Source organism: Patiria miniata, unplaced genomic scaffold, assembly GCF_015706575.1.
Source record: "Patiria miniata isolate m_02_andy unplaced genomic scaffold, ASM1570657v1 HiC_scaffold_1, whole genome shotgun sequence".
NCBI lineage: Eukaryota > Metazoa > Echinodermata > Asteroidea > Valvatida > Asterinidae > Patiria > Patiria miniata.
In genome coordinates, this window is record NW_024037047.1 from 4,168,015 (window position 1) to 4,273,813 (window position 105,799).

Genomic DNA, 105,799 nt, shown 5'->3' on the forward strand with positions numbered 1-105,799 from the left:
CAAGGCAAGTCCCTAGGAAGATGCAGAGCCTCTATGTAAAACAGCAAGGGGTCGATCTACTCGCCAATAAACACTTAATACACTGAAACATTGATAAAGATTGCAATTTACTTCGTCCTACTAGTAATTATTCTCGGCCAAAATTTGGTGTATGTAAACGTGTTATTTGTAAATAATGTCAAACTGCTCCGCTTTTAAAAATCTATGTAAATGGTTCATGTGATTATTGCCATTCTCCTGCCTTGATTTCTATAGATGTACATATTATAATAGGATGCACGGCAACAATGTAAATACTCAACCTAATGTATATGAAGCAAATGCCATTGCATGACAATTTTTTTTAACAACTAGTTTTTGTTTGTTACAACATTTGCATATATCCAGCACGATTTGGGGCAAAGAAGTACCCCAGTATCCCTATATCCTATACATACAAGCTATGCAGATTGATGACACATTGATGACTTAGGTTTATGACTTTATTTTTTTGTGTGCGTATATTTCTGTGTGTAAATTGCATAGTTATATATACATATATATTGGCAGGGGGTCGGGAGAGCACATCTTTTGATGACAGTTTTTTGTTAACTTTTGCTCTTCCCTGGGCAGCCCCTGCTAATGATTTTTTTTTACTTCTTTGTTGTCCAAAAAATGTAAATAAAATAAAAATAAAAATTATGTTTCTATTCAGCTTTTTTTCTAATGAAAATAAGCTATTCAATAAAACATCGGAAACTGTAGCTCTATTTTCACCAATTGCATTTTCGAATATTTAAAATATCTTTCTGTAAAAAAAAAATTACGATCGTGTAATAAGTGAAAGTTGGAAGTAGCCTTTTCTGCCAGACACAGACATACAGAAAATTATGCAAAACAAAGTTAGGCTAATTCAAGTTATAGTTTAGGGAATACCAATCTCCATAATTTCCGTAGGCCAAAAATGAGCATTGTCCAGCAAAGTTTTAGGACAAATGATTCGAACTTAATGTAATGCTAATACTGGAATTTAAATGTACGTTTTGTCCGTTGAACACTCGGCGAATGAATTAGAATAATCTAATTTAGTAAGTCCGCCGAGTACTTATTGAATGAAAAGGACAGCTCAAACCACGTAAAATAGCTATTCTCTTTGTTGTAGAAGGCCTGTTTCTAAATGTATCGGTTGAACTGTGAAATTGAATTATTTTACTATATCGTATAGTAAGCGTTATACGCTTCATCCGGTATTAGAAACCAATAATCGCCTATTCTATCTAGGGATCAATGTTTTCCATATTTTTGTATATATCCATCTTTGATTGCATTGCTAAGTTTGATTAAGTATTCAATAACAAGAATTGTACACTGCTGCATGCAGCGTTGGACTGTTTTATTATTCAGGACAAAAGCTGTTAATTGATCTTTTTAGTGGGAAAAAATGCTGATTAATTATACATTTTGCAATTGTTTGGCACCCATGAATGTAATGTAATATACCGTAGATTTTAACTATAACATTTACAGTGTAAGTAACCCAATTTGGATTGATTTTAAAACACAAAAACTATTTGGAATAAGCAGCACCATAAGAACAAACAATGTTCAATCCAATGGAGTTCACTTTGAGTCATTTCTGGAGCCAGTCATGCACTTCCCCCTCCTAAAACTATACACTGGTAATTCATTCACAACTACATACATAAGTTAACCCCTAGACCCGTACACCTGTGAATAAAAAAAAATCCTGTTCAAGAGGCCAATAATAATAAATTGATTGTTTCAAACCGACAGTTCCCATCTTTTGCATAGATAATGAATGTTGCATTATCCTGACGCCACTTGTTTTCATCATAATACTACTCAATGTTGGAAAGACATGAATCTGAGACAGGGAAACATTTCGAATTTGGCCAGAAATACTTTAAATATAACACTCGACGATCCATAGACTTTGTACACAACCAAAGAAGTAGCGTCTGACTACTGCATTCTTTCTGAAACGTTTGCCAGATAAGTTTATAGCGCCTTCTCTTGTATTGTCTTAGTTTGAACTATTGAACCCGGAAATCATCTGCAGCAATCGTCCAATTAAATGCCTATACGGTGTTGTGCGGTAAGTACGAATCTAACTATCCATGTACGGATGTAGGCCTGTAGGCATACACGAGCTTAGGTGATAGCGATATATACATGTACATGTACATAGCTACATGCATGGTTGAATGAAAATGAATTATTTTACTAGTTTGGTCCTGTGGTTTGGTTTTATCAGTAATTTCTGCTCAGTACTTTGGAATGACTCGTTCCATCGCTGATGGCCATTTGACAAGGAAACGTCCGAAAGTGAGTACTCTTCAGTCATGTCAGTTTATCAATATTGTTGTTACTGCTGCCATGGTCTCAGGTGGGAAAAACATGTCCTTGTTTTATTAAACTTAATTCACAATTATAATGGAATTGACATAGGCCTAGGCCCTTTACCGATGTATTCAGTGTCGGCCTATGTACCCAAAGTATCTTAAAACGTGAACTCACGAATTTGGGATTTCCCAAATTCCTTGTTGTGTGTCCCTATAGTATATACAAACTAATGGAAACGACATTAAAAAAAACAACATCGAGACAATATAAAATCGCGACAGTTGAAGGTTGGCAGGAAGGGCTTCCTTTGATCACAAAACAACCTTTCTTTGATCAAAGAGCACACGCAATGTAAATTGTGTAATGCTTTCCTTGAAAATGCACATTTGTTAATTAAGTCAATTTGAGCGAATACAATTATTCTCCAAAATTTTCGAAGGCAAAGATTTTTTTTTTCAAATACTGCTCATCGACCGCTGGAATTCAATTGCACGTGTTTTTTCAGCGAAAACTCAGCGAATGAGCTCGAATAATCCTTTATGACGAGTGAGTGCTGATGTATAATGAGCATTTCATTTTCAAATGAAATTTAGTGAGCTGTTCAAGTACTAATTTTAATAAGAAGGTCATCCCAGATAGTATTAGTGATGTAACGCATCTTTTTTTTCTGGGGGGGGTGCCAAGTAACAAGTAGTTTTGTTTGGCGCACAAGCCGCACATGGCTTAGAAAACAATTTACTTTTTACAGTGCAGATAGCTCGTGTAATTATGATGTGGGAAGTACTACGCGAAAAAAAATGGACCTCATTAAAAACTGTCTTTATTCTTCATCTAAGAAATAAAACATGAAACAATAAACTTACTTGCCTGTTAAGTGAAGGAAGAAAGGAAAACTCTAATCTGCAATTTCACAAGTTAAGGGTTGGTTTTCAAATGGCTTTATTTTGTTTCTATAATTATTTTTGATGTTCAGCAATTGTCAATGAACACCTGTAATTGTAAATAAACTTTTGTAACCAAAAAAAAAAAGGTTTATGTAATTATTATTAAGAACTTCAATTAAGCTTACCTATCAACGTATAATTTTTCTCCTTCCTTAACGTACATTGATGTATATTTATGGATTTGGAGGATAATTTTCCTCATTCATCTAGCTGTTATGAAGTGTGGCTTTTGTGGTGCTCGTCCTTGAACTACCTGTTTTTTTTTCTGAGAAACAGGGTGGGAATTGAACCCACATCTCCACATTGACACACTCACCCAGTGAGAAACTGAACATCAAGACAATGGCATATTAAACTGTACATTTGTCAGCAACGTGACAACAGATCGACTCAGCTTATTTTACGTTTGAAATGTCCCCTCGTTTATCATGTAGTTCATACAGGTCGTGTAGTAAAAAAGTGTCAAGAGATCCAGTTTGTGTGCATGCCCACTAAGTACATGTGCATATGTAACTCCCTTCATGATTTAGTGGTCAATTAAGAAAAATGCCTACCTTTATGGGAAGTTGAAAATGCTCGGAACAGCATGGTGTCTCAGGCGGACTGTTTGCCTTGACCTATCGAAATCGCCTTCCACAACCTGTGTGCAGTTTCATTCATTCAATCATTTATCCATTTCGCAGACAGGTATTTGGTGACTATTCCATTAGTGTCACATGCAGACTAGCAGTAGTCAAGCTTTACAGTCATTGTCAATCGTTATTTAATAGACCTACAGGCCACAATTGTAATTGTGAACAATAATGAGAAATACCTCCCTTTCACAGTCTCCCTTGAACGCTTTTTTTTGCATGACATTTTTTTTGGAATTTACTTTTAGGAAATACAAGTAAATATTTTCACCTTTTAACTATTTAAAGATTCGTTTGCAAATGAATAGCCAAAAGACACTTTTCTTTTTCATCGCACTATTTTGACGGTATTTGTAGACTTTGTAATTACATTTTGAATGACGTTTACACATACAACATAGTAAAATACGTACAAGGATGATGATACTGTAAATTCAAATGAAGTTTATGAAAAAGCTCCACCACCGGGTAATTCCAGTGTCGCGGGAACGTGCCACACACTATTTCTGGTTCATCAAAGCCGAGTAAGTTTCTTTTCGACTTTGGCTTTTAGCAATGGGACCAAATTAATATGTAGAATATTGAATAGTTTTCATTGCAGTCTGTTTCACTCTGTTGCAACAGTAAGGTAGTCATTGATGTAGCTACAATTATTTGTTGCACGTGAAATATCATATCCCCTTTTCCCCCTTTGATGGAGGCGTGGGTCAAAGTAGGAAGAGCCTTCTACTTAAACGTTTCACTTCCGCGTTTGTATAAAAATGTATAATGTAAACGCGGAAATATATATTTTGCACTTATACATAAAGATTTGTTTTGCACATATCAGCCAGTAAGATGTTTGCGTTATAAATAGGCAACTTTGTAATGAGAATTAATATTTTGAATATTGAATAATTTGTACAGTGCTAATTTGTAATCTTTTGTTTCAAGACATGGATTTATTGACGCATCTGAAAATATGTATGATCATATTCAGTAGCATTATTCATTCAGTGCAATTTTATATTGTCACTTTCATTTATCGACTCAATCAATTGTGTGTGTATTAAATACGTATCAATGGATTTTAATATATACAATATTGAACGATTTACATTGCACTGTATTGTGAAAACGTCAGGTACTGATGTGTCTAAAATCATGAGTATTGCAGCTGCAAACAAGTAGTAGCTTTACCCATCCAACCTGTGCAGTTTTATTCACTACGTTCACGTGCAGACTGGCTGTTGACGTATTGGTGACACATGCAAACTAACAGCATCCAACATGGTCGGTAATCGTTATTTGTTGGACCTACAGGCATACGCGTGTTTCATACATACGTGAAAAGAAAATGAGAAATACCTGTCACAATATCTCCGTAGAATGCTGCACCCGCTATTGAATCGTGCGTAGACATCTGCCATTGTACTGATACATTATTGTGGAACTGTCTGAGAAAATCGGTCATCAGGTAATCATTCCCTGACGTACAGTACGTACTTCCATGACCTTGCAGATCACCGCAAATTTCAGTCACAACCAGTGATGTGGCGCAGGGCGCCATTTTCCGTAGTCCAACAGTGCAAACAGACTCGACTTAGTTATTAATAGAATACAAACGTCACGTGATGTTTGGATTGAGATGCAGGGTTCAATGGGTTGAAGGCCTGCGAGTTGCCGCCTTAAAAGCAACCGGTTTTTTTGTGTTGGTGCAGTTTTGAACGGTAATCATTATTGAACAATATTATTTTAATAAAATCGTATATTGCACGATTTGATGGTTTAACATAATGTGTTTCTTTTTATGTCGATTAATGGTCGATTACAGACCCGATTACAGAAAGTGCCTTCAATTGACGACAGCGGAAAACGACGACAGCGAGAATATTCAATTTTAAAATTTGGAAAATGGGTCTTAATTTTCCGATTTTAATGGTTGCATTGTTTATTTGTGACATACGTGCTTCACTACATTACGAGGACGAACACCCAATTGGTGCAAGTAGATTGACAAGAACAGGTAAGTACGGGACCGAGATAATCATTCATTTTATATACATGTCAACAACAATCGATATTGGCCTAGGCTTGTAACGGTTTGGTGGCTAAAATCTCAATACTATTGCTATGGTCATCTTCAAATTAACCTTGTATGGCGGTTAGTTAATCAACTTTGTTGTATGCCGCGGAATAAACGCATGAATATCAGAGTATGGATGGGAGAAACATATGCAAGCTTTCAATATTGATGCCAAAACTCTTGCCTTCGTGTTCATTATGATTCAACACAAATTATTCAAACTTGATTTAAACGAATTTTCCGTTACAATTTTCCACTCTTTATAACAAGGTAGGCTAATAATTGGTACAAAGCCAAACTATCCCGCGCTCACCAAATGTATGTACTGACAAATTGTATAGTATGTTGGTTACTCAGTGAAAAACAGAGAAGTCAAGCTTTATATTAAAGCTGGTCCAATGGCTACAAACATTCAGAACCATTGTTGATTCAGATAAGGAGAATGGACGAGGAACTTCGGGATAAGAGGAATAGAAATATCACAGTTTATTCGCATATATGTACAATGTTTAGTTTGCTAGAATATACATAAAAAACGACAGTCAATTCGTACGTATTTCTGCGCAATGGACAGTTTGTTAGTTCATTATTATACTTATCTAATTACTTAGCATTACAAATTCAGCATTTTAGTGTTTTGGGCAATATAACTAGTTATGTATAGCATTGTTACAGCCTGGAAGAGCTTAAAAATATTGTTTTCTATCAAAGGTCCAACGACATGTGTCAAAATGTATCATGACATGTTATTGACATTTATGCCAACTATTAAACCTCAAGATTATGGTCGAATGTGCCAGAAGATCATGGCGAATGTGCTACTCTATGATAATCTATTTCCTTTTAATTATGACAACATTTCTCTATCAAGAAAAATTACAATTGAAAAGAAATATTGCATTTGTATCATATGAAGTCCATAGTATATCTTCACACAAGATTTATATACATACACAATTTACGATAGAAAAAACTGGGAAGAAAATTAATTGAAAAATGGTGTGTGTACTCACCGACTATAGACTGACTAACGTTCGTGTGGGAAGGAAACTCTAGCGTCAACTAAATAATAGTCGGGATAAAACACCAGCAAGACTCTGTGGCGTTATAATTAGCAAAATACGCCTCATACCACAAGTATGAGGCGTATTTTGCTAATGATAACGCCGCAAAGCAGAATAAAAAATTGAAGGTGTGGTCTGCTGGATCAAGAGCAAGTGTATGAGCGCCCATATACGTTTCAGCCGACTTTACACTGCGCATGTGCTACTCCTAGGGTTATTTGCAAACGTATTAAGGGCTGCCGATTTGACACCGATGATGTGACTCAAAAAGATATCTTTCCATTTTATTGTTAAATACACCACTTAATTAGGGAGCCGTTGTTATTTTATTACTATTTAGTTCAAACACTTTTTATTTCTCGAAGAAATGTTTAAAGACGTTTATCTTTTCTCAGATGTCGTTTGTTTATATTTAGGACCAATTTTTGACAAGAATATAGTTTCAAAGGTTTAACATTTATACTTGTAAATAACGGTAGAGGGGATTATAAAGTAGTCAGATTTTTGAACAAGTTTTCGCCAGATTTTTTGATTGATTTTTTGATTGACCGCGTTTGAATATTGTCAAAAAAAAATCAACTTTTTTTTTCGTCGGAATTGATTAGTTTTGTGTAAAATGTCGACATAAAATCACTTAAAATAACACTTAATGCTTCAACCAATTATCATCGTATTCAAAAAAACGGCTTCATAAAATCAACTAACATGTTTGTTGGAGAAAAAAAAAGACTGGTCGCAATTGGCATAACGGGGTAATCCTATACAAAAGCACTACTTAGTTCACAAGTGAGAGTGAGTTAGTAAATCAGAGTTTTACATGAGAGAATAGGAGGCTGTCCCCTGGGACTAGTATAACCTGTAGTTGAAGTTTAAAAAATCATATATTCATAAATACCTAAGACAGTTTACGCATTCCTATTGGTCGAGAGCCCGTCACATGGCCGGTCTTAAACGGAAGATAAAGACATGGCTAGCTGGTCTTAAACACTTTTCCAGTGTCACAATAAAATGTGGACTCCTAAAAATCCAGTGCCTCTTATCGTTTCATTGGTTGAACGTTCCCAATTCTCACGTAGGCATGCGCAACACTACCAGGGAGTCAGAATTTTAAAGTTCTAAATTCAAAACGCAACGCGCCAGGTGCGTTCCGCGCGACATCGCGCAGAACATGATACGCGCGCGTCAATCTCCAGAAAAGGGTTGTTTACATCTTACTCGCCAGCTGAACTCTCCATTTTTTTGCAAGAGGGATGTTTCAAAAAGCATAAATTGAATTTGTTGAACAAAATCGGGATGTTTTGAACGAATTATATGATTTTTTCTTACCGAAAAGGTATTTATGAATGGGAATAAATATGTGCTCCGTCGGTATTTATCAATCTGTTTAAGACCACTTAGAGTCTGGGTGCTGATAATTACCCTCGCCTCCGGCTCGGGTAATTAGGCCTATCAGTACCCCCACTCTAAGTGGTCTTAAACAGAGTGATAAAAACCTCCGAAGCACACATTTATTCCCTTATTAAATTTCCTTCAGTCTTGTAAACATCAGTAAGCTAAGTAATCGAGAACACCGATATATGTATCAAATTAATATAGTACCTTATGTCTTTTAAATTAAAATTTCATTTAATATTGCAGCAGCATTCGACCTGGTCGGTAATCGTTATTTGTTAGACCTACAGGGATATGCGTGTTTCATCCATACATCAAAACAAAATTAGACATACCTGTCACAATCTCCGTAGAATGCAGCACCCGCTATTGAATCGTGCGTGGACATCCGTACCGTGATAAAGTATAGTGGAACCGTCTGAGAAAATCGGTCATCAGGTAATCATTCCCTGACGTACAGTACGTACTTCCGTGACCTGGCAGATCACCGCAAATTTCAGTCAAAACCAGTGATGCGGCAGTAATAATGGACGCCATTTTCCGTAGCAAGCAATGCAAATAGACTTCGTTATTGATACAAACGTCACGTGTTGTTTGGATTACATATGAGACGTAGGGTTCAATGGGTTGAGTGCCTGCGATTTGCTGCCTAGCCCAAAGTCACATTTATCTTCTTTTTTTTTCTGTGTGCAGTTTTGAACGGTTAGATGGAATAATGCTATCTTGATAAAATACGTAATTTTGCACGATGTGATGGTTTGACATAATGTGGTGTGTTTCGTTTATGTCGAATAATGCGTCACTTACAGACCTATTTATGTATAAATGAATATTTGTGCATGTAAATCATTATCCAGAGCAGTTTTTTTTTCCCCTGATGGTGGAGGGGGAAATACAAATCAACGTTAGTAGGAAATATCTATCGATCAGTGCACCTACATGAGCTTTGTTTGTAATTTCCATGCTTGACGGTTGAGTTCATAGTAATTTACAAATAAATGTTAAGCACTCCGCTGCACTGCAGACGATACCATTATTTTGTAGGTGAGGCACATCATCATAATTTCCTATAACAGTGTTTACTCTTATTCCGCAAGCCAAATTTTCAGCCCGATTGGTCTTTAATAAACGGAATGTCCGTTACAGTTTCAGTTACTTTTTTCGACTTACTTTTTTTGAATTTTACTTAAAAAAAAAAAAACTTTAAAATGCCCCCTTTTCATATGAGTTGCATTTCCCTAAGCAGAATTCCGTCAACCAATGAAAGGATCGAAGCGCCCTCAATTTACACAGCGGTAAAAGACGACAGCGCGAAATTAAAAATTCTGAAAATGGGTCTTAATTTTCCAATTTTGATGGTTGCATTGTTAATTTGTGACACATGTGCTTCACTACATTACTTAGAAGACGAACACCCAATTGGTGCAAGTAGATTGACGAGAACTGGTAAGTACGGGACCGAGATAATCATTCATTTTATCAACAACAATCGATACAGGCCTAGGTTGGTAACGCTTGGATCATAATGTTGCTATGGCTTGTCTTCAAATTAATTAGCTTGTGTGGCGGTAAGTTGATCCATTCTGTTGTAGGCTGTGGCATAGACATGATGAATATCAGGGTATGGATTTGGAGAAACATATATAAGCTTTCAATGTGGATCCCAAAGCTTTTGCCTTATTGTTCAATATTGAGGATTCGACACAACTTTATTCAACAATGATTAAAACGAAATACAATTTCCGTTCTTTATAATAAAGTTATAATTGGTACAAACTATCCTGCGCTCATCAAATGTATGTGCTGAGAAATTGTATAGTATGAAAGTGGGTCAGTAAATCAGTGTTGTACATGGATGAATAGGAGGCTGGCCCATGGGACTACACTGTTAAACCTGATGTTTATGATCTAAACACATGAATAAACACCAAAACGTAACACTTTTTAAACGTTTGGACGCGTTTTTAAAGTAAACTCCATTTACAACATGAACACGTTTAAATTGAACAAGGACACATGTTTAACAGTTAAACACCTCCAGTTATTCTTTAAACATGTTTTTATTGGAACATACGATGCTTTTTTTTAAACGGTCGCTGTTTAAGAAGTGAACACTTATACATGTTTATCGGTATTTAAGATGTTTAATTTATAAACGTGCAAAGTGTTTAAATGGCGTTTAAAATGTGTTTAGGTGTTTAACCTATAAATGCATTTACCTGTTTACAGCCTGTAACACTTTTTAAACACAATTAAAAAGTTTATAAGTATTACTATGTTTAGGTTCACAACATCCCAAAAAGTGTTTAAATGGCGTTTAAATTGTTTTGAGGTGTTTAACCTTCGTGTGTTTGCACTGACGTGTTTCCAGCCTGCAACAGATTATAAACACAATAACGCGTTTATAAGTACAGTATTACTATGTTTGGGTTTCAACATCCGAAAAAAATATGAGAAGACGTTTAAGATCAACATATTTAATTGTGTTGTACGCATTGTATTTGACTGTTCAGCCCATCCAATTTTTTAAATTGGTTTTCCATTCGCATGTGCATACACATGCTAAACCTCGTGATATATTACATCTTGTATAGTCTTCGACATGTCATGTTGGGCTAGAATCAAGTTTGTCACCATGCTTGTTGTTTGAAGAGAAAGTTAATGATCCATGATCGACGAAAACAAACCTACATGTACATGATAATCTTGTTCCTTGAAGTTCAAACCCTTCTTACAATAATCACAAATCTGTCACCGAGTTGTAAATTTCCCAAATACATTATGTTTTGTTATTCTAATAATTAAAAGATAATTCTAATAATCACAAGAGATGTTGGCCGGCTTAAAACGTTCTTGTTTAACTTCAAGAATAACCTATGACATCGACAAACAGTTGGACTTGGTTCGGTATGTTTCATTCATTCTTCATTATATCCAAATCACTCATCAATTTGTATGTACATGTAGTTATTTACTTTTTGTCGTCAATTTACAGTACCTTTATACATCCAAAATGCACAAGCAAAGACCTTTGCCAGCTAATCTTCACCATAATGTCAAGATTGTCTAACGTGTGGTTTTCACAAAATGACAAGCGTATTTCTCTTAAATATACACTCAGTATGTATTCAGCTAAACAAAACAATTGACAATTGCTTTATTGTATCCATCATTTCATGACCAGTGTTATACTGATGATACACAATCATCATCTTCAATGACTGGAGGAGGGGGACACGACTCTCTCTCTCCCACAACTCACTTTCCCCCATTTAGGGCCGCCTAGACCACTCCTACCCTATTTGGTATGCAACATACTGCTCCAGCTTACTATACCATCATGTACATAATTTGGGGGCTGCGCATATGTCAACATCTGTGTACATAATTTTCATAGTGAATGTACAAACATAATTTCATTATGATGATTGGAATTTATCCACACTGATAATCACGTCCATACTGTCCATGGACGATGGCTTACCTTGAAGCAGCATGCAATACCAGCAGGGTATGTTTGTCTTCATGAAAATAGGTCGTGAACAATCATGATGGAGGAATGGTCACACCAGTCATGCCAGTCAGCCTGAAACTGAAAAAAAACCCACAAATTGTATTACAAATTAAATGACCGAATTCTTTGAAATCACCATGATTTCACTAAGTTGGCCTGCATGGATGTTTGCAACATGTACAAATAAAAAAGGCATATGCAACAAATAAATGTACATGTATACGTAATTGTACAGGCACGTGATGTACATGTATGTAATGACATATATAAATGCACGTGTGCATGCACAGCACATGTGCATGCACATCAGTATGATGTACATGTACATGTACATGTACATAATAATATACATGGACATATAGTGCCAGTTTTAATACAGCGCACGAACTGAGTGTAAGTGCGAGTACTTGACTCGGGCAGTTTTGGGGCTAGATTTTTGATTCAGAAACCAAGTCACCCGAAAATGTAATGAAAGTAGGCTCTATTTCGTGATTTACAAGACGGAACATGATAGAACTATGACCAGAGAAACAACTTTTAAGAGTTCTAAACCGACAACTATTTTTATCACTCCCGATAAACAAGGCACATACAGTTGAAATTTACTTAGTGGCTTCGTAGGCCTACTGCATAAGTTCATTGACCATCCATGTTAACTGCGTATAAACTAAACTTATTCCGTGGTGACGAAACCTGCACAGCCACACGAACTTTACACGGATATATTTCACTTATTTCGACGGTACAGAAGAACCTCGACGACTCAGCCGTCGTATAAAAACTACTGTATTTTTCGGAAATGGATATAAGAAACGTACTTACATTATTAGAAGAGGCTGTTTCTGCTTTGCGAAACATCGGTACACCGAGCAACAAAGATGGCGGACACACTCGAGGTTTGAAACTGTCCGCGCGCCGCGGGGGGGGGGGGGGGCATTATCACAATGCGCATGCGTGAAAGTGTCGCAGGATGTTCATTTACTAAACAGGACGAGCTCTAAACGCATCCCGTCGATAAACACGGTAACACAGTGTTTTGTTTTAAAACCATGAATTTCATGAATGCATTACGTTTATTTGCGGTGATTGATGTTTTGCTATTAAACACAACCAGCCTCTTAAACGTATCCAGTCGATGAGCACAGTATCAACAACAAAGTGTTTCATTTAAAAATGCATTTATTTCACATTATTCAATTTATAAACTTTAAACACGTTAGTACGTTTATTCCTGATATTATGTTCTGTGATTTAATTAAGTGCATCCAGCCTGTAAACTTCTGACCAAGATCTAACACAACTTGTTTCATTTCAAAACGCATTAATTTCACATTATTTATATTAAAAACGCGTTTTTTATGTTGATTTGCTGATGTTCTAGTGTGATTAAACACAACAGGCCCTTTAAACGCATCAAGCTGATGAACACAGTTTTAAACACAAAGTGTTTATTTTTTAAACGCATTCATTTCAGATTTTTTAATTTATAAACGCGTTACGTTTATTCACGGTGATAGATGTTCTGTGATTAAACACAACCAGCCCCTTAAACGCATAAACACATTATCCTACACAAAAAGTTTAATTTTTAAATTCATTAATTTCAGAATATTCAATTTATATAACGCGTTAGGCGTTCCATGGTTTTTCAGTGTACACAACTGCAGTTGCAGTTTTAGACTTTCTCTATTAACCTCACTTAAGTCATTGTCAACATCAATAAGCTAAGAAATGGAGAACACCTATGTAAGTATCAGAATTATATAGTGCCTTAATGTCTTTAAACTTCAATTTATATTGCAGCTCGAAACGTCAGATTACCGACTTACCTCTCGCCAAACGAGGTCATCATACACAGAGGTCAAACTCAGCACATCCGGTGCCCCAGCTACATAAAGGGTGAACGGGTGAGCATGGTGTTTTGGTTCAAAGGAGAACAACTCCTTGCCCGCTACACCCATCCCAACGTTGGCAGTAGTTATGCATCAAGTGATCGTTATCGGATGTCCCACTCGCATGATTTGATCATAAGTCACGTCGACATGAGGGATCATGGGAAGTACATTTGCAGTGTTGTCCCCATCGCTACCACCTTACAGAGGAGGCAGCCGATTTCCGTCACTGTTCTAAGTGAGTATATACAAGGACTTGTATTGATTGAAGGCAACTATTATGATTTGGGCCTGTATAGACGATGGGCATTTATTTACACAGTGCATTTGGCTATCACGTGATGCAAACTTTAAGCAAACGGGTCTCTTCTGCACTCTGTGTATATCACTTGAATATGATTTTTTTTCAAAAGAGTGTTCACATGTACTGTTTAATGTGAGCAAAATACCATACAAATGATGCTTTTAAGCATCCCAAACATTTAAAAATGTTTGGGTTGCCTTCCTTGTCGGCATGACGTCACAGCTAGAGTACATGGTTTATACTACTAATATCACATTGTTTGTCCAAGTGCACTTTCCCAATTATGCCAACGTATAAAATGAGTTCTTGTTTGCATTTGACGCATATTTTATATATACAATAATAAGGGAATAACAGTGTGAGGAGCCGGTCTTCACTGCCTGATAATGACCGGGTGTGCGGGTGACCGCTGTTATAATGGACCGAGACGAAGTCGAGGTCCATTAACAGCGGTCACCCCCACACCCAGTCATTATCACGCAGTGAAAACCGGATCCTCACACTGTTATTCCCATTAATAAATACCTTTTTAACGAAATAAACAGTTAAAATGCTCCAATTTTTTTACTTCCTTTCGCCGATATTTCCAGACTTGTTTGTGTTCATGTTCATGGCCAATATTTTAGCTTAACAGCTATAACGACGTAAACTCAACAGAAACTGCTGCCGTAGCGAAACAAATTACAACAATGTTTTCATACCTTTACCTGATGGAGGAAGCTAAAATCTCGTTTACACATTCCTTGTGACCGTAATTACAAAGATGCTTGGTTTAGGAAAGGTAAATATGTCGGTGGGTGAAGTGTTCAAAGAAAATAAATCGTAGATCTACGCTTTCAAATTTCGTCGTAAACATCCTCAGTATATACTGCACTGCTGTACGATGTCGTTTCAAAACTTCTTTACACGCGCGCACGCACGCATTCCTAGCAACTGTGTTGCGGCCGTACGCGCGCATCAGTCTCACGCGATGGGTTTGAGCGCATGTGCAATGTTCTGTTGTTACAAGCTACCGCGGGACTGTTACTATATTTTGACCAATCATTGGCTTGCACTGGGCTGAACGGGGCTGGATCAATGCTGGTTCAGGGGCCATTTATTCGCTTGATCTTTGAAGCCGTTAATCACCGTTAATGCCCGGCCACGTGATCGAGTCTCGACCACTCAGAAACCATCAACTCTCCAAGGTATTTATAAAGGGAATAAATGTGTGCTCCGGAGGTTTTTATCACTCTGTTTAATACCACTTAGAGTCTGGGTGCTGATAATTACCCGAGCCGGAGGCGAGGGTAATTATCAGCACCCAGACTCTAAGTGGTCTTAAACAGAGTGATAAATATCGACCGAGCACACATTTATTCCCATTCATAAATACCTTTTCGGTAAAAAAAATCAAACAATTCGTTCAAAAAATCCAAGTTTTGTTTAACAAGTTCACTTCATGCTTTTTGAAACATCCCTCTAGCAAAATAATGGAATGTTCAGCTGGCGAGTAAGATGTAAACAACCCTTTTAAGGAGACTGACGCGCGCGTAGCATGTTCTGAGCGATGTCGCGCACAACGCACCTGGGGCGTCGCGTTTTGAATTTAGAACTACAAAATTCTGACTCGCTGGTAGTGTTGCGCATGCCTACGTGAGGACTGTGAACGTTCAACCAATAAAACGGTAAGAGGCACTGGATTTTTAGGAGTCCACATTTTATGTGACACTGGAAAAGTGTTTAAGACCAGCTAGCCATGTCTTTATCATCCGTTAAAGACCGGCCACGTGACGGGCTCTCGACGAATAGGAATAGCTAAACTGTCTGAGGTATTTATGAATAAAGATTAATAATTGTGCTTATATAGCGCTTTCCATCGTATCAACAATCTCAAAGCGCTTTACAATTATTACCCCGTTCATCAGGCCATGGGACCACGTGGCAGCCGATATCAGCGCTCAATCGGTCCTGTCCTCGACCCTCACGGGTACCCATTTATACTCCTGGGTGGAGAGAGGCCATTGTAATTAAGCGTCTTGCCCAAGGGCACAAACACCATGTTTCTGGCAGGGTTTGAACTCACGCACCTTCGTACTTGAGTCAAACACCGTAACCACTGGACCATGGCAATCTACAAAGCTTAATTTCAAAGGAAAATAATCAGTTGCATTAAAATAGGGGCGAGTTTCATGTGAAAATAAAGCACTTGAAGCGCACACATTCCTATACAAATAAGCCCCCCCCCCCCCAAAGCATTATTAATGATAATAATAATAATAATACTAACTCTTTTCGCCCCAATAGGATGACTTTCCCATAGACTTGTGCACAAACCTAAACTGTCACCTAACCCAAGTTCACCTTATTTTTTTTCCACGAAATTTAGTATTTATACTAATTGGACCATGAGGAATCGATCTATATGGTTAGCGACAGCAAAATTCCTTGTCCTAAGGGCTAGGGTCGTTTACATAAAAGGGCGACAGTTATTTTGTCGCCTCAATAAGGTGTATCGCCCTATTGTGGACGGAGTTCGCAAAACCTGTCGCCCTATTACAGAAATAGTAGTAATAATTATAATGATAATAATAAATAATGATAACAATAATAAAATACGCACTGGGCAGTCCCCCCCCCCCCCCCCCATTTTAAAATCAGCAAGAATAACTGGTCAGTAGAAAATTTTCGAAATCTGACTTTAAGAAGTTGTTTTATTAATAAAACAAAATTACAGTGATAGCACTGATATCACAATCTCTTCTTACACGGAGCTCTTGTGGTTTTCTATCCATTGTAGAAATGTTCATTTTTATGCCTTGTCCTTCCGTGACCACAAATTCGTATCCTTGTGGAGACACACACACAATAGGGAACAAAACATTGTAAAGGTCTCCGCATGGCAATTTCTATAGATGAATTTTCTATAGTCTCCACAAGGTTTTCACGAAATAGATATACGGGTTTTACTCAAAAACTAGGAATTTCCAAGGTGGGTTGATCCGTCGCAAGGAAACTAATTCTGGTTAAAATAAGAGCATTTTGAAACTTCACTTTCAAAATTGAACACTACACGAGAACAAAGAAATGTTTCCACAAGGATACAAATTTTAGAATGTGTGGGTGGATGGGTGGACAATAGGGGGTCCCCGATTGCAGGCAAATACACACTTGGGTGGGTGGGTGGGTGTGTGTCCGGACAAATCTTATCAGCGCTATAACTTGAGAAAAACTTAACATATGAACTTCAAATTTGGTTTGTGGATTGTTCTCGGTAATTTTAAGGGTGCACGCCTGTAAATAGGCCAAAAAAAACATCCGCCGAGCTCATGAATAAAAGTTGTACCCTCTAAATATTCTATATTAGAGAGTTTTGAGAGCCATAAAACTGGGGAATTGAAGAGATATGGTAATGAACCTCTGGCCCGGACTTGGGGCTTCCAATTCTGAGCATTTTGGATGCCATCTAGCTCAAAAGTGGCGCTATTTGGCCATGTTGTGGAGGGATCGTTTTTGAAGATGGCTACTTTTCCGCTTATGGGGGTCGTCTTTTATGGGTGAGAATATCTCGAAATGTCAATGGTCAACCCACCAAAAAAATGAAAAGAAAATGAAAGATGACACATTGATCATCATTTTTCTGTGCAGCTTGAATACCTGTGAGAGTCCTGAGTACTTTTAAAACAATTTTGAAGTAAGCGCATTTAGCACTAGTGTCTATGGGATTTTTTTTCTGCAGTGTTGCACCGCTAAGAAGCCTTTTGCATTTGGGACCGAAAGGTCAAGGGTCAATACGTAAGGTCAAAGTGGCTAAAACAATATAAATCTTGTGAGCGCGATAACCTGAAAAATACTTTACATGTGAACTTCTAATTTGGTTTGTGGATTGTTCTAAGAATTAAGAAGCCTTTTGCATTTGGGGACGAAAGGTCGAAGGTCAAGGTCACAGTAGCTAAAAAATAGAATTTTGTATTTATTCTGAGATCATAGGGATCAATTCATATAAAACCCACAGAAAAACACTAATGATGTCAATGAACGTTCTTTGTGACCCAAGTACATGTACATGTAAGTTGATGTTAAAAGAGTGGTGTTATGTCACGGGAACAGTCACGGTTGCGGTGTTTGTAAACACACCTGACTTGTTTTTTTGTTTCGTTCAGCTGATGTCCCAAGCTTTAAAGAGGCCATGTACCGTAAAGCAGGCGATGCCTGCGTACAACGGAATCAGAATCATCACATTCAGTGTCCAAGCTACAGGGAAGGGGAGTCCGTGAGTTTAGTCTTCTGGTTCAAAGGAGGACAACTTATAGCCCGCTTCGCCAACCCAGCATTTGGCACTAACTTTATTTCGAGTCGTCATTACTGGATGTCCAGTTCGCACGGTTTGGTCATAAACCATGTTCAAGCTACTGATTGTGGAGAGTACGTGTGCGGTCTGGTGCCGAGGGCAACAGGGGTACAAAGGAAAGGATCAGTGCGAGTTACTGTATTAGGTCAGGCAATTCCATGCGTTACTTGCCATAACTCTTAATTTATTACACAATATCTTGAATGGTGGCTAGACCTCTTTTCCAGGCTGTTAGATCATTCTTTTCAAATCCCACCCAATGACCAATACGAATGTGTTTGTCAGTACCCACTTAATCACTTTTGCTTTCCTATGGACCCAAAATATCTCCACAGTTTTCTTAATGTATACAATTATTCATTCCCTAAAAATGCCCTTTCGTTTTGGTGTCTCTTAGTTCAAACTGAAACCTTTTCTGGTTTTATCAGAATCAAATGGAGTTTTAAGCAAGAAACACATTTTACCGTGTACATAATTATGTAAAGCCCACCCTCTCCTCAAATAGTTATTGCAAACTTCCTGTTAATACAGACTTATTGTTTCTTATTTCCCACAGATCCCGAATTTCCAATCGTGGGCGATTCAGAAGTTGTAAACAAAACTAGTCTCATTCTCGAAAGAGGGCAAGGACACGTGAAGTTGACCTGTCCCGCATTGCGCATGGACCAACAGGCTGCCACTGTCTACTGGTCCCTTGGCAACGAAGAGACCATGGATACCAGCATCATCGGTGTGCAGTTCTCCGATGGGGAAGCAATGGTATCGGATGACTACCGTGGCGATTACAACATCACAGATGGTGGCTCGTTGGTTTTGAACACATTAGACATGCCAACTAGTCGTTTCTGGTGCCATGTTTTTACGGATCAGCCGGGTCTGTTTTGTGCATATTATGACATCACCAAGACAGGTAATTCACATACAAACGGCACGTTCGTGCGCATGTTGATTGTAGCGCTCAAAGATGTTTGTTTGCGTGTATACTTCCATGTTTACGTTTCACCTATTAATTTTTGATTTTTTTCGTGCTAAACTCTTCCATATTTCTGTCAAAATGATATCCACCTGAACAAGGTCCTCTTCATGGGCATTTGATAGCCAGCTTATTCAGTCATTGTTGAATTGTGTTATAAAACATCAGACTCACTCTGTCTATTTTCAATCCATTTCATTGATAGATCCTGGTTCAACAACGGAGAGTGCGACCAGTGGGAAGGTTGGCCGTAGTGACGAAATAAATCCCCAGGAAAGTGATATCTTCCAAGGTGAGATAGAACTAGAATATTACGGAAGAGTATGGCCATCTCGTGCCATTGATATATTTAATCAAAGAAAGGCAAAGTTACAGAAGGCAATCACAAGTATTTTGTTATGAACTCAACCGCAAGTATATGGAACCTCCGTCAACCACTTGATGTTGTGGTCATACTATTGTTCCATCGGCTTTGTAGGATGATTGTCCTGAAAGCGAATGGATACAACAGCATACCTTAAACCGCATTTTCATTTTCTTCCTTTCATTATAGGCAAGGCACCTTACGATTCCATAGCTCTATCGACAGCAAAGCTTCCGGATGGCCCGTATATCGTTCCTGTAGCGTGTCTACTCACTGTCTTAATCATTTTCATCTTGGTGAAGGGGGACATCAGAAATGAAGATGCGAAGAGTGGAATGCAAACCCAAGGTAATAAGTGGAACATCAATACATGTACATGAGGAAGGGGTTGTTGTAGCATGGTACTTCAACCGTCGAGTTATTGCTACCGTAGCTGATTTTGCAGATGTTGTGGTGGAATGTGCTATAAATACTGCATGCTTTTAAATAAACCCTTAGTTTGTACTCTTAAAAAGATTTCGGGGCAAACTTCTAACTCATGTCCCCTTCCCATGTCAGCTTGGACGTCATTCCGACAGGTAGCCGAAAGGCAAAACGAACAACTCAGCATCTTTCTAGTGTAAAACTTGCTAATAATTAACAGTAAAATGACAACACTCTTAAACCACCCATATTTCAAGAGATATAGTGCAGATTAGATGATGGTTTCATGTGATTACAGCTAATTATCGTAAATAGTGGTTTCATGGTCCATACCCCTTCATCTTCAAGATGCGGACACCTCCAATCCTCAAAAAAGTTATTGTGTTTGTTGAAAAAGAACGAGGGGCTTTTCTACCGCCCTTCCTTTATCATCCTTCAAAAACGTTTTAAAGGAATAGTAACAAACGATTGGAAGACATGTTGCAATCAGTGTGACCTATGACTTGTGACATGACCTAGGCTATGTCATTTATCTATAGATGAATCCGAGGCCAATCAGAGTGCCAAGCCGAGAGAACCGGCCTCAGTTGCCGCAAAATGGACAGAGAAGGGAGGTGTTGTAACTGTCACTATTCTTCCAGGTAAAAATGATAACACACACATTTGATGGGTTATTCGTTGTGAAAAAAAGACAATTGACAAGCAAACTTTATTTACAATTCAATAACTTCACTTTCAATAGAATGAAACAAGACAAGGCAAGCCTAGTAAAGCTGGTCCCAAAGCGCACAGATTGCTCTTTAATGAATTCAGAATGGATGTCCATTTGAAGTCTTTACATGCATCTGGTCTATACAGTGGGCCGGATGTATCCCACTCATTCTGGTTTTACGGCATAATCCTATACAATAGCACTGTCCGGTTAAACACCTGTTTAAATGAAAATATATATTGTCCCTTTATCAGGTATTGGACTATTATGTCCTATCCGCCCCTCCCTCTGTTTCAAGCCTCCATATTTTCTCCCATCAAATATCAGAGAAATGTAACTAATGACATTCATGTCTGAAACTCAATTCCCAATACAGATGAACCTCATGGTTCCACAGACAATTCTTCAGCTGACAGAAGTGAGACTTGTACAGCTGTTCGGGACTTCGCAGCGTTTCTGCTGTCACTGTTCAACATGGTGAAAAATAAATTCTAAATAAAGGCATCATGAAAAGAGACTTAGGTGCTGTGAAATGACACGCATAAAAATAAATCATCGTAGCATATAGAGCGCCCTCACCGATGACATGCTTAGTCCCACTGTATATATGCTTGTTTGACACTTTGCACTTTCATTGTCGCTAAATTGAAATCACAAAACAAGGGGCTGACTGACACCAATCAACACTTAATGCACTAAATAAATCTTTCATTTTAGTTCTAGAGGTTAATCTCAACCGAAACTCTGTGCATGTAGCCATGTACACCTGTTTCCGAAATACATATGCAATTTGTAAATAATTTCTAACTGCTTCATGAGAGATAAGCCTTTTAAATTATGTAAATTGTTGATTTTTATTGTCATTCTGCAATATATTTTACATGTACATGTTGTAAGAAAAGGCGCTGTAACAATGTGTATACTAAAGTTTAATAGTGTGTAAAAGGCGAATTACATTCCATTTTTGTCTTTGTAAACAATTAACCTTTTTGAAACATGCAGTTAAAACGCCTTCAGATTTCACTCGTTGTAATGTGGTTGAATGATTCAGGTGGAACCATCTTGCCAATGGTGTCGATGAAGTTAACCGCTTGAGCAGAAAAATCAGTTTCCCCGATGCACGTGAGACATGTGCAAGTTGAGTGTCTTGCATTTATTCAGCCTAGTCAGAGATTATGGAGCTGCTGCATCGTACAAATGCATATTACAACCAAAATTCTATTTTTTTCAGTAAGTAAATTTGACTGTCCTGTCTATTGCATTGTATATATTCTTCCATCTTGAAGAGTGATATTGATATCGATGTGTGAAGTCGTAAGTTAATTGTAAATCGCTAGCACGTGATAATTCTATCGTGAATAATAAAATAATAGTCGTGACTTTTGGGGGCTTTTTACACCGACATTTCTGTTATAGTTCCAGTGAAGACAATAGGAAAGAAGTTTATCATGTTAAGTTATTTTCATGACAAGTTGCTGCAAAATTATTTAAGATGTATTTTTTTTAATTGGTGTATATACCAACAATCTATTCCTGCTTTCTATTCTTTTGAGTACAGCTTTGTTGAAAGTAGTTTAGGTGATCAAGTTAAACATATTAAGATCATTCAAAACCATTGCTTTTATTTATGTAAATTGAGTTTGTTGCTCACTAAATTTAGCGTGAAGTTCGGAGTTAACTCTCCATTGCACTACTTTAAAGTGATGAATAAATTCGTGCATGCCACATTCGAGCAAGTCACAATTTTAATTTGTTCTGTGTTTTCATTTTGCCAGTCCCAGCAGTTTCCAACAATTTGCTACACATTGTTTCCTTCAAATTGTAAACACATAAAAGCTAAGGCAAACACTTCTTTTGACTCCCAATTTCAGTCTAGAATTATAACCACATTTAGCCATTCTACAAGAAATTTGAAAAGTCACCAATTATGCTTGAGCTTTGAAATTTCCCCAAAGAACGAGTTGACATACGCGCTGACTTAGCTGTACTTTCTTCAATCCTCATGAGAAAACGCACGCGCGCTAACTCTACTTAGTTTTCCATATTTCTGGACTTTCCTTTTACTGTTTTGTTCGCATTATTCCAAGCACAATACATGCAGTTAAATATTACGTTTGTACACCTCATGTAAGCAGAGCGTGTGGGCCTGGTGGTGGGCCTGGCACTCTGACGCTCATGCCGGAGTTTGTGGGTTCGATTCCCGCCCGGGTCGATATACCAGCAGAGCAGTTTACTTCTGGATTCGAACCCGGTTCACCGGAACAGAAGCTCCGTGATTTACCTCCTGGCGCGGCCACCGGCACTTCTGCAGCTGGACTTCTAATTGTAAATATATGAAGCGTGTTTGTACTTATAGAGTGAACGAAAACAATACAACTCTAGCCGGGTTTTCAGCCCGTTACCTCTAGACTCAGAGCAGGAAGATCTACCAAGAGACCATCACCAATGGTCCATTTTCGAGGGGGGAAACGATTCACATATCTGTAGCATCGTTTTCTAACCGGGGAAAAAATAAGATGTGCTGGGTTGGAATCGAACCTACGATCTCCGACTTGTGAGTTATCAATCTTCGATGACACTGACGTCTTCACTGGGAATTCCTCTCAAATCTCAAATAGATAGAGAGTCGTTTTCTACTCGAAAGTACATTTTGTACTCCCAATTATATTTTATACTCGACAATAAAAAAGCTCACTCTTTGAACGGGGCTAAATCAACTGATATTCGAGTTTTCGGCCCTCAGATTTGGTATGATACCGCCGGCTACTTTTAAAATGGCGCCCTTTAATATCTAATCTCCTTCTTGGAGATTGGACACAATTTGGGCTGGTACTGGGCCGAAGTGAAACCCTGAATTTGTGAACGAGATTTTTTTTTTTGGGGGGGTGGTTCGATGCTTCAAGATTTGAAAATCCTTATATGTCTATCACTGTTAATAACAAACTGGTACTTCATCATCTAAATAATTATCTGCGCCCTCAGTCCAGTCCGGCAATTTAAATTGTACCAGTAGGCCTAGATAATTGATCTTGTTTTCTTATTTCTTATTTCCAAGACAGCCTACAGGATGAGTCAAAGACTTGGATTAATGTTTTCCTCTTAAAAGAAATTACATTTGATACACCACTAAAACACGTATTAAACGAGGATGTTCACTCGTGTGAAAAAAAAAATGAAATTGATTCATGGTATATCAAAAGTTAGCCATGTTTTAATAACCGAACCCATTATTTTTACAGCGGCCTCTGGAATGCTGAATGCTTTGGAGCTGAGTGAGAACCAGAAATTACCCACAGACATTCAGATACAAAATTTGATTTTAATAATTTTAGTCAAGACTGAAACACTATATTTCTCTGTGTTTTAATATGGGGAACAAATCTTCTTCCTTTTTCTCTGAAATGATGACATTGAGTTTCGTCTGTTTTCCTTTGCAAGTTTCCGTTCATTCATGGGATAGAAAAACAACAATGTTCGTTATATCTAAAAGGTCATCATCAATGCGTATCGGTAAATGATTAGCGGTGGACAGCTAAATTATGTGGTATTTTCTATTAAATTGAGATAACTTTTGATTAAAGCATGGCATTTACTGGACATTTTCACGCTGATGAGAACCTGCGTTTTATTGCTGTTGTTGTTGTTTATATTAAATCGAGTAAGCCATATATTTAAAAAAGTAATTTTTGTTTATCCTACTCGTTCACGTTCTCTTAGGTTTGTTTACTTCTTGCGTGGTTATGTTGACATTCATTCGACATTTCAATCCATAATAAAGTGCCATTGCCTGTCATGCCCTATACAGTGTATACCGAAACAAAGATCACATGTCATGCTGTTTCGCTTTCTATATTTACATATAGTGTGTTCTTTTAAATTGTCTCATTGTTATCCAGCCCTGACCAGTTGGCGCAAGTCAGATTTCACCCGACCCCTTTAATTGTCTCCTGTGCAGTCATGTATGAAAACTAATCAAGTGAAAATGTCACAAAAAAAGCAGGAAGAGTTACTCTAAAATTACATATGAACATATCTTATCTGAATTGCTACAGAATAAAACTATGGCCAATTTTAAAAGTGTATATTTTTTGACTCGCACTGTATACTATCTTTGGCCGTTCATTGTATGTACAGTAGTTGTAATAAATTATGTAAATATAGAAAGTGAAACAGCATGACATGTGATCTTTTTTTCGGTATATCTGAAAACAATCAACCAATCAATCAATCCAGGTGAATACATATGATTATATCTTTGTGTAAACTACCACACCACACTAACACACGATGGCACTAGGGAAGCGATCTTCTTGCGGATACCTGTTTTTAATTGTCTCCTTCTTCAACAAATGCTGCTCAGGTAGGTTGCCAGTCTGTCACTTGTCATTTGTGATATCTTTTTTGGGGGGAAAAAACTAGAGATTCGCGTTTGTTGAGTTATAAATGCTAGGTGATCGGACCGAAAACTATTTCGTATGACACTGCCCAGTTGTGAATATTTTTTTATGTCACAATAGAAAAACAAAAGATTCTGAAATTCAGCCATTCTAGTGAAACCATTAGTTTTCATGTTAACAAAGGCATCTCTGTATTATGATAAATTTCAATATACTTTTATGAACACGTACACGTTATTTCTGGTTTCATGACGTCATCAGTAAAAATGTACAAACTGAATGCTGATTAAGTCAAGGAGGATATTTACTCAGCATGAAGTAACAAGAACTTCTGAAGCTGAAGATCAATATTGTACCCGATATCATTATTTGTGCTACGAACATGGGGGGAAAATCATTCTAAATTCTCCCAACGATAACTTCAGGTACGATGACGTCATGATTCTGAAACCTTGCAAAGTCATTTGTGGTTGTTTAAAGAGTATCTAGGGGCAATGTGGTAAAATTGTAATAAATGGTTTTTAAATTAAAAATGTTCTACTGTCTTTGAAGAGCTGCCAGAGGGCGTCCTTTTTTTTTTTACATTCCTCACTAAGGACTTCCATAATTTGTGTATCTGTTGTAAATAGCTTTCATTTTCAAGTTATATTCAATTTTCACTGTACTTCCGGTAACATCGGAAGTAAAGGTCAAACGGCGTTGTGCCTGGGAATCCAAAATATTGCCCGAGGCAATGTTTAACCGCTCACCAACAATGAAAACGGCACTCCGATCATTTAAAAGTAAACATCCAAAGTAATTAGTCCAATATTGAACTTGATGGCGTCATGATGACGTCACAAAAGTTATAACATCTTTGGACTGAGGTCCTAGTTCATACCAGGTTTTGTGATCACCACCTCAACCGTTTGGAAGAATTGATTAGAGGCTCATTTCTATATTTTGAATTTACCTAACTTTAATATCCCGGTAGCCCCGGAAGGAAAGGTCAGACGACTTTGACTGTGGTGATTAAACATTTTCATTAAAGAGGTTGTGGAATGCTCGAAACCATTTCCGTCATTTTTCGGGTATATGTAGCCTAAGGTGTGATGAAATAAAAACGACTATTGTTTTTGTCATGAAATGAGTACTAAAGGTACTTTTGAGAGCTGTTTTTCAAGTCCTGTCAGGCCTGTTTCGACCCGAACGTGCAATTTGTGTAAAAGTCGTCGTTGCGGGCAGCAAACAAATCACAGTAAATCGTGACGTAATAAACAGGACTCCCGATGCATCGTAGCATATACAAGTCCTGTTTATTACGTCACGATTTACTGTGTTTTGTTTGCTGCCCGCAACGATGACTTTTACACAAATTGCACGTTCGGGTCAAAACAGGACCTGAAAAACAGCTCTCAAAAGTACCTTTTGTACTCATTTCATGACAGAAACAATAGTAGTTTTTATTTTATCACACCTTAGGCTACATATACCCAAAAAATAACGGCAATGGTTTCGCGCATTCCACAACCTCTTTTAGGTATGGTCGTTCAGGTCGCAGAGTGATAGTTCATGTTGTTCATGAGTTATAAAGGACAAAACCGTAATATTTTGATGAAAAAAAAATCGCTTGTCATTTCATACCTGATGACGTCATCATGACGTCAGAGTAATATGTACACTTTGGGATCAGTTGCGGGGAATTATTATTCGGATATTTTTTTAACTGTTTTTATTTTATTCAGTAGTCGGTTTCATGGGCGTGGTCACTCTTTGGCCTTTATGAGGCAAATGTGCACAAAGTAAACAGTGTATTACAGTGAAATCTCGATAATTCAAACCGCAAAGGAACAGGTTCAAAATTCTACTTAAGCAGAGTTTTGAGCTAAGCAGGGTTGTATACCATTGTTATACTGCTGAAGGGAATGAATTCTTTGTTGGACTTAACAGTTGTTTTGGGTTATCAGAGTTTGACTTGTCGAGATTTCACTGTATATCATAAAATATTCTGCTTCAGTTTGTTATTGCTTCCCGAAATGGAATAATACAATATCCCAATGTCATTTTCTCCAGTTTCTTCGCAGGAGGTAGTATTGTCCAGAATAAGTCGGTATGAAATAGAAGGGCAAGGAACGGAGTTTAAATGTACAGTCGGAAGAGAATATTACAATCGAGACTATTTCTCACACTCAGTCTGGCTCCTTAACGGGTATCCATTGTTCGAGCATCCCGACGAATTTCCAGCAACGCTTGAAAGTAGCAAAATGATAACGCTGCACAGAAACCAGACTGGATCCACGTTGATGTGTCTGCTGCATCCGATTGAGAAAAACTCGACCTTGACACTACACGTAATGTGTAAGTAGTCCTCTCCTTTAAATATTGCTAAATCTATACCTTATTCTTTAATTTGAACGTGATCCACAGCGTTCGATTACTTCCCCCGCGCTTATACTTGTACAACCGCAACTGCTTTCGATGTAACCCTCACATGACTTATCGCGCTTACTAGAGTCTGGCCCAATGGTTCAATCCAGTAAATATGCCTAAAATCCGTCCGCCGAGCTCATGAATAAAAATTATGCACTCAAATTATTCTATATTTTAGAGAATTCAGAGAGCCATGGAATTGGGGAATTGAAGATATATAGCACTGCACTAGGCTCTGGCCTGGACCTGGGGCTTCCGATTCTGAGCATTTTGGATGCGATTGGGTCCGAAAGTGGCGCTATTTTTAGCCATGTTGTGCAGGGAACCTTTTTCAAAATGGCTACTTTTCCAGTTTGGGGAACATCATTCGTTTTAGGGGTGGTCTTCTTGGGGTGAAAATTTCTCAAAAATTCATTGGTCAACCCAACAAGAATTGAATGGAAAATGAAAGACGACATGTTGGTCATTAGTTTATGTGTAGCCTGAACAGCTGTGAGAATTCCGAGTATTGCTAAAATACTTGGAATCACCTCAAAGTCACGGAATAACCCCAAAGTAACCGACCCCAAAGTAACCGACCCGCCTAGTCTATTTTGAGTTTCTGCAACCCTGTGAAAAAAAGTAGACTGAATCCAGGTCCCTACATTTTCGATTCTGGTTGAGGGCGGGAACCAGCTTGCCTTGCGAAAACTGAACTACTGAACTCGGGTTGAAAGTCGAAAAAAAAAGCTTGGTCATAAATTACGGTGGTTTTATTCTAGATCCACCAAGCGCCGTGACCCTGCATGTCAACACCACACATTCATGTGAGAGCGAGACGGAGTGCAGCGCTGATGTCACAATCGGAAGTCGCTATCGATTCGCCTGCAACGCGTCAGGTTCGAGTCCAGCCAGTAACATCACCTGGCTGATCAATACCAAGGCCCGTTCGGGAATGGGACAGACAGAGATCTCTCCAGATTGGAGTCAGTCACGCCAAGATGAGACCAACGAGGACTGGGAAACCTCGAGTCGGATCGATCTGCAGATACTCCCAGAGCATCACCAGGGAAGCATCACATGCAGGGCGATGTTTCCCGTCGGAGGAACAGTGTTCAGAGAGATAACCGTGAAACTGATTGCCGACGACAAACATGGTATGTTGGTGAGACCATCTTTGTTAAGTCGAGCTGGGCACAAACGTCTAAGTTGAGGAAACTTTATATCAATTGCTTGCTGGTGGTGCCGCCTCCTTCCATATTGCAAAGCTCCTAATGCTGATGGTCATATTATGTCTTATGTCTTATTTCTCACAGAGGTATTGCTGCTCGCCATCCTCATACCGACTGCGGTGGCTGTGTTCATAGTCGGCGTCATTGCAACTGTTTGCAAATTGCGGTCAAACGTTAAGCGTGAAAGAGCGAGAGGCTATAGCGGTAAGGAGGCTGCCATCGAGAATTATTCTAGCAAAAAGCTACCGACTATTTCAGTTGTTTTGTAATGCACAAAGAGGGAAGCAAATTTTGTGATAAACAAAATAACATTTGCCCTTTCGAGCCGAGAGACTCAATTTAGGACTTTTTACTCTCACTCAGTATCTCGGCCAGTCAGTCATTCAGGCAGTCAGAGCACAACAGACCCCTTGAATCCGAAGTCACATCTAAGAGCAAGTGTTTGTTCCTCTGAGACACATTGTACTTTAAATAACTGAATTTAAATAAGACACGCCGAGCAAGGGGTCTAACACATGGCCGTCTCAAAGTTTTGATGTTAGAGACAGACAGTTGGAGACAGTATTCAACTTGCATTGTGAACCTTTTGGATGTCATCTGCTAGGGAAACGCATCTTCTTAATACCCATATATCATAAGCTATATTAACAAATCTTATCCGTCTGAGAACAAACAAGACGGAATGCTTACTCTCTCAAAGAGACTGTACGCAGGGGTCGACACTTTGTACAGTCATTGTCGATGAATTCAAATAAAACAAGGGGCCCACTCACCAATAATCACTTTAATACACTGCACTGTCAATAAACCAACCCTTTTACTTCGTCCTACTATAGTGGTAATTTTCAACCAAAACTCGGTCCATGCACAACTGTTCCCCAAATATATCTGTGATTTGTAAATAATTTCTAACTGCTTCGAGAAATTTAAACCTTTAAAAACTGTTTGATAATAGTTGATGTTTAATTATTGCTATTCTTCTACAATATTGGTTTTTTTTGGGTACATGTACATCACAATTTATTTTCAAGCAAACTTGAATCCTCGATCCTGATAGTTCGATCCATGAAAACAAACCAAGGGCTAAAAACCACATATCCCACATCATAGCAGAAAAAAATGTTTTGTAATATCGTGCCAATAAGTCACACAGATAAATGGTTAAAACATACTTTGCAAGAAATAAATTAAAGCCAGAGTCCATCATTTGCAGCCATCCGAAAAGTGGCTGGCGTAATTATTGTTGAAAAACATACTTGGTTGAAAGACAGTGAGGGAACTAAACTCCCTGTGGAATTATTCTTCCTGGCAAGCTGTCATTTTGAAGTAATCAACGAAAGAAGGCCTATCCAACTGTGCGTCTTAAGACGCACCGTCGGAAAATTTAAATTAGTAGTTCGTTTTGTTATTCGGCGAAGCGCGCGCAAGCATTGGCACGACGCACACGCCGTGCGGTTTGCTATAATTCGTCGGATCAGTGCGCGACATCGCGTATAGCTGCAACCGGCTCAGTGAGAACGTGTCTTGGACGCTGAATTCAGGCTCAATTCAAAACATGATTCAGCAACTTTTGATTTGAAATTGAGATCCTAGAATGCTGTTTTTCTCGGAATATACAGCTGAAGCTGAGCTAAAGCTTCATCAGGTTAGTTGTTCAGTATCCTTCATTAGATTTTGAACACTTTTGTTGCTTCAAACGAACAAAATGCACAAATTACAAATGATGGACTATATCCTTAAAACACTGTGGTGTAACCTTTCATAGCTGCATGCATTCCTGCAGGAATTGTGACATGAGACTAAGTGGTTGCAGTTCTCAGTCGCGAGTGCGACGCACAACGCGCAACGCTCGTAATTAATAAGCAGCACAGTGTATATGACGCTTATTTATAATTATGGAACAGTGTATATGATATAGTTTATATATGCAACGCAGTGTTCATGAAATTAACGGTTACTTTTTACAGATTGGACACGTGACCGTTCTAGACCAATGAAATAACAGTATCCAAGCACATGATATAACAAATGGCGCTATCCGGTTTGTTAGTAAAAAGGTCATACCCGCGCGCGCACCACTGATTACTAGCGCCCATTGGATAAACCTTCGGGATGCGTTAGCTTCCGGTTCCATTCTTGCTATGCTACATTGTGTGAAGAATACATGGTTGACTTGAGATGACGTCACACTAACGAACCGGATAACAAAGATGCATGCGCCATACCTGCAGCACGCACGTATACAAAGGATGAACGCTGATAGTTCGCGGACAGCGTGCGTGTTTCATCTGACCTATGCGTCAAGTTTGCTTGAAGATAAATTCGTTATGCGTTTTTGTATAGTTGTATATCTGTAATCTATTTGAGGTAAATCTTTTCTGTACAACTTTGACGAAAATAGTTTAGCATATCACGTTAACATATTAAGATCATTCAAAACTAAAGTAAATATAGCTTAAATAATGGTAGGAGTACAAAATTCAACCGTCTATTTCACTTCTTTACTTCAGTATAAGAAAGTGCTGAGGGGTATTTGTGTACATGCCGCATTTGAGAAAATTAAAGATTCTGACCTCGTTTTATTTGCAGGGATGAGATTGTAAATCAAATAGGTTTTAAAAAGACCTGTCTTTGCCAGTCCTAGTAGTTTCCACCAAATTCGCTGTATATTGATTCCTCCAAATATAACACATGGAAGTTAAGGTAAAAACAATCACTTATTTTGACTCTCAATTTAAGTCCAGAAATATAATCACAACCAAGACAATGTATTAATTTAAATTCATTTAGCGCTAACATAGGTCCTGTCACGATCGAAACAGGCCCTCTAACCTCTTTGGTTAGCTATAATCTCAGGTTAATCCAATCGGTAAGCAGTGTTGGCAACAGTAATATTTATTTTTTCATAGAATACCAAGGCACATTTTGCCTTTTCTCTACACTACTCGAAAGTACATTTCCCTTTAAAACGTTTTTTTTTTTAGCCCGTAAAATTCACCAAATCAGATTTCACAATAATATTTTCAGCTAAGAATTTAGGTTTCCCATTATTTCCGAGCGACCCGTTTTATTAGCTTGAAGTCTAAATGTATTTGAACATGTGTGCTATTTCTCGATCATTAGGCTAGTGAGTGCATGGAACTAGATTTGTATTAATGGTCAGTGTGTTCTCGTACTTTTGGTCAAGCTTTAGAAAATTAAATTGGGGTTCCCAACTTTCTCTTCGTCGAAAACATTTTCTTTTCTTAAAATTGCCGAACAGTTCTTCCTTTTGGTAAGAAATTTTAACTGTCACCAACTGAAGTTTTCAAATATCCCTCAGAACGAGTTGACACACGCGCTGACTAAGCTGCCGTTTAGGGGGGGGGGGGGGAATGGAGTAAGAAAGCGCATGCGCGCTAACCTTATATACAGACTTTCGCTCGCAGTTTCGTTCGCATTGTTGCAAGCAGAATACTTATATGTTATTTTGTACATGTCACGTACGAAGAGCATGTAGGCCTGTAGTTGCTCTTTTTTTAGCCTACTTGTGGGTACCCTAATGCTCATGCAGGAGATTGTGGGTTGTATTCCCGCTCGGCCAAACAGAACATTTTACTTATTTTTTACTTATACCGGTATTTATATATCTGTTCATTAAAAAAAAAGGCAAATAATATTTGGGCTGGCGCTGCCACGGAACACGAACCCGCCTCATGTTTTCCTGCCACGGGTCGTCTTTTCCCTGGCCAGGACTCGATCGAACCCGCGACCATCTACCCACTTCCACACCGCACTCTCTACCGGGTACCGTATTTTAATTTTGAATGTTAACAAACTGGCACTTTAAGGGGAACTTCATCATGTAAATATCTGCGCCCTAATTACATTCCAGCAATCAAGCTATATTTTACCAGGGTACTTTAATAACCTTGGGTCTTTTTTTTCATTCCCCCTGTCCATAACAGACTAGGTTTACTTCTTTGAGTCTAGGTTTACTTCTTTGAGTTGTTAAGTTGAAATGAGGGCATAGTGCCCGGTATTTTGTCCGTACTGTTTTCAGATATAATGATTCAAAAAAATGTAATAGCTTTTCATGGCCTTTCGTTGACCTCACATTGCTTGTAGTAAAAATAAATTAAGCAAATGTAGAAAGTGAAATTGCATGACGCGATCTTTGTTTCGTTAAATCAAGCAAGCTGAATAATTACGATTACATATGAATTGCTGTTTCCTTGTGCGAATTAACACACCCAACAATGGCCTCAGGTAAGCGAGCTTCTATTGATGTCTACATGTTCCTACTAATTATTGTCTCCATCTTCAACATATTGTGCGCAGGTAAGTAGGCTGCCACCTTTTTGGAACATTTTTTTTTTAACAAAACTGAAAAGAAAAACAGGGTGAAGCCAATCAGTGACACAATTGTAGGAAGATCAGTAGACATTGACATGAATAACGAATTGAAACGAAAGCAGTAACTTTGTGTGACAGTTTCTCGAACATCGGTTTCAGCTAAACCTTAATCTAACAACTTTTTTTTTTCTTGGGAATGCTTGGTGTTGAGATTTATTGGCTATTTTAAGGCTATTAGGAATACCTGAATTATACTGTTTTAGGTCGTGAACCTGTTCAACTTAACAATCAACGAGAACAAAAAATAGCCGACATAAAAACAAGAAAACCTTGGGAAATGAACATTTCAGATAAGTTATCTTTATTTTGTGTAGGGGCATTGAACAATAGAGGACAATAGGGTCCACACTTCTCGAGAGCTCCCCAATTTGGATTCATGTACAAAACATGTGGGGGGTCTTCAAGAGTACAAGCAAAGAGGGACAATATAGCAGGCAAATACATACTTGGGTGTGTGTGTGTGGGTGAGCTTGTCTTACATACGCAGTGTGGACTTCCGAACAAAAGACGTCCACATAATGTAGGTAGCAGCGACGAAGTGTGGACTTGCCCACGTCCACACAGTGTTTCCCCATTTCTGGAAAACAGGTTTAGAGGCATTTTTGGGTTAGGTTTATCTGTAGCAGAATGAAGAGAAACACTAAAGGGAATCATTGAAAAAAAATTGGGTTGTAAGAGTTTTCACAGTTTGAGAAAAATGAGTTTTTCCACTGGTGTTCCTTAACTACACGAAAAGAAAGGAAAGTCCACACTAGGTATGTGAAACAAGTCTGTGTGTGTGTGTGTGTGGGTGTTATTATCTGATTACTGTGCGTGGTCACTATTTTTTAGCCTATGAGGCAACTATGAACAAAGTGGACAGTGAGATTTTTCATAAAATATTCCATTATGTTTTTGCTTCCCGAAATGGAATAATATAATATCCTGTGCCATTTTCTCCAGTTTCTACAGAGGAGGCAATATTGTCCAGAACAAATCCATATGAAATAGAAGGGCAAGAGACCGAGTTTAAATGCACACTTCGAACAAACAGAACTATCACACAGGGTTTTCTCTGGCACATTAACGGGACACACGTTTGTGAGTCCCAATCGGAAGGACCGCCGTTTGAGAGTCGCCTAAAGACAACGTTGTACAGAAACCAGACAGGATCCACGTTGATGTGTACATCGCAACCGGCTGAAAAATACGCGAGTTTGACGCTAAACGTAATGTGTAAGTAGACTAGTTCTATATTTCATCCCAAATCTATTCCTCCTTCTTTAAAGGTAAACAAACTCATGACTTTTCGAAACTTTTGTAAAGGCAGTTTTAAACTAGCTTGGTATCGACAAATAAGGTATTCACAAACAACTTATTAAAGTTGGTAGGCCTATACAGGGTGACCCAAATCAATGCAACTCTGGAACATTGCCTATTTTTAAAAAAAGTGATCTATGTATATGTTAATATATTTTGATATCAGGTTAAAGCTGGGAGCTTTTTCTGTCAAATACTGGGGGGGGGGGGGATCATAAAAAACATATTGGGTTACCGTTAGCACCCAGTCAGCTTTCCTGTGTGGTTCCTTTGAAAAAAATATTAACTATTTATTGATTTTGAAGATGACTGTCTGTGTACTACAACAGATCCCCCTTAAATGTTTAAGATCCGGAAGGAGCTTCTACATGTCAATTGGTCCGTCGGTCGGTCAATCAGACGTTCGTCTGTCTGTCTGTCCCCGAAATCGACCAAAAGTATGATGTTCCATATGTGCCATCGGCGTCGCATTTTTCAGCTCTGGCAGGGATCATTTGGATCGATTTCATGCAAGACTTTCATGCAAGGCTTCTTGCAAAACGGCTAGAGCTTGTTGTGCACTCGAACTTGTTTTCAACTGTATTATTTGTGCAACGGGGAAAATTATTTGGGGTTTCTGCAACCTTCTGACTAAAGGGTGGTTTTTTTTTTTGCGTTTCCTCGCAAACAGCTCCGCCTTGCGAGAAGACCGATTTCCGGTCGCAGCATTCTTGATTTTGATTGGAGGGAACCAATTTACCCTACTTCTGTCAGGTCGTCAATTATTCATAATTTGTTGAAAGTCATTCCAAAATTGATGTGTGCTGATTTTCACGTTCAATATCCCATTTTAAACATTTTTTTTTAACAATTTCTTTTTTTCCCCGGGCTTAATCTAGATCCACCAAGCGCCATGACCCTTCAAGTCAACACCACACATTTATGCGAGAGCGACACGGAATGCAGCGCTGATGTCACAATCGGAAGTCGCTATCGATTCATCTGCAACGCGTCAGGTTCGAATCCAGCTAGTAGCATCACCTGGCTGAATAATACCAATGCCTGTTCGGGAATGGGGCACACAGAGATTCTTCCAGATTGGAACCAGTCACGCCAAGATGAGACCAACGAGGACTGGGAAACCTCAAGTCAAATCCAGCTGCAAATACTCCCACAGCATCTGCAGGGAAGCATCGCATGCAGGGCGACGTTTCCAGACGGAGGTACAGTGTTCAGGGAGATAGTCATGAAACTAGGTGGGTAAAAACGAACAAGTTTACTTAGTCGAGCTGGACACGAAAGTCTCAATTAAGAAACTCGTTATTTCAACAATAAATTACTCACTGGTGGTGCGACCTCTGTAATAGCTTCTTGTTTTGATGGTCGTATACATTATTATATACATCCACCGCGTTTGTGAACTCAAAAGTCCGCCAGCTAGTGCCAATGTGCCTCCTCCCCGCCCCGAATTGCGGACAACTCTTTAAATCCACCACGATCGCGAACTCAAAACTCCGCCATTGCAGCCAGTGCTAAATATTTGTCACCCATATCGCGACAACTCAAGACATCCACGTTCGTGAACTTTAAACCCGCTTCAGCTAGTGCACATTTGTCCCCTAAATCGCTGATGACTTTTGATGTCAAGATTCTTGAACTCAAAATTTCGCCAGCTAGTGCCGTTAGTTTTGCCCCCAATTCCCGGACAACTCTAGACAAATTTGCACCAGCTAAATTTTAGTTTCGTAAATTCAAAGCTCCGACATCTAGTGTCAATTTGTCCCTCAAATCATGGGCAACTCAATGACGTAAAAATATTGTGATCACACTCTGTGATATTCAACAAATGTGAGTAATTTATCCCAGCAAATTGTCATCTGTATCTTCTATGTTAGCGGTAAGAAAATATATTACGAGTTTCTGCAATCTTCTGAAAAGGGGTTTGTGCGTGGACGATCCGCTTAGCGAGTAGACTGATTCCCAGTCCCTACTATACCTTCTGATTGAGGGCGGAACCAGCCTACCCTGTGAAAACCAAATTATTGTCGGGCCGGAAATAATAAAACAAAAATTGTAAAGTTATTCCATAATTCAACGGGTGCCGATTTTCACATTTGATATCTCATTTTAAACAATTAAAAAAACCAAATCATATCTCTCCCCTTTTTTGAGGGGGGAGGGGGGAGGGTTAAAATAGAAGGACATAACAATATTGTGTTTTCATTCTAGATTCGCAAAGCGCCATGACCCTGCAAGTCAACACCACTCATTTATGCGAGAGCGAGACGGAGTGCAGCGCTGATGTCACAATCGGAAGTCGCTATCGATTCATCTGCAAGGCGTCAGGTTCGAATCCAGCCAGTAACATCACCTGGCTGATAAATACAAAGACAGAGATTCTGCCAGATGGGACCCAGTTACGCCAAGAAGAGGCCAACGGGGACTGGGAAACCTCGAGTGAAATCCACCTGCAGATACTCCCAGAGCATCGACTGGGAAGCATCGCATGCAGGATGATGTGTCCCGACGGAGGCACAGTGTTTAGAGAGATAGTCATGGAATTGATTGTCAACGACAAACTAGGTTGGTAAAAACAGATCAAGTTTGCTTAGTCGAGCTAGGCACACAGGTCTGAGTTGCGAAAACTCGTTACACTCATACAATTACCCACTCGCTCGAACGATGATGGGGGAGAGCGTGGTGCCTCCTTTGCAAAGGCTTCTAATTTTGATGGTCGTGTATGTCTTGTCCTATTTCTCACAGATGTACTGCAGCTGCTCGCCATCATCATACCGGCTGCGGGGACTGTGTTTGCAGTCGTCGTCATTGTAACTGTTTGCACATTGCGGTCAAATGCCAAGCGTCAAAGAGCCAAAGAGGTTACAGAGGTAAGGCTGCCATTCAGAATTATTCCGGCAGAAAGCTTCAGAATACTTTACTTTTTTTGTGATAAATAACAAAACATGCCCTCAGTGAAGGCACACAGAGCAAGGTGTCTAACGTGGCCGTCTTTAGAGGTTTTGAAGTTTAGACAGCTGGTCAGAAACCCCGTTTCACTTGCATAAGAACCTTTCGGATGATATCTGCGATGAAAAGAAATATTATAAGTCCCAAATATCGTAAGATATAGAAACGATCTTAGCAGACTGAAACAAGCAAAACTGAATTATGTATTCTCTCAAAGGTAATGGAGGAAGGCACTATGAAGAAATGTAACTTTCCCCGGAGCAAGATTACGCTGTTCGATGTCATTGGAAGTGGGAACTTCGGTCAGGTCTTCAGGGCAACTGCAGACGGGATACTGCAGGAAGGAGTCGAGACGGAGGTGGCTGTGAAAGTACTCAAAGGCAAGAAACTGATTATAAATGAAGACACTACAGATTGTGGATGATGACTTACCCGCTACACCAACCTGCACCATGCAGACATTTGCTGGTCCCACAGGGCCAACCTGGTGTCATCTTTGTACCTATCTCACTGACCGACTAACTGACTTATTCTGACTGACTCTCATCTCTGTGCCGGGCAGTATTCATTTTTCTTTCTTTCTGTTGAGACCAATTATTTCTTAAAAGTGCACTAGGCACGGCAGATCGAAAGCCCGAGGAAACCTGTAGAGAGAAGAAAATGAGAAGAAATTACAGTTTTAGAGGTGGGAGGAATACCCCGAAGAACATTCTGGAGAAAACCAATGGAATCAGGTAGGGACTGAAAACCCAATCTACATGCGTAAAGGACATGATTCGAACCCAGCCAACGGCAGTGGAAGGCGAAGACAGTAACCACTGTGCCAACCAGACTCCCTTGTCGACTTGGATAATTACCTTGTAACGCCCATGAATGGGTCCGGGTAGATCTGGCCCATTGGTTAGACCATATGGATGAAAAGACTTCCAATTGATAGCCATTATTATTAGTTGAATATAACTATGTGCGCTTTGAGGCCAAGTATACTAAGGTTGGTTAGTCTAGTATTATAAGATTGCACACGGAGATACACCTAACCGCTATTGGCGACCATTATGACCTGATTTATTGCCATTTTTTTGTTATAATTGTTTTTTTTCTTTTCTTTTTTTGTTTCAGAGTCTGCTGATGGAGCAGCTGTCTGTGACTTCAAGAAGGAAATCGCGATCCACAAAACTTTGAAGAGACATCCGAATGTAGTCTCCATGTTTGGATGCTGCACTGACTCGGGTGGGTAGCACGTTTGTGAATTTAGTTTTCAGATAATGGGTCGTATCAAGATTAAGCGAAGTTGTCAGGGACTTCAACTATAACGACAAAAAAAAATTCAGCAGCCAATTTTTTTTTAAACAGGTGTATTTTGTGTTCTTAAATCAGTAATAATGAATACGCAAGAGGTAGAACAAAACACGCACCAATAAAATGAGAAGTTGGAATTAAATTCAGATGGGCTGACGAGTGCTCAATAATAGGCTTTCAATAATGACGATTATTGTAGAATTTCAACTGTCCCTTTTGACTCTTTTTTCCTACTGATCTGTTTTTCAGAACCCTTCGTCATCATTCTGGAGTTACTACCAGGGGGCAGTCTACAGGGTTACCTGAGGAACAAGAAACAGGCATGGACGGAGGAAGCCGTAGAAGGCGCTAAACCTGTCCCTCCATCCGAGCTGCTTGCTTTTGCCTCTCAGATCGCGAACGGCATGGAATACCTGTCATCAGTTGGGGTACGTGTGGGAATACAAGATAAAGAAAATAATAAACTGAGAGTAAAAACATTGAGACTGCGGTCAAGATCAATGTCGCAGTCACGTGGTTCATTATCTAATGCTGATCGCAGACAACCATGTTGTCACCACCATTATACATTTTATGTGATCTGGTCAGGCAACTATAGCTTCATCACCTAGAAAGAAATTAAGGACCTGTCTGTATACTGATGACCTCTAGGGTTAGGGTTAATGTAAGTGTTAGTGGGTATGTAAACACCGGCAATCGTGGACCTAGGACAAAAGGGTTAGGGCACACGCAATACGACCTACGATTGACCGATAGTCCACGATTGAAATTCGTGTACAAAACCAATGAGAGCTGTTGCTAAAAAGTTCGAGTACAAATAAAGGAATGAGGATTACGGACAATAGGGAGTTCACGATTGCCGGTGTTTACACAGATGCGTGTGGGTGTTAGTGTTAGGTATGAGTTTATGATTAAACTACTTAACTATTAATTTTGCGTGTTCCGCGGCTTTGCACTTATGATCTCAGTCATTGAGTACAGGCTAAGACGAATCGTCATGTCTGATACAGCAAGCAATGTACACTGAGGTCAGACTGAGGTCATTTGGCGAAATCAGACTTCCAAGTCACTTAACTATTAAATAGAAATCCCTATTTTTCTCGCCATTGTGGTGTATCAATTTCACGGGTGGTTATGTTAGGCTATATTAAAGATAATTCAAACATTTCTCCAACTTCAAACAAGCATACACATTTTTTTTCTGCAGTGCATTCACCGTGATTTAGCAGTCCGTAATATCCTCCTTGATAAAGACATGGTATGCAAGTTGTCCGACTTTGGCCTAGCGCGTGATGTTTCTGAGACACAACAATACGAAAGGACTTCAACGGTAAGTTAACTTCTAGCCGGCCTTCCTTTTTTTCTCAAGCTTTCATTCATATGTTTGACTACGGTACTTGTATTTTGAACAACAGAGTTGTACACTGTTAAACCTTCTCCATTCTTATATATGGCTAGCCGAGTAAAGTTGGCCCTACAGGTCTAGACCTGTCAACGTCACAGCGCACAATCGATCCGGAATGGCTATTTGCCGGAAGTCTATTCCGTGTTTTTGGTTCACACAACGGTCCGATTAAGCCCATACATTGGTGTAACGGGGTAATCCTATACGATATCACTGCCCGGCTCTCCTGACCATACAACCGGTCTAAGTCACAAGTGACAGTCAGTCAGTCGGTAGGACAGGTACAAAGAGGACAGTATGGCGGTTCATTGGTACCAACGAATTAATGAACGTCCTCCGTTTGTTCTTCAAATTTATTGTCAATATCTGATATTTCACGATTGCCTTTCGCAGGGGATGATTCCAGTTCGCTGGTTGGCTATCGAGAGCCTGCTTGACGATGTCTATACCACCATGAGTGATGTCTGGTCATTCGGCATTCTGCTGTGGGAGATTGTCACACTGGGTGCGTCAATTATTTCTGCCTTTTAATAACGGATGCTTTGTAGTTCATAATCGATAGCGTGCCCTCTACCTTCCAGCCAGTGTAGTGCAAAATTATGGCGCAGGAAGGAAAATGACTTGTGTTTGTAATTTGCATCTGTGTTGTTGCTGAGTCCTTCACAAGGCCTCACAAGTCCATCAATATACAATTCACTCAGTCCCAAGTCACACGCTATTCAAATGAACCTTGACAAAGACATTCTCCCGTTACTGTTCATCTTCTGTCACTTGTAACCGGACTTGTGACTTGACGGGTGATTTACTCATTTTGTTTGGAAATGATTTACTCATTTTGTTTGGAGATTGTAGACTTTATTCTTATTTCATGCGCAAGGATGACAGCATACTTGTGTACAGGGCAAATATAAAATGCTATCTTTCCAGCTGATCTCTAGCAAACGCCACATAGATCTGTGACACATATCTTCCTTTTTGTCCCACAGGTGCCCACCCCTATCGTGGCTTGCGTGCACGTGACGTAATTGATTCCATAGAACAGGGCTTTCGGTTACCAAATCCCGCCCACTGCAGCGAACAACTGTAAGTACCTAAAATTGGTTACGATATTGGGATGTGGCAAAGATCATTGCCCAAGTGGAAACAAATAACATTCAGATAACAACAGCATGCAGATCAAATATTTGTGAAAACACCAGGAGAACATTCATTGGGAGACACAGCTTCAGTAGTCGCATACGACTACTGAAGCTGTGTCGCTGAAATTCTACTTAAAAAAACATATGAGTTTCCATTAAGTGACTGTTATTTAAGCTATACCTTAAAGAGGATTTGCTTACGCATCCATTCCATTCAATGTTTACACTTAGACCCCCCTCCCAAACATTGCTCGGAGGTCGCCTATGTTGCCTTGAATCGCGTTGGTTGTCGTAGGTTGCACAGGGGAAGCACAGGGGAGGCAGGCAAGTGGCTCAGTGGTTCAAGTGAGAAACAAGGATCGCTGGAGCAGTTCCATGCATAGAAAAAGGATTTTCTGGGTGTAGGCGACTCATAGGTGGTACAAAAGTTGCAGCCCTGTGTAAAGGGACCTCTGTACATATAGGCCTACATGGTATATTCATCCACACTGGCGGCAAGACGTGACATCCTTTCCATTTTGCTGTGGTTGTACCAGAGATGAAACTTTTTCCGATTTTTATCGGAATCGATTTTTTTTAAATTCTCCTAAGAAACAATAAAAACTGACCAGCAATCAAATTATGTGTCTGCTAGTTTTCTTTTAAGACAGTCCGACAAATTGTTGACATTAGCAATGTAAAAGGGGTATTAAACACTGTGGCAACATATGAATTTACTCAGCATTCAGAAAACAAAATCCTACCATGTTTCTTTGTTATAAATATATATTTCTCATTACTATATGTTTAATAGTCTAAGGTCTCAGTCTCGGTCTCGCCCAAAAGGTCTTGGTCTCGGCCTCGACTTTGGACCCTGAGGTCTCGGTCTCGGTTCTCAGGTCTCGCTCTCGGTCACGAACCTTTCAGATCTCGACTGCACAACACTAATGACTAATGATATTAATTGTATTGAAGAGAGGTCATCCATATCTCTTCATTTTTGCTGGTCCCATTTGGTCAGCTTGACATCCAATTTGCTCCTATCTCGCTGACTAACTGACGGACTCACTGTCACTTGTAACTTTGTCTGGCTGCCCATCTCATTTTACTGACTGTACTGTGTCGCTTGTGACTTACACTGCCCTGGACCAGCTTGATAAGTCTTGCCTATAATGATGTAGCATCCTGCGACACATGTGCATTTGTTAGTCTTACGCCCCTTATTCCATCAAGCCTCCATGCGAACGGCGAGAGTAGATTTGTCTTTCACTATCACATTACCACTACAGTTTATTATAAGAAATTTTCTTAAAACTTTGAAGTACCTAAATTGCTTGCGATATTGTGAACTTTCACTCGGGAGGTTACACACTGAGTATACAGTATTTTTACACGTCGGTGAAGGGCAAGGACTAATATTGAACTCAGAACTTTTGGCCATTCTGAATCAACTGAATTGAAATGTGTGTCTTATGTTGAAACAGTTACGAGGTAATGAATGAGACCTGGCAGGAGACGCCTAGCGAACGCCCGACATTTCGCGAATTGAGAGAGACCCTTGAAGGAATGATCCCTGAGGCTCCGGTAAGCATAATTGAGTGTTTAACTCCGTGCATGAAATTTAGCTGACGTAATGGGTGTGTCCCCCCCCCCCAAAAAAAAAAGGAAGCCTGTATGTTCCCGCACAAATACCCCCTCATCGGTAAAAAAAAAAAAAAAAAAGACGAAAAAGAAAGAAGATTTGGATGAGACCACTTGGAGAGCCATTCGAACATTGCTGACGACACCATTGATCTCCATATACACAGACTGTGTATGAAGATCAATGGACAACACTCAACGCTTACGCGAAGACATGGCTGCTTTGTGCACATTTAGAATACACTTCGTCGTGCGTATTTCGCGATACACGCACGCGAACCACTACGTGCGCACATGCGTACTTTCAAAAGTGGTACTTTCAAAAGCCCTCTCTTGATCAGGCACGGAGCGCATTTTCGGTCTCTCTCTATAGATATAGAATAAAAAGACCCAGCCTCGACTCAAGGGGCGCGTGCACGTTCCTTACACTAACCCCTGGCTGTGATGATGACGTAAATGACGCCGATTGGCTATTCACAGGTTTCAGGCCGGGCGCGCCGATAATACGCTCGCGTGCTTTGCACGTAACGTCACGTACGAAAAAAACAAAATGTGATTCAAAAGTCGCAATGCTTGTACAAAATGGATTATGGCAGCCGCGTTTTTCTCAAAAAAATCCTGTATCTGTGGTTGTAAAGGCACGAAAGGGGTACGTACATCTAATACAAATCTTTGCTAAATAACGCAACGTCCAAACGTTATGTTTGAAAGGATTGATTCCTCAAATCACAACTTTTAACATTTTAAATATGGCGTCGGCACGTTAAACGGATAAACTGCAGCCCTAATTATAAGGTGCCATATTTTGGCACATTTAAATTACACAATTCCAGCGGTTACGATCGCGCATGGCATGATGGGAAACAACATGGCGCAGCAAGATCGTATCCACGGGGCACGAGGTTGAAAAAGACCTCAAAGACGGCCATCTCTGTAAGGAAACTGCAACCGCGTAATTTACGCATTATTTTACTGCGTATCAAGCACGCATTGCGCAGTGTTGAAAATGTTCCAAACACGCGCGCTTATTGCTGGAAATGTGTTCGCAATACGACGCTGCCGATGCGCTTTATGCAAGTTGACGCTCAAAATGCCGATGCGCGCACGTGGTTGGTCTGTAGGAATTGAAATCATTTGAGAGAGACCTTGTATGGTCGCTCACTTGTATGGCGCGGGGCACGCCAGCATATTAATTAATTATGCACAAAACCGTAGCGTATTGTTCTATTTGTTTCTGCTTTCTTTGCCATAAAATCCTGACAAGAAGATGCAACATTTCCCGGCGCTACGCGCCGTGAAAACTCAATTTTGCCATATACGTCGTGTACAAAGAGCAGAATTACCATTCGTACATATGAATAATTAATTAGCCATAATTCCAAAACCCTTTAACCTATAGTCGGAAATTTCTTGGGTATTTTCATGATGAGTTGCTCTATGCATGTACCAAGTTTCAAATTTTTTCGTCCCTCGATGACCGAGATCTTACGGAAGGCGGGGGGCGGAATCCGCCCCCCCCCCCGGCTGAAAGATGGTCAAAATAACCCGGCCTGATTAGGGTTAAAAGTGCAACAGTCAAATGACGATTTAACTTCATTTTGGTCGACAGATTTACCTGGATATGGCGAACTTTGTGGCCGATCAATACGTGGGAGAAAACTCTTGAGCATCTTTACTTCATCTCGTGTCCTCGCCTGACCTCTTCAACACTGTTTGAATGGATAGATCCACTACGCCCGCCCCCTGATGTTTTGACCAATCACAGCCGTGATTATAGTGCGACATGCGTGCACTTGCACGTGACAAGCGCGTCTGAATCATGTAGCAAGGCATAAGCCTATTTGAGGTATGGTGGACACAATAGGAGGGCGCTATTTGGTTTGGGTAAATACAAAGGACTTTACACAAATCAAACAGCGCCCTCCCATTGGGCGGGGCCTACTGGATTAGTTTGCTTGTGTTAAATTACCTCCAAATATTCCTTCACGAAGAAGTAGGTTCCAAAGTATTACGAAGATTAATTTTACATTACAAACAATGCATGCTCTTGTTTTTGCTTCCATGTTGAACGTTTTCTTCGTGGAGGCAGTTGCTGTCTTTCTTAAATGTACATGTACACTGTCCTCATCAAATTAAAATGTACGGTGGCCCTCGAACGACAGTTTAATATTGACCTTTTTAATATGAACCTTGTAACTTCTTAATATTGACGTTGTACCTTCGCAATATGCACGTTGCACGTAGCTTAATATCGCATTGTGGAAGTTGTTCCTTCTTAATGTGAATGTTCCAACTTGTTAATGTTCACGTTTGATCTTGTCAATGTACACCATTGATCATGCTTGATGTCAACGTTGCACCTTGCTTCTTCGCAATATGAACCATGTACCTTCGCATTGTGAACGTTTGACCTTGCATCTTGTTAATATCATTGTTGAACCGTCCTCCTTCGCAATGTGAATCATGCATTCTAAAAAGTACGAGGTCCTTGCAAAGCCCTATAGTTAGACAACCAGTTATGATGGAGTTTCAATCTGACGGCTGTTTAATGTCACTTAACCTGGTTTTACCTTGTAGTGATTTTATCATGACTCAAGGCTCTCTCTCTTTTATTTCACTAATCTTTTATAATTCATGTTCAGGCTAACCATAACCCAAGGTTGGGCATACATGTAAAAACATACATCCTGAAGCAAATTTGTCATTGTTTCAAATAACCCGATCTAATCATTTCAACCGTTTATTATACACACATTTATACCAGTTCGCTTTCTGAATGTTATGATTTCTTTCTTCCTGTACTTTCATCTTTGCCATATCCCAATAATTTTTGACTCGCCAACAGGGCTCCTTACCAAATAGTATGAGGATCCCCGCTGTTTTGACGAGCATTTGGTTTTCGGGCTACTGCTAAGTCGAACCCTACATACCCCCCCCCTCCCTTTCCCCGGATATCCGCGCCTGACCGCAACATGAAGAATATTCGCAATTGGCTGACGACCAGTCATGTACGCATGAACTCCAAGCAAACAACTTCGTATAGGGTGCCCCGGCAACACGTGATTGGCGCTCAACGCAACGGTGCGGTCGTGATGCGGCGCTCTCTCGCGGTGGCGGGTTATCGCTGCAGTGGGAAATTGCGCATTCAACCATAAAAACGTCTAGCCCCTAGACAAGCTCGAGTATGTTGAAGGTGTATGCACTGAATAAACAATTAAATAATTGACCGGAGCCACTTGTGCCCCGCGCGCTATCGCTTTTACAATGATTGACGGAAATGGGACCGTTGGTGAAATCCCCGATATCTCCCCGAAGTAATAAATACCAATGTATGCCCTTACTATTGTTGTCATGCCTTATAAGACGTGGATATTATTTCGTAACGGTACCACCGCATATAAATGATGTTCCTTTCAATTACATCTTAAGATCATACTCTTATACTAATTAAATACGCGGATCTCGACGGAAATCTCCTGTAACTATGATTAAAAACAAAAAAAATCTGAATAGGGCTTGAAGGATGTAAAGTATTATGATAAAAGCCTTCTTAACGTGATCACAGAACACTGTTTTGCATTATTGTAATTGACGGAGAGTATACCGTCAAGAAATTAATTAGTCTCATGCATTGAACACATCTTTTCTAGTGAAACAGCGCTCATTAGCCTGAACATGAATTATAAAAGATATGTGACATAAATCAGAGAGCCTTGATTCATGACAAAAATCACTACAAGGTAGAACCAGGTTAAGTGACATGAAACAGCTGTTGAAACTCCATCGTAACTGGTTGTTTAACTATAGGGCTTGACAAGGACTTCGTACTTTTTAGAATGCATGATTCACATTGCGAAGGAGGACGGTTCAACAATGATATTAACAAGATGCAAGGTCAAACGTTCACAATGCGACGGTACATGGTTCATTTTGCGAAGAAGCAAGGTGCAACGTTGACATCAAGCATGATCAATGGTGTACATTGACAAGATCGAACGTGAGCATTAACAATTTGGAACATTCACATTAAGAAGGAACAACTTCCACAATGAAATATTAAGCTACGTGCAACGTGCATATTGCGAAGGTACAACGTCAATATTAAGAAGTTACAAGGTTCATATTAAAAATGTCAATATTAAAATGTCGTTCCAGGGCCACCGTACATTTTAATTTGATGAGGACAGTGTACATGTAGATTTAAGAATAGTGATCAATAATTATAACAGCACTTTTGAAGAATTAAATCGTTAAACGACTCAGTCCTGTTAAACAATCAGTCCTGTAATTGGCGGGGTTTTTCTGCTGTGTGGATAATAAATAAATAAAATAAGACATAGCTTATAAGTGATTACAATCACAAACCACGACTAAAAACCAAAACGAAATCTACACAAAAGGTAGAATGAGAGGAATTATTATAAAAATTACAAACGATAGCAGCGCAGCTAAATCAATGAAAGAAACCCTCAATATGATATTGACAGTAAGCTTCAGACGCTGCAGGGGGGGGGTTAAATCCTCAAAGATACATGTGGTGAAAGGGTGTGTTAATTATGGCAGAAAATTAAAAGAACCTGTTTCGTTACTAAAACTCAACGAACATGTACATTTCAAAACGTTGACAGAATGTATAGAATTGACATATTCATGTTGTATTCATCGCCGGGGATGCACCTCCTTCCTTTGATCATCCTTGTCTTTCTTACTGGTGAAGACGTACTTGCATCCGGCTCCACACCTTCCTAGATCCTTTTCCTTGAAAACGGGCATGTGTTTACAAGGCAAGTCCCTAGGAAGATGCAGAGCCTCTATGTAAAACAGCAAGTGGTCGATCTAATCGCCAATAAACACTTAATACACTGAAACATTGATAAAGATTGCAATTTACTTCGTCCTACTAGTACTTATTCTCGGCCAAAATTTGGTGTATGTAAACGTGTTATTTGTAAATAATGTCAAACTGCTCCGCTTTTAAAAATCTATGTAAATAGTTCATGTGATTATTGCCATTCTTCTGCCTTGATTTCTAGAGATGTACATATTATAATACGATGCACGGCAACAATGTAAATACTCAACCTAACAGTGTATATGAAGCAAATGCCATTGCATGACATTTTTTTTTAACAACTAGTTTTTGTTTGTTACAACATTTGTATATATCCAGCACGATTTGGGGCAAAGAAGTACCCCAGTATCCCTATATCCTATACATACAAGCTATGCAGATTGATGACACATTGATGACTTAGGTTTATGACTTTATTTTTTTGTGCGTATATTTCTGTGTGTAATTTGCATAGTTATATATACATATATATTGGCAGGGGGTCGGGAGAGCACATCTTTTGATGACAGTTTTTTGTTAACTTTTGCTCTTCCCTGGGCAGCCCCTGCTAATGAGATATTTTTTACTTCTTTGTTGTCCAAAAAATTTAAATAAAATAAAAATAAAAATTATGTTTCTATTCAGCTTTTTTTCTAATGAAAATAAGCTATTCAATAAAACATCGGAAACTGTCGCTCTATTTTCACCAATTGCATTCATTTTCGAATCTTTAAAATATCTTTCCGTAAAAAAAAAATTACGATCGTGTAATAAGTGAAAGTTGGAAGTAGCCTTTTCTGCCAGACACAGACATACAGAAAATTATGCAAAACAAAGTTAGGCTAATTCAAGTTATATTTTAGGGAATACCAATCTCCATAATTTCCATAGGCCAAAATGAGCATTGTCCAGCAACGTTTTAGGACAAATGATTCGAACTTAATGTAATGCTAATACTGGAATTTAAATGTACGTTTTGTCCGTTGAACACTCAGCGAATGAATTAGAAAAATCTAATTTAGTAAGTCCGCCGAGTACTTATTAAATGAAAAGGACAGCTCAAACCACGTAAAATAGCTATTCTCTTTGTTGTAGAAGGCTTGTTTCTCAATGTATCGGTTGAACTGTGAAATTGAATTATTTTACTATATCGTATAGTAAGCGTTATACGCTTCATCCGGTATTAGAAACCAATAATCGCCTTTTCTATCTAGGGATCAATGTTTTCCATATTTTTTGTATATATCCATCTTTGATTGCATTGCTAAGTTTGATTAAGTATTCAATAACAAGAATTGTACACTGCTGCATGCAGCGTTGGACTGTTTTATTATTCAGGACAAAAGCTGTTAATTGATCTTTTTAGTGGGAAAAAATGCTGATTAATTATACATTTTGCAATTGTTTGGCACCCATGAATGTAATGTAATATACCGTGGATTTTAACTATAACATTTACATTGTAAGTAGCCCAATTTGGATTGATTTTAAAACACAAAAACTATTTGGAATAAGCAGCACCATAAGAACAAACAATGTTCAATCCAATGGAGTTCACTTTGAGTCATTTCTGGAGCCAGTCATGCACTTCCCCCTCCTAAAACTATACACTGGTAATTCATTCACAACTACATACATAAGTTAACCCCTAGACCCGTACACCTGTGAATAAAAACAAAATCATGTTCAAGAGGCCAATAATAATAAATTGATTGTTTCAAACCGACAGTTCCCATCTTTTGCATAGATAATGAATGTTGCATTATCCTGACGCCACTTGTTTTCATCATAATACTACTCAATGTTCAAAAGGCATGAATCTGAGACTGGGAAACATTTCGAATTTGGCCAGAAATACTTTAAATATAACACTCGACGATCCATAGACTTTGTACACAACCAAAGAAGTAGCGTCTGACTACTGCATTCTTTCTGTAACGTTTGCCGGATGAGTTCATAGCGCCCTCTCTGTGTTGTCTTAGTTTGAACTATTGAACCCGGAAATCGTCTGCAGCAATCGTCCAATTAAATGCCTAAACGGTGTTGTGCGTGAAGTGCGAATCTAACTATCCATGTACGGATGTAGGCTTGTAGGCATACACGAGCTTAGGTGATAGTGATATACATGTACATAGCTACATGCATGGTTGAATGGAAATGAATTATGTTTACTAGTTTGGTCCTGTGGTTTGGTTTTATCAGTAATTTCTGCTCAGTACTTTGGAATGACTCGCTCTATCGCTGATGGCCATTTGACAAGGAAATGTACGAAAGCGAGTGCTCTTAAGTCATGTCAGTTTATCAATATTATTGTTACTGCTGTCATGGTCTCAGGTGGGAAAAACATGTCCTTGTTTTATTAAACTTAATTCACAGCTTATAATGGAATTGACATAGGCCTAGGCCCTTTACCGATGTATTCAGTGTCGGCCTATGTACCCGAAGTATCTTAAAACGTGCACTCACGAATTTGGGATTTCCCAAATTCCTTGTTGTGTGTCACTATAGTATATACAAATAATGGAAACGACATTAAAAAAAAATATCGAGACAATATAAAATCGCGACAGTTGACGGTTGGCAGGAAGGGCTTCCTTTGATCATAAAACAACCTTTCTTTGATCAAAGAGCACACGCAATGTAAATTGTGTAATGCTTTCCTTGAAAATGCACCTTTGTTAATTAAGTCAATTTTAGCGAATACAATTATTCTCCAAAATTTTCAAAGGCAAAGAGTATTTTTTTTAAATACTGCTCGTCGACCACTGGAATTCGATTGGACGTTTTTGTCAGTGAACACTCAGCGAATGAGCTAGAATAATCCTTTATGACGAGTGAGTGCTGATGTATAATGAGCACTTCATTTTCAAATGAAATTTAGTGAGCTGTTCAAGTACTAATTTTAATTAGAAGGTCATCCCAGATAGTATTGGTAATGTAACACATCTTTTTATTAGGGGGGGGGGGTGCCAAGTAAAAAGTAGTTTTGTTTGGCGCACAAGCCGCACATGGCTTAGAAAACAATTTACTTTTTACAGTGCAGATAGCTCGTGTAATTATGCTCGTGTCTTTATTCTTCATCTAAGAAATAAAACATGAAACAATAAACTTACTTGCCTGTTAAATGAAGGAAGAAAGGAAAACTCTAATCTGCAATTTCGCAAGTTAAGGGTTGGTTTTCAAATGGCTTTATTTTGTTTCCATAATTATTTTTGATGTTCAGCAATTGTCAATGAACACCTGTAATTGTAAATAAACTTTTGTAACCAAAAAAAAAAAGTCCCTTCCTTAGTTAAATCCCCTCCCACCCAGCATGGTACTTTCAAGTGCAGTTCCAGATGTGTTGTCTGCCAGATTCATATCCAGGAGTCTGACTCCTTTTCTGGCCACTCTTCTGTCACTACCCACAGAACCATTGGTAACATCACTTGTAACACCTCTAATGTCATATATCTCATTTCTTGCAGGGTCTGTGGAGTGCAGTATGTAGGTGAGACTAAGAATACGCTCAAGAAGCGTTTCTATGCCCACCGGTCAACGGTCAACACCAAGAAACTAGACACCCCTGTTGGTCATCACTTCAACCTGCCTAACCACTCCATTTCTGATATGATTTTGCAGGGCATTGAATCTCTTGGCCATCGCAAGGACTCAGTTCGCCTCAGCAGAGAGAAAGTGTGGATGAATCGTCTTCGAACTATTCAACCACATGGTCTCAACATCCAACTTGGAAATGACTAATCCTTTTCTTCCTCCATTGTCTTCTGTTACAGATAATCCACCTGGTCTTCCTTGTTTGTGTTTACCCATCTTCCCCCATCTTTCATCCCTTTCCACCTCAATACTGTTCCCCCCCCCACATCATCCCTTCACTCTCACACTCTTTTGTCCGTTCCCACTCCCTGTGACCTTTGATCCTTCCCCTTTCTGGTCCCTCCCCTGTTTACACTAGACCCCTTGTGGTTTGCCCTCTCCCTTTGTCCCTTTGTTTCTTTGTTCTCTCATCCACCCTCCCCTGCATCTTTCCACACCTTTCACACCTAATCCTCCTTTTGTGTTTCTTCTTTCAGCCCTGCATGTTTGTGTGCACCCCCATGTTAATGTTTGTACCTCTGTCATTTCTGTTTTAGCCTCTGAAGAAGAACTTGCTAAGTTCGCAACGTCAGGCCACATTAATTTTAAGATTTATTATTAAGAACTTCAATTAAGCTTACCTATCAACGTATAATTTGTCTCCTTCCTTAACGTACATTGATGTATATTTATGGATTTGGAGGATAATTTTCCTCATTCATCTAGCTGTTATGAAGTGTGGCTTTTGTGGTGCTCGTCCTTGAACTACCTGTTTTTTTCTTCTGAGAAACAGGGTGGGAATTGAACCCACATCTCCACATTGACACACTCACCCAGTGAGAAACTGAACATCAAGACAATGGCATATCAAACTGTACATTTGTCAGCAACGTGACAACAGATCGACTCAGCTTATTTTACGTTTGAAATGTCCCCTCGTTTAACATGTAGGTCATACAGGTCGTGTAGTAAAAAAGAGTCAAGAGATCCAGTTTATGTGCATACCCACCAAGTACATGTGCATATGTAACCCCCTTCATGATTTAGTGGTCAATTAAGAAAAATGCCTACCTTTATGGGAAGTTGAAAATGCTCGGAACAGCATGGTGTCTCAGGCGGACTGTTTGCCTTGACCTATCGAAATCGCCTTCCACAACCTGTGTGCAGTTTCATTCATTCAATCATTTATCCATTTCGCAGACAGGTATTTGGTGACTATTTTATTAGTGTCACATGCAGACTAGCAGTATTCAACCTTTACAGTCATTGTCAATCGTTATTTAATAGACCTACAGGCCACAATTGTAATTGTGAAAAATAATGAGAAATACCTCCTTTTCACAGTCTCCCTTGAATGCTTTTTTTGCATGGCATTTTTTGGTAATTTATTTTTAGGAAATACAAGTCAATATTTGCACCTTTTAACTATTTAAAGATTTGTTGGCAAATGAACAGCCAAAAGACAGTTTTCCTTTTCATCTCACTATTTTGACGATATTTGTAGACTTTGTAATTACATTTCGAATGAAAAAAAGCTCCACCGACGGGTAATTCCACAGTGTCTCGGGAACGTGCCACACACTATTTCTGGTTCATCTAAGCCGAGTAAGTTTCTTTTCGACTTTAACTTTTAGCAATGGGACCAAATTAATATGTAGAATATTGTATACATGTAGTTTTCACTGCAGTCTGTTTCACTCTGTTGCAACAGTAAGGTAGTCATTGATGTTTCTACAATTATTTGTAGCACATAACCTGAAATATCATATTCACTTTTCCCCCTTTGATGGAGGCGTGGGTCAAAGTAGGAAGAGCCTTCTACTTAAACGTTTCACTTCCGCGTTTGTATAAAAATGTATATTACATGTAAACGCGGAAATATACATTTTGCACTTATACATAAGGATTTTTTTTTGCACATATCAGCCAGTAAGATGTTTGCGTTATTAACAGGCAACTTTCTAATGAGAATTAATATTTTGAATATTGAATAATTTGTACAGTGCTAATTTGTAATCTTTTGTTTCAAGTCATGGATTTATTGACGCAACTGAAAATATCTGTGACTATATTCAGTAGCATTATTCATTCAGTGCAATTTTATATTGTCACTTTCATTTATCGACTCAATCAGTTGTGTGTGTGTGTATTACATACGTATCAATGGATTCTAATACAATATTGAACGATTTACATTGCACTGTATTGTGAAAACGTCAGGTTCTGATGTGTCTAAAATCATTGGTATAGGAGCTGCAAACAAGTAGTAGCTATGCCCATTCAACCTGTGCAGTTTTATTCACTACGTTCACATGCAGACTGGCTGTTGACGTATTGGTGACACATGCAAACTAGCAGCATCCAACCTGGTTGGTAATCGTTATTTGTTAGACCTACAAGCATACGCGTGTTACATCCATACATGACAAGAATTAACATGAGAAATACCTGTCACAATCTCCGTAGAATGCAGCACCCGCTATTGAATCGTGCGTAGACATCTGCCATTGTACTGATACAGTGTTGTGGAACTGTCTGAGAAAATCGGTCATCAGGTTATCATTCCCTGACGTACAGTACGTCCTTCCGTGACCTGGCAGGTCACCGCAAATTTCAGTCACAACCAGTGCTGTGGCGCAGGGCGTCATTTTCCGTAGTCCAACAGTGCAAACAGACTCGACTTAGTTATTAATAGAATACAAACGTCACGTGATGTTTGGATTGAGATGCAGGGTTCAATGGGTTGAAGGCCTGCGAGTTGCCGCCTTAAAAGCAACCGGTTTTTTTTTGTTGGTGCAGTTTTGAACGGTAATAATTATTGAACAATATTATTTTAATAAAATCGTATTTTGCACGATTTGATGGTTTAACATAATGTGGTGTGTTTCTTTTTATGTCGATTAATGGTCGATTACAGACCTTACATGATATAGTGAACTTTTTTGCATAAAAAATGTAATCATTATCCAGAGCAATTTGGAATACCTCTGTTCCCTGATGATGCTGGGGGAATACAAATCAAAGTTAATAGTAGGAAATATATAACGATCAGTGTCATCTGCATGACCTTTGTTTCATTTCCATGCTTGACGGTTGATGTTAATACATGTAACATAGTAATTTTGAAATACATGTCAGTGGCACTCGGTGGTCTGGTTCCCAGACCAAAATATTCCGACTATTCCTGTTTCATCGGGATTAGTCAGAATCTTTTGGCTGGGAACCAGACTATGCACTCGGCTGCACTGCAAATTACGTGGGAAATTCAAATTGAAATTCTTTAAAATGGATCTTAATTTTCCAATTGTAATGGTTGCATTGTTCGTTTTTGAAACATGTGCCTCCTTACATTACTTAGAAGACGAACATCCAATTGGTGCAAGTAGATTTACGAGAACAGGTAAGTACGGGACTGAGATAATCATTCATTTTATATACATGTATACAACAATCGATATAGGCCTAGGCTTGTAACGGTTGGATCTCAATACTATTGCCATGGTTCGTCTTCAAACTGGTTAGCTTGTGTGGCGGTTAGTTGATCAATTTTGTTGTAGGTTGCAGATTAGGCATGCATATCAGGGTATAAATTTGGACAAACATATGCAAGCTTTCAATGTGGATCCCAAAGCTCTTGCCTTCTTGTTCATTATTGAGGATTCGACACAATATTATTCAAACATGATTTCAACGAATTTCCCATTACAATGTTCCATTCTGTATTACAAGGTAGGCTAATAATTGGTACAAAGCCAAACTATCCTGCGCTCACCAAATTTATGTACTGAAAAAATTGTATAGTATGTTGGTTGCTCAGTGAAAAAAAAGAGAAGTCAAGCTTTATATTAAAGCTGGTCCAATGGCTAAAAACATTAAGATCCATTGTTGATTCAGTTAAGGAGAATGGACGAGGAACTTCGGGCTAAAGAGGAATAGAATTATCACAGTTTATTCGCATATATGTACAATGTTTAGTTTGCTAGAATATACAAAAAAAAGACAGTCAATTCGTACGTAATTCTGCGAAATGGTTCATTATTACTTATCTAATTACTTAGTATTACAAATTCAGCATTTTAGTGTTTTTGGCAATATAACTAGTTATGTGTAGCATTGTTACACCCTGGAAGAGCTTAAGAGTATGTCCACGAGAGGACCATGCAGACCGTGACAAGGTGGGGGTCGGCGGATTTGGTTAAAATTTGGGGGGTAGGTGGGTCATAGGTAGCCTTGAGGTTGTACAAAATATTTGGCCAATCTGACCTCCGTAGCAGAAAAAAGAGCCAAAAATGTGTTTTTATTAGTGAAAAATGGTGATTTTTATGATTTTGGGGTACAAACGTTTAAACGCTTGCTGCTCAACAGGGGAAAGCAGCAGAGAAATGAAATTTGCAGGGTCCTGAGGTTGTATCCTGACCTAAAACCAGGTACTCAAAATTTAGAAAAAAATTGCTCTTAGGAGGCAACGGCACTAAGGGTACCCCCAAAGTTGAGTCATAGAAATAGCGATCTTTAAGTCGCCGTAGCGTCATTAGTGCAGGTCTTAGAACAATGACACTCAGGTGAAAGAGAGTTCTTATCATGGTCTTTAAGAATCAAGAATAAAAATATTGTCAGCAGTTTTTAGTATAAAATGGCAGGAGTCTGTTTTACCCCTATTTTTCGCTAGTAAAGGGACGGGGGAGGGGCATACAGTGCATCCCCCCCTTTCTGTATTTTCAAAAGTCGACAACCAATTTTCATGAAATTTGCTACCAAGTTTTATATTTCCAATTTGTAAATAATGACGTCAAAAATGTTTTTAAAAATCTTTAACAGAGGGCTTTTTTGGAACCTTTTTGGTCAAAAAGTGTATTTTTCACATAATTTTTGTCTTTTTTGCTTGAATGTTATGAAAATGGGCATAAAATGATCAATAAAATTAAAACCTATTTTAATACTGGAGACGCCATAAGGGGTGCTATAATTCCTTAATTTATCCCATTTTTAGGGTAGGGGGGTTCACTTTAAATCAATATGGCCGCCACCTTTCAGAGTCCAGGATGGAATGTATACCCTGCCCGATTTGTGGCAGAGGGAGTCCCCACAAATGTCCCTATACTCAACACACACTTGTCTTTTTGTTAACAGAAGTATCCCCCAATAATCATTTAAAATGGGGGAGGGGGGTTACACACTGCCACATATCGCGCACCAAATGTGGGAATGATGAGGCTTGGATGACAATTCTGTTATTTTTTGGCATGTTAATGTAACCCGGAAAATTAATAAACTTGGAAAATAATAAATTGAATGAGAAAAACGCTAAATGTTGGGGTACTCGCTGTCAAAAATGAGATAGACCTAGATGGGGTAGGAACAAGTAGAGAGGAATTTGAATAAATAGAAACAATGACAAACAAATTTTTAGAAAGACCAAAAAAGAATGATTTATTTTACCAACCAAAATTTGAGGAAAACCTTTCAAAAAAAACAATAATCAAAAAGGATCCAATTAATTTTTATCCAAACCTTAAACCTGTTATCCACCCCACCAAATAAGTAAAATGGTAGTACTACAGTCGACTTTTGTTATAAAGAACACTTTTACAAAGATGTCCTACTGCTGCTTATAAAGAGCAAATTCTGAGGTCTCGAATCTCTAGTTCTCTATTAAAAAAAAAAGGAAGACGGGCACTACTATCAAAATTTTGACCACTTTGTGATGATTCAGCAGTTGTTTCACCGATTGTAATCTTCATGAGCCCATCTTCTTGACCTGGTGCTAAACAATGAAGAACTAAACCAAAGGCTTCCTTTGCCTTCCTTCTATAATAATGGATGGTGCTATCAGATGCTTCTTCTAATGACAGACGAAGCTGCCCATCAACAGCAGACATTCCCCCCTGAGTAAGGAAAGTGTTCAGGGATTGCAGCTGCACATTCTTTGGTCGGGGGTTGTTGCCCAAGAAGAGTCAAGTGTACCTACATCCTGTGTAATATCTCCATCAGTTGATGAGGACTCAGATGTATGCTAGAAATAATCATGAGAAAATAAAAACAGTGAGATGCGTGCTTCATATAGGGTTGAAATACAAATTGATGTACTCAAAGAAGAGTGCTTACAATTCATCTGTGATAAATGAGATGCAATATGTCAAGGTCCATTCTTAGTTCACTCTCTTTACCTCATGAACTGAAGTGCACTCTGTGTCGGTGGGTTGGAGAGATGGTACACCTACCGGCGATGTGAAATCACTGATTGTACACTGATGCTCTTCTTGTTCCTTAGAGAGCACATCACTAGATGGTAATTGTTCCGCTGTCTGGTGCGTAACTGCTTGTTTGTGCTAAGATAGACAACCTCTACAGATACCTGAAAGTCATATGAACAGTGAGAATTAACAAAGTGTTAAGGCCGCAGCAGGCTTAATATTTTTTTGAAGTAAAAGATATAAAGCGGGGCGTATGTAGCCAACAATATTGAGCAATAGATGCCTTGAACAAAACCCATGTCATAAATCCCCCCCCGCAAAAAAAATAATAATAAATAAATAAAAATAAGAAATCTTCTTTTATTATTTTATATTGCCTGTATTTAATTGCACTTATTACTTTTTCTTTTTCTGATGTGGCTGGCTCTGGAAGATTTGTATAAAAGGGGAAACAAATCTGAAATTGTTCTTTAAGTTGTAAATGGTCAGATGAGTCACATCTCGTGAATAAAAAAAAAAAAAACAATGTAAGTGCAAAAAAAAATATATGTGTTATTCCCCAAACTGCGCATGTTCAGTGCAGTTCCAACTTTCTTTATATAAAAAAAATAAATTCAAAATCCAGCTCCGGCTAAATATCCACCATGTGTGTCCACTGCCGAAAACCAGAGCTGTGACAACCAGTATTAATTTTTCACACAATAATAAATTTCACTGGTCCCAAGTCAACTGCATGATAAGGGATTTAATTGATATAACCTACCCAGGAACAAAGTCAGTTGATCAGAAATGGACCATGACCATGATTAATTCATTTCAATTTTCAAAAATGTATTTTTGTTTGATTTCTGTCTTCTTACCTGTTCCAACACAACAGTGATCAGGGTACCCCATCGATCAAACATCTATGATCTCACGGCTAGTTGCTTTATTCACACCACGGAATGGTTAGCCTTTCCCTTTATGGAGTGGATGACAACATTTCCTTGATGATGTCCAACTCAACCCTAACTTGTATCTATGCGCTGAACGTATTGTCTTATCATGATCAGTGTATGCATCGACGTCGAACAAACCACATCGCAGGCGCAGGAGGATCAGTTTCCACTCGGCATTCACATCATATGCAGCGACTTTCCACTTCTACAAATGGCTCCGTATGTCTTTTGTGCATCGATTAAGTTGCACTGTATTTAGTTCGCGCAGATAAGAGGGATTTACACCACATTCGATGGCTTTGCAACACTAAATTACTAAAATCACATTGCAGCCGCACAGACGGCATGTCCATGGCTGCCATTATGACGGTAATGTAATATGAGGGCGCCCTCTTTCGATACCGCGCGCTAACTGGGTGGGTGGCAACAGAACGTTCCCCTCCTACCGGATCAGTGCGCACCACCAAAGGTAGCCCACTCACCCACCCACCCAATAGGTGAAGTCTGCAAAATGTAGATTTTGTTACGCCCTTACAACAATTCCTGCAAAATGTCAACCAATTGCACTCGGAACTGTCTAGGGGCTATGTAGGTTTGGTCTTGAAAATTAGGAATTTTTCAACTTTGTTGACCGTGAGCAAACAAAAAGAAGAAGAGCTGACAGTTTTTTTATTTTTTATTATTGTAGTCGGATATCTGAACTATATTTCCTCCAAGTTTGTTGACTCTCAGCCCTGCATTAATTAACTTATGGTTAACCGCGTAAAGGACCTCATTTCGTAATAGAGCTGATACGTGTTTTTTTTACGCCTATATCTCCGCAGTGAATGCTTGCATATCAAAGATTTATATTTCATCGTTTAGAGGAGATTAAACCCTTTCTTTTGATATGTAGTTCGACCGTAAACGATTTAGTTTAAGGGTATAAACGAGGCTATAACTTTACACCAAAAACAACACAAATTTACTCCCCGGAAGTCACCCTTTTTGCTCAAAATTGTTAGGGCCCCGTACTCGGCCACCGTGTGATTATTTATCGAGCTACTCCACCTAGTGGTATCGTCTCAGGTGGGGATCAAATGGCCAAGATTTGAACTTAATTCGCTGACCCCCACCTTGTCGATTTTTCAGGATTTTGCATGGTCTTCTCATAAACGCACACTTAACAATATAGTTTTCTATCAAAGGTTTAACGACATGTGTCAAAATGTATCATGACATGTTATTGACATTTATGGCCATCTATTAAACTTCAAGATTATGGTCCAATGTGCCAGAAGATCATGGTGCTTCTCAATGAGAATTTATTTCCTGTTAATAATGAGAACATTTCTCTATCAAGAAAAATTACAATTGAAAAGAAGTATTGCATTTGTATCAAATGAAGTCCATAGTATATCTTCACACAAGAATTATATACATACACAATTTACGATAGAAAAATGGGAAGAAAATTAATTGAAAAATGGTGTGTGTACTCACCGACTATAGACTGACTAACGTTCGTGTGAGAAGGAAAATCTAGCGTCAACTAAATAATAGTCGAGATAAAACACCCTCAAGGCTCTGCGGCGTTATCATTAGCAAAATACGCCTCATACCACAAGTATGAGGCATATTTTGCTAATGATAACGCCACAAAGCAGAATAAAAATTGAAGGTGTGGTCTGCTGGATCAAGAGCAAGTGTGTGAGCGTCCACATACGTTTCATCCAACTTTACACTGCGCATGTGCGTCTTTCTAGGGTTATTTGCACACGTATTTAAGGGCTGCCGATTTGACACCGATGATGTGACTCAAAAAGATATCTTTGCATTGTATTGTTAAATACACCACTTAATTAGGGAGCCGTTGTTATTTAATTACTATTTAGTTCAATCACTGTTTATTTCTCGAAGAAATGTTTAAAGACGTTTTCTGAGAGTGTAGAAACAGTGATTTCATGAAACAACCGTCTTTTCTCAGATGTCGTTTGTTTATATTTAGGACCAATTTTTGACAAGAATATAGCTTCAAAGGTTTAACATTCATACTTGTAAATAACGGTAGAGGGGATTATAAAGTAGTCAAATTTGTGAACAAGTTGTCGCTAGATTTTTTGATTGATTTTTTGATTTACAGCGTTTGAATATTGTCATTAAAAAATCTACTTTTTTCGTCGGAATTGAATAGTTTTGTGTAAAATGTCGACATATAATCACTTAAAATAGCAATAAATGCTTCAATCAATTATCATTGTATTAAAAAATACGGCTTCATCAAATCAAACTAACATGTTTGTTGGAGAAAAAAGACTGGTTGCAATTAGCATAACGGGATGATCCTATGCAATAGCACTACTTAGCTCACAAGTGAGAGTGAGTTAGTAAATCAGGGTTGTACATGAGAGAATAGGAAGCTGTCCCCTGGGACAAGTATAACCTGTAGTTGAAGTTTAAAAATCCTATATTAAATTTCCTTCAGTCATTGTAAACATCAGTAAGCTAAGTAATTCAGAATACCGATATTATGTATCAAATTAATATAGTGCCTTATGTCTTTTTAATTTAAATTTCATTTAATATTGCAGCAACATTCAACCTGGTCGGAAATCGTTATTTGTTAGGCCTACAGGGATATGCGTGTTTCATCCATACATCAAAACACAATGAGAAATACCTGTCACAATCTCCGTAGAATGCAGCACCCACTATTGAATCGTGCAAAGACATCCGTACCGTGATAAAGCATAGTAGAAGCGTCTGAGAAAATCGGTCATCAGGTAATCATTCCCTGACGTACAGTACGTACTTCCGTGACCTTGCAGATCACCGCAAATTTCAGTCAAAACCAGTGATGTGGCACAGTAATAATAGACGCCGTTTTCTGTAGCCAACAATATGCAAACAGACTTAGTTATTGATATAAACGTCACGTGATGTTTGGATTGAGATGTAGGGTTCAATGGGTTGAGTGCCTGCGATTTGCCGCTTAGTCTATTTACAATAGAAACACTGTGGCTTGCTGGATCAAGAGCAAGTGTATGAGCGCCCACATACGTTTCAGCCGACTTTACACTGCGCATGTGCTACTCCTAGGGTTATTTGCACACGTATTAAAGGGAATATAAAACATTTGCAAACATCGAAAAATAAAACTACCAAGTTTTTGCGAAATACCTTAATAGGACGTTGGTAAATGACAGTCTAAAGCATCCTGTAAAAGTATGGCACCTGGTATACTGTCATTTTCAAGAAAAGTGGTATTTTTGTATCAATTTCCAACGCTGATCGGCCGATCAGCGTTGGAAACAACTGGCTTTTTTTCAAATACTGGCCCCAATTGACTATTGCACTTGTTTGCAATCGATTACAAACCTATGAACGGGTACGAGCCAGCTAGACTGGTTCCCTGACCTTACAATTCCCCAATGTATGTAAACTGCTCTGTTTCTTCTTATATGGAGTCAGGGAACCAGACTACAGGTAAATGATCGTTTTTCTTGGTTTTTATAGCATTTTCGAACCCAAAACCTCCAAAAAGTCAGTGTAACTATATTTGCTATATATTTCCAATCCCCCAATTCCATCCATTTCTGAAAATTACAGCAAAAGCAAATGATGTATATTCCCTTTAAGGGGCTGCCGATTTGACACCGATGATGTGACTCAAAAAGATATCTTTGCATTTTATTGTCAACGAGACCACTTAACTAGGGAGCCGTTGTTTTGTATTACTATTTAGTTCAAGTACTGTATAATTCTCGAAGAAATGTTTAAATATATTCTCTGAGAGTATAGAAACAGTGATTTCATAAAACAACCGTCTTTTCTCAGATGTCGCTTGTTTACATTGAGGACCATTTTTTGGACAAGAACATTCTTTCAGAGGTTCAAAATTCATACTTATAAATAACGGTAGAGGGGATTATTGAGTAGTCAGATTTTTAAAATTAATCTCTTGATTGACCGTGTTTGAATATTTTCCAAAAAATCAACATTTTCGTCGGAATTGATTTGTTTTGTGTAAAATGTCGACATAAATCACATAAAATAGCGCTAAATGGTTCAATTATTTATCACCGATATTCAAAAATACGGCTTCATAAAACCAAACGTACCTGTCTGTAAGGAACAAAATAAAACGACTGGTGTCAATAAGCACAATGGGGTAATCTTATATAATAGCACTGCTTAGCTCACAAGTGTGAATGAGTGTTGTACATCTAGGAATAGGAGGCTGGCCCTTGGGACTAGTAATAAACTGTAGTTGGAGTTTTAGGCTTACTCTATTAAACTCCCTTAGGTCATTGGCAACATCAGTAAGCTAAGTAACTGGGAACACCGATGTTACTTTAGAATCAGATTAATATAGTACGTGATGTCTTTAAACTTCGATTTATATTGCAGCTCGAAATGTCAAATTACCGACTTACCTCTCCCCGAATGAGGTCATTCTTCACAGAGGTCAGACTCAGCACATCCGATGCCCCAGTTACATCAAGGGTGAACGAGTGAGCCTAGTGTTCTGGTTCAAAGGAGAACAACTCCTAGCCCGCTATACCCATCCCAAAGTTGGCAGTAGTTACGCATCGAGCGATCGTTATCGGATGTCCCACTCGCATGATTTGATCATAAGTCATGTCGACATGAGGGACCAGGGGGATTATGTTTGCAGTGTTGTCCCCACGGCTACTGCGTTACAGAGGAGGCAGTCGATTTCCGTCACTGTCATGAGTGAGCATACAACATAATTATTTGCATTACATTTTGCTGATTGAAGTCAATGTGTTTGGATTAGGGCCCTCATAGCTAACATTTACTTCATTCACCTGGTTATTACCATGATACTTTTTAAGATGTTATCACATTGTGTGTCCAAGTGCATTTCCCCCAGTTATGTCAATGTAAACGAGTCATTGTTTGCCTGTGACCCAAATGTTATACAGGGTGAGTACAAAAAAAGAAACCTAAATGTCTGGACTATTGTGTTTGTGATGTTTTGCATGTAGCACTTTCAAAATCTAGGATATGAAAGCCCAATTCATAAGCTTTGTTTTAGTATAAAAATCATTCAAACACTCACATACTTTTTAAGTTATAGAATTTTAAACACAACCAAGATATTTTAAAGTTCTGTCCACGGATCACAAAAAAGGCGTGCTTTCTTTCAGCAGCACGAAAATACATACATCCCTATGTGACTTCCCTTTTTGTGATCCGTGGACAGAACTTAAAACGGTGGTTACGTCTAATACTCCGTAACTTGCAAATTACATGAGTGATTCCAATAATTCTTGTACTGAAACAAAGCACATGAAATTGGCTCTCATATCTAAGAAACTGCACGAAAATAATGGTCCCGACATGTGGGTTTCTTGTTTTTTTTTTAACTCATCCTGTACTAACCTTAACCCCCCCTCTAAAAAAAATACCAACAAAAGTTGCATTAAAATGGGGGCGTTCGTAATGTCAAAAAAGCAAACAGCGAGAATATATTAATATCAAAATTGTATGCAAGGAACTGTTACCCAACAGTCCCCCAGTTTAAATTCAGCAAATATAACATTAATATCAATATTCCAAATGAATTGAATAAATCAATGAACTTGACATATCATCAGAAAATTGTAATGAAAGCACTGATGTTAAAAATCTCTTCTTACACTAAGCTCCTGTTGTTGCATCCATTTTAGAAATGTTCGATTTCATTTGTATTCAGCTGATGTCCCGAGCTTTAAAGAGGCCATGGACCTTACAGAAGGCGAGGTCTACGTACACCGGAACCAGACTCATCACATTCAATGTCCAAGCTACAGGGAAGGGGAGTCCGTGAGTTTAGTCTTCTGGTTCAAAGGAGGACAACTTATAGCCCGCTTCGCCAACCCAGCAGTTGGCACTAACTTTATTTCGAGTCGTCGTTACTGGATGTCCAGTTCGCACGGGTTGGTCATATACCAAGTTCAATCAGCTGATGAAGGAGACTACGTGTGCGGTGTGGTGCCGAGTGCGACAGGGTTGCAAAGGAAAGGGTCAGTGCGAGTTACTGTGTTAGGTGAGGCATCTGCATGTATCACTTGCCATGGCTGTTAATTAATCACACAATAATTTATATGGTGGCTAACCTATCCAGGCTGTTGGGTCCTGGTTTGAATCCCATCCAATGACCAATACGAATTTGTCTGTCGGTCCCCACTTGATCGCTTTGCATTTCATGTGAACTATAATCTCCACAGTTTTTTTCGTGCTGAACTCTTCCATGTTTCCGTCGAAATGATATCCACCCAAACAAGGTCCTCTGCATGGGCATTTGCTAGCCAACTTTATCAGTCTTTTTGAATTCTTTTATGAAACATCAAGATTTGGTCTGACCTCGTCAATGTACATTTATTGATAGTTGGATCAACAATGGAGAGTGCGACCAGTGGGAACGTTGACTACAGTGACGAAATAACTCATCAGGAAATAACTCATACCGTCCAAGGTGAGATTAGAGATCAGAACTAGAACATCGCGAAAAAAGTGTGGTAATGTAGCCCTACTGAGTTAAATCAAAGAAAGGGATCTCGAAATGTTACAGCAGGCAATCCTGTAGTAAATAAAATGAATAATAATAATAACGGGTTCTTATATAACGCTTTTAACTAAGATCAAAGCGCTTGACAGTATTATTAGTAAAGCTTGTCGCGGATTTTTTTTCATGCATTGTTAATTGTGCAACGAAAACTAGACCTAGACGAGTCATATCAGGGCACGTGCATGACTCCTGGCGCAAACCCCGTACCAGCAGTTTTATTTCCGAATCCATCGCCCAATGACCAATTATCTGAAATTAGCTTGTACCGTCGAAATTGAATGGGATTTTGTTTTACGTGCCTAGATTGGTTGACCGGCCTTCCCCATTTTTTGTTGTTATGGAGTAATCCTAAACGATATAAGTACTGTCTACTCTGAAGTAAAAGTTAATCAATCCATCAGTGAGTCAGTAGGCTGAGTATCAAAGTGAAATATCCACCAAGAGAAATTCAGGCTGGCTACCTGTAATCATCCAAAATTACAACAATCGGAAGTTACAAACTGTGACGGCGGCTCTGAAAGAGTCTTGTTGAATAGGAATTTACAGGAATTTTTCACAGGAAATATTGTTGTTTGGGCAAGTGACAAGATGACTGCCCAGTCCTGGCAGTGTTGCGCAAAGTTCAAGCCTCAACAGTTTGTATCTCATCTGCAAGACGTGCAACAACGTCAGAAGCTTTCTAGTATATCCTAACATCTGAAACATCCCCAGTGTATGTCTCGCGACTATTTTGTTGTGAAATAAACTGCGTTTCTGTGGAGCCTCCCCTGTCCAACCTCTTGACACGGTGTTCATGTCACAACAAATGACACGTTCCATCGGTTTCATGGGATGATTAGCCAGAAAGCGAATGAATGCCACAGAATACAATAACATACCTCAATCAGCATTTGGATTTTCTTTCTTTCACTAGGCAATACACCTTTAGCTTACGATTCCATAGCTCTCTCGGCAGAAAAGCTTCCAGACGTCTCAGCTGTGCAGTCTGCCGTTCCTGCAGTAGTATGTACGCTAGCTGTCATAGTCCTCATAGGCATATGCATTGTCGTCTTGGTGAAGATGAGACAAAGCAACATGAATGAAGCTGAGGACAGTGAACAGAAACATCAAGGTAAAGAACTTCAAAATCATTTCATGTTTATACACACAGAGTTGTAGCTGCGGTACTTCAGATGATTTGCAGATATTGTGGTGGAATGTGCTATAAAATTATTTGAACTAAACATAAACTGATTCCGAACTAAACATGATATGATTTTGAACTAAACATGATATGGTTTTCAACTAAACATGAAATGATTTTGAACTAAACATAATTTTGAGCTAAACATAAACTGATTTCGAACTAAACATAAAATGATTTTGAACTAAACATAAAATGATTTTGAACTAAAAATAACATGATTTCGAACTAAACATGAAACGATTTTGAACTAAACACGATTTTGAACCAAACATGAAATGATTTTGAACTAAACTCTAAGTTTGTAATTTTTTGGACCCACTTTTTGGGGGACCAAAAATTTGTTCCGCCCCCCCCCCAAAAAAAAGTGTTCTGGATCCGCCCTTGTTCCCACTTCAGCTGTGACGTCATGTCGACCCGGGGGCCAAAAAAGCGAAACGATCACCTCAGCCTTTTTCTGATCTTGCCATCATGACGACACTTTAAACCAGCCATATTTCAAGAAATTGTTTATACAGTGAAGACCAGATGTTGGCTTTCTAACTACTGCAAATGTTTGTAAATAGTGGCTTCATGGTCCATACCCCCTCATCTTCAAAATCACACCCCTCAGATCCTCGAGAAATAATTTTGTAAATTACTACAGGCCGTCTACACAACAGGCCAGTCTACACAACAGGCCGTATTTTTTTTGGTTGAAATAGAACGGGCAGCTATTCTGCTGTCTTCCCTTTTATCCTTCAAAAGTGAGGAAATATTTTAAAAGGAATTGTACCGTTGAAGAACTAAGAGAGATAGGAAGCCATGATGCAGTCAATGTGACCTATGACCTGTGATATGACCCATGCAATTCATTTACAGATGCATCTAAGGGTTCCACACACGACTCCAAAGCCGATCGGAGTACCACACCCAAAGAACGGGCCACGAGGGTGGCTCACCGGACAGACACTGAATATGCTGCTGTCGTCGACATGCCTCAAGGTAAAAATCATTTCGTAAATCCTAATAAGTTCATCAACGTTATACAAACAAAAAAGACAGTTAAGAAATACTGAAATTGTTATCACAATTCAATATAAATCATTTTTATTAAATTAAATAAGACAACGCAAGCCTAGTAAAGCTGTCTCCGAGTACTCAAAATACTCTTGAATTAATTCAGACCGGCTATTCGTTTGAAGTCTTTTCATGCATGTGGTCTACACAACAGGCCGTGGATTTAGGTCAAGCGGTGGGTTTTAGGGAGTAATCATATACGATAGCACTGTCCAGCTCACAAGTGATAGTGAGTCATTGGTCAGTTACATAGTCAGTAAGATATGTGAAGGCAAAAACATGGCACTATAGGCTGGTCCTCTAAAACCAGTAAACACCTGTTAAACTGTAAATATCAATTGTATCAGATATTGGAATATAAATGTCCTATCCCCGCCCCCTTCAACTCCTTCATAATTATTTTCTTCCATCAAATATGACATTCATATCTGACACTAATACATTTCTCTATACAGATAGACCTCAAGGTTCCACAGAAAATTATTCAGCTGACAGAAGTGAAACTTGTACAGCCGTTTAGGACTTCCCAACGTTTCTGTTGTCGCTGTTCAGCATGGAGAAAAAAAAGTTTGTATATTGCCTATTGGACTGTACAAAATCATTGAATGATACAAGATTGTCACTTTTAAAATTGATATTTTCTTGAATAATTGTACTTACAGTAACACTGGGAGTAAGGGTGACATGACCTTCATATTTCAGTAGGCACACCTTCATCAAACCACAATGCAATACGCAAACAAACCAAAATTCAGTTTCAAAGATTACCATACTGCTGAGATACGGTGGCTACAAAATTGCCTAATTAAATATTCATGAATTCATAACATTAGAAAATAGACTGCCTGTTAATGTAAATGCAATATTTGTTATGTTTGAATGTCGCTCTACGCTTAGATCTTAGCCCAATTTGATTGATATTTAGTGAGATATGATAATAAAGATCTAATTAACAATTCTGGTAACACCGGAAGTAATTGTCCATTTGCTCGATATTCCAGCAGACATACTTTTAGACAAATTCAATACAATATGCAAAGAACTGAAGAACCATACGTTGGTTTGTTGAGAAATGGTGGATACAAATATAGCCTCATTTAATATTGGTGACGTCATAACTGGAGAATTACTTCATTGAGCATCTCATCACCTTAAAAAATAGAAATAAGTTTAGACTGTCTCTAGATAATGCAACAGGCTCTATGGTGCGATCTGAGGCAATTTCCGACCCTTTTAACCATTTTTTCCCCGAGCAAATAATGGTGTTGTATACGCAAAGCCTGTATTTTTTGCGATGTCACTTTAAAAAAAAATGGGATTTTTTTTGTTGGTGGGGGGGGGGGGATGGCCCTCGTTGGCCCTCCCCCCTTGGTCCGCCCTTGACAAAGACTGTAATTTACTTCGTCCTCCTGCTAGTAGTTATTCTCTACCAAAACTGTAGTATGTAAAAACGTGTGATTTGCAAATAATTTGAAACTGCTCCGCTTTCACAAATGTGTGTAAATAGTTTATTGATTATTGCTATTCTTCACAAATTTTTCTGCAGATGTAAATACTCGGCAACAATGTAAACACTCGATATAACAGTGTGTGTGAAGCAAATTCCATTGCATGACAATTTTTTTAACAACTACTTTGTGTTTGATACAATATCTCCATATATCAAACACAGTTTGGGGTAGCTGGGTACCCCAGTATACCTATATCCTATACATACAAGCTATGCAAATTGCTTACTTAGATTTGTGTTTTCATTCAGCTTTTCTCTGTTTAATGTATACAACAGGTAATTTAATAAAACATCAGGATATATAGCTTTGTTTTCACTAATTGCATTTTTGCAACTTTAAAATATCTTTTTGTAAAGACTAAATTACGGTCACGTAATAAGTGGAAGTTAGAAGTAGCCTTTTTTCGCCAGACATGGACTTACAGAAGATTATGCAAAACAAATTTAGGCTGACTTGAGTCACATTTTAGGTTGTACCAACCTCCATAATTTTCATAGGGCAAATATGAGCATTGTTCAGGCAAGATTTAGGACAAAAGATTCCAATTTTATGTATTTTTAGACATGTAAAATATACTAATACTGGAATTTGAATGCACGTTTTTCCATTGAACATTTAGCAAATGAACTCGAATAATCCTCTGTGACGAGCCAATGCTGATACGAGGAGCAATTCATTTTCATATAAAAATTGAAGTTGGCCGAGAACTAAAGGACAGCTCAAACAACGTAAAACTGCTATTATCTTTGGTGTACTAGGCCTTTTCCTCAATGTATCAGTTGAACTGTAACACTGAATGATTTAACTCTAACGTAGTATTCCATCTTAAGGGATCATTTTTTTCCATAAAGGAAAAATAAGTTTGTGTACATATCCATCTTCGTTTGCATTGTTAAGTTTGATAGACTATTCAATAACAGACTTTTTACTTCGCTAAATGCAGCGTTGGACTGGTTTTTTTTTTGTTACCAATAATTCAGGACAAAAGCTGTCAACTGACCTTTTCCCCTTCCTTTTGTAGGGGAAAATTGCTAATGTTGCCATTATTTGGTAACTCGTAAACATACAACAATATTGATCTACTGTAGATTTTAAGTAGTAAGTAGTGTAAGTAGCCCAATTTGAATTGATTTTAATAAAAGCTGTTTGGAATGAGCATAACCATAAGAACAGGCACTTTTCAAACCGGCAGTTCCCATCTTTTGCATAGATAATGGAGGAATGTTGCATTTTCCTGACGCCACCTTTTTCATCATATATTTCTCAATGTCGAAAAAAACCCACAGGAATCTGAGACCGAGAAACACTTCTAATTTTGACAGAAAATAGTTTGAATATGCACCCTACTCTCCATAAACTTTGTACATAACCAAAGAAGTAGCGTCTGGATACTGCATTCTTTCCGAAATGTTGGCCGAATAAGTTTAAAGCGCCCTCTCTTGTGTCGTCAAAGTTTGAACTATTGAACCCCCAGAAATCACTAAGCAGCAATCGACCAATTAAATGCCTAGACGGTGTTGTGCGGTAAGTACGAATCTAATTATCCATGTACTGATGGCATGTAGTAGGCATACATAAGCTAGGTGATAGTGATATACATGTACACAGCAGTTGCGCATGAATGGTTGAATGAAAATGAATTATTTTATTAGTTTGGTCCTGTGGTTTGGTTTTATCACAGTAATTTCTGCTCAGTACTTTGGAATGGCTCGTTCTATCGGTGATGGCCATTTGACGAGGAAACGTTTGACGAGGAAACGAGTACGAAAGCGAACGCTCTTCAGTCATGTTAGTTTATTAATATTATTGTTACTGTTGCCTGGTCTCAGGTGGGAAAAAGATGTCCTTGTTTTATTTAACTTAATACACAGCTTATAATGGAGTTGACATAGGCCTAGGCCCTTTACCGATGTATTCAGTGTAGGCCTATGTACCCGAAGTATCTTAAAACGTGCACTCACGAATAAATCCCAAATTCCTTGTTGTGTGTCCCTATAGTATATACAAATATATATACTTTATATATTTTAGTATATACAGATATATATACTACTTGTTATGTGTCCCTATAGTATATACAAATAATGGAAACGACATTAAAAAAAAAACAATATCGAGACAATATAAAATCGCGACATTTGACAGTTGGCAGGAAGGGCTTCCTTTGATCACAAAACAACCTTTCTTTGATCAAAGAGCACACGCAATGGAAATTGTGTGATGCTTTCCTTGAAAATGCACTTTTGTTAAGCCAATTTGAGCGAATACAATTACTCTACAAAATTTTCGAAGGCAATGATTTTTTTTTTTTAAAATACTGCTCGTCGACCACTGGAATTCGATTGCACGTTTTGTTCAGTCAACACTCAGCGAATGAGCTCGAATAATCCTTTATGACGAGTGAATGCTGATGTAATGAGCACTTTATTTTCAGATGAAATTTAGTGAGCTGTTCGAGTACTAATTTTAATTAGAAGGTCATCCCGGATAGTATTAGTAATGTTACACCTTCATTTTTTGAGGGGGGGGGGGTGCCAAGTAACAAGTAGTTTTATTTGGCGCACATGGCTGTGAAACAATTTACTTTTTACAGTGCAGATAGCTCGTGTAAAAATGATGTGGGAAGAACTACGCGAAAAATGGACCTCATTAAAAAAAATGTCTTTATTCTTCATCTAAGAAATAAAACTAGGTGAAACAATAAACTTACTAACTTGCCTGTTAAATAAAGGAAGACAAGTAAACTCTAATCTGCAATTTCACAAGTCTAAGGGTTGGTTTTCAAATGGCTTTATTTTGTTTCCATAATTATTTTTGATGTTCAGCAATTGTCAATGAACACCTGTAATTGTAAATAAACTTTTTTTTAACAAAAAAGTTAACGTAATTATTATTAAGAACTTCAATTAAGCTTACCTAGCAACATATATTTATCTCCTTAAAATCAACTATTAACGTACATTGTTGTATATTTATGGATTTGGAGGATAATTTTCCTCATTCATCTAGCTGTTATAAAATGTGGCTTTGTGGTGCTCTTCCTTGAACTACCTGCTTTTTCTGAGAAACAGGGTGGGAATTGAACCCACATCTCCACATTGACACACTCACCCAGTGAGAAACTGAACATCAAGACAATGGTATATCAAACTGTACATTTGTCAGCAACGTGACAACAGATCGACTCAGCTTATTTTACGTTTGAAATGTCCCCTCGTTTAACATGTAGGTCATACAGGTCGTGTAGTAAAAAAGAGTCAAGAGATCCAGTCTGTGTGCATACCCACCAAGTACATGTGCATTTGTAACCCCCTTCATGATTTAGTGGTCAATTAAGAAAAATGCCTACCTTTATGGGAAGTTGAAAATGCTCGGAACAGCATGGTGTCTCAGGCGGACTGTTTGCCTTGACCTATCGAAATCACCTTCCACAACCTGTGTGCAGTTTCATTCATTCAATCATTATCAATTTCGCAGACAGGTATTTGTTGACTATTTTATTAGTGTCACATGCAGACTAGCAGTATTCAACCTTTACAGTCATTGTCAATCGTTATTTAATAGACCTACAGGCCACAATTGTAATTGTGAAAAATAATGAGAAATACCTCCTTTTCACAGTCTCCCTTGAATGCTTTTTTTGCATGGCATTTTTTGGTAATTTATTTTTAGGAAATACAAGTCAATATTTGCACCTTTTAACTATTTAAAGATTTGTTGGCAAATGAACAGCCAAAAGACAGTTTTCCTTTTCATCGCACTATTTTGACGGTATTTGTAGACTTTGTAATTACATTTCGAATGAAAAAAAGCTCCACCGACGGGTAATTCCACAGTGTCTCGGGAACGTGCCACACACTATTTCTGGTTCATCTAAGCCGAGTAAGTTTCTTTTCGACTTTAACTTTTAGCAATGGGACCAAATTAATATGTAGAATATTGTATACATGTAGTTTTCACTGCAGTCTGTTTCACTCTGTTGCAACAGTAAGGTAGTCATTGATGTTTCTACAATTATTTGTAGCACATAACCTGAAATATCATATCCACTTTTCCCCCTTTGATGGAGGCGTGGGTCAAAGTAGGAAGAGCCTTCTACTTAAACGTTACACTTCCGCGTTTGTATAAAAATGTATATTACATGTAAACGCGAAAATATACATTTTGCACTTATACATAAGGATTTTTTTTTGCACATATCAGCCAGTAAGATGTTTGCGTTATAAACAGGCAACTTTCTAATGAGAATTAATATTTTGAATATTGAATAATTTGTACAGTGCTAATTTGTAATCTTTTGTTTCAAGTCATGGATTTATTGACGCAACTGAAAATATTTGTGACTATATTCAGTAGCATTATTCATTCAGTGCAATTTTATATTGTCACTTTCATTTATCGACTCAATCAGTTGTGTGTGTGTGTGTGTATTACATACGTATCAATGGATTCTAATACAATATTGAACGATTTACATTGCACTGTATTGTGAAAACGTCAGGTTCTGATGTGTCTAAAATCATTGGTATAGGAGCTGCAAACAAGTAGTAGCTATGCCCATTCAACCTGTGCAGTTGTATTCACTACGTTCACATGCAGACTGGCTGTTGACGTATTGGTGACACATGCAAACTAGCAGCATCCAACCTGGTCGGTAATCGTTATTTGTTGGACCTGAAGGCATACGCGTGTTTCATCCATACATGAAAAGAAAATGAGAAATACCTGTCACAATCTCCGTAGAATGCTGCACCCGCTATTGAATCGTGCGTAGACATCTGCCATTGTACTGATACATTATTGTGGAACTGTCTGAGAAAATCGGTCATCAGGTAATCATTCCCTGACGTACAGTACGTACTTCCGTGACCTTGCAGATCACCGCAAATTTCAGTCACAACCAGTGATGTGGCGCAGGGCGCCATTTTCCGTAGTCCAACAGTGCAAACAGACTCGACTTAGTTATTAATAGAATACAAACGTCACGTGATGTTTGGATTGAGATGCAGGGTTCAATGGGTTGAAGGCCTGCGAGTTGCCGCCTTAAAAGCAACCGGTTTTTTTTGTTGGTGCAGTTTTGAACGGTAATAATTATTGAACAATATTATTTTAATAAAATCGTATTTTGCACGATTTGATGGTTTAACATAATGTGGTGTGTTTCTTTTTATGTCGATTAATGGTCGATTACAGACCTTACATGATATAGTGAACTTTTTTGCATGAAAAATGTAATCATTATCCAGAGCAATTTGGAATACCTTTGTTCCCTGATGATGCTGGGGGAATACAAATCAAAGTTAATAGTAGGAAATATATAACGATCAGTGTCATCTGCATGACCTTTGTTTCATTTCCATGCTTGACGGTTGATGTTAATACATGTAACATAGTAATTTTGAAATACATGTCAGACCAAAATATTCCGACTATTCCTGATTCATCGGGATTAGTCAGAATCTTTTGGCTGGGAACCAGACTATGCACTCGGCTGCACTGCAAATTATGTGGGAAATTCAAATTGAAATTCTTTAAAATGGATCTTAATTTTCCAATTTTAATGGTTGCATTGTTCGTTTTGGAAACATGTGCTTCCTTACATTACTTAGAAGACGAACATCCAATTGGTGCAAGTAGATTTACGAGAACAGGTAAGTACGGGACTGAGATAATCATTCATTTTATATACATGTATACAACAATCGATATAGGCCTAGGCTTGTAACGGTTGGATCTCAATACTATTGCCATGGTTTGTCTTCAAACTGGTTAGCTTGTGTGGTGGTTAGTTGATCAATTTTGTTGTAGGTTGCAGATTAGGCATGCATATCAGGGTATAAATTTGGACAAACATATGCAAGCTTTCAATGTGGATCCCAAAGCTCTTGCCTTCTTGTTCATTATTGAGGATTCGACACAATATTATTCAAACATGATTTCAACGAATTTCCCGTTACAATGTTCCATTCTTTATTACAAGGTAGGCTAATAATTGGTACAAAGCCAAACTATCCTGCGCTCACCAAATTTATGTACTGAAAAAATTGTATAGTATGTTGGTTGCTCAGTGAAAAAAAAAGAGAAGTCAAGCTTTATATTAAAGCTGGTCCAATGGCTAAAAACATTAAGAACCATTGTTGATTCAGTTAAGGAGAATGAACTTCGGGCTAAAGAGGAATAGAATTATCACAGTTTATTCGCATATATGTACAATGTTTAGTTTGCTAGAATATACATAAAAAACGACAGTCAATTCGTACGTAATTCTGCGAAATGGACAGTTTGTTAGTTCATTATTACTTATCTAATTACTTAGTATTACAAATTCAGCATTTTAGTGTTTTGGGCAATATAACTAGTTATGTGTAGCATTGTTACACCCTGGAAGAGCTTAACAATATTGTTTTCTATCAAAGGTTTAACGACATGTGTCAAAATGTATCATGACATGTTATTGACATTTATGGCCATCTATTAAACCTCAAGATTATGGTCGAATGTGCCAGAAGATCATGGTGCTACTCAATGAGAATTTATTTCCTGTTAAAGGGAAAATACAACATTTGCAAACATCAAACAATAAAACTAACAAATCATTTTGAAATACCTTGCTGGACTGTTAGTGAATGACAGTGTAAAGCATCCTGTAAAATCATGGCACCTGGTATACTGTCATTTTCAAGAAAAGTGGTATTTTTGTATCAATTTCCAACGCTGATCGGCCGATCAGCGTTGGAAAAAACTGGCTTTTTTTTTTAAATACTGGCCCCAATTGACCATCACACTTGTTTGCAATCAATTACACACCTATGAACGGGTACAAGCCAGCTAGACTGGTTCCCTGACCTTACAATTCCCCAATGTATGTAAACTGCTCTGTTTCTTCTTAATAGGAGTCAGGGAACCAGACTACAGGAAAATGATTGTTTTTCTTGGTTTTTATAGCATTTTTGAACCCAAAACCTCAAAAAAGTCAGTGTAACTATATTTGTTATATATTTCCAACCCCCCAATTCCATCCATTTCTGAAAATTACAGCAATAGCAAATGATGTATATTTCCTTTAATAATGAGAACATTTCTCTATCAAGAAAAATTACAATTGAAAAGAAGTATTGCATTTTTATCAAATGAAGTCCATAGTATATCTTCACACAAGAATTATATACATACACAATTTACGATAGAAAAATGGGAAGAAAATTAATTGAAAAATGGTGTGTGTACTCACCGACTATAGACTGACTAACGTTCGTGTGAGAAGGAAAATATAGCGTCAACTAAATAATAGTCGGGATAAAACACCAGCAAGACTCTGTGGCGTTATCATTAGCAAAATACGCCTCATACCACAAGTATGAGGCGTATTTTGCTAATGATAACGCCACAAAGCAGAATAAAAATTGAAGGTGTGGTTTGCTGGATCAAGAGCAAGAGTGTGAACGCCCACATACGTTTCATCCAACTTTACACTGCGCATGTGCTACTCCTAGGGTTATTTGCACACGTATTAAGGGCTGCCGATTTGACACCGATGGTGTGACTCAAAAAGATATCTTTGCATTTTATTGTTAAATACACCACTTAATTAGGCAGCCGTTGTTATTTTATTACTATTTAGTTTAATCACTGTTTATTTCTCAAAAAAAAGTTTAAAGACGTTTTCTGAGAGTGTAGAAACAGTGATTTCATGAAACAACCGTTTTTTTCTCAGATGTCGTTAGTTTATATTTAGGACCAATTTTTGACAAGAATATAGTTTCAAAGGTTTAACATTCATACTTGTAAATAACGGTAGAGGAGAATATAAAGTAGTCAGACTTGTGAACAAGTTTTCGCTAGATTTTTTGATTGACTGCGTTGGAATATTGTTTTAAAAAATCCACTTTTTTTCGTCGGAATTGATTAGTTTTGTGTAAAATTTCGACATAATATCACTTAAAAATAGCACTTAATGCTTCAATCAATTCTCATCGTATTCAAAAATACGGCTTCATAAAATCAAACTAACATGTTTGTTGGAGAAAAAAGGCTGGTCGCAATTGGCATAACGGGATGATCCTATGCAATAGCACTACTTAGCTCACAAGCGAGAGTGAGTTAGTAAATCATGAGTTGTACATGAGAGAATAGGAGGCTGTCCCCTGGGACTAGTATAACCTGTACTTGAAGTTTCAGAAATCCTATACTAAATTACCTTCAGTCATTGTAAACATCAGTAAGCTAAGTAAAAGAGAACACCGATATATGTATCAAATTAATATAGTACCTTGTGTCTTTTTAATTTAAATTTCATTTAATATTACAGCAGCATTCAACCTGGTCGGAAATCGTTATTTGTTAGACCTACAGGGATATTTAACAGTTGTTGACTGATGTGATGTGTGATATGACGGTTTGAACACCCGAGGGACGCATAGCGCCCGAGGCGAAGCCGAGGGTGCTATGCGTCCCCGAGGGTGTTCAAAACGGCATATCCCGTCATATGTTTTGACATACCTCTGTCTTGATGATGTGTTTTACTTGTTTTTCTAAGGGAAATTAAGGGTGGCAAACTGAAGGAATCTTTGAAAACTTTTCTTTCAACATATATAGATGTAGGGACATTAAAACAAGCTTAAGTTCAGGGAAATTTGGGGTAAAGGTTTTACAAGTTTAATAAAAAAAACAAATCTTATCCCCTGGCATATTTTATAGTGGTAGGGACAATGAATAAAAACCTGGTCAATCCCCCGATGCTTTTTAAGGTGTCGGCTTATTCCGTAACGGATTCCACTTAGGCCATTTCTGCGGTATGATGTCCCATTCTTCTTGTTAACGTTTCCAAAAAAGTCTTCAAGAAGACTGTCCAGTTCTTTCACAGGAAGTGTCTCGAAAGGAGTGTCCTTGCCCGTTTCTTCGCAGAATTCTCGTACAACGCGGACTGCGTAGTCGGTACAACGTTTGGTGTTCGATGAGTCTTGTTCAAAAGCTAAATCTTTTATTTGTTGTTTGGAGCGGCTCAAAAACCTTTTTTGGGGCGGAGAATCTGTGCCTCCGGGCTCAGCTGACATGTTGAGGCTGATGAGGATCGTATATGAAAAAACTAACTGTGTCAGCTCTGCATTTCCGAAGTTCTGAAGGCCTAGGCACCGTTACTAGAGTCAGTCAAAACGTAAACATAATCTTAATGCCGCTCGTCGCTGGCCGCCAAATTAAAGTAAATAGCGTCTGCAAATGCACTGCTCCCTCACTGCTATACATGTACATTATATTGTGGAACGTGAAAGTACTGCGGGGTACCAGTGAGTACAAGTATAGTCTGGTTTAAACGCGGTCTGCGCATAATGGTCTGGACTGTGGGGCGGGGACTAGTCTACATGCATGTGATATCACAATGTGATATACAACGGGAGTGTGCCATGCATATTTATCGCGCGGTCAGGTGATCGTCCTGGGCCAATGAAAATACAGTATAAAGACAGAGGTATGACAAGCGTGTTTCATGCATACACCAAAACAAAATGAGAAATACCTGTAGCAAACTCTGTAGAATGCAGCACCCGCTATTGAATCGTGCGTAGGCATCCGTACCGTGATAAAGTATAGTAGAAGCGTCTGAGAAAATCGATCATCAGGTAATCATTCCCTGACGTACAGTACGTACTTCCGTGACCTTGCAGATCACCGCAAATTTCAGTCAAAACCAGTGATGTGGCGCAGTTATAATAGACGCCGTTTTCCGTAGCCAACAATATGCAAACAGACTTCGTTATTGATATAAACGTCACATGATGTCTGGATTGAGATGTAGGGTTCAATGGGCTGAGTGCCTGCGATTTGCCGCTTAGTCTATTTACAATAGAAACACTGGGAAGAACATTAATTGAAAAATGGTGTGTACTCACCGACTATACTGACTAACGTTCGTGCAAGAAGGAAAATCTAGCGACAACTAAATATTAGTCGAGATAAAACACAAACAAGTATGAGGCGTATTTTCCTAATGATAACGCCACAAAGCAGAATGAAAATTGAAGGTGTGGTTTGCTGGATCAAGAGCAAGTGTATGAGCGCCCACATACGTTTAATCAGCCGACTTTACACTGCGCATGTGCTACTCCTAGGGTTATTTGCACACGTATTAAGGGGCTGCCGATTTGACACCGATGATGTGACTCAAAAAAGATATCTTTGCATTTTATTGTCAAAGAGACCACTTAACTAGGGAGCCGTTGTTTTGTATTACTATTTAGTTCAAGTACTGTATAATTCTCGAAGGAATGTTTAAATATATTCTCTGAGAGTATAGAAACAGTGATTTCATAAAACAACCGTCTTTTCTCAGATGTCTTTAGTTTACATTGAGGACCATTTTTTGGACAAGAACATTCTTTCAGAGGTTCAAAATTCATACTTATAAATAACGGTAGAGGGGATTATCAAGTAGTCAGATTTTTTTATTTATCTTTTAATTGACCGTGTTTGAATATTTTCCAAAAAATCAACATTTTCGTCGGAATTGATTTGTTTTGTGTAAAATGTCGACATAAATCACATAAAATAGCGCTATATGATTCAATTATTTATCACCGATATTCAAAAATATGGCTTCATAAAACCAAACGTACCTGTCTGTAAGTAACAAAATACAACGACTGGTGTCAATAAGCACAATGGGGTAATCTTATGTAATAGCACTGCTTAGCTCACAATTGTGAGTGAGTGTTGTACATCTAGGAATAGGAGGCTGGCCCTTGGGACTAGTAATAAACTGTAGTTGGAGTTTTAGGCTTCCTCTATTAAACTCTCTTAGGTCATTGGCAACATCAGTAGAGCTAAGTAACTGGGAACACCGATGTTACTTTAGAATCAGATTAATATAGTACGTGATGTCTTTAAACTTCGATTTATATTGCAGCTCGAAATGTCAAATTACCGACTTACCTCTCACCGAACGAAGTCGTTCTTCCCAGAGGTCATACTCAGCACATCCGGTGTCCCAGCTACATCAAGGGTGAACGAGTGAGCCTGGTGTTCTGGTTCAAAGGGGAACAACTCCTAGCCCGCTACACCCATCCCAAAGTTGGCAGTAGTTATGCTTGGAGTGATCGTTATCGGATGTCCTACTCGCATGATTTGGTTATAAGTCACTTCGACTTACAAGATCAGGGGGAATATGTCTGCAGTGTTGTCCCCAGCGCTACTGGGTTACAGAGGAGGCAGTTGGTTTCCGTCACTGTTCTAAGTGAGTATATACTTTTATTGATTGAAGGCAAGTATAATGATTTGGGTCTGTATAGACGATGGGGCATTTGTTTACACATTGCATTTGGCTGTCACGTGATGCAAGCTTTAAACAAACGGGTTTCTTCGGCACTCCATGTTGATCTCTTGAATATGGAATTTTTTTCAAAGAGTGTTGACATATAAAATTCCTTGTCGGCAGTGGCGTAGCGTGGGGGGCACCCCCCCCCCCATGAAACCTTGTCGCCCCCCTCCCAGTCGCCCCCACTGAGATTTTGAGTTTCTAAAAAAAAATATATCATTGACCTACATGACGCCCTCCATGAAATGATCCAGCCCCCCAGGCCCCCCCCCCCCCCCCCACTGAAAAATTCCTGGCTACGCCACTGCTTATCAGCATGACGTCACAGCTAAAGTACATGGTTTATACTACTACTATCACATTGTTTGTCCAAGTGCACTTTCCCAAATTATGCCAACGTATAAAACGAGTTCCTGTTTGCATTTGACCCATATTTTATATATACAATAATAATTAATAATCGTGCTTATATAGCGTTTTCCATCGTATCAACAATCTCATAGCGCTTTACAATTATTACCCCGTTCATCAGGTCATGATACCACGCGGCAGCCGATATCAGCGCTCAATCGGTCCTCAACCCTCACAAGTACCCATTTATACTCCTGGGTGGAGAGAGGGAATTGTAGTTAAGTGTCTTGCCCAAGGGCACAAACACCATGTTCCTGGCAGGGTTTGAGCCCACGCACCTTCGTACATGAATCAAACACCGTAACCACTGGATCATGGCATCCTACAAAGCTTAATTTCAAAGGAAAATAATCAGTTGCATTAAAATAGGGGCGGGTTTAATGTGAAAATAAAGCACTTGAAGCGCACACACCTCCAAAAAACTAAATAATGATAATAATAATTATAATATTAAGTATAATAATTTTAAAAAAATACACACCCGGATTTTCCCCCGCTTTAAATCTCAGCAGGAATAACTTGTCAGTATAATGTTTCAAAATATGACTTTAAGAAATCAAGGAACTTGCTTGGTTGCTTTGTTAATAAAACAAAATTACTGATGTCACAATCTCTTCTTACACGGAGCTCCTGTGGTTGGTTACTATTTTCCATTGTAAAACTATTCATTTTTTTCATTCAGCCGATGTCCCCAGCTTTAAAGAGGCCATGTATAATACAACAAGCGATGCCTACGTACAACGGAACAAAACTTATCACATTCAGTGTCCAAGCTACAGGGAAGGGGAGTCCGTGAGTTTAGTCTTCTGGTTCAAAGGAGGCCAACTCATAACCCGATTCGCCAACCCAGCAGTTGGCACTAACTTTATTTCGAGTCGTCATTACTGGATGTCCAGTTCGCACGGGTTGGTCATAAACCGAGTTCAAGCGGCTGATGATGGAGACTACATGTGCGGTGTGGTGCCGACTGCAACAGGGGTGCAAAGGAAAGGATCAGTGCGAGTTACTGTGTTAGGTAAGGCATCTGCATGTATCACTTGCCATAACTGTCAATTAATTACACAATAACTTCTATGGTGGCTAACCTCTTCTCCAGGCTGTTGGATCCTGTTTGAATTCCACCCAATGACCAATACGAATTTGTCTGCCAGTGCCCACTTAATCACTCTTGCTTTCCTATGGACTAAAATCTCCACAGGTTTCAATATCTAAACTCTTTCATTCCCTAAAAATGCCCTTTCGCTATTTATGGAAAAAGGACATTGTCCTTGACGTTTCATGTTGGTGTCCCTTAGGCCAAAAAAAAGTCTCCAGTTTCTGGTATGCGCGCGCGTCGCCGTAGCCATGCGCGTCGGCAAAATGAAAACGTGGTTTTTTTTTTCAATACAAGATGATGTCTCAAAACCGCCAAACTCACTGGTTTGACTGGAATCCTGCTGCTGCACAATTTTAACGTGTTTTTAGATGGGGCTATGATCGAGAATAAGCTTTATGTGGCCTCTCTGGACTCCCATATATTTGCACTAAGTTTAGTTCAAACTGTAACCTTTTATTGTTTTATCAGAATCACATGGAGTTAAGGCAAAACACATATTTTACCGTGTACACAATTATGTACAGCCCACCCCTCCTCTACAAACGTAATATTGCGAACTTCCTATTGATACAGACTTATTCTTTTATATTTCCCACAGGTCCCAAATTTCCAATCGTGGACGATGCACTGTATGTAAATACTGGTCTCATTCTCGAAAGAGGGCAAGGACACGTGACGATGACCTGTCCCGCATTGCGCATGGACCAACAGGCTGCCACTGTCTACTGGTCCCTTGGCAACGAAGAGACCATGGATACCAGCATCATCGGTGTGAAGTTCTCCGATGGGGAGGCAATGGTATCGGATGACTACCGTGGCGATTACAACATCACAGATGGTGGCTCGTTGGTTTTGAACACATTAGACATGCCAACTAGTCGTTTCTGGTGCCATGTTTTTACGGATCAGCCGGGTCTGTTTTGTGCATATTATGACATCACCAAGACAGGTAATTCACATACAAACGGCACGTTCGTGCGCATGTTGATTGTAGCGCTCAAAGATGTTTGTTTGCGTGTATACTTCCATGTTTACGTTTCACCAATTAATTTTTGATTTTTTTTCGTGCTAAACTCTTCCATGTTTCTGTCAAAATGATATCCACCTGAACAAGGTCCTCTTCATGGGCATTTGATAGCCAGCTTATTCAGTCATTGTTGAATTGTGTTATAAAACATCAGACTCACTCTGTCTACTTTCAATCCATTTTATTGATAGTGCCTTGCTCAACAACGGAGAGTGCGACCAGTGGGAAGGTTGGCCGTAGTGACGAAATAATTCCTCAGGAAAGTGATATCTTCCAAGGTGAGATAGAACTAGAATATCACGAAAGAGTATGGCCATCTAGTCCCATTGATATAGTTAATCAAAGAAAGGCAAAGTTACAGAAGGCAAGCACAAGTACTTTGTTATGAACTCAACAGCAAGTCTATGGAACCTCCGTCAACCACTTGATGTTGTGGTGATACTATTGGTCGGGTCACGTTCCATCGGCTTTGTAGGATGATTATCCTGAAAGCGAATGGATACAACAGCATACCTTAAACCGCATTTTCATTTTCTTCCTTTCATTATAGGCAAGGCACCTTACGATTCCATAGCTCTATCGACAGCAAAGCTTCCGGATGGCCCGTATATCGTTCCTGTAGCGTGTCTACTCACTGTCTTAATCATGTTCATCTTGGTGAAGGGGGACATCAGAAATGAAGATGCGGAGAGTGGAATGCAAACCCAAGGTAACAAGTGAAACATCAATACATGTACATGAGGAAGGGGTTGTTGTAGCATGGTACTTCAACCGTCGAGTTATTGCTACCGTAGCTGATTTTGCAGATGTTGTGGTGGAATGTGCTATAAATACTGCATGTTTTTAACTAAACCCTTAGTTTGTACTCTTAAAAAGATTTCGGGGCAAACTTCTAACTCATGTCCCCTTCCCATGTCAGCTTGGACGTCATTCCGACAGGTAGCCGAAAGGCAAAACGAACAACTCAGCATCTTTCTAGTGTAAAACTTGCTAATAATTAACAGTAAAATGACAACACTCTTAAACCACCCATATTTCAAGAGATATAGTGCAGATTAGATGATGGTTTCATGTGATTACAGCTAATTATCGTAAATAGTGGTTTCATGGTCCATACCCCTTCATCTTCAAGATGCGTACACCTCCAATCCTCAAAAAAGTTATTGTGTTTGTTGAAAAAGAACGAGGGGCTTTTCTACCGCCCTTCCTTTATCATCCTTCAAAAACGTTTTAAAGGAATAGTGACAAACGATTGGAAGACATGTTGCAATCAGTGTGACCTATGACTTGTGACATGACCTAGGCTATGTCATTTATCTATAGATGAATCCGAGGCCAATCAGAGTGCCAAGCCGAGAGAACCGACCTCAGTTGCCGCAAAATGGACAGAGAAGGGAGGTGTTGTAACTGTCACTATTCTTCCAGGTAATAATGATAACACACACATTTGATGGGTTATTCGTTGTGAAAAAAAGACAATTGACAAGCAAACTTTATTTACAATTCAATAACTTCACTTTCAATAGAATGAAACAAGACAAGGCAAGCCTAGTAAAGCTGGTCCCAAAGCGCACAGATTGCTCTTTAATGAATTCAGAATGGATGTCCATTTGAAGTCTTTACATGCATCTGGTCTATACAGTGGGCCGGATGTATCCCACTCATTCTGGTTTTACGGCATAATCCTATTACAATAGCACTGTCCGGTTAAACACCTGTTTGAATGAAAATATATATTGTCCCTTTATCAGGTATTGGACTATTATGTCCTATCCGCCCCTCCCTCTGTTTCAAGCCTCCATATTTTCTCCCATCAAAAATCAGAGAAATGTAACTAATGACATTCATGTCTGAAACTCAATTCCCAATACAGATGAACCTCATGGTTCCACAGACAATTCTTCAGCTGACAGAAGTGAGACTTGTACAGCCGTTCGGGACTTCGCAGCGTTTCTGCTGTCACTGTTCAACATGGTGAAAAATAAATTCTAAATAAAGGCATCATGAAAAGAGACTTAGGTGCTGTGAAATGACACGCTTAACAATTATAAATCATCGTAGCATATAGAGCGCCCTCACTGATGACATGCTTTGTCCCACTGTATATATGCTTGTTTGACACTTTGCACTTTCATTGTCGGTAAATTGAAATCACAAAACAAGGGGCTGACTGACACCAATCAACACTTAATGCACTAAATAAATTTTTCATTTTAGTTCTAGAGGTTAATCTCAACCGAAACTCTGTGCATGTAGCCATGTACACCTGTTTCCGAAATACATATGCAATTTGTAAATAATTTCTAGCTGCTTCATGAAAGATGAACCTTTTAAATTATGTAAATTGTTGATTTTTATTGTCATTCTGCAATATATTTTACATATACATGTTGTAAGAAAAGGCGCTGTAACAATGCGTATACTAAAGTTTAATAGTGTGTAGAAAGCGAATTACATTGCATTTTTATCTTTGTAAACAATTAACCTTTTTGAAACATGCAGTTAAAACGCCTGCAGATTTCACTCGTTGTAATGTGGTTGAATGATTCAGGTGGAACCATCTTGCCAATGGTGTCGATGAAGTTAACCGCTTGAGCAGAAAAATCAGTTTCCCCGATGCACGTGAGACATGTGCAAGTTGCGTGTCTTGCATTTCTTCAGCCTAGTCAGAGCTATGGAGCTGCTGCATCGTACAAATGCATATTCCAACCAAAATACTATTTTTTTTTAAGTAACATAAATTTGACTGCCCTGTCTATTGCATTGTACATATTCTTCCATCTTGAAGAGTGATATTGATATCGATGTTTGAAGTCGTAAGTTAATTGTGAATCGCTAGCACGTGAAAGATTCTACCTTGAATAATAAAATAATAGTCGTGACTTTTGGAAGCTTTTTACACCGACATTTCTGTTATAGTTCCACTGAAGACAATTGGAAGGAGGTTTATCATGTTAATGGAGTTATAAATATTACAAGTTATTTTCATGGCAAGTTGCTGCAAAATTATTTAAGATGTATTTTTTTTTAATTGGTGTATATACCTACAATCTATTCCAGCTTTCTATTCTTTTGAGTACAGCTTTGTTGAAAGTAGTTTAGGTGATCAAGTTATACATATTAAGATCATTCAAAACCATTGCTTTTATTAATATGTAAATTGAGTTTATTGCTCACCAAATTTAGCGTGAAGTACGGAGCTAACTCTCCATGCACTACTTTAAAGTGATGAATAAATTCGAGCATGCCACATTCGAGCAAATCACAATTTAAATTTGTTCTGTGTTTGTATTTTGCCAGTCCCAGCAGTTTCCAACAATTCGCTGCACAGGGTTTCCTTCACATTGTAAACACATAAAAGCTAAGGCAAACACTTCTTTTGACTCCCAATTTCAGTCTAGAATTATAACCACATTTAGCCATTTTACAAGAAATTTGAAAAGTCACCAATTATGCTTGAGCTTTGAAATATCCCCAAAGAACGAGTTGACATACGCGCTGACTTAGCTGTACTTTCTTCAACCCTCATGAGAAAGCGCATGCGCGCTAACTCTACTTAGTTTTCCATATTTCTGGACTTTTCTTTTACTGTTTTGTTTGCATTATTCCAAGCACAATACATGCAGTTAAATATTACGTTTGTACACCTCATGTAAGCAGAGCGTGTGGGCCTGGTGGTAGGCACTCTGACGTTCATGCCGGAGTTTCTGGGTTCGATTCCCGCCCGGGTCGATATACCAGCAGAGCAGTTTACTTCTGGATTCGAACCCGGTTCGCCGGAACAGGAGCTCCGTGATTTACCTCCGGGACGCCGGCACTTCTTCAGCAGGACTTCTAATTACAAATATATGAAGCTTCGTTTGTACTTATAGAGTGAAAGAAAAATACAAATCTAGCCGGGTTTTCAGCCCGCTACCTCTAGACTTAGGGCAGGAAGATCTAGCACGAGGCCACCACTATTTTCGAGGGGGCAAACAATTCACATATTTGTAGCATCGTCTTCTAACTGGGAATTTCTTTTTTTTTTTAATAAGATGTGCTGAGTTGGAATCGAAATTACGATCTCCGACTTGTGAGTTATCGGATCTTCGATGATACTGACGTTTTCACTGGAAGTTCCTTTCAAGTCTCAAGTAGATTAAGAGTCGTTTTCTACTCGAAAGTACAATTATAATTTGTACTCGACAATACAAAAGCTCAATCTTTAAACGGGGCTAAATCAAGTGATATCGAGTTTACGGCACTTAGATTTGCCATGAAACTGCCGGCTACTTTTAAAATGGCGCCCTTTAATATCTAATCTCCTTCTTGGAGATTGGACATAATTAGGGCTGGTACTGGGCCGAAGTGAAACCCTGAATTTGTGAACGAGATTTTTTTTGGGGGGGGGGGGGCTGGTTCGATGCTTCAAGATTTGAAAATCCTTATATGTCTATCACTGTTAATAACAAACTGGTACTTTACGGAGAACTTCATCATCTAAATAATTATCTGCGCCTTCAGTCAAGTCCGGCAATTTAAATTGTTCCAGTAGGCCTAGATAATTGATCTTGTTTTCTTATTTCTTATTTCCAAGACAACCTACAGGATGAGTCAAAGACTTGGATTAATGTTTTCCTCTTAAAAGAAATTACATTTGATACACCACTAAAACACGTATTAAACGAGGATGTTCTTCCACTCGTGTGAAAAAAAAATACTGAAATTGATTCATGGTATATCAAAAGTTAGCCATGTTTTAATAACCGAACCCATTATCTTTACAGCTGCCTCTGGAATGCTGAATGCTTTGAAGCTGAGTGAGAACCAAAAATTACACACGGACATTCATATACAAATTAGATTTTAATAATTTTAGTCAAGACTGAAACATTATATTTCTCTGTGTTTTGAATATGGGGAACAAATCTTCTTCTTTTTTCCTCTGAAATGATGACATTGAGTTTCGTCTGTTTTCCTTTGCACGTTTCCGTTCATACATGTGATAGAAAGAAAAGCAATGTTCGTTATAATTAAAAGGTAATCATCAATGCGTATCGGTGAATGATCAGCGGTGGACAGCAAAACGCTGTGGTATTTCTATTAAATTGAGGTAACTTTTGATTAAAGCATGGAATTTACTGGACATTTTCACGCTGATGAGAACCTGCGTTTTATTGCTGTTATTGTTGTTTATATTAAATTGAGTAAGCCATATATTTTAAAAAGTATTTTTTGTTTATCCTACTCGTTCACGTTCTCTTAGGTTTGTTTACTTCTTTGCGTGGTTATGTTGAATTGAGGTGAGCAATAATCGACATTTCCATCCATAAAAAAGTGCAATTGCCTGTCATGCCCTATACAGTGTATACCGAAACAAAGATCACATTTCATGCTGTTTCACTTTCTATATTTACATATAGTGTGTTCTTTTAAATTGTCTCATTCTTATCCAGCCCTGACCAGTCGGCACAAGTCAGATTTCACCCGACCCCTTTAATTGTCTCCTGTGCAGTCATGCATGAAAACTAAGTAAAAATGTCACCAAAAGAAGCAGGAAGCGTTACTCTAAAATTACATATGAACATATCTTATCTATATTGCTACAGAATAAAACTATGGCCAATTTTAAAAGTGTATATGTTTTGGACTGGCACTGTATACTGTCTTTGGCCGTTCATTGCATGTACAGTAGTTGTAATAAATTATGTAAATATTGAAAGTGAAATAGCAGGACATGTGATCTTTGTTTCAGTATATCTGAAAACATTCAACCAATCAATCAATCCAGGGGAATACATATGATTATATCTTTGTGCAAACAACCACACCACACTAACACACGATGGCACTAGGTAAGCGATCTTCATGCGGATACCTGTTTTTAATTGTCTCCTTCTTCAACAAATGTTGCTCAGGTAAGTAGGTTGCCAGTCTGTCACTTGTCATTTGTGATATCTTTTGGGGGAAAAAACCTAGAGATTTGCGTTTATTGAGTTATAAATGCTAGGTGATCGGACCGAAAACTATTTCGTATGACACTGCCCAGTTGTGAATATTTTTTTATGTCACAATAGAAAAACAAAAGATTCTGAAATTCAGCCATTCCAGTGAAACCATTAGTTTCATTTTAACAAAGGCATCTTTGTATTATGATAAATTTCAATATACTTTTCTGAACACGTACACGTTATTTCTGGTTTCATGACGTCATCAGTAAAAATGTACAAACTGAATGCTGATTAAGTCAGAGAGGATATATACTCACCATGAAGTAACAAGAACTTCTGAAGCTGAAGATCAATATTGTACCCGATATCATTATTAAATCTACGAACATGGGGAAAAATCATTCTAAATTCTCCCAACGATAACTTCAGGTACGATGACGTCATGATTCTGAAACCTTGCAAAGTCATTTGTGGCCGTTTAAAGAATATCGAGGGGCAATGTGGTAAAATTGTGATAAATGGTTTTTAAATTTAAAATGTTTTACTGTCTTTGAAGAGCTGCTAGAGGGCGTCCTTTTTGTTTTTTTAACCTTCCTCACTCAGTGACTAAGGACTTCCATAATTTGTGTGTCTGTTGTAAATGGCTTTCATTTTCAAGTGATATTCAATTTTCACATCACTTCCGGTAACATCGGAAGTAAAGGTCAAACAGCGTTGTGCCTGGGAATCCGAAATATTGCCCGAGGCAATGTCTAATCGATCACCAACAATGAAAACAGCACTCCAATCATTTAAAAGTAAACATCCAAAGTAATTAGTCCAATATTGAACTTACACAGCTTGTGATTTGATACCTGATGGCGTCATGATGACGTCACAAAAGTTATAACATCTTCGGACTGAGGTCCTAGTTCATACCAGGTTTTATGATCACCCCCTCAACCGTTTGGAAGAAATCTTGGTTTGTTTTGATTAGAGGCTCATTTCTATATTTTGAATTCACCTAACTTCAATATCCCAGTAGCCCCGGAAGGAAAGGTCAGACGACTTTGTCTGTGGTAATTAAAAATGTTCATTAAGGTATGGTCTTTCAGGTCGCGGAGTATGCGCGTGATGGTTCATTTTGTTCATGATTTATAAAGGACAAAACCGTAATATTTTGAAAACAAATCGCTTGTCATTTCATACCTGATGACGTCATCATGACGTCAGAGTAATATGTACACCTTGGGAGCAGTTGCGGGGAATTATTATCCGGATATTTTTGTAAATGTTTTATTTTATTTTGTAGTCGGTTTCATGGGCGTGGTCACTCTTTGGCCTTCATGAGGCAAATGTGAACAAAGTAAACAGTGTATTACAGTCAAATCTCGATAATTCAAACCGCAAAGGAACAGGTTCAAAATTCTACTTAAGCAGAGTTTTGAGTTAAGCAGGGCTGTATATCATTGTTATACTGCTGAAGGGAATGGATACTTTGTTGGAATTAACAGTTGTTTTGAGTTATCAGAGTTTGATTTATCGAGATTTTATCGAGTATATCATAAAATATTCTACTTCAGTTTGTTATTGCTTCCCAAAATGGAATAATACAATATCCCAATGTCATTTTCTCCAGTTTCTTCGCAGGAGGTAGTATTGTCCAGAATAAGTCGGTATGAAATAGAAGGGCAAGGGACGGAGTTTAAATGTACAGTCGGAGGAGAATATTACAATCGAGACTATTTCTCACACTCAGTCTGGCTCCTTAACGGGTATCCATTGTTCGAGCACCCCGACGAATTTCCAGCAACGCTTGAAAGTAGCAAAATGATAACGCTGCACAGAAACCAGACTGGATCCACGTTGATGTGTCTGCTGCATCCGCTTGAGAAAAACTCGACCTTGACACTAAACGTAATGTGTAAGTAGTCCTCTCCTTTAAATATTGCTAAATCTATACCTTATATTCTTTAATTTGAACGTGATCCACAGCGTTCGATTACTTCCCCCGCGCTTATACTCGTACAACCGCAACTGCTCTCGATATAACCCTCACGTGACTTGTCGCGCTAACTAGAGTCTGGCCCAATGGTTCAATCCAGTAAATATGCCAAAAATACGTCCGCCGAGCTCATGAATAACAATTACGCACTCAAATTATTCTATGTTTTAGAGAATTCAGAGAGCCATGGAATTGGGGAATTGAAGACATATATAGCACTGTACTAGGCTCTGGCCTGGACTTGGGGCTTCCGATTCTGAGCATTTTGGATGTGATTGGGTCCAAAAGTGGCGCTATTTAGCCATGTTGTGCAGGAGACCTTTTTTTAAAATGGCTACTTTTCCAGTTTGGGGAACATCATTCGTTTTAGGGGTGGTCTTTTGGGGGTGAGAATTTCTCAAAAATTCATTGGTCAACCCAACAAAAATTGAATGGAAAATGAAAGACGACATGTTTGTCATTAGTTTCTGTGTAGCCTGAACAGCTGTGAGAGTTCCGAGTATTGCTAAAATACTCGGAATCGCCCCAAAGTCACGGAATAACCCCAAAGTAACCGACTCCAAAGTAACCGGCTCGCCGAGTCTACTTTGAGTTTCTGCAACCCTGTGAAAAAAAAGTAGACTGAATCCAGGTCCCTACATTTTCGATTCTGGTTAAGGGCGGGAACCAGCCTGCCTTGCGAAAACTGAACTACTGAACTCGGGTTGAAAGTCGAAAAAAAAGCTTGGTCGTAAATTACGGTGGTTTTATTCTAGATCCACCAAGCGCCGTGACCCTGCATGTCAACACCACACATTCATGTGAGAGCGACACGGAGTGCAGCGCTGATGTCACAATCGGAAGTCGCTATCGATTCGCCTACAACGCGTCAGGTTCGAATCCAGCCAGTAACATCACCTGGCTGATCAATACCAAGGCCCGTTCGGGAATGGGACAGACAGAGATCCCTCCAGATTGGAGTCAGTCACGCCAAGATGAGAGCAACGAGGACTGGGAAACCTCGAGTCGGATCGATCTGCAGATACTTCCAGAGCATCACCAGGGAAGCATCACATGCAGGGCGATGTTTCCCGACGGAGGAACAGTGTTCAGAGAGATGACCGTGAAACTGATTGCCGACGACAAACATGGTATGTTGAAGAGACCATCTTTGTTAAGTCGAGCTGGGCACAAACGTCTAAGTTGAGGAAACCTAATATCAATTGCTTGCTGGTGGTGCCGCCTCCTTCCATATTGCAAAGCTCCTAATGCTGATGGTCATATTATGTCTTATGTCTTATTTCTCACAGAGGTATTGCTGCTCGCCATCCTTATACCGACTGCGGTGGCTGTGTTCATAGTCGGCGTCATTGCAACTGTTTGCAAATTGCGGTCAAACATCAAGCGTGAAAGAGCAAGAAGCTATAGAGGTAAAGAGGCTGCCATCGAGAATTATTCTGGCAAAAAGCTACCGACTATTTCAGTTGTTTTGTAATTCACAAAGAGGGAAGCAAATTTTGTGATCAACAAAATAATATTTGCCCTTTCGAGCCGAGAGACTCAATTTAGGACTTTTTACTCTCACTCAGTATCTCGGCCAGTCAGTCATTCAGGCAGTCAGAGCACAACAGACCCCTTGAATCCGAAGTCACATCTGAGAGCAAGTGTTTGTTCCTCTGAAACACATTGTACTTTTGATAACTGAATTTAAATAAGGCACGCCGAGCAAGGGGTCTAAAACATGGCCGTCTCAAAGTCTTGATGTTAGAGACAGACTGTTGGAGAGTGTTCCACTTGCATTTGAACCTTTTGGATGTCATCTGCTAGGGAAAGGCATCATCTTAATACCCATATATCATAAGCTATATTAACAAATCTTATCCGTCTGAAAACAAACAAGACGGAATGCCTACTCTCTTAAAGAGACTGTTTGCATGATTCGACACTTTGTACTGTCATTGTCGATGAATTTAAATAAAACAAGGGGCCCACTCACCAATAATCATTTTAATACACTGCACAGTAAATAAATCTACCCTTTTACTTCGTCCTACTAGTGGTAGTTCTCAACCAAAACTCGGTCCATGCACACCTGTTCCCCAAATACATCTGTGATTGGTAAATAATTTCTGACTGCTTCGAGAAATTTAAACCTTTAAAAACTGTTTGATAATAGTTGATTTTTTATTATTGCTATTCTTCTACAATATTTTTTTTTTTTTTTGGTACATGTACATCACAATTTATCTTCAAGCAAACTTGAATCCTCGATCCTGATAGTTCGATCCATGGAAACAAACCATGGGTTAAAAACCACATATCCCACATCATAGCAGAAAAAAAATGTTTTGTAATATCGTGCCAATAGTCACACAGATAAATGGTTGAAACATATTTTGCAAGAAATAAATTAAAGCCAGAGTCCATCATTTACAGCTATCCGAAAAGTAGCTGGCGTAATTATTGTTGAAAAACATACTTGGTTGAAAGACAGTAAGGGAACTAAACTCCCTGTGAAATTATTCTTCCTTGCAAGCTGTCATTTTGAAGTCATCAACGAATGAAGGCCTATCCAACTGTGCGTCTTAAGACGCACCGTCGGAAAATTTAAATTAGTAGTTCGTTTTGTTATTCGGCGAAGCGCGTGCAAGCATTGGCACGACCCACACGCGCGTGCAGTTTGCTATAATTCGTCGGATCAGTGCGCGACATCGCGTATAGCTGCAACCGGCTCAGTGAGAACGTGTCTCGGACGCTATATTCAGGCCCAATTCAAAACATGATTCAGCAACTTTTAATTTGAAATTGAGATCCTAGAATGCTGTTTTTCTCGGAATATACAGCTGAAGCTGAGCTGGAACTTCATCAGGTTAGTTGTTAAGTATCCTTCATTAGATTTTGAACACTTTTGTTGCTTCAAACGAACAAAATGCACAAATTACAAATGATGGACTATATCTTTAAAACACTGTGGTGTAACCTTTCATAGCAGCATGCATTCCCGTAGGAATTGTGACATGAGACTGAGTGGTTGCAGTTCTCAGTCACGAGTGCGACGCACAACGCGCAACGCGCGTAATTAATAAGCAGCGCAGTGTATATGACGCTTATTTATAATTATGGAACACAGTGTATATGATATAGTTTATATGCAACGCAGCAGTGTTCATGAAATTAAAGGTTACGTTTTTACGGATTGGACACGTGGCCGTTCTAGACCAATGAAATGACAGTATCCAAGCACATGATATAACAAATGGCGCTATCCGGTTCGTTAGTAAAAACGTCATACCCGCGCGCGCACCACTGATTACTAGCGCCCATTGGATAAACGCTCGGGATGCGTTAGCTTCCGGTTCCATTCTTGCTATGCTACATTGTGTGAAGAAAACATGGTTGACTTGAGATGACGTCACACTAACGAACCGGATAACAAAGATGCACGCGCCATTCCTGCAGCACGCACGTATACACAGGATGAACGCTGATAGTTTGCGGACAGCGTGCGTGTTTCATCTGACCTGCATTGCGTCAAGTTTGATTGAAGATAAATTCGTTATGTGTTTTTGTATAATTGTATATCTGTAACCTATTTGAGTTAAATCTTTTCTGTACAACTTTGACGAAAATAGTTTAGCATATCACGTTCAACCTTGTATTTCACTTCTTTACTTAATTAAAAGAAAGTGCTAAAATGTGTTCATTCCGCATTTGAGAAAATTAAACTTTGGTTTATTTGCAGGGATGAGATTGTAAATTAAAAAGTCTTTAGAAAGATGCACATGTTTCTCTACTATAACGTCTTTCTCCCAGATTCACAATGATGGTAGACAAAAGTCTGGAAACTCTCTCACCTGTTTTTGCTAGTCCTAGTAGTTTCCATCAAATTTGCTGTACATTGTTTCATCCAAATATAACACATGGAAGTTAATGTAAAAACAAACACTTATTTTGACTCTCAATTAAGTCCAGAAATATAATCACAACAAAGACAATGTATTAATTTAAATTCATTTAGCGTTAACATAGGTCCTGTCACGATGGAGACAGGCCCTCTAACCTTTTTGGTTAGCTATAATTTCAGGTTAATCCAATCCGTAAGCAGTGTTGGCAACAGCTATATTTCATTTTTCATAGAATACCAAGGCACAGTTTGCCTTTTCTCTAAACTACTCGAAAGTACGTTTCCCTTTAAAATGCTTTTTTTAGCCTGTAAAATTCACCAATTCAGATTTTACAATAATATTTTCAGCTATAATTTAGGTTTCCCATTATTTCCGAGCGACCCGTTTTGTTAGCTTGAAGTCCAAAAGTATTTGAACATGTGTGCTATTTCTCGATCAATAGGCTAGTGAGTGCATGGAGCTAGATTTGTATTAAATGGTACTTTTGGTCAAGCTTTATGAAATTACATTTGGGTTCCCAACTTTCTATTCGTCGAAAACATTTTCTTTTCTTAAAATTGCCGAAAGGTACTTTCTTTTGGTAAGAAATTTTAACTGTCACCAATTGAAGTTTTCGAATATCCCTCAGAACGAGTTGACATACGCACTGACTAAGCTGTCGTTTCGAAGGGGGGGGGGGGGGGGGGAATGGAGTAAGAAAGCGCATGCGCGCTAACCTTATATACAGACTTTCGCTCGCTGTTTCGTTCGCATTGTTGCCAGTAGAATACTTATATATTATTGTTTACATGTCACGTACGACGAGCGTGTAGGCCTATAGTTACTCTTTTTTGGCCTACTTGTGGGAACCTGATGCTCATGCAGGAGATTGTGGGTTGTATTCCCGCTCGGCCAAACATCCATGCAGAACATTTTACTTATTTGTTTACATATACCGGTCTTATATATCTATTCATAAAAAAAGGCAAATAATATTTGGGCTCGCTCTACCACGGAACACGAACCCGCCTCATGTTTTCCTGCCGCGGGTCGTCTTTTCCCTGGCCAGGACTCGATCGAACCCGCGACCATCCACCCACTTCCGCATCGCACTCTCTACCGGATACCGTATTTTAATTTTGAATGTTAACAAACTGGCACTTTAAGGGGAACTTCATCATGTAAATATCTGCGCCCTAATTACATTCCAGCAATCAAGCTATATTTTACCAGGGTACTTTAATGACCTAGGGTCTTTTTTTTTTTCATTTCCCCTGTCCATAACAGACTAGGTTTACTTCTTTGAGTTGTTAAGTTGAAATGAGGGCATAGTGCCCGGCATTTTGTCCGTACTGTTTTCAGATGTAACGATTAAAACAAATGTAATAGCTTTTCATGGCCTTTCGTTGACCTCACATTGCTTGTTGTAAAAATAAATTAAGCAAATGTAGAAAGTGAAATTGCATAACGCGATCTTTGTTTCGTTAAATCAAGCAAGCTGAATAATTACGATTACATATGAATTGCTGTTTCCTTGTGCGAATTAACACACCCAACAATGGCCTCAGGTAAGCGAGCTTCTATTGGTGTCTACATGTTCCTACTAATTGTCTCCATCTTCAACATATTGTACCCGGGTAAGTAGGCTGCCACCTTTTTGGAACTTTTTTTTTTTAACAAAACTGAAAAGAAAAACAGGGTAGAGCCAATCAGTGACACAATTGTAGAAAGATCAGTAGACATTCACATGAATAACGAATTGAAACGAAAGCAGTAACTTTGTGTGACAGTTTCTCGAACATAGGTTTCAGCTAAACTTTAAATTAACAACTTTTTTTCTCGGGAATGCTTGGTGTTGAGATTTATTGGCTATTTTAAGGCTATTAGGAATACCTGAATTATACTGTTTTAGGTCGTGAACCTATTCAACTTAACAATCAACGAGAACAAAAAATAGCCGACATAAAAACAAGAAACCTTAGGAAATGAAAATTTCAGATAAGTTCTCTTTATTTTGTGTTTGTGTGTGTGCAAGCATTACATTGACTGTGTGGAGTCTAGTTACGAGCAAAAGATGTCACCATAAACCAGGTGTCAGATACGTTGTGTGGACTTACCCACGTCCACACAAGATTTCCCCCTCTCTAGTTAAAAAGGTTTTTTTGAGTAAGCTTTATTCGTCGCAAAAAAAAAAAGAAACAGTCGAGGGAATCATAGTAATCAAAGTGGATGAAAGAGTTTGTTCACAGTGTGAGTGAAATGAGGTTTTTTTCACAGGTTTTTCTTAACTACACGAAAACAAAAGAATGTCCAAAACTATGTATGTATCGTATGTTTGTGTTTGTTTCTGCATTCAATAGGGGACGTTGAACAATAGAGGACAATAGGATTCCCACTTCCCGAGAGCTCCCCAATTTGGATTCATGTACAAAACATACCGGGGGTCTTCAAGAGTACAACCAAAGAGGGACAATATAGCGGGCAAATACACACTTGTGTGGGTGTGTGTGTGTGTTATTATCTGATTACTGTGCGTGGTCACTTTTTTAGCCTATGAGGCAACTGTGAACAAAGTGGACAGTGAGATTTTTCATAATATATTCCATTATGTTTTTGCTTCCCGAAATGGAATAATATAATACCCTATGCCATTTTTTCCAGTTTCTACACAGGAGGTAATATTGTCCAGAGTAAGTCCATACGAAATAGAAGGGCAAGAGACCGAGTTTAAATGCACACTACGAACATACCAAAACATCGCACATTATTTTCTCTGGCGCATTAACGGGACACTTGTTGATGTGTCCCAATCGAAAGGACCGTTGGAGAGTCGCCTAAAGACAAAGTTGTACAGAAACCAGACAGGATCCACGTTGATGTGTACATTGCAACCGGCTGAAAAAAACGCGAGTTTGAGGCTAAACGTAATGTGTAAGTAGACTACTTTTATATTGCATCCCAAATCTATTCCTAAAGGTAAACAAACGCATGACTTTTCGAAACTTTTGTAAAGGCAGTTTTAAACTAGTTTTGTATCAACAAATAAGGTATTCACAAACAACTTATTAAAGTTGGTAGGCTTATACAGGGTAACCCTTAACAACGTAACCTTGGAAGATTTGCCTATTTTTCAAAAACATGATCTGTGTTCGTTAATGTTTTTGATATCAGATTAAAGCTGTGAGCTTTTTCTGTCAAATACTGGAGGGGGGAATCATAAAAACATATTGGGTTACCGTTAGCACCCAGTCAGTTTCCCTGTGTGGTTTCTTTGAACAAATTTTAACTCTTGATTGATTTTAAAGATGACTGTCCGTGTACTACAACATATCCCCTTAAATGTTTAAGATCTGGAAGGAGCTTCTACATATCAATTGGTGGTCGGTCGGTCAATCAGATGGTCTGTCTGTCTGTCTGTCTGTCCCCAAAATCGACCAAAAGTATGATGTTCCCTATGTGCCATCGGCGTGGCATTTTCCTTTTCTGGCAGGGATCATTTTGCAAATGATTTAGCTAGTGCAAATTGGTCTCCTAAATCGCTGATGACTTTTGATGTCAAGATTCTTGAACTCAAAACTCTGCCAGCTAGTGCCGCTAATTTTGCCCCCCAATTCGTGGACCGTGACTCTAGACAAATTTGCAGTAGCTAAATTTTAGTTTCATTAACTCAAAGCTCCGACATCTTGTGTCAATTGCCCCTCAAATCGTGGGCAACTCAATGACGTAAAAATATTGTGATCACACTCTGTGATCTTCAACAAATTTGAGTAATTTATCCCAACAAATTGTCACCCGTATCTTCTATTTTAGCGGTAAGAAAATATATTATGAGTTTCTGCAATCCTCTGAAAAGGGGTTTGTGCGTGGACGATCCGCTTAGCGGGTAAACTGATTCCCAGTCCCTACTATACCTTCTGTTTGAGGGCGGGAACCAGCCTACCCTGTGAAAACTGAATTATTGTCGGGCTGGAAATAACTGAAAATTAAGAAGGTTATTCCATAATTAAACGGGTGCCGATTTTCACATTCGATATCTCATTCAAACAATTTACAAAAACAAATCGTATCTCTCCCCTTTTTTGAGGGGGGAGGGGTATGGGGTGTGAAAGTCGAAAATAGAATGACATAACAATATTGTGGTTTCATTCTAGATCTGCCAAGCGCCGTGACCCTGCAAGTCAACACCACTCATGCATGCGAGAGCGAGACGGTGTGCAGCGCTGATGTCACAATCGGAAGTCGCTATCGATTCATCTGCAACGCGTCAGGTTCGAATCCAGCCAGTAACATCACCTGGCTGATAAATACAAAGACAGAGATTCTGCCAGATGGGACCCAGTTACGCCAAGAAGAGGCCAACGGGGACTGGGAAACCTCGAGTGAAATCCACCTGCAGATTCGCCCAGAGCATCGACTGGGAAGCATCACATGCAGGGTGATGTGTCCCGACGGAGGCACAGTGTTTAGAGAGAAAGTCATGGAATTGATTGTCAACGACAAACTAGGTTGGTAAAAAAAAAATCAAGTTTGCTTAATCGAGCTAGGCACACAAGTCTGAATTGGTAAAACTCGTTACACTCATTAAATTACTCACTCGCTCGAACGATGATGGGGGAGCTTGCTGCCTCCTTTGCAAAGGCTTCTAATTTTGATGGTCGCTTATGTCTTGTCCTTTTTCTCACAGATGTACTGCAGCTGCTCGCCATCGGCATACCGGCTGCGGTGACTGTGTTCGTAATCGTCGTCATTGCAACTGTTTGCACACTGCGGTCCAATGCCAAGCGTAAAAGAGCAAAAGAGGTTACAGAGGTAAGGCTGCCATTCAGAATTATTCCGGCAGAAAGCTTCAGAATACTTCATTTTTTGTGGTAATAAATAACAAAACATGCCCTCAGTGAAGGCACACAGAGCAAGGTATCTAACGTGGCCGTCTTTAGAGGTTTTGAAGTTAAGACAGCCGGTCAGAAACCCTGTTGCACTTGCATAAGAACCTTTTGGATGTTATCTGCGATGAAAAGAAATCTGCGATGAAAAGAAATATAAGTCCCAAGTATCGTGAGATCTTGCATAAGATCCTTTTGGATGTTATCTGCGATGAAAAGAAATCTGCGATGAAAAGAAATATAAGTCCCAGGTATCGTGAGATATAGGAAAAAAATTGCCTGAATCAAACAAAACTGAATTCTGTATTCTCTCAAAGGTAATGGAGGAAGGCGCGTATGAAGAAATATAACTTTCCCCGGAGCAAGATTACGCGGAGACTTAAATATGCAGGATATTTGAAGGCCTTAATTAAATGGTGAATGAAGACTTAGTGTACGCATATAACTAAAAATAAGTGTTAGCATGATTATAGTTTAAATTTAAGCCTTACGGCATTATAAAAATGAAGAAGTCTCCACCACAGAGGTAATGTCACAGTGTCGCGGAACGTGCCACACACTAATTCTGGTTCACATAGGCCTACACACTTTATGTTCAACTGTTCAAGATTGTTGCGTTTAGCAATGGGAGTGGACTTAGCCTAATTAAGATATGTAGAATATTGAATAATACTATTTTCACTGCAGTCTGTTGCAACTGTTAGGTTGGCATTGATGTATCTACGCCTATTTGTAGCACGTAAAGTATCATGTCTCCTTTTCCCCTTTGATGGAGGCGTGTGTCAAAGTGTGAAATATGTGAAGATCATGACGTGCCTTCTAACGTTTCACTTCTGCGTGTTCAATAATGTATGATATATATTTTGCATCTACGTGTATACATAAGAATTGTTCAGCACATAGAGCCTGTCAGCCTGCAAGATGAGAATGCATAATTTCTACAGTGCAAATCTGTAGTCTTTTGTTCAAGACATGTATTTATAGACGTATCTTAAAATGATTTGTGGTTTTGTGTTCAATAGCATTTCCATATTGTCAGTTTGATTAACGAATCATTCCATTATTTGTGTGTATTGAATACATATAAATGAAATTTAAATATTGCATAATTACATTGCAATCTATTGCGACAACAGGTTTATGTATTGATTTATCTAAAATTATGAGTATGACATGCAAACGAGCATATCTATTCAAGCTGTGTGCAGTTTCATTCATTCATTATCATTTACCTATTTCACAGACATGAATTTCTTGACTCTTTTTATTAGTCTCCGCATCCAACAAGTCTTAATCACTTCGTCAAACAACTCAAACAGCTCAGTTAAAAAAAAATAAAAAATAAGAAGAGAAAAAAGAAAGAAAAAAGAAAAAAACAACGGGGGGGGGGATGTCATCTTGCAGCGATGTTTTGTATTGTATTGTAAATGTCTGTTGATCTATGTAATTCCTATTTTATTTAAGTTTATTTCAATAAATTTTTTAACATTCTTACATTGTACTTTAAATCGTATTTTAGTAGTAGTTCTGTGTGAGCTGGGATCCATGGGAGATCAGTGAGTTTTTCTCACTGAATGGATCACCTAGGATAAATAAGAAATAAATAAATAAATAAATAAATTAGTGACACATGCAGACTACTAGTATTCACCGTTTGTAGTCAATATATTCGGCAACAATTGTTATGTGTGTTTCATTGATACTTCACATGAAAAATAATGAGAAAAACTTGTCACAGTCTTCCTTGAATGCAACACCCACTATGGGTCAACGAGGCAATCGTTTGTAGACATCTTTGCTAATGTCAAACTAAAGTCTCCGGTATCTGGTATGGAGCTTGCCCAAAAAATGGTGCGGCGACGCGGCTTTTTTTTTTTACCTGATTGTTTTGCTTCAAATGTCGGCTGATGACTGCAAATGGTGCTCGACTAAACTTAGTGCAAATATATGTAAGGCCAGAGAGGCCACATAAAGCTTATTCTCGACCATAACCCGATCTAAAAACACGTTAAAATTTTGCAGCAGCAGGATTCCAGTCAAACCAGTGAGTTTGGCGGTTCTAAGACATCATCTTTCATTGAAAAAAAAAAACCTTTTTCATTTTGCCGACGCGCATGGCTACGGCGACGCGCGCGCATACTAGAAACCAGAGACTGTTTTGTTTGGCCTAAGCCACCAAATAGATATGTATCATGTATGTGGAACCGTCGGAGAAATCGGTCATCACCTGATGTACATGTACTGCCGTGACCGGGCAAAACGCCGGAAACGTCAGTGATAACTGATGTGGCGCAGTATGGGCGCCATTTTTTCCGTGGCCAACAATGCGTATCGACCTAGTTAAGTTGATGCAAACGTCACGTGAGATTTTTTAGAAGTGCAAGGTTCAAAAAGACTGAGGGTCTGATTCGCTCCTACCCCCCCCCCCCCGCCCTGCAAACAGGACGCTGGGATAGTCTGATGAGCTTCACAGAATTTTGTGAAGGAAATGGCCTATGACCTATGTATAAAGCATCTGGCTGCAACTGTTCAAGACCGCAGTTAGACAATGTGCGCAAATAATATCCGAAAACTTCTTATAGAATTGCGCACATTCCATACCGGATGTGATTTCTGTTTCATCGCGGACCATGTTGACAAAATTTTGAGCGTCGCATAATGCAATCCGACCGTTCGTGATTCGAAACGGAGCCTGAGCGAGTGACGGGAATTGTAAATTTACAACACAGATAAGTTTTACAGAATTTCCTACATTACTACGCTTTTCAACGAGAAAAAAAACATCTCTATACTGGAATAAAAGAGTAATGAATCAGTTTTAATGGCCGTTTCAAACCTTACAGAGTCATGACCTTGATGACGCGCAGATCACTGGTCACGCAAAATCCAACCACTCAGAGCGTTTATTCATCAAGGTATCCCTGCGTCCTGTTTGCAGGGCGGGGGTACGAGCGAATGGGCCTGCGAGTTGTCGCCTTATAGCCCAACCGTCAATGCAGACGATACCATTATTGTTTAGGTGAGGTACATTCATCATAGTTTCCTAAAACAGTGTTTATTATTATTCCGCAAGCCAGGTCCTGTCACGATGGAGACGGGCCCTCTAACTTTTTTGGTTAGCTATAATCTCAGTTTAATCCAGTCAGTAGGCAGTGTTGGCAACGGCTGCATTTCATTTTTCATAGAATACCAAGGCACAGATTGCCTTTTCTCTAAACTACTCGAAAGTACACTAAAATGCTTTTTTTTTTAGCTCGTAAAATTCACCAATTCAGATTTTACAATAATATTTTCAGCTGATAATTTAGGTTTCCCATTATTTCCGAGCGACCCGTTTTAATAGCTTGAAGTCTAAATGTATTTGAACATGTGTGCTATTTCTCGATCAATAGGTTAGTGAGTGCATGGAGCTAGATTTGTATGTTTTCGTGCTTTTGGTTTTAAGTTTTAGGAAATTAAATATGGGTTCCCAACTATCTCTTCGTCGAAAACATTTCCTCTTCTCAAAATTGCCGAACAGTATTTCCTTTTGGTAAGAAATTTAACTGTCACCAACTGAAGTTTCCAAATATCCCTCAGAGCGAGTTGACACACGCGCTGCCTAAGCTGTCGTTTCGAGGGGGGAAAATGGAGTAAGAAAGCGCATGCGCGCTAACCTTATATACAAACTTTCGCTCGCTGTTTCGTTCGCATTGTTGCAAGCAGAATACTTATAAATATTATTTTTTACATGTCACGTACGAAGAGCGTGTAGGCCTATAGTTGCTCTCTATTTTTGCCGTAGTTGTGGGTAACCTGATGCTCATGCACGAGATTGTGGGTTGTATTCCCGCTCGGGCAAACATCCATGCAGAACAATTTACTTATTTTTTTTTTACTTATACTGGTATTTATATATCTATTCTTTAAACATGGGCAAATAATATTTGGGCTGGCGCTGCCACAGAACACGAACCCGCCTCATGTTTTCCTGCCACGGGTCGTCTTTTCCCTGGCCAGGACTCGATCGAACCCGCGACCATCCACCCACTTCCGCACCGCACTCTCTACCGGGTAACGTATTTTAATTTTGAATGTTAACAAACTGGCACTTTAAGGGGAACTTCATCGTGTAAATATCTGCCCCCTAATTACATTCCAGCAATCAAGCTATATTTTACCAGGGTACTTAAATGACCTTGGGTCTTTTTTCCATTCCCCCTGTCCATAACAGACTAGGTTTACTTCTTTGAGTCTAGGTTTACTTCTTTGAGTTGTTAAGTTGAAACGAGGGCATAGTGCCCGGCATTTTGTCCGTACTGTTTTCAGATATAATGATTAAAAAAAATGTAATAGCTTTTCATGGCCTTTCGTTGACCTCACATTACTTGTTGTACAAATAAATTAAGCAAATGTAGAAAGTGAAATTGCATGACGCGATCTTTGTTTCGTTAAATCAAGCAAGCTGAATAATTACGATTACATATGAATTGCTGTTTCCTTGTGCGAATTAACACACCCAACAATGGCCTCAGGTAAAGGAGCTTCTATTGGTGTCTACATGTTCCTACTAATTGTCTCCATCTTCAACATATTGTGCCCAGGTAAGTAGGCTGCCACCTTTTTGGAACATTTTTTTTAATTTTAACAAAACTGGAAAAAAACAGGGTCCAGCCAATCAGTGACACAATTGTAGAATGATCAGTAGACATTCACATAAATAACGAATTGAAACGAAAGCAGTAACTTTGTGTGACAGTTTCTCGAACATAGGTTTCAGCTAAACCTTAATCTAACAACTTTTTTTCTCGGGAATGCTTGGTGTTGAGATTTATTGGCTATTTTAAGGCTATTAGGAAAACCTGAATTATACTGTTTTAGGTCGTGAACCTGTTCAACTTAACAATCAACGAGAACAAAAAATAGCCGACATAAAAACAAGAAACCTTAGGAGATGAAAATTTCAGATAAGTTTTCTTTATTTTGTGTTTGTGTGTGTGCAAGCATTACATTCACTGTGTGGAGCTCCGAGCAAAAGATGTCACCATAAACCAGGTGTCAGATACGTTGTGTGGACTTACCCACGTCCACACAAGGTTTCCCCCTTTCTGGTTAAAAGGTTTTTTTGAGTAAGCTTTATTCGTCGCCAAAAAAAAAAAAAAAAACACTCGAGGGAATCATAGTAATCAAAGTGGATGAAAGCGTTTTCACAGTGTGAGTGAAATGAGGATTTTTTTCACAGGTTTTTCTTAACTACACGAAAACAAAAGAATGTCCACACTATGTATGTAACATATGTGTGTGTTTGTTTCTGCATTCAATAGGGGACGTTGAACAATAGAGGACAATATGGTCCCCACTTCCCGAGAGCTCCCCAATTTGGATTCGTGTACAAAACATACGGGGGTATTCAAGAGTACAAACAAAGAAAGACAGTATAGCTGGCAAATACACATGTGTGTGTGCGTGTGTGTTATTATCTGATTACTGTGCGTGGTCACTTTTTTAGCCTATTATATGAGGCAACTGTGAACAAAGTGGACAGTGAGATTTTTCATAAAATATTCCATTATGTTTTTGCTTCCCGAAATGGAATAATATGATAATATCCTATGCCATTTTCTCCAGTTTCTACACAGGAGGTAATATTGTCCAGAGTAAGTCCATACGAAATAGAAGGGCAAGAGACCGAGTTTAAATGCACACTTCGAACAGACCAAAACATCTCACCGTATTTTCTCTGGCACATTAACGGGACACAAGTTGGTGGGTCCCAATCGGAAGTACCGCCGTTTGAGAGTCGCCTAAAGACAACGTTGTACAGAAACCACACAGGATCCACGTTGATGTGTACATTGCAACCGGCTGAAAAAAACGCGAGTTTGAGGCTAAACGTAATGTGTAAGTAGACTACTTTTATATTGCATCCCAAATCTATTCCTAAGGTAAACAAACGCATGACTTTTCGAAACTTTTGTAAAGGCAGTTTTAAACTAGTTTTGTATCAACAAATAAGTTATTCACAAACAACTTATTAAAGAAAGTAGGCCTATACAGGGTGACCCAAAACAACGCAACCTTGGAAGATTTGCCTATTTTTCAAAAACGTGATCTGTGTACGTTAATGTTTTTGATATCAGATTAAGGCTGGGAGCTTTTTCTGTCAAATACAGGGGGGGGGGGATCATAAAAACATATTGGGTCACCGTTAGCACCCAGTCAGTTTCCCTATGTGGTTTCTTTGAACAAATTTTAACTCTTGATTGATATTAAAGATGACTGTCCGTGTACTACAACAGATCCCCCTTAAATGTTTAAGATCTGGAAGGAGCTTCTACATATCAGTTGGTGGTCGGTCGGTCGGTCTGTCTGTCTGTCTGTCTGTCCCCGAAATCGACCAA

The 105,799-nt window shown here is 38.8% G+C and overlaps 5 protein-coding genes and 1 long non-coding RNA gene across 6 annotated transcripts; 5 read left to right on the forward strand and 1 right to left on the reverse strand.

Annotated features, from left to right (window-relative positions):
* The first annotated feature begins 11,935 nt into the window (after positions 1–11,935).
* On the forward strand, positions 11,936–19,936 carry LOC119729051. The gene is made up of 6 exons (XM_038201588.1): positions 11,936–11,951; positions 13,758–14,084; positions 18,293–18,625; positions 19,037–19,390; positions 19,659–19,745; positions 19,932–19,936. The coding sequence occupies exons 1-6, from the start codon at positions 11,936–11,938 to the stop codon at positions 19,934–19,936; spliced, it is 1,122 nt and encodes a 373-aa protein (XP_038057516.1).
* Positions 19,937–25,239: 5,303 nt separating this feature from the next.
* On the forward strand, positions 25,240–44,985 carry LOC119729138 (tyrosine kinase receptor Cad96Ca-like). Its single transcript, XM_038201698.1, has 12 exons — positions 25,240–25,312; positions 27,402–27,686; positions 28,520–28,894; positions 37,406–37,530; positions 37,827–37,989; positions 38,729–38,839; positions 39,158–39,336; positions 40,116–40,238; positions 40,707–40,818; positions 41,300–41,396; positions 42,916–43,015; positions 44,682–44,985. The coding sequence occupies exons 1-12, from the start codon at positions 25,240–25,242 to the stop codon at positions 44,736–44,738; spliced, it is 1,800 nt and encodes a 599-aa protein (XP_038057626.1). The 3' UTR covers positions 44,739–44,985.
* Positions 44,986–54,785: 9,800 nt separating this feature from the next.
* On the forward strand, positions 54,786–67,926 carry LOC119729215. The gene is made up of 7 exons (XM_038201824.1): positions 54,786–54,876; positions 62,998–63,324; positions 64,310–64,642; positions 64,985–65,071; positions 66,078–66,275; positions 67,209–67,331; positions 67,862–67,926. The coding sequence occupies exons 1-7, from the start codon at positions 54,786–54,788 to the stop codon at positions 67,924–67,926; spliced, it is 1,224 nt and encodes a 407-aa protein (XP_038057752.1).
* On the reverse strand, positions 56,385–59,725 carry LOC119741171. Its single transcript, XR_005272725.1, has 3 exons — positions 58,531–59,725; positions 57,644–57,831; positions 56,385–57,489 (listed from the first exon to the last, which is right to left on the reverse strand). It is a non-coding gene; the product is annotated as an uncharacterized LOC119741171 (long non-coding RNA).
* Positions 67,927–78,923: 10,997 nt separating the features above from the next.
* Positions 78,924–83,479, forward strand: LOC119729291. The gene is made up of 6 exons (XM_038201943.1): positions 78,924–78,936; positions 79,818–80,144; positions 81,319–81,651; positions 82,331–82,681; positions 82,951–83,037; positions 83,310–83,479. The coding sequence occupies exons 1-6, from the start codon at positions 78,924–78,926 to the stop codon at positions 83,477–83,479; spliced, it is 1,281 nt and encodes a 426-aa protein (XP_038057871.1).
* Positions 83,480–91,500: 8,021 nt separating this feature from the next.
* Positions 91,501–92,197, forward strand: LOC119722718. The gene is made up of 2 exons (XM_038193025.1): positions 91,501–91,803; positions 91,963–92,197. The coding sequence occupies exons 1-2, from the start codon at positions 91,602–91,604 to the stop codon at positions 92,145–92,147; spliced, it is 387 nt and encodes a 128-aa protein (XP_038048953.1). The 5' UTR covers positions 91,501–91,601; the 3' UTR covers positions 92,148–92,197.
* Positions 92,198–105,799: the final 13,602 nt, after the last annotated feature.

Coding starts and splice junctions, on each gene's coding strand:
- LOC119729051 (XM_038201588.1), top strand. Junction 14,085..18,292: donor GATTTCCGTCACTGTTCTAA/GTGAGTATATAC, acceptor TGTTTCGTTCAG/CTGATGTCCCAAGCTTTAAA. Junction 19,391..19,658: donor TTATGACATCACCAAGACAG/GTAATTCACATA, acceptor TTTCATTGATAG/ATCCTGGTTCAACAACGGAG.
- LOC119729138 (XM_038201698.1), top strand. CDS start 25,240: ATGGCACTAGGGAAGCGATCTTCTTGCGGATACCTGTTTTTAATTGTC. Junction 40,239..40,706: donor AATACGAAAGGACTTCAACG/GTAAGTTAACTT, acceptor TGCCTTTCGCAG/GGGATGATTCCAGTTCGCTG. Junction 41,397..42,915: donor GCCCACTGCAGCGAACAACT/GTAAGTACCTAA, acceptor ATGTTGAAACAG/TTACGAGGTAATGAATGAGA.
- LOC119729215 (XM_038201824.1), top strand. CDS start 54,786: ATGGTTGCATTGTTCGTTTTTGAAACATGTGCCTCCTTACATTACTTA. Junction 65,072..66,077: donor AATAACTCATACCGTCCAAG/GTGAGATTAGAG, acceptor TTCTTTCACTAG/GCAATACACCTTTAGCTTAC. Junction 66,276..67,208: donor CAGTGAACAGAAACATCAAG/GTAAAGAACTTC, acceptor ATTCATTTACAG/ATGCATCTAAGGGTTCCACA.
- LOC119729291 (XM_038201943.1), top strand. Junction 81,652..82,330: donor AGTGCGAGTTACTGTGTTAG/GTAAGGCATCTG, acceptor TATTTCCCACAG/GTCCCAAATTTCCAATCGTG. Junction 82,682..82,950: donor TTATGACATCACCAAGACAG/GTAATTCACATA, acceptor TTTTATTGATAG/TGCCTTGCTCAACAACGGAG.
- LOC119722718 (XM_038193025.1), top strand. CDS start 91,602: ATGGGACAGACAGAGATCCCTCCAGATTGGAGTCAGTCACGCCAAGAT. Junction 91,804..91,962: donor GATTGCCGACGACAAACATG/GTATGTTGAAGA, acceptor TATTTCTCACAG/AGGTATTGCTGCTCGCCATC.